The sequence below is a fragment of the Arvicanthis niloticus genome, chromosome 26 (assembly GCF_011762505.2).
Source record: "Arvicanthis niloticus isolate mArvNil1 chromosome 26, mArvNil1.pat.X, whole genome shotgun sequence".
Classification (NCBI taxonomy): domain Eukaryota; kingdom Metazoa; phylum Chordata; class Mammalia; order Rodentia; family Muridae; genus Arvicanthis; species Arvicanthis niloticus.
The window spans coordinates 4,871,448-4,995,000 of NC_133434.1; the positions used below are offsets into that span (position 1 = coordinate 4,871,448).

General features: G+C 43.8%; 2 protein-coding genes and 1 non-coding gene across 3 annotated transcripts; 2 read left to right on the forward strand and 1 right to left on the reverse strand.

Moving 5' to 3' along the window:
- Nucleotides 1-23,855: 23,855 nt before the first annotated feature.
- Nucleotides 23,856-109,103, forward strand: Cdon (cell adhesion associated, oncogene regulated). Its single transcript, XM_076924629.1, has 20 exons — nt 23,856-24,008; nt 55,136-55,268; nt 55,757-56,029; nt 57,450-57,596; nt 58,649-58,792; nt 59,973-60,260; nt 60,821-61,090; nt 67,381-67,734; nt 73,716-74,005; nt 74,858-75,032; nt 77,331-77,462; nt 80,941-81,144; nt 81,854-82,035; nt 82,484-82,589; nt 87,206-87,328; nt 90,926-91,147; nt 93,125-93,390; nt 95,802-95,881; nt 104,604-104,842; nt 105,520-109,103. Exons 2-20 carry the CDS (start codon nt 55,196-55,198, stop codon nt 105,681-105,683), a joined length of 3,732 nt encoding a protein of 1,243 aa, XP_076780744.1. The 5' UTR covers nt 23,856-24,008; nt 55,136-55,195; the 3' UTR covers nt 105,684-109,103.
- On the forward strand, nt 78,762-78,927 carry LOC143439461 (U1 spliceosomal RNA). The gene has a single exon (XR_013107685.1). It is a non-coding gene; the product is annotated as a U1 spliceosomal RNA (small nuclear RNA).
- A 1,600-nt stretch (nt 109,104-110,703) lies between the features above and the next one.
- On the reverse strand, nt 110,704-121,194 carry Vsig10l2 (V-set and immunoglobulin domain containing 10 like 2). Its single transcript, XM_076924465.1, has 12 exons — nt 121,116-121,194; nt 119,841-120,191; nt 119,334-119,609; nt 117,519-117,794; nt 116,774-117,022; nt 115,949-116,209; nt 112,748-113,038; nt 112,127-112,423; nt 111,363-111,485; nt 111,085-111,109; nt 110,920-110,972; nt 110,704-110,801 (listed from the first exon to the last, which is right to left on the reverse strand). The coding sequence occupies exons 1-12, from the start codon at nt 121,192-121,194 to the stop codon at nt 110,704-110,706; spliced, it is 2,379 nt and encodes a 792-aa protein (XP_076780580.1).
- Nucleotides 121,195-123,553: the final 2,359 nt, after the last annotated feature.

Below are 123,553 nucleotides of genomic sequence, written 5' to 3' on the forward strand. Positions count from 1 at the left end.
GAGAGCTGTGCTCTGATGACTCTAGGAGAAAATTAATTGTAATTGTCCTCTTAACTGCTAAATGGATTAATAACCTTAAGTCTTTTTGAGCATGATTACATATCAGGGCCTAACATTCCCTAAATGTGCTCCTGTGTCAATCAAGAGGAAACACATCTCCAGTCAAAGCCCTCCACACCCAGTGATGAAAATAAGCATTTCGTTTGCTGGGCTCTATGAATCAAAAACAGGACCATCTTTTTTTAATCCATGTAGAAGCTCTAGCTCCCAAGAGCCTGCCCGGTTGTTATGACCCTCCTTTTACAAGTGAAAGAAGAGATAAATGATCTACCAAGGCTCACGATCACCATAAGGCTCACAAACCTCTTCCTAGAGGCAAGCTACCTCGGACTTCGTGCATGAATCAGGTTTATCATCTGAGCTGTTGGTAGGCTCCTTCGTTTGACACCAAATCCCATGGTTGTAGCCAACTGTGGGGAACTGTACAGTAGGTAGTTCAAGGTCCAGCTCTTAAGTGAGCATCAGGTCCCAGACATTTTCTTCTAACAAGGAAGAACCAATACTGCCCACAGTGTCAAACCCAGCGTCTCTCTTTTTGTTGTTGGTGATGTTTTGGTTTGGTTTTCCAAGAAGCGGTTTCTCTCTGTGGCCCTGGCTGTTCTGTAACTCACTTTGTAGATCAGGGTGACCTCAAACTCAAGAGAACCAGCTCGATTGCCTCTGCCTCCCAAGCGCTGGAATTAAAGGCGTGTGCCGCCACCACCCAGCCTCCAAATTATCTTCGTGCTGAGGAAAACCTTGAACTTTTGTTCCTCCTCATTCTCCACTTCTTGAGTTATGGGATTACAGGTGTGTACCAACATACTCTATTTATGCAGTGCTGGGATTGACATAGCCCAGGAGCACATTCAGAGGATGCTGGATCCTGAGGCTTTGTGTGTGTGAGCATGTTGCAGAAACACCCTGCCAGCTGAGTTATGTACCCAGTTAAACAAAGCTTTATTCTTTTTTTTTTAATCTGTTAGTTAACTGTTCACACGACTACACACACACTAATTATGATCAATTGGCATTACTAACCAGTCAGTTCTTTATTTTCTCGGTGCTGGGGATCAAACCCAGGGCCATGTGCACGCTACATAGGTGCTTTGTCCCAGAACCCTTCAGCTGCTTCTCTTTAGCTGTTCCCTTACTGGACCCACATTGGATAATATGAAATATCTTCAAAGAGTAAAGTAAATGGTAGATACTGAAATTATAACTGTGTCTTCCCCGAGGCCAACGCTTTTGCCGAGGGAGCAATTAGACTTTTCAAATAATTATTGATCTCTTGTTTACTTTCAGTAGCCAGTACAAGATTGAAGTTTCGTTATCCCTTATTTGGCTCTTACTTGATGGATATGAAAACAGTATAAACTGATGACCAAGCAAAAATCTGTGACATCGCGAGATGCAATGTTCTCCGGGATTATTTTCTAAAACAAAGTGACATGATAAATGTTTAGAATCATAAAGACATCATAATTTAGAGCATTCTGATCCCTTTAATTATGCTTTTATGCATTCATACTCTCCCTATTCTCTAAAGTATTTGCTATTTTAAACTAAAAAAGCAAACCTTAATAACCTGGAACGGTGTTAATTATATTTAGGTACTACTGCCTTTAGGAATTAAAAAAATCAAAAAGATAAGTTTCTGTTATGATTTATATATACTCAACCCAGGGAGTGGCACTATTAGAAGGTGTGGCCCTGTTGGAGTAGGTGTGTCACTGTGGGTGTGGGCTTTAAGACCCTCATCCTACCTGTCTGAAAGCCAGTATTCTGCTAGCAGCCTTCAGATGAAGATGTAGAACTCTCAGCTCCTCCTGTACCACGCCTGCCTGGATGCTGCCATGTTCCTGTCTTGATGATAATGGACTGAACCTCTAAGCCAGCCCCAATTAAATGTTGTCCTTTATAAGTGTTGCCTCGGTCATAGTGTCTGTTCACAGCAGTAAAACCCTAACTAAGACAGTTTCTTAGCAAAAATTCTTTCTTTCCCTGAAAGTATCCCTCTAGCCTTGCTCCACGCTGAACTGCAATAATCTCTGTACAGCTGAAAGTTCCGGTCAGTCATCTAAAAATCATTAAAACGCTGCCTGCACATCTGCTTTCCAAATATCTATTTTTTTTTCGTCAAAGAATCCCAGTATCCCAAGGTCTCTCGCTGGAATGTAATATTGAAACATCTGCCCATTAGCAACTATCGAAGGCAACAACCGTAAAAGGTTATTTGAAGAATGTGGGATTTACCCATTTCGCCAAATTTGTAAATTGTTGTAATTTAATAACGATATAAAATGTTATAATTTGGTGGGTGCTCGGTTCTATTTTAGGTTGTACCAACCACCGCAGTTTGGGACATTTCAAGAAAAATCTGGCACAGTAATGGAGCGAGCCCTGAATTTGCACAAAGGAGTCATCTTCCTTTTAGGAAGCAGATGCAAGTGTGGTGGGAATGAGTATGTGTGAATTTAGCTTGTTGAACAAGGATACTGTGGAGAATCCTCTTCCCTCTGAGCTATGAAAGGGACCATGTAGGGCATGGGTTATAATCCTAATCTGTCTTGCTCTTAACCCTATAAGGTGCCACTGCCTAGAAGAAGAGGCATCTGGCCCAGGAGTGAGGACAAGCTGTTAAAAGCAGGTGTCATGGCCCAGTGGATGTGACAGGGTGGCTGGCTGGGCTACCCTGTGAACAAATGGGAAACACTCCCTGGGTTCTCTCAGGTCTGATTATGGATAGAAGCTATCATCCTACTTGGGCAAGAGCGTGGGTGGAGCATGTGGGATGATATCAGATGTGACCAGAATGGAATAGCTCAGATGATACTGTCAGTCTCACTGCCTCTTGAAACAGGGGTCTGCACTGTTTCATAGGATGCTAATTGCCTATCTGACAGCATGTACCTTGGTCCATTTTGCCTGCTGGAGCCTGTGCTGCCTACATACATGGTAAACTGGGGCTATCAGGAGATTGATGCTTCCCAGAGGGGACCTTCATCAAAGACTGATGGTAATTGGTTGGCCCTCAACCAAGACTGGCAGAAAGTGGCATATAGATGCCCCAGCTTGCTTCCCCTGGTTGACCAAGAGCCTGTGAGGGGCTTGTTTTTTTCCCCTGCCTTGATTGCTTACTCTTCTACACATTTGCTGGAGTCAAACCCCAGACAACTTACGTTTCAAACGTAAGTTCAAGGTCTGCTCTGGGAGGAGCCCACACTAAGGTATATGGCTGTTCTTGATTGAATCCAAGCAATGCAAGGCCACTCTTTTGAGTCCTGTTACTTTGTATCTGTATAAAATACCCGTTTACTGAGTTCCCTTTTCATGCCAGTGTCTTCGACTTTTCCAGCTAACCCCACAGTGAGCCACGAGTTTTATTGCTGTAGGTGGTCCTCCAAAGACATAGTCAATTCTGTTTCTCAGTTCATTGAGAAAGCTTTCTCCTAAAATTCAGTGATGGAAAAAAAAATGGCCTAGCTCCCCGAGTTGGAATGTATTTTTTTTTCCTGTATCCAGGTAAGAATTAGATACATGAGTGCTTTCTCTTTCTCCAACCCTGGTCTTGCTCTCTCCTCCCTTCTCTTTGACTCTCCCCTCCTACTTTCCCTCTCTCCCCATCTCCCCAGAGATCTGTTTTGTGAAAAGCCCAGAAGCCAAGTTGGTGTCTAAAAACAAAATACGCGCATTTGTCCTTTGCCTGTGTGTGCTTCTCTTCCCCATGTCAACTTCTCTGCGTGTCTGTTTATTTTGGTTTGGTTACTTGTCTCTATTTCTACCGAGCCTGCCTTACTGTACACATCTCTTCACAAGCTGCTTCAAAGTCTCGGTGGAATAAGTATGCATACAAATGAGGGGCTCAATAGGCACTCTGAGTGAATTAGACTGGATGCCAAGTCTGAGTGGTACAGGGATGGAATCGGAGATGCAGGAACCTTCCTTCTCGAGCATCTCTTCATTCACAGGGCAGCGTTTTTTGAATTTCCTGGGTTATTTAACTGCTTCTTCAAATCAAGTCTTATAAGAAGATGCAGTGAGAAAATTTTAAAAAGATGCAGCGGCGGTGGGATGTGCGAGTGAGAACACAGAGGACTCTATTACCCAGCTTGATCTGAGAGCTCCTAAGTACGATTGACGTCTGTAAAGGACACAGGAGAAGCGCTACTCTAAAAACACCTTCAGGGCCTGGTCCTTCCGCGCAAGGCAGCATGGGAGCTATAGCCTGCACAGGGCTGTTCCAAAGAGGGACAGTTCACTTGAAGGCTGTCTGCCCACAGACTGTGGGTTGACCTTCCGTTTGCCTTATCCCAGGCACTAACCTACAGGTCAAGAGCCAGCCTAGGGCAGGCTCATTCCCCAGCAACCTGCTTGTCGTTCGTATCTGTCCAGATTTTCTCTGGCAGAGTGAATACATTCTCTCTCACACACATTCTCCTTTAAACTGTGAGAAGGATGGACCAGAGGAGGTTTCGGATGGAGGTGGCAAGCCAGGACCTCGGTGATGGTGGCTAAAACAGGCCTCAGCCGATGCATCTTTTCTGGAAGTGCCTTCCAGGCACCAACCTCCAACCCAGTGCGGTGTGTCTAATAAGGAAACCTTTTTGACCTAGTCAGTTAAAAGTCCCAACCCTTTGCTTCATTACTGCCAAGCCTAGCACTCAAGAGGTGAACGCTGGCAGCTTTTGCTGCCTTCAGCTTGGCAACTGCCCCTCGGGGTCCGTGCCTCAAAGTCCCAGCTCTCAATAGGGCTGTGTTTTCAATCCGGGTTAAACAAAGCCCAGTGGTCTCGCTCTCTGGAGCTGAGAGAGCTGCTCTCATCTTTCCATGGGGATTAAGAGCTACTCTCTTGTTTGGGTGTCACTCTGCCTTTGAACTGCTGGGGCTTCATCTGGTTTCAGGCTCAGCTTCCTGCCAGGAAGTGGATTTACCTGATTTGTTGTTACTCTCTCTGCAGGATGATGAGAGTCCCATTCCCCCCTAATCTCAATTACTCCCTCCTTTCACTCCGTCCCTCTTTCACAAGTTCCCAGATACCTTCTGTTACTTATTCAGACCGAAGTGAGGACTTTATGGATAGGAGAGTTTCACCCTGTCAAGTGAGGTCTGGGAGCACAGAGACAAGGAAGATAGCTCTGTGATTGTCAGGGCTGCGGTAGAAAATGATACTGACTTAAGTGGGAGGCTGTGTTTTTCTCTCTCAGGGGCCAGAGGGCCATGAAGCAATTCCTGAAAGCTCAGGAAAATGAAAAAGGGATATTATAAGACAGACCTGAATGTGAATCTAGGGTCCATTTTACCTCACTGCTTTAAATGTGTGCTTTTATCTTGAGTGATAGAAGGATCACAGATAGAGCTGTGTGTGTGTGTGTGTGTGTGTGAGAGAGAGAGAGAGAGAGAGAGAGAGAGAGAGAGAGAGAGAGAGAGAGTATGTGTGTGTTTTAATACAGGAAGAAGGCTGAACATCAAGGATTAAATACACAAGCATCCAGGTAGATGGAAGAAACAAGACTCTTCTTGGAGGAGGGGCTGTTGCAGTGAGTGGACAGATGCACCAAGAGAAATAACCAAAGTATAATTGGGTGGACATCACAGCCTGTGCACAGACGGCACTTGTTCAGTGGCTGTCCATAACAACCTATATTTTCTTAACAACTGGGGAGGATCCACGGTGGCTCACAGTTCAACAAATCCACCCAGGCCTTATCTGTGCTCGGTCACTCTTCTGTACCTTTATAGAACTCAGAAAGTGGAGCTGCAAGGCTACCGTCTAACCCAAGGAGAGATGCTGTCTTTGGGTCAGGAAGGTGGTGGTGGTGGTGGTGGTGGTGGTGGTGGTGGTGGTGGTGGTGGTGGTGGTAGTGGTGTGTGTGTGTGTGTGTGCTTGTGTGTGTGTGTGTGTGTGTGTGTGTTTGTGTGCTGTTCCCACACTGCTGGGTGGAACAGAAAAGTTAACTCCCCAAATTCAAAGAATCTGGAAGAGATGAAACCAGATTCAGAGGAAGTATGTGAAGGTGATGATGGGGTCCGGTATGGAAACACTAAGGGACGGAGAAGCTGAAGCGAGAGGGCCAGCATAAGTGTGCAGACAGAGGCAAGAGAAAGCCCTTGTCTAGTTTCAGCAAATGCCACCCTCCAGGGCCTGGCCTTCCCAGCATGTGGGGTTCCTGGGCCCTGTCTGCTGCTCTCTCCCCTCACAAAGCCTGGGTTGTGTTCTTGGCCATGCTGTGCCTCCCCACCACTGAGGGCCTGGCTGAGGCCGCTGCCCTGAGAGCCTCCCTTCCCAGCCAGAGGCCCAGGATTTGTACCAGTGCCAAAGGCTAATGAGGAGCTCATTTGAATCCATGCAAAGTACCAGGGAGCAAGGAGACATGCTAATTAAAGTGATTGCTGTTCTTTAATTAAGCAATAATTCCCCCCAAAGAGGGCATTATCATGCAAATAGAGCCCTCTCGGGTGAGGTAAGGGCTTTGGGCCACAGCTGAGGTCTGTTAATAAGGCCTCCAAGCTTTGGAGGGCAGGGATCCAGAATGCCCCATTGAGCTGGGTGATAGAGCAGGGGAAATAATGTCCCTGCACCATGCTGCCTTTTGTCTTTCCAGGTTTGGCTGTGGAGATCTGGGAGGCAAGGACCCCCTCATCCCCTGCGTTTTCTCTTCTCTCCTCTCTGCCATCTCTCCAAGAGACAACTTTCAAAGCTATGTGAGGTAGGTGGATTTGGAGGAAAATGTCTAACGCAGCCCTTCAAATAACCAATGCCCCAATTACCAGAGCGTCAGAATGGGAGGGTCAAAATGAGATGGGAAAGGTGGCTTAGAGGCTCACAGACATACAATATACTGCAAGAAGATGAGACCCTTTGAGCTGACGTAATAGATCATGAAGAAAGTACTGAAATCAGCCATTCACCTGAGTGACTGCAAGCAGCTGTCCCTCTCCACAACTCGGTCTCCTCATATTTAGAATGGGCTGTTCACATAACTGTTCCACACAGCTATGGTGTGGGTGAGTGGGCAGCAACACAACAGGCACTTAAAAGAGAGCTCTCAACCCGGGGTGACATTTTCCCCAAGAGGAGGGCAACCAGACGAACTACATTTTCATTTGCTGAATTTGACAACCTTATGCCAAGAGTAATGTTTAGAGGACATTTGTCACAACTAGAGGAGTGGGTCCTGCTCACATCTGGTGGGCGGAGGCTGGCAACGCTGCTGAACAAAGTACACAGCGCATGCTACAGTCTCCACAACCAATACTCTGTTTGAGGAAGACAATAGTGCTGAGTTGACAGATTTCTACCTAAATACTGAGTTGGATTTAAAGGGACTATCAAGATGTGGGGAAAGTGGGTAAAGTCACTTGCAAACAAGACTAGTGACCTGAATTTGATCATTGGAACACAGGAAAGAAGGAGACTGGACTCCCACAAAGGTGTCTTTGCCCTCTGTCCCCTACACATGAACCCAAGCATGTTCATTCCCAGGACAGAGACAAGCTAGAGGGCTGGAGAGATGGCTCAGCAGTTAAGTGCACATACTGATCTTGCAGAGGACCTGAGTTCAATTCCAAGCACCAATGTCAGGCAACTCACACCCACCTGCAACTCTGGTTGACAGGGATCCAATGCCTCTGGCCAATTCAGGCATCTGGACTCACACTTACATCCACACACACAGACAACACGTAAACAGACTTAGCATCAGGAATGCCCAGTCGTGGTGTGGATGTCTCTTGGCCTATGGCCTTTTAACATTCTGTAGACTTTCTCAAAACTGTTTTGGCTTTTTCTGAGCAAAGAACAATCCACAACAATGCCTGTGCACACACAGGAGAAAACAAACCAGAAGTGGCCGAACAGCTAACACTTACATTGAGCTTGGATTCTCATTTTCATAATAGCCCAAGAGGTGGGTACTGTCATAAAGTAAAGAATTGAGGCTCACCATGCAGTGTTGGCATATACCTTTAATCCCAGCCCTGGGAGGCAGAGGCAGGCGGATCCTTGAATTCAAGGCCAGCCACCGCTACATAGAGAAACCTTGTCTCAAAAAAACCAACCAACCAACCAAGCAAAATAGGATTGAGGCACAATGAAAATTGGTTTCCGAAATTAGTATAGTTAGAAAACAGAGACTTCCCCAGGGCTCGTAGATTTGACGTGTTGTTGTCTTTGTGCAGTACCAGAGTCAGGCTTTCAGCTAAAGTGGCCCCCTGAATCTTCCTAGCTGTTCAGCCAGTCTCCGTGCTGTTTCTACTTTGGGGGACATTCATCCCTGGGCCCTTAGGTTTCTCTACAGACAGCTAGAGGACAAAGGCTGGGAAGGGAACCACCATAAAGTCTGATCTTCTTTTCTTCAGGTTGGCTGGGCTTCTTCACAGACTCTGTAGTTTCCTAGGCCTTGGCTTTCCCAGAGGCACCACACAGCATGTACCTCAGGAGGAGCTCCTGCACAGCTCGGGAGAGGTGGCAAACACAAAGTCAACAAACCTAGGGGGAAGCCAAGTCTCCTGCTCCCAGAATTCCTGGCCGCTTTCAGTTTTGTGTTCATTCTGTCGATGCAAAATAAATGTTTTATGTTACATAGAGAAGGAGATAGCACCCTACCAGTCAGCCTAAGGTCAGCCTACCGACTTAGCGACTTAGTGCCGACTGGACTCTTCGGACTTCTCTGCATTTGGCAGTGGGGAAGGAGCATGGGGGAAAAACAGGACCTGGCCCTGTTTGCAGAGTATTTTCATCAGTCAAAAACCTGCCAGGCTCGTGAATATTAAATAAACCCTGACTCATGGAGACATATACCTTGCTCGCTCTGCTGATCGGTGGGGCAACGGGAGTTACGTTACTTTACAAGTGACAGCTCTAACATTCTGCAGACTTTCTCAAAACTGTTCTGGTTTTTTCTGAACAAAGAACAATCCACAAAAACGCCCATGGTTCAACAACGCATAGGAGTCTGTTTACAGGACCACAGACAGCCCTCTCCTCAGTCAAAAGGGACTCGGGTGAGATCATCCATTTAATTGCCTTCCACCTCCAGGTGGGGCTGAGTGGCCCAAAGGCCTTCCGCCAGAGGGTTTAGAGAGAGTGTGGCTCAGGTCTCAGGCCCTTATAGTGAGTTCCCTAAGGGCTGGCTCCGTTTTTTCCATTGCAGAATTTATAAGTGGAGTTGAAATGAGAGCATGGGACTGCCTTGGCAGGAACAAAGATTTTCAGTGTGTTTCAGTCACTAACCTAAGACACTATAATATAAGCCAGGCTCCCTTCTCCCCAACTGTAATGGGTCCTGAAATGAAGCAAGTCATCCAAGAACAATAACAGTAAGAGAGCAGCCAACACCAGTATAGAAACTACTTGAAATTGCTAGGTGCGAGGCAATGTTCTCCAACTCAGAACAACCGTGGGGGCATGAATGGGATGAGAATCCCTTACCTGGCATCTTTTGGATTTGGGCATTTGCATATACATAATGAAGTAGCTTGTCAGTGGGACCCAAGTCTAAATATGAAGTTTGTATGTTTTGCACACAGCTTGAAGGCAGTGTTATACAACTTTCAGTGTGCCTGTGTTGTGGTTGTGACCCATCATTGGAGCGTAGATGTGGAATTATCCACACATAGCATCACAGTGGCAGTCAACAAGTTCAGGGTTTTGGATTATTTGGGACTTTCAGATTGGAGACAATCAACCGTATACTATTGTTATTGACATTTTGCAGAGGGGAAATTACCTGGATGCACTTTTCTCAGCGCAGGCAAGATGCCCACTCTGCTTCTCAGCTTCTCTTTGTAGGTTGCCCATCCCATCCTGCCTGTGAATGTTGTCTCCAAGTCGCTTTTCATCACTCTGAGCCTGCTCCTTCTGTAGTTCTTTCCCAAGAATGAGGTCTTGTTCTTTAAACCCAGTCTACGCCATAACTAACGAGTGTTATGAAATTTATTATGATCAAAATGGAGTCACTTACGCCAAACTCTAGCCAAAACTAAGCCAGGAAATCATGAAATGGGTGTGTGGGGGGTCTTCATGTTGATAGTAGGATCTATCAAAAACATTCAGGGACAGGCAGAGAGATGGCTCAGTGGGTGAAGGCTCTTGTTGCAAAGTCTGACACTCTGGGTTCAATCCTTAGACCTACATGGCAGAGAGAAAGAACTGACTCTTTCAAGTTGTTCTCAGACCTCTATAGGCACTCTGTAGCTGTGCCCTGCCAATAATAATAATAATAATAATAATAATAATAATAATAATAATAACAATAATAATAAAGATTCTTCCAAAACTACAACCTTGCACGAAGACAATTGCAGCCTTGAACAAAAACATATACTTCTGCAAAGACATCTGTCAGCCACTGTCATGAGTCCTATCAATTATTGTGGCAAGGCTGTTTCAAGAGTATTTAGGTGACAGCCCCTGCTCTGTCTTTAAAACCATTGTCTTCTTTTGTTGCCCCTGAGTTTGCCTCTATGGCCCATCCCTTCCCTTTTTACCATAGCATGTCAATCATGGATTGCCACCCCTGTCACTACCATAATGACTTCTTTAGAGACTCTTTTCATGCCGTTCATTTTAGTGTGACTCCAATAATTCAGAACTTCCTCATTGTTTGACACTATGGCTAAGTATGTGGATGCTGGAACTCAACTGCTTGGGTCTGAGCTCAGCTCTCCACTGTAGCTGTGCCACTTTAGACAACTCAGTCAACCTCTCTGAACGTGGGCCTTTTCATTTCTGAAATAAAAATGACAAGATGCTTAATTCTCAGAATTCCCAAAACTACAAAATAAAGTGTTTATGAACAATGTCTCCATGCCTGATACTTAGTAGATACTCTGAAAGTTCTCTCATATGTTTGTTTGAGACAAGGTCTTGGTATGTGTAGGAGGAGCTAAGGTGGGAGGAGTAAGAAGAGGAAGAGGAGGAGTAAAGGGAGGAGGAGGAGAAGAAAGAGGAGGAACTAAGGAAGAGACAGAGAATGAGAGAGGGGGACATGGAGGTTGATGTTCGCTTGTCTATAGCAGTCAAAGGTAGTTGGTATATCTAGGTTGGGTATTGGATTACACCTCTGATTGTATGGGCATCTTGTTATTGATCATTACTAAATATATAAAGCCTTTGGATAATCTAAGCATTAGAGTCTCATCTGTGCTAAGTCCACGTGGTTGGTGGGATGGCCCGGGCACTGCCCAGCCTTGCAGAGACAGCATGGAAGACTGGCAGAGCCGTCTCCCACGCTGGCATCTCATGGGTGGCATGGCTGGTGTTTCTAGCTGGCCGTTTCTAGCTGCAGTGGCACATGGCCTCTGGCCACGTGGCTGAGCTAGGCAGAGCTGCTGCAGCCTAGAGAGTCGGCTGACCGGTGTCTGCTTTTTAAAATAATTACTACAACAGGTATGTGGTCAAGGCAGGCTTGGAACTCATTATATAGCTCAGACTGGTCTTGAATTGGCAGTGTCCCCTCCTTCACATCCTGAGTGCTGGGATTACAAGTGTAAGGCACCACCTCTAGCTCAGAGTACATTTATCTCACCCAAACGAGTAGGTGTGTCACAGGAGACAGTCTTGTCACCTTCTACAAGTGTGGAGCTAATGATGAGCAAAGAAAAGTTTAATAAACACTTGTCTGAGTATTTGGCTGTTAAAAAAAAAGCTGTGGGGGTGTGGCAATATACGCTGAAACCTCTTGGAACAACAGGGAAAGGTGAGGCAAACAAAGGGGCTCTAGAAAAACTACATTTTGCTTCACAATATTTTGAACATAATAGGTGTTTAATAAAATGACAACTATTTTTCTTTTGATGAATGATTTTTTTTTAAATTTGAATGGATGTTTTGTCTACATGTATGTTGTTGGTGTGCCACATGGGTACCCAGTGCCTGTGGAGAACAAAAGAGGGTATCAGATCTCCTGGGACTGCAATTAAAGGTGCTTGTGAACTGCCTGCCATGCGTGTGCTGGGAAAGGAACCCATGTCTTCGGGAGGAGCAACCGGTGCTCTTAACTATTGAACGACTCTCCAGCTCCATATATAATATTTTATACTTAAGATTGTAGCAATTTGACCAAAATTAAGAACTATAGTGATTTCTGAGCTTTAAAGGTAGAAGAAGAAGAGAACAGAAAAGTAGGTTGGAATGTTGCCTTCTGTGGGATTGGGCTCAGCTTGTTGACAACTGTCTAAGCCATTTTGTCGTAAGCTTTAGAGTAGAGGCTTGTACCCATCCAGACACTGGAGGGAAACGTAAGCCAAATCTCAGACAACGGCTGTTAATGTTGCCAGAAAAGCCAGGAACAGGCACCCTTCTGGCAACATCTGTTCACAGACAGGACTTCCGATGAGGTGAACATATATATGTAAGAGGCTCTGAAACACCCGTGTTAGAAGATGACGAAGCCGGACTTCTGTGTCTCAAAAGGACCATCCAAGTTGTATGTCTGGAGAGGCAGACACTAGCACGTGAGAAAGAAGAGATGAGGCTTTCCAGAGTGCAGCCCGGCTTCCCCAGCTGTCCTCACTCGAGGTGGGAGGCTGTCCTCCATGTCACAGCTCTTGATGGTTGGTAAACAATTAAAAATAATCTCACTCTGGAACGAAGTCCCATGTCCCAACCTTTTGTGTGAGTTTAGCTTCTTTGGGGCTTAGCTCATTACTCCCTCACCTCGATTCCTTCCTTCTAAGGTTAGGGCCCCACTGCCTTCTGGGAAGAATGTTAAGCACATTCTCCTCAGGCGCAGCCCTTTAATCAAGGTGGAAGCCCTTTGTGAGGGGCCAAGAGAAGCTTGGCTGCAGGAGGAATGAATTGGCTCAGTATTCAGCTCCTGACAAATCCATGAAATGAACACCGCAGAGGAGCAGGACAGAGGAGCGGGAGCCGGGTGGGAGCCTGAAAAGGACTGAGGAGTGCAGAGCGAGTGGACAGGCCTGTCTCAGGATCGTCTCCCACCCCTCCCACTCTGGGGCCTTTCACACAGGCAGGGTTGCTCAATTCTGCCCCCAGAGCACTGCTGGTCCTTAGGGAGGCTTTAGGGCAAGCTGTAGAAATATCATGTCTTTTAAATGTAGACAGTAGAATGCCAAAGAGGTGCTGTGTTCCAAAAGGTGGTCAGAAACTCCCCATCCAGGGATCTACAGTGTGTAGAATTCACTCTACAGTGAACATCTATCTTCTCAGATGCTAGGAGAAAATTTCTCCTGGAGAAATTTTGAGACATCTGGCTCTGTGACACTCTCTCATTAAAGCGGATCCTGACTGATGCAAGGGGCCAAGGAACGACACCCATCATGAGGAGTGGGCTGGAAGAGGCAATGGATGACTGTTCTTAATCCCTGCCACCTCTTGCAAACTTCCCTCATTCAGGTGTCTAGAGTTCATGTATGCACACATATGTATTGTATGTACATACGTGGGTATTCACATATAGTCTGTCTTACTTCCCTTCCTCTAGCATGAATGTGAACAGAAAGGATGTATCCCAAGCCACTGTAAAATGTTAGTTCGTTTGGGTTTCTGTAGCAAAATACCTGAGACTTGTAGGGTGTGGTGGTGCACACCTGTGATCATAATACTGAAGAGGTTGAGAGAGGAGGACCAGGAGTCTGAGGCTAGTTTGGACTACGTAGAGTAAGATCATGTGTCAACACTCGTGCATGCACAAAAACTCAACTTAGAAAGGCCGTTTTCAAACCAAAGTTTAGAGATCCAAGAATAAAACCGTAAAAGATGGCGCCGTTCACTTCTTCCTTACATGATGGTAGGAAAAACAGAGCTCACTTGAACTTCGGGCGTTGTTGTTTTTGTTTTAAATAAGAGGACTAATCCCATTCCTTCGTTCATGAGACACTACAACTTCCCAGTTCACAACTTCTTCAAGGCTCCACCTCAGTACTCTGACATTGGTATTAGGTACCAATGTGAGTTTTGAGGGGAACACTAGCATTCAAACCGCACAGAAGACGCTGAGTTGCGAGCTTCCTAGCTTCTTGGGTCTCCCACCTTTGCCCTGATGAGAGAGCTTGAAGCATTTCCTCACTACCCATGATTCTAGTGTGCTCTCCCCAGCCTCCAGGAAGGCTGTACTGCTCAGAAGGAGTCGTGAAGTTAGCAGTGCAACACTTGAATTTCTCTAGGAGCAAGCGAGCTGTTCAAGGACCTGGTCCAGGATGAGGAAACAAAAAATATGGGGATGTGATGGGCTAGCTGGAGGAAGTGGTGCTGTGGAAAGACAAAGCCCTCGACGTGGGAGGTGTATTTCCTTTTAAGCATTCTTGGTACTGATATTATTTGTACTGATATTATTCTTCCCAGAAGAAATACTTGGTTAAGTAATGTAAAAACAAAATGAATGGCTGAAATTCATGAGATGGCGTTATCTTTTTGTATCCGTGTACGTTCTTTTTGTTTATAAGCACCTAAATGGTTCTTACCATGTATCATGCTTGTTCAACTATATAACTGCTAAGCTATGTCCTTTTTACTAATAGAGACAATGAAATTTTTTTTTTTTAGCCACAAGTGAGGATGGTGGTAATTGTAAAAGTAGAAAATTTTTGGTTATTGATTAAGTATTGTTAAATGCATTGCTTTATTATTGATTGCATCCGGGCAACAGGCTTCAGAGGCATCATTGCGTTAGTTCTCGGGACGGTTATGGATGGTCAGTACCGTCTCACAGAAGAGCACAACAAAGCACAAAGCATGTAAAGGGATTTGTCCCTGATATAATTTAGTTTTAATGGCATTCTTTGCTTCTGAACTAAGAAATATTCACACTGACTAAGAAACTGGGATTCTCCAGACCAAGTTTCCAAGAGCAATTGTGTATGGAGTGTCTGTTACATCCATGTGATACCACCTTCAGGCCTCAAAACACGCTGATGGCCTACTGTATTTACTGACTAGTAACTTGCTTGAGTACATACGGTAAGTGGTGGGCCCAGCATCTGCTACTCCCAGGGCTTGTATGGTCAGAACAGCCTTAGATGATAGATATCCTGAGGGCCTTAGAATTAAATTCTCTAAGCACAGCTAAGACATCATATCAAAAATCCAAAATCGTGTCGGTTCAACCTACACTGGAGCCATTGTGGCTGTTGGAATTTTCTCTGACAATGCCAGACCCTTAGAGACGTTGATATACTGTAGCTCGTTTTTCCTTTTGGGAGGGAAGAAGAGGAAATTCTACCATGGAGACTAAGGGTTTGGCCCAAGTCCACACGGCAGACAGGAGGATAATGAGGGGGTTGGGAATAAATTATACCAGACAGGTTTCCCAATTCTCTGCTCGATGCTTTTTCTGTGAGACCATCCAGCCTCAAGTAACTCATTCGTTAGCTGTCTATCCTTTGCAAATATGCCCAATTCCTTGCCATTCACTTTCAGGCCCTTTGCTTTCCTTCATATTTCAGACAGGGGCTCCTTTGCTGAACATTCTGAGTGACATGGAAGGTGGCATCCGTGTCTGTTCAGCCCCAGGCTTGGTTAGGGATCTGTCTTTCTCTTTTCCTGTAAAATGATCTGCACATTCTTTTCTGGTGCAAAGGAGATGTGGAAAGTCATTTTTCCAACCTGGTGTATGGGTAAATTAATCTAGCATTACAAACCCATAACAGCGTTAGGTGAGCTGTGTGTAATAGGTTTAGGCAGTGAGTCTACGGAGCTTAGCCTGTTCAGCATAAAAAAGGCCATAGAAATCCCTCTCTCCGTGAAATCCTCCTGCAGTTCAGGAAATATACAAGACAGCAAGTATACAGCCGACCTATTGGAATTTCTTTTGAAAAGAAGAAGGAGGAATAGGAGGAGGAAGAAGAGGAGGAGGGAGAGGAGGAGAGGAAGATGATGATTGCAGAAACAAACTGTTGATTGCCAGCTCTAGCCTCGTTAGGAGGGTTATCCTGCAGTCAAGATTCTGCAGTCATTAGTCACGGAATTCCAATGGCTGGGGGTGGGAGGGGTCAGGTCATTTAATAACATGTCAATATTAAGTTACATCATAAATAATCAGAACTTCCTGCATATTTAGTAGAAACTTTGTTGTATAAATTTGGAAACTGTCCAAATGGGAGACAAGTGACTTCTGTTATTGTTTAGCCCTCTGGGTCCAACTTACTCTGGGGTTTCACTGTTGTTTTGAACTTTGGTACTTTCAGCAAAGAGTGAAAAAGAAAGGCCATAAACCAATTGACTTATGGTTATTTTCCCTTCCCCCTTTTCAGCTTTAAACTGATTAATTCATTTTTTCTCTATATAAATAAGATCAAGTAAAATCCAAAGTCATGGCCAAGAGCCACACATGAGAAATTGGTGTTCAGATAGTATACCGTTAACAGACTGAATCAATTTGGTAATGATCACCTCTGACCACACTTACTGTCACTAATTGGGGCACCTTCTAGTTGCCACCCCCACCCCCATCATATGTAGACCAGGAGTATTCTAAAGGCCTCTGACATTAATCTGAATTGGCACCAAATTTCAGACAGTAAAATTTGTATTAGATAAGAGGAATACATAACTAAGGTTTCATAAGCTGTAAGATGCAGTATAAATGTAAAGATTAATTATGATTATTAGGACTCCAAGAATACTCCTGAGCTCTTACCCACAATTAAAAGCTCCACTCTTTCTTGCTAACTTGTTTTGTAACCTCTCCTCTGTGACCCTTTGCTCCAACCCCAGGGCCACGCAGGGTCCCAAGCCTTCACCTCCTTCACCTCCATCTACCTATACTCCTTGGCTCCTATTACTTACTTCCAGTTACTTCCAGTCCTCCCTCCTTGAAAAAATTCCCCACTTCTGTCCCTCCTTGATTGAAGCTAAGTTCTCCTTCCTTCTTGAAGGCATTCCTCCACTGAAGTCATTTGCCTGAGACCTGGTTGTAAAAGGAACCGGACACACCTATTTCATTTCAACCTTGAAAGACAGGCTGTCTTAGTTTGGATCTTGAATGCCCAAAGGCTTATATATTGGAGGCTCCATCACCAGCCAGTTAGCACTATTAGAGGTGTTGGAGCCATAGGAGGAGGGTCTAGTAGAAAGGAGTTAGGTCATTGGGGAGTACCCTTAAAAGTGGCATCATAACTCCCAGCTCTCTTCTTTCCTGTCTTAATCTTTGCTTCCCAGCCACCACAAGGAAAAGCATTCCACACCATGATGCAACTGTGTCACCACTGCCCCAACAGATTTCACTGAATAGATACCTGTATAGACAGGTATCTATACTCCATGCTCATTTCAGCGTGGAGTATAGATACCTGTCCAACATACTGATTTTAATCCTGTTGGATGCATGCCTGTGTGCTTGTGCACATGTGTGCCCATCTCTGAAGTAATTGCTAGATCTTTTCATCAGTATAAGTTAATTGTAGAAATTATTGATGGCTTTCGTCTGACAGATTTATACATGCCTATAATATATACAAAATCACCCCTATTACCACTCTTTCTGGTCCCTTCTCTAATAAACCCTTTTATTTTCATGCCATCTCTTCCCCACCAGAAGCCACACACAAAAGAAAAAAGAAAAGAGAGATGAAAATCTGCGATATTTGTGTTTCTGAGTTTTGCTTGTTTTGTTTAACACAATAATCTCCGTTTCAATCCATTTTCCTGGCCCATGCCTGGAGGAAGGGAGATAGTGTTGTTTCTTTTTATGGCTGAATAAAAGTCCACCCGTGTGTGTGTGTGTGTGTGTGTGTGTGTGTGTGTGTGTGTAAAAGGGGAGCACTGTTTATTCATACATTTGGTATATGGCTATTGTGAATAGGGCCGCATTCATTGGTGTGCTGTTTTCTCTGCTGTGTGTTTAGATTGCTTATATAGCCAACAGTGGTTGGTATCGCTGGGCCGTGTGGTAGTTCTGTTTGTACTCTTTTGAGGAACCTTCACATAAACTTGTAGCTGTAAATAGCTCATCTGCCCTGGCACCCTGTGGGTTGCGTGTGGCTTGCACCCTCCCAAGAGTTCTGGATTCACTAATGAAACACACACACACACACACACACACACACACACACACACACACTAGCTCATTTTTAACCTGTCTCATGGTTAAGTAGCTATTCTCTTCTAAGCCTCTCTTGGCTAGCCTGCCCTTCTCTTTACTCCTTGTTCAACACCTCCCAATCTGTTTTCAACTTAGTTGCCCAGTTACCTTCTCCTTTCTCAACACTTCTAAATCTCCTCTAGCTTAGTTATGCCTGTAAGCTCCAGCCTGCTATCTCAGGCCCAACCGGAGAAGTGGCCAATGGCTACTCTACTCGAGATCTCATATGGCTGGTGGCTCGATCACCGTCTGAAGAACGACAAATTCCCTTTCCTCCTCCTGTGTCTCCTGCTGCGGGAACTTGAAAGTCCTACCTCTTTGGCCCAGTCATTGGACACTGGCATCTTTAGTGATCGATCAAGAACTAATTGGGAAACAGGACCTTCAGTGTTCACACAGATTCCTGATTAAAGCGTCAGAACCACCCGCTATGGTCACTAGTTTGTCTAGCTTTTATCAGCCAAGTGCTCTATTAAATATTTTTCTGTGCTTCATCTCAGTTTCCCATTAACTCTTGGTATTATTGTTATCCCTACTTGGCAAACAATGAAATCATACTCTGAGAATTCAAGACCCTTTAGTAAAGGTTTTTACCAAAGTCAAATGAGGTAGAGCCACTACAGAGTTGGGTATTGCACACCTTTAATCTCAGCACTTGAGAGGCTGACACAGGAGGGTCACAAGTTCAAGGTCACCTAGGGTACACAGTAAGACCCTGTCTCCAAGGAAAACGGAACACAAACAAGCAAACAAAACCCCAAAGCCCCAGAAAACAAACAACTGAGGTAGAATTAAAATTTGATTGTAATCAGTTTTTGATGCCATCTTTGGGGAACTGGTTTTAAACCGTCTCATCAAAGCACACAGGTCCATCCCTGGATGCACAATCTTAGCATCTGAATATCTTCCCACCTAATTGCTCAGTACCATGGTGCTTGGCTCAAAGTATCTCTCTTAGATTCTTCTTGGTCTTCTTAGTATTTATTCTCCCAGCACTTAATTCCAGTGTCCCCTGACTGCACCATTTTGATGACCTTAACACTAAGTCATTGACAATACCATTGATATACTTTAAGACGAGGCAAGTCCTGCTTCTGAGATGTAAACTCTTATCATAACAAAGACCTTTTGTCTCTGTCTCCCACCCACCCCCCAGTCCTGTAATAACTGCTTTTTTTTTTTTTAACCTGAAAGAAACACCCATGTCTTTAATCTGCCATTTTCTTCCTGTCTTGCATTCTTCCTTAACCTTTTCCAGCTCACAGTCTGGAATCTATGATTGATGATTTCATTATTTTCCTACCCTTCCTCTGCGGTATTCTCTTCCTACACACCCCTCAGGAAAACTTTAAATTTGGACTGCTCTGTCTTCTCTGCCTAAGTAGTTAAACTTTGATGAAGAAAATCCGCACAGACATATACACTATCACTATAAATTCATAACCCTCACCGGCAACCATGGCTCCAGCATCAGTAGCCATTTTGGGACCTACTTTTGGATTTGATGTGATTTTTGGATTTCATGTTTCAACTCTTATTTATTCTAAAGAATGTTCTGAGCCTTTGCCACCTTCCTCAAACATTATTCCCACAGCTTGAGTTCATCAGACAACTTTTAAGTTCATCAGGGGGCTTTAGTTACTGGAGGTTTAAAGACCTATCACCGGCTAGAACTTTCTAGAACTCCATGTTACTCCTGAATGGTCTCTTAAACTTTTGTGATATAACCACTATTCTATACTTGCTGTAAATTGGATATAAAATGCCCCTCAAAGAACTGTAGTAGCATCTGGAAGAAGAGATGGGACCCAGTGACAAGTTTTTGGTAACTGGAGCAAAGCTTAGAAGAGAATTCTGGAAGCCCAGTGTCTTCCCTTTCCAATTTTGTTTCTTGGCTCACAAATTTTGCTGTCTTCCCAAAATTCTGTCTTTGTGAAGACTGTAGCAATGATGATAGTCAATCATTGGCTGTAAACTCCTGTCATTGTTACTTTTCTGTAGCAACAAAAACATCATGGCAGAGGGAACTTAAATAAAAATCTTAGTTTCAGAGATTTAGAGACCATGATGGTGAAACAAAGACATACATAGCAGCAGGAATAGCTGAGAGTTCCCAACTTGATCCACAAACAGGAGGCAGAGAAAAACATACTTTTTGTAACCTCAAAATCCACTTGACATATCTCTTCCAACAAGGCCACAAGTCTTAATCTTTCCCGAACAGTTCCACCAATTGAGGACCAGGTATTCAGACATATGGAGCCCTTCTCATTACAACCATGCTGTGAACCAAATAAACCCTCCCCCCTTTTAAAGTTGGTTAATTAAGGTATTTGTTAGGATAATGGGAAACAACCTAACACATACCCATCACTTTTAAATTTGCCTCTATGGATTTAGCCAAGCAGTAGAAACTTGTGTGTGCGGGGGAGGGGGAGTCCACAGCACTAGTATTTGAATGTTAAATGTGTTCCACAGGGTCTCATGTTTGAACACTTGATCCTGGCTGGTAGCACTGTTCTGCAGAGGTTGGAGGATCCACTGGGACACTGGCCTAGCTTGTAGAGGTGGAGTGAAGTTATGTCTACCTCTGGTTCTCACCCAAGCCTGCTATTTCTGTTTGCTAACAGGGCTACTCTGCCATGCTTTTTTTTTTTTTTTCAGTAATGATCTAAAATCACTCTATATCTTGAGCCAAAATAAGTTCTTTTCTTATAGTCTGTTAAGTATCTTTATCACAATGGCAAGGTTAGTAACTAGCACATATAAGTTATTCCAAATGTAAAAGGTTAAAAACTGAACCTGTTCTTGTATTCATAACACTTGTGTTCTTCTATGTGCATCATGTCTATGGTGTTTGGGATTGAACCCAGGGATTTGTGCATGCTAGGTGAGTACAATCCCTAGTTGAAACATAAAAATTTACAGCTCTTTTTCTTTTCCCAGTTAGCACTGGGTTAGAGAGTGACCAGGATCCACCAAAGCTAACAGACCATTGCCATCCTTGGGTTTTTCAGTTCTTGATGGTCCAAGTTACATCAAATTTTTATCCTGTTTTTGGAGTCTATTCTCATTTCTTTCTTTCTTTTTTAATTATTACTTTAGCCCTAGTTCAGTCTCCTGTGATCAGGCTGCCTGGCTGGTTCTAAAGCAGCATAATAGTCTATATTTGTTTTTATTACTGATACTAAAGAATCACAGCCTGGGTCTTTTGGCTCATGGTTCTGGAGTGTGAGCTCTAAAGGCTTCATCAGGTAGAGTCCTGAGGGGGCACAGGGATGGAGTAGTCAGAGACAGAAATGCATGTATACATTTCTCTCTGGTCTCTCTCCATGCTTTCATAGACACCAGGATAATATCCAAACCTAACCACTCCCTAAAGCCCCCACCTATAAATACCAGCTATAATACACTTTCATCCCAATACCTCACAAAAGGTATTAAACTACAACACACAAAGCCTTGGGGGGTACACTCATACCATAGCAGGAAGCTTTCAAAGTCCCTCAAACCTGTTCCTGTATCAGTGTTAGATGACTGCTTTAAATACAATCTGATTCATATTCTCTCTTCTCTCCTCTCTCTCTCTCTCTCTCTCTCTCTCTCTCTCTCTCTCTCTCTCTCCCCCTAAATCCTGGACTGGTTCCCTAAAGCCTGGAAGTAAGTCCTGTATCCTTGGTATAGTCCACATGGGTTACCACCTGGCTCGTGCTTCCGTCTGCACCGCCTTCCCCAATTCCTGCCTGGTTCCTTAAATTTAAGCCACAAAAAAAGAGCTTGAATTTCCTGAGCTGTATTATTGTTTCTGCTTTCATTCCTTTCACACTGTGCTCCTGGCGGAGACCATCTTCCTGTTCTCTATCACGTTTAACTGGCCAATTCCTTCTCTCTTTTAAGGCTAGGTCCAAGAATTGCTTCTTTTGGGAATCCCCCCCCCCTTTTTTTTCTGGAAAGAGCCACACTCCTGAACTCTAGACAGAGTTGGCTACACTGCCCTTATATGTCACAGTTCCTTGTGTGGAAGACGTGTGTGCTTGTCTGTTTATAAGATGGTGAGTTCTCTGAAGCTTGAGATATGTAACGTTTTCCCATGTACTCTTGTGTCTATTGGTGGCATGTATGTTAAAATTACTTAATAATTTTAACATTCATGTACAAATGAACAAGTGGTTCACTAATGAAAAAACTATTTTGTGTCTGAGATGGCTTGTTCAGTTTACAAACAGGCAGAGGAACTGGATCTACAACTAGTGGCTGCCTCTCAGCTTTGATTCTGAGTAACAACAGGCGTAGTGATACTTGAACAGAACTGTTAGATTTTGGGGTGGGAGGTGCCCAGAGTCAACTGAACCCCAAAGAAGATGGTTGCGTTTGTAGTGGAGCTAGTGTCTAGGGGACGAAGAGGATTATTTAGAACACCACTAGACCTCTACTCTATGTGTGTAAACTTAGTTTAGTTAAATCTTCTCTTTTCTATAGGAAGGTGTCTTTGCTGAATAAAAATATTTTATTCTATACCTTACCTAAATAACTTAAAACTATAGAAAAAAGAAGGGTAAGCCAGATTTAAAGCCTTTTTCTTTCTTTCTTATACTGATTTTCTTTCCAAGGTATTCAGAAAGACCCTGCACTCCAACCAAAGAAAAAAGTTAAGGGTTCATTTTTTTTGAAGCTCAGTAGAAAGCAGCTGTGACCACCATGTATCATCATTATTAAAACCTTTTGAAGTTAAACTAATAGCAGTGGCCATGGGGTTTAAAAAAAAAAAAACCAACTAATAATAATTGTTAAAAGTTACAATTCCAAGATGCCCAGAGAGTGGCAGGTAATTCTCACAGAATATCGGAACCACGCTTTTCACGGCCATCTCCTAAATAAGAATTGCCCCCCTCCCCCTTCTATTTGGACAACTAATGTTCACCGAGCTCAGATAACTTAGGGGAAAGGTCCAACGGATGAGCTGGGCCAAAAGGCAAGATGCTTGCCACAGGCGACACAACCTTTCCCAATCTTAGAACGTTGTCACCTGTCCCAGTGAAGGCAAAGTGGGTGAGCTGGGGAATCCAAGGAAGCTCCCTAAGGAACTAAAGCCAGGGATTTGTGACAAGGCAAAGGGACAGTGTTTGGGAGCTGGAATTGCAACCGCTGGGTCACTAGGGAAGAGCAACTCAAGGTGGTTTCTCCAAAGGTAGGCGGGCGGGGCGAGGCATGGGCGGGAACCCGGGAACGTGCAGAGGGTGCACCGGCCAGGAATGCCGCCTCTCCGGGGCGAGCGAAGGTGAGGGGAGAGTGAGTGCTGGTCTGACGGGAGCCTCGGTGTCTCGCTGAGGCAGCTCGTCCTCACCGGGTCAGCAGCACCGGAGGCTTCGGCCGCGCACGCCCGCAGGGGTGTCGGTGCGGAGCGGGCGGACAGGTGGCGCGCAGGCGCCGGCGCTCGGAGCGTCCCCCCTCGGCGCAGTGGTACGGCCCTGCCCGCCGCTGATCTGGCAGGCTGCGCGCGCACCCCGCGGCGGGGCGCGGGCCGGGGAGTCCCGGCCTCTGCGGCCCGCCTCCGTCTCCGCCGGTGCCCTCCTCCCTCGGCTCTGGCGCCGGGCGTCCGCGCGCTCCGCGGGGAGGAGCGCGGCCGCGGGGGGCGCGCCCCGGGACTCCGCCCCCCAGCTCCCCTCCCGGAGCCCGGGTGCCCGGCTCGCGCCGCTCGGTACGAGACGGGGACCTCGCGCCGCCCCAGTGCCCCCGCCCCGCGTGAGAGGCGCCGCGCCCTCCGGCCGCCCTGCCCGGTGCATGGAGGGGCCCGTTCGGATCGCAGCCGCTGCTGCCCGCCGCCGCCGCCGCCGCCGCCAGCCCCGCGGGGGAATGACCTGGGGGTGGCTCTCGGAGCCGGCTGCTGTGCAGGAGGTCTCCGGGCTTAGCCAGCCCTGCGGAGAGGTGCGGGGGGGGGGTCTCTCGGCAGGGTCCTCGAGGGTGGCCCGGGGTCAAGAGCTCGGGGCCGCGGGGGCTCGGGAGCGGGAGGTCCCGGGGAAGCGGGGGGCCGGCTTGTCCGCAGAGCGCTGGAGTCTGGGGTGGAAAGGCAGCCGAGGGATGCCCCGCAGCCCGCTCACCGCTGCTTCCTTTGGCGCACAGAGCCACCTCGCAAGAGGAGGCAGGGTGAGGTGTCAGTGACACGCTGAGGTCTTCGGTGATCTGTCGGGGCAGGTGGGATGCGGCGTAGCGGGGAGCAGGGGGCGCCGGCGCTTTTCCCAAGGGAGCCTACTCTGTCTTCCCTCTCAATCCCCGCAGAGTGCTGCAGAGAGACAGTGATTTATGTGTAGGGAGAAGCAAGCGAAATTTCCTGCACAATGTATCTTTCTCTGCCTTCACAGACTCAGTGACTTCCCAGCCCCAGGGAGTGTATTTTTCCTTCTCTTCTGTAAAGCTTTCTGTGGCTCGCATTATCATTTACTAAATACTTTAAATACACTGCTATTTATTTCAGCCTGCAGCTTCAGACCTTTGTTACTTTCTCTCCACTTTTAAGAATTTCAGTAATAAATCACCGAGGGGGAATAGATAGACTCCCTTGCCCCTTGCTTTATTGTTCTCCCCCTAACGCCACCAAATCAGGTGGAAGGCTCTCGGGGAAGGAACTCTCTACAGAATGCCTGCCTTTCCTCAACGGGACCACAGAGGGTGGCAGGTGTTTTTAAGGGCAGGCTGTTCCCCAGTTGGGCTGTCGAATTTAGGGAGCCTCATTAACAGAAAGACAGCCTTTGTGTCCTAAATCAGACACCTTGGGAAACGGGAGGTTGGGCTAAAAGGTAACGTGAGATTTTGTCTCGGGCCAATGCCAGGAATGATGAAAGAAGCTGAGTTAATTCAGAGTCCATGGCTCACTGATACTGTACCCCTCGGATTCCCAATGGACATTTAGCATAGCCCAAGAACTGTCGCCAGAAGGAGGTAGGGGGGCTGGAGAAGAGGTGCCTTAATTTTAATATAATTCTGGACATTGTTACTTTTTAAATAACTCTTAACTTTCCAATCTATTTTTAGATGAATCTGTGGGCTATAGATAGTTGAACTTTTAGGATAAGATGAGAGAAAACCTTCAGAAAATTCCAAATTAGTTTTAAACTCGAAAGAATCTTTAGCAACTCAGAGAGGCACTGAATACTGCAGTCTCTGTTATGCACATGTTGAAGTAAACTGCCACATACTTTTAGTTATATGAGAAGGATGGAGAAAACCTGTTTCATTTTGGAAAAGACGTGCCTTGGGTGTGTGTTTGGCAGCGTGTAAAGGAGAAACATTTATATTTCTACAAACCACACAAATGTATATTGTTTAACTTTCTTGCAAAAAACTCGGATCCAGTGTTTGGGAAGTCTTCCTTTGAATGGCTTAGTCACCTAGCAAAATGAGTTGCTAGAGGTCCTGGGCTATTGTTTGTGTAGTAACTCACTAGGGATGCTTTGATTGACTGCTGTGGTTCCCATCAGCCTCCGTACTGTGCAAAGTACTTAAACAGCACTGACTTTCAAGCAGGTAGTACGAAAACCGGAGGAACCTGACATACGCTAAGCTTAACTTGTGTAGGTTACTTCCTGCATCTCCCTTAGCTCCGGCAGATTTTGCAGGTGGCTTGACTTTTTGTGGACGGCTTTAACTTCACTTTAAGATAGGACCCTCTCCTATCATCAAGGCATATATACAGCAGTGCCCAGGGATAGACACTTGTGTCATAGGGCGGTGCTCCACAAGGGTCAGGTAAAATTTAACAACTGGTTCTTATGCTTTCCTCTTGTTTTCCTACTTTATGTGTGTACTCTCATGAGTCTCTAGACAGCCTCTTTCCTTTTTTTTCTCTTTTTAATGGCAGTAGGATTTTTGTTCTCTGGGGTTGTTTCTTTGGTGAACATGTAGACTAAAACTTGATGACTGTTTCTAAGTAAAATACTAGGGAAGTGATTTCAGGAATTACACAATATCTCTGTGAAATCAAAAATATAAAGGATGATGAGTTAGAAAATTTGTTTTAATGTGCGTTATTAGTTAACATCGTGCAATCAGCATCTCAACTATGTAGAATTATAGCTAGGACAGGACAATTACCTACCAGAGAGTTGTTCTTTAGCTTAATGACATTAATATTTAATAGAAACTAATTCAAATAGGAATTTGAACTCTAATTGTACTTCTTTGAAAGAGCTGTTTTTAATGTCTGGCTATTTTGTTTATGACTTATTTTTTTCAAGAGTTTTTTTTTTTTTTTTTTTTACTCAGCTCATTGAATTAGAAAACATTACATTGTTTTTATTTACACTTTTATATTGTATCCAAACATTCTGCGGGATAACCTTTGTTATGTAGGTGGCCTGGATCCACTATGCACAGGAGGAGAGGGCTGTATTTGTCTACTGTTAAAAATTAAGGGATGGGGCACAGGAATATACATAACGTCACTTTTAAATACTGGAATCCTGGGTTACGTTGAAATGAAAAGCTGTGGGTTTTTTGGTTTTTTTTTTTTTTTTTTATTGTTGTTTTTAAATCCTTCAAGTTTTCTCTCATTGTTTGGGCACTCTCCCTCCATTGTCAGGCTTAAAACATACAGTATCATTGTCATCTGTCCCTTGAATAATGGTCCTGAGGTGATATTATTAATGTGGCTTTTTAAAATCAAACTAATTATGCTAGCCTAAAAGAGCCACATGTGTGTGATTCTAGCTGCCTGGTGCCTTTTGAGAGCCCTGGAGACAAGCTAGTGAATAGAGCTGAAAACTCATGCTGTATTTGATTAAATGGAACAGACTCGCTGCTCCTTACCCCAGCAGGGGCTGTGAGATCTCTTGATCCCCGAAGCGGGCTCCTAGACCCTGGGAATTCCATTAGCGAGCACCTGAGGAATTTCTGCCCTGCAGTGCCTTTTTTGTATGTGTGTATGTGTATGTGTGGAGAGGGAAGCGTGGAGCTGAGTAGTGAATGGGAGGGGGAGTAGAGGGGGGCGGAGAGCAGGCTGCATTAGAAGGCTCCATATGTTAGCAGATCTAAAATCAAGGCATGACTTAACAGCTTATCTTGTAAGGGAAAAGCCCAACCCAAAGACAGACTGCTAGTGGGGACTTTATTACAGGCAGGGCTGTGGTGGTGGGCTTTAGCACTGAAGCGAACCCTAGTGTAAGTTCAGAGAGGCGCCGCCTTCTGCTCTCCTTCTGAGTACAAGCGTATACATATTTGCAGCCTTGGTAAGTTTTTTTTTTTTTTTTTTTTTTTTTTTTTTTTTTTTTTGAATGCTCTTTGGATAAATATGTGAAAGTGTATTACAGTGTGCTTTTGCCTCTAAGGGCTTGGCGTATTGTGTAATAACTTAAAATTTGAGAGCAAAGTCAGGTTTTTATGGCAAGTCAATTGCCTGTGCAGAAATGAAATGCTTGTTTGAATAGGCATATTTTAGTTTATAGCCTTGTTTCCATACAATCTCGTTGTTTCTTCTTCTTATAGAATTTAAATTCATTTTCTCTCTCATTTCTGTTAGCATTTAAAACCATTCTATTGGCTTTCTAGTATTTTGAGCCATTGCTCTTCTGACTCGCCCGTAGCCCCACGTACATGAAAATATAATTTCCAAAACCATTCTGGAGCAGATTTGTGGAGAAGCTTTGATGTATCTCCTTTTGCCCACCTCTTTCTCTGCTCTCGATATACCATATACTTCGGGAACAACTTTTTTCAGAGTGCTAGCCCAGTTCACGTCTTGTGTACTTTTCACAGAGGACTGGTTGGAGTTTGTGGGTGGTATTGTTAATTGATTCTCATCTTCTGGGAATGGGAATCACAATGTGAACAGTTTCCAGCTCATTTAGAATGCAGCGACATGTTTGATTGCTGCTGCGATACATTTTATTGCTAACTAAAATCACTTAGATAGTGCCCCGTCCTTTTCTTCCCACTCCTGTGTAGCCCCTGCACTAGGTTCTTACAATACTACATGTTTAGAATATAAAGAACCCCCTTTGAGAACACGTTTACTCCTTTTCCTCCATCACCCTGGACATGCCTTTTAAGAAGCAGATTAAACTCTGAAGTCAGCACCTGTTTGCCTTCACGGTTTAGTTGCTGTATAATATATTTTGATGGCCAGAGATAATTAAAAACAAACAAAACACCATTAATAGAACACTTTGTTCTGCTGCATGTGAGTTGGAATATGAGTAGGCGCTTCAATCCTTGAAGACCAAGGATGTGCCTTTTAATGGAGAAAAAGAATGTGTAATCTGGTTATGTTATTGAACTTAGTTACACATTCTGTTTCTTTCCTTTCTTGAAGCTGTGCAGTTGATTTATTTTTATGGTACTGTAATAGAAATTGAATTAAGGGGTTGACATGGAACTTGCTTTCCAGCTCCTCCTCTTATTGTTTATGTGAGCTTAGGCAATGGTCTTGAGCTAGCCTTGGACCCTTTATCTGTAAAATGGGGATTGACTGGGTAGGATATCTTCCCTCCATGGGATTAAATGAGTAGATGAAAGTAGAACATTTGGCAGATAGTAAAACTTCTAGAACTGTTAGCTGCTGTCGTTCTTATTGATTCCTCCTGGGCCTGTTTGTGTGTTTGTCTAAAAGTGATTCCTTTCATGTTCTATATAAGGAGGAAGTCTTGTAAGTTTGTAACAATGCATGTGTCCCAAGCGTAATTGCTACAACTTCATCTGCTAAGTAGTTCTTCAACTTCCATTTGAAATTTAGAAAGCAGTTGGAAACAATGTGTGGAGCTTTTTCTAATCCAGGCAAAGGTATACTCAGGTAGCCAAAGGAACCGTTAGGTGAGCACATTAGGTAAGCGGTTACCTGTTCTACCACCAAGCGCTGCTCCATTTACTTTGCCTAGGAAGGCTTTTCCTCAGGCTTCCTCTCCCACTGCAGGCAGCAGCTATGCTGATCAGTCTTGCCATAGTGATCCTATGCCTGTTCTTGAACTTGGTGAAGTAGAGTGATACAGTAGCTATGTTCCTGACCGAGTCCTTCTGCCTGCGCCGTTTACCCATGCTGTTGTGTGCGTGCAGTGCATTCATGTGTTTCAAGTTGTTACGGTCTTTTGTGTGTTTTGAAATTTATTTTATTGGCACCTGGGGTATATTGGCAGAAAATAAAAAAGAATAACATTTCTTCACACATTATTAGAGGACCAGATCCCAGTGGCTATTTTAGAAGAAATAACCATAGTGTCCTTTTTTTTCTTTCTTTCTTTTTTTCAATGCAAAACTGAGTTGGAGGTACTCAGTTATCTTTGTTTCTAATTCCTTATATCAAGTCCTCTGATAATATATTCATTTTCTGTTTTTTTTTTTTTTTTTTTTTTTTTTTTTTTTTGTAAAGGAAGGAGATAGAGAGAAGGGAACATATGAGATAGCTTATGATTTTCATGTTTGAGATGAAGCTCCCCAATCAATACTTAGAATTTGGCAGAAATAACGACCAGCTCAGCTATAGTGTTCTGCTCCTTGAGTTGGAAATGTAACTGCAGAATACTTATACGCACATATGCATGGCCTTGTGTGCAGATACTGCGTTTTTTATTTAAAAGAAAAATTTATCAAAAATTGAGGAGAGTAGAGCTAAAATGATCTGGTCCAGGGAGACATTGAAGAACAAGGCCACACAGCTCTGTTGTGGAGAACAGTTTTACCTAGTCTGAACAATCTCCATGCATAGAGACTCTCTGTTTATGCTCTTTGAAATTCCTTAATATGGGGAATGAAATTTACCTCACAAGTAGTAAAAGACAAAGCAAAGTGATAGTGATGGATATGAAGTTTTTTTTTTTTTTCCCCCCCCCTTGGTTGGTTGGTTGTTTTTTGTCTCCAAAATTTGTTGGGAACTATAGTTGAGAGGAATCGTTTGTACTATGTTATTAGAAATGTTGATTGAGGGTTTTCTGGATGTTTTGCTTGGACATTAGCCAATCTTTTCCCCCCAGGAGACATTGTATTTTTTCAGCATTTGTAAGTTTATTAAATCTTTCTATTCATAGCTCTTTGACACAGGTCATTTTTCACAGACAGCCATGGAGTAGGAAAGGATCCCCCTGACTCCCAAAGAACCCATTATGGCTAGGATGTCATTAGATCTGGGGACAGCTGTAGTGGCCATGTGTGACTCATTTATTTAAAATTATGTTTTAGATTGTTTTTTTTTTTTTTGAATATGAATGTTTTGCTTGCATGTATGTGTGCATGTGCCCTTGTCAGATCTTTGGAACTGTAGTTACCATTGGTGGCTATCACCACCATGAGTGCTGGGAACAAACCCAGGTCCTCTACAGAAGCGACAAGTGCCATCTCTCCAGCTTACAGCTGTTTGAGCCATCTCTCCAGCCTCCATCTTTTCTTGTAGGGGCAATTATAGATGTAGATTATGTTCCAAAGAAAAGAACTGTCCAGTGAGTAGAGCCACCTCATGTGCAGCACGTTTGAAAGGCTGTAGGTCCTCTGTTCTAATTGTATATGCCAAGGATGGTGTATAACAGTCTTTTTCATGGATGCGAGACTGAACCAGTGACCTCTACGAGCCTTTGTGCCAAGGTTCCATGAAACGAGTTTTCATGGTATAGCTGGGCCACATACTTGTCATAGTGTGATTCCAAAGGGGGGAAATGTATCCTGTTCCCAAATCAAGACATTTTCCCAAACTAAGCCTGCTTCTACTTGACCTACTACTTTTTTTTTTTTTCTTCTACTTTTTGCATTTCAAGTAAGATTCCTAACGTATTAGTAGTAACCATTATATCAGTTATTCTTCCTGGCTTAAAACAAATTATTGTAAGAGAGAATAGGGAACCACAGATAGTCACGTATACCTGTAATTCAGCCTAAGCAGTATAAGGAAGCACGGTCTTTAAAAACAAGACAAACAAACAAGCAAATGTGGAGATCAGACGGGGTTCTTTGATGTTTGGGGTTATTAGTATCAAAAACGATGGTACTTGGCAGGTGTAGTATTTCTGTATCTCTGCCAGTCTACTTACATATTAGCTCCTACAAATTAGATGTCAAGAATATCAAATACTCCTCTTGTCATCCAGAGTTTTCTAAACTTTAATTTCAAGAGAGAGAGAAAAAAAAGTCATAAAGGGTAAAAGGCCAGCTCCAGTGATGTAACAGCAACAAAGCTATCTGGGTTGGGACCATACACAGTTATTCTTAACTGTGTGCATAACTCCTATCTATAAAATGGCATTTTATGTTAATAATTGGTTTTTTAGAATAGTTGCAGTTCTGTGTGATCTTGAATCATCAAAGTAATATTTTTTTCTCTTATAGAATAGGAAAGAATATTTAGTTTTTACTCTTACATTTAATTGATGATGATGATGATTGTGTATGTGTATCTGTGACTTCTGGGATGGAACCCCAGTCTCCAGGTTTGCTCTGCCAGCAGTTTGACCTGCTGAGCTGACTCCATCCCAAGAACTCACATACAGTTCTATATTTATGTGGGCACATAGCTACCCTCCCTTCTCTCCAGTCCCTGGAAGCAGGTGTTGCTGATGGTCTTTTCTCTGTAGGTATGCCTTATCTCTCCAGCTTCCATTCCAAAAATCAGGAGGGGAGATAAAAATGTGAGGAGATCCCCCCCAAATAAAACCCTGGAAGAAATAAACTTTATGACTACCTCGTCACCACCTTCCTGTCATCAAACCATCTTTTGTCTAATGATGTTCCTCAGCCCGAAGTTTGATCACGTGCCTGCTCCCGTTAAAAAAATCCTCAAGTCTCTGACATTTTGGAAAGTTCTCTTTCATTATAATTACATATCTTATTTTAGTTATGAGTGGATATATGCATGGGAACGCAAGTGGACAGAAGCAAACATCAGATCTCCTGGAGCTGGAGTTACAGGGAGTTGTGAGCTGCCTGACGACAGTCATGAGATCTGAACTCAGATCCAGTGCAAGAGCAGTGAGTTCTCTTTCTCCGGCCTCTTAAAAATTGTACTTTGTTGTGCTAGGGATTGAACCTAGGGCCCATACACACTGAGCAAATGTTCTACCGCTGAGCTGTGTTCCCCAGGGCTCAGATCTCTTTGGGGTGTGCGGGGTCAGCGGCGGCACACCCAGTGCTTCTGCCATCCCAGCTTTGCGTTCTGTGAATGCACCATGCTTCAGGATCTTTTCCCCCTCCCTTAATCTGAGCCAGGGTCTCTTGGGTCCTAAGCTGGCTTCAAACTCACAAACTTATGATTTCCCCGCTTCCACCTTCCAAGTGGTAGAATTTCAGGTATGTGCTATTATGCTTGGCTTACGGGGTTTACGGGGTTGCAGGGATACAACTTAGGGCTATATGTCTACCACACAAGCACTCTGCCACCTGAGTTACATTCCCCAGGTTGTGACTATCTTAACACTTACTCCCTAATTGTATCCACTGCTGTTAAGCTTGCCCTGTAAGGATAATGCAGGCCCCCCCCCACCCCCCTACCCCCCGACCGTCACCCATTCTCATCCTACCAACTATGCCTGGAAAACCCTGATGTATATTTGAATTCTTTTTTTTTTTTTTTTTTTTTGGTTTTTCGAGACAGGGTTTCTCTGTATAGCCCTGGCTGTCCTGGATCTCACTCTGTAGACCAGGCTGGCCTCAAACTCAAAAATCTGCCTGCCTCTGCCTCCCAAGTGCTGGGATTAAAGGCATGCACCACCACTGCCCGGCCCATATTTGAATTCTTAGGGAAATGTAAAGCATAAATTCTAGTTTGAAGGTTTGCTTGGGTCATGAGGAAGCTAGCTTCATCAGTGAGTTAATTCATTAACGGAATGGGTTTCTACAGAGAGGGCCACGAGGAGGCGGGGCCTTGCTGGAGGAAAGTAGGTCACTGGGTCGTGCCCTTGAAGAATGGCATTCTTGGGCTCTATTTTTCTCTCTCCCCTGCTTTCTGGCTACTCTGACATAGGAGATCACAGACTCCTATGTCATAGGCATCTACTGCCATGTTCTGCTTCACTTCAGGCCTGTAGAGGTGGAGCTGGCCACCATGGACCAGAAGTCCATGACCAAAAGGGAGTCTCTCTTGTGTTTTGAGGTATTTTGTCTCAGTGATGAGGAATACCATGTTGAGGACTAAGGTGGAGCACTGGGAGTCGTGGGATGCTAGGCTCTTTCCTCTAGATCCTTGAGTGATTTCCACACAGAGTTCTTCTTATAAAAATCAAGTGGATTCATGGATTTTAAATGCCAAGTTCAAGGAAAGATCACATAGCCCCCATTCACGGAGATCGAAGGAAGTTTCCGAAAACAACAACTATGTAGGTAGATGTCAGGAACAACTGCTGGCACTCTGATTGATGTCGGTTATTTTGAACAGTTTAACAATTTTGTGTATTTAAAACACGCTGTGTTCTGTGTAGCATCATTAGTGCCTGAGAGCTGAGGTCATGTTTTGCTTGTTTGTGCTTTCACTGGTTATTATTCCAGGGGTTCCCTTGAGTGTGTAAATAGCAAAACATACATCCTGGCTTCTGTCTATTTGCCAGGGAAGTTTCTGACAGTTACGAGGCTTTTGTGGTATCAGAGCAGCAGTAATTAGGATTCTCTGTTTTATAATAGTTTGGTATCTGTTCGGTGAGTAATTGTAGACATGGCCTGGCTGGAGGTAAAATTGGCAAGGGAGACGTGTGTTTACTGGATGAAATACTACTTTTATCAGGCTACGAGATTACTCTAGTGACGTCAGAACTTGGCAGCCCCCTTTCAGTCTAATAAAAGAAAAAGCATCCTGATGGGGGAAGACATCTTTCCCCTGCCCATTTCTTTTGGCTTCTCTTCCTAATGTTGGCCTCGGGGAGTGTGCATAACAAAATAACAACACAGTGATTCACAGGCGGAAGGACTAGGGAGTGAACGTTTTTAACTGGAACAGATGGACTTATCAGTCAGTATCCATGTTCCTGTCATGATGGAGACGCAAGAGAGGAGCCCAAGAAACCTGCACTCATAGAAGGGGTTCCACCTCCTGGCTTGACATCCCATATGCAGCTGGCAACCTGATGGCTTTATGTGGCAGGGTGCAGAGAAGGGAAGGCTGGGTGCAGGGATAGAGATGATTTCTAGATGTTGGTGGTTTAGCATCTGAACATGAGCTCCAGTCAACCTTGGGACTAGAAAATCCCAAGAAATGTTTAGGTTCTTAATACATTTAAAAACTCGAGTAGCACCCCACTAAAGATTTACTACTGTGCTGGGGTCACGACTTACCTCATAGGCACATCCTACTGTGCGATCCCCACTGTATTATTTTATTATCATATTATGTATTAGGTGTGCGTGTGATTCTGTGTGTCTGTCTGACTTTCTGTCTGTCTGTTTCTGTGTCTGTGTGTGCAGGTATGCAGGAGCTGTATCTGTGGCATGCATTGAGGCAGAGGACAACTATTATTTCCTTCTACCTTGTGGGATCTAGGATTGAACTCAGGTCTTCAGGCCTGTGAACAAACACCTCTCCTGGCCGAACCATAGGCCAGTTATTTTCAGGACAGGATCTTGTTGTATGACCAGGCAAGCCTTTGACATGTGGCAGTTCTCCCAACTTTCTCGTGAGTGGTGGGGTTCCTGGGGGCTCTAAGATTCCATTGTACAGGAGACATTTTAGTCTTCCTTAAAGCCTTACGTACTCATGAAGGAGGAAGTTCTCATTATTTTGTACTGAGAAGCACACGTTTTTGCTGAGATGATGCAGGTAGATTAAGTGTCTTTCTAACTCAATTCTGCACGTGTGCATCTCTGAAACATATTTTCAAGCATTATTCTGATTGGATTTGCTCTAATTTCTAAATCGGTGTAGTTTTATTTACAAGACAACACAAGTCCCTTTGGAGGCCATAACAAAAATAAAACAGATCCATTTTCTCCCCAGTCCTGGCTCTAAGCTCTAGTTACCATATTTTAAATTATTTTGTATTTTAGTTGGAGTTTGCCCTGAAAATAAACTTTATTAACCTTGCTTTGACTATCATTATCTATAGGTCTTTCAGATAACTTTTATCATGTATTTGAGTTAAATTCTTTTTTTTTTTTCTTTCTGAATTTCCTGGCTAGCTGACATTAATTTTGAGTCAATGTAACCCTGGTTGTTAGCCACGGTCTCCTATTAAGCTAGCAAGCACAATTGTCATGATTTGTTATTTCTTTTGTGTTTGAGGATGTATTTTAAAAAGAACTGTTGTCATAGTGGTTAGGTCTTAGAATAATTTCCCATTTGTTGCTATGACAGCAGCCACAATGGGGTTTTAAATTATACAATGCAGCTCACAGAGGTTTGCTATCAGGCCTTTGTGGCCTCAAATAAATTTTAGTTCAGGGATTTGACTATGTGCATATTACTAACGTTAATAGGAATATTTTATTTAGTTAACTCCCAAAGTGGGCTCCCTAAATGTGAACTTTCCTCCCCAACCCTTGGAAACGGTCCTAAAAATTATTTAAAGGAGCCTCTCAGTGTGTTCTTTCTTAGTTTGAGATTTTTCTTCTCAATATAGTAGATTACTAGGGGAAAGATAAGGAAGTGGTTGGCCCCATAAGCAGAAACTGTAACATTTGGTTAAATTCTTGTTTTCTTAGGTAGCTGTATACACACACACACACACACACACACACACACACACGCACACACGCCCACGCACGTGCAGGCACACAGAGTTGTGAGAACATACTTCATTAGTTGGAATCTAATGTTAGCAGGAGGCATGGAGTCAAAACAGGAAGGTCCCATATATAAAATTCTATAGTTCTTCAACAACCCAGAGTGAGAAACCATTCTGAACAGTTCTTGTACAAATATGGTTCCTTTTCCTCTTCATGTTGAAATGTGAGGGTTTTGGCGGGCGGGGGTGGGGGTGGGGGGACGCCTTAACATTTTGTAGGCAAACAAGGTCCCCATTTGCTTATAAAAGTTCTTTCTAATTCACTGAGAAATGCTAGCCTCTTTTGTGTCTCAATTCACCTAGAGTGAATGCTGCCTGTGCACTTGAAGAATCTGACAATAGATAATGCGATGACAAAGGAGTGAAGTATTGCTTTTGTAGAGCAAGGCTCTTGTCTGTTGGGGTGCCCTGCAGACTTCTAAGAATGGTGCCTCCAGGAGATTGGAAAGGAGAGGTACTGACCTAGTCTGGTTACTGCATGCACAGACAGGCCCAGGAGGAGTGACAGACACCCTGTCCTCAGCCCCCCTCCCCCCACGAGCAATTACAAACTCTTGTATTGTGGTTCTTTTTATTCCTTATATAGAATACCTTTCTCCTTCCCTGTGTTCTGATGTTGATCATCATTTCTGAAATGACCTCAGCAGAGCCCTTTCCACTTTACATAGCATTCCACAGCTGCTCTTCTGTCTCTCTGCTAATCAGAAATGTATGAGACAGTAGAGGTGTTTTTTTTTGTGAGCAAGGAAATCGTGAAGGTCATTCATGAGCACTGGTATCAGATGCAAAAGCTGTGATCCAGCTCAGAGTCAGGTAGCCTTTCAAACTCTCCCAGTTGAATGCTGGAAGAGGGTTATTTGGAATTTTTAGCTTTCTTTTTAAAGACTTATTTTAGGTCAATTTGTACGTCCTTAGAAGATGAAAATTGTTAAAATTCCGAGTCTTTCTTTTGCCTTTGATAATTCTAGACCACAGTTTCTATGTTCTAGAGTCAATGGGCCTAACAGAAAAACACTAAAGCGAATTTTTCGAAGCTAAAATCAACTCCCTGGTGTCTTGTATTTTATGTCCCTGCCTGAATCCTGACTTTCTAACCTTTGTCTTTTTGGAGCAGGGAAAAATACTTGGATGCTCAGACATTCTTTTACAATATTATCTCGGCTGAATGTGAAACTTGAACGGCTTTCCCAGTTATAGTAAAAGCAAATGCAAAGGGGACATTTTAGAAGGGAAGTTCATTTTTTTTTCTTTGTTGTTTGTTTGTGGTACAAATAGAATCTCTAGATTGGTTTGTTCATGCCTCTGGTCTTACCAGTTATTTTCTGGTATTCTTTATATCTAAAATGTGACTGGTAATATTGGGACCAGATTTTGTCTTTCATCTCTTAGTTATGTTAGTGTGGGGTTTCAAACTTTGTGGGCTCTGAGTGACTCAGTATCACTTTGGACAGTTGTTAACGATTTCTGTTTTGTAATGCTGGCTAAGGCATAAGGCAGCGCTGAAGCAATTTCACCATGCCTAATGTGTGTTATTTTGGTGTAAATCATCAAAATATTCATTAACTGCTCCTTAGTGACATGGTTTAAAATGACGGAGAAGAAAGGGAACAGTAGAAATCTTTAGTGCTCGAAGTTGCCCCTCCTCTCCTGGTGGAGAAAGCTGAGTTGTAATCACTGTCCAGTGCAGCTCCCAGAGCGAGGTGTGAGGCTGTTTATTTTCACTCCGGAGATGTATATACTGCAGAAGGAAAACTCTGCCTGGCTTAACCTAAGCAAGTCATTACTTATCTCCGATCTGGCAGGCAATTTGATTAAGGCTGACACAGCTCATATAATATCAGAACCAGACCATACTCATGATGGATGATGCAGGACTGTGAGTTTTTGGTTTTGTTGTTTTGTTTTACTTTAAAAAGAAAAAAAAAACTGAACAAGGATGAATACTAATTCTGATTCGTATTTGCCAAGTATAAGCTGTGTGATGTAATTTTATCTATAGTAATATGTATTAATACGTATGACATATCTTAGGTGACAGTTAAGTGGTTTTAGTGTCTTAGTTTTCAGTCTTCAGGGTAACTTGACTTTATACTGTCTCTGGTGCTGGAAATGGGCCTGGAGCCTTGTGCATGGAATACTTGTATGTTGCTCTTTGTGTATCGCCTTTACTTGAGGTCCTGCCTCCTAGCATAACATCTTTAACGTGGATTGCTTTCATATTATATATTGCTTAGTATAACGGGATTAACTTACAAAAGAGAAAAAAAACCTAATAAAATTAAATTTGGAAATGTTTGGCTTTAAGGCATTTTCAACTCCTTGTTTTCTTGTTATAAGGAACCAATTTGACCTTTGTAATAGCATATCTTGGCTATGGAGTGTAGCTGCTGGCCTCTGTCTGTAGGTCTGGTCTATAGGCTCCATGTCTCATCCCTATTGACATGGTATGACTAGAATATGTCAAAAGTTTGACCTGCGTTTTTCTGTGCAGAGTGTTGGGTCCAGCTATACCCCCACTCCCCAATCCCCACAGCACACAGAAATCCAGGAGTGCATGCTTGCAGGGAAGCATAGTAATTTTTGTAGTGGTATTGAATTTGGACTCTGGAGAAAACATTGTACCACAATTCTTCCAACGCACAGGTTTTAAGATAGCCTTTTGGGCCTATAAAAGAGAGGATAAAGCTTGGCTATATTGCATTTATAGAGTTTTTGTAGGGATGTAGTCTTGTGGCTTTGGAGTTGGGCAGCATTTACAAGATTATTTTAGCTTTTATAATCTCGGGAATGCACATCTTGTATTTTTGAAAACAAAATTCTTGCTTCATAACCTAACATCATTCTCTACCCGAAGTTGTGAAGATGTGTGTGGTAGCCCCACCCCCTCCATCCATAACCCACAGTTACCTCTGGGAAAGTGCCATAAAGACTGACCAAGGACTAGTGACTGAAACAGTTGAGTCTTTCTCTTTTAGCTCTGATCTAAAGACAGTATTTTACATCCTAATTTCGTACCCACTAATGAAGATGAAGTTTTATGTAAATACATCAACAAACTGATGCTGCCTGCATTGACAGAAGACAACTAAACCCTCACTTGTAAGTTATGCTTGGTTTTCCTCAGCTATTTGCCACATTCAAGACTGAAAAGCAGGTGCTGGTAAATAGATCTCCCTGGTAATTATAGGCGTATTCTAGTCACACTGTGTCAATAGGAGTGAGACATTTACTGTGGTTGGAATCTTATGTGTGAGTTACTGTTCTCCTGTGTACTAATGTACTCCAGAGAGCTTGCTGCTTCGCGACTCTGGCTATATAGTTCGTATCGGAAACCTGGCCATTGCGTGTGCTAAAATTGTGCTTTTCACCCTGTCATAAATCTCTACATAAAGATAAATCATACACACACTGAGTGTATTTAGCTACAAGACCTTATGAACAATCCTAATGTTGAGGTGTCTATGCATCCACTGCTGTTTCTAAACCTCCTGGTGACTTTTCTGTAGACTGGTGATTCAGGTGCTCCATCGTTGAGTCTCTGGCCTCTGGGTTTTCTCAGTGCCATGTTATATGCTTTGCTGATCAGTCCCCCTTGGCACCTGCCTTAAATTATATGGAATGAAAATGTTGGCTGTGGGTTTTTAAAGACTGATATAAAATAGATAAGTAAATACCACCGTAAAAACAAGTAATGAAAATAGAGATCCTTATTAGAAGAATATTCAGTTGTAAGGCGTAGAGTCTTAGTACAGGTTCTCTAAAGCAGCTCTGCTAATGCTCGGCCATTTTTTTTTTTTTACCGTTTCTTGTTGGCTTAGCAGAATTTTTTTTTTTAAACACACAGGAAATGGGTATTTTGTCAAGTAACCGTCCTCCCTTGTACACTTATTCATCTATCAAGTGTATGGGGACTGACTTTGTGACAGTTTCTTCCCTGAGTTGGACTTAACAGTGGTGAGCAGACCAGATGAGAAGGAGATCCCTCTAGCATGGAGCTGACAGAGGGGTTAAATGGGCCCACTAGAAAATGGTTTTTAAAAGTTCTTTAGTTTTAGAGCTGGTTCATGTACAAGTGAGTGGAAGGGATAAGGGTTTCTGACATACTCTCATCCCCAGATAATCTAGCCTAGGTCCTTCCTTCCTCTTGCAGTGTGGCAGGTCAGGTAAAGTGACGCTGTATGTCCCCTTCGAGACGTCTCTTCAGCTACAGTTTTTACACGTGGGAAGTCAAGATGGAAATACATGTCAAGGACTTTGTTGAGGAAGGAAAGTTTAAAGAAAAAAAAAAAACGAAAATTTCAGTTCTGTGCGGAGGGAGATTAAGTGGGTAGTGGGGCCTTATTTAAGTCGAGTGTAGGGTTGGGTGTGGTAAGTGTCCTGCCTTTGAGCCTCCAGCTTCCCTGAAGGATGCTGGGAAAGGTAAGCAAGATGGTGCAGGACAGACCTGTGGTATGGCTGGTTCTTTGTGAGTGGCAGACACCTGTTCTTCTGAGGAAAGGAGTGGTGCCAACATGGGGTCAGTCATGTGTGCGTAGGGAGAACTGGGCAGTCTGTTGCATAAAGAGTGGTGGGAGCTGTTATATAGTGATTTAAGGCAGCAGAAGCCCAAGTCTTTAGCTGTTTCTTAGCACTGATCTTGAAGCCAGCTTGGTTTTTAGCAATAATTTTATACTGACCTGGAATAAAGTGAGAAACTAAACAGATAGCCAAGATATAAAGTGCTTGCTTCTGAAGCTACGTTCCTTGTGAAATTACTCCCCCCTTCCCCCCCCTGTTTTTTTTTTTTTTCTTGTCTTGTTTGGATGAAATGATCATAGAACAGTTCTTAGTTAAAAAAAAAATTCTTGCTTGGCAGATTTTAGCATTCATACATGGAAGCTTTAAACATCTCTCCCTCTCTCCTCACCACCGTCTTCTCCAGGGCTGTGGATTGAACCCATTGCTCCTTTTAAACCTGGCAGGTATTGGCTGTAGTGTAAATTCAGCAAGTCATCAACACACTTGCTGGTGTTAGGATGCGGCTTCTTTGCTGTTCTGTAGGCTGGGTGTTTGTCTGCTGATGCCTGGCAAGTCAGTTTGATACCTTCTTGTCAAGTTTGGTTCTGCCTGGCCCCAGATTTACGTGGCTTTTTATCCTCCTCCGGCTGAAACCGGGATACCTCAGCTTTAATGGTGTGCTGGCTGTTCTGTATCCCAAGGTTAGGAGGCAAACTCCTAAAAGGCTTCCCTCTATAAAATAGTTGCTTTTTACATGTTTTATTAGTACTGCTGCTGGTTGTTTTAATTAACAGTATGTTTTATTTGCACCCCCAGGTCGTTTGAGCCAAGATTGTAATTCAGATAAACAAAACAATATCTGATGTTCTGGAACACCCACACCTGCCATCTGGGCTTCGCCCCTGAGCTGCTTGTGTTGGCAATGAAGTGAGCAGAGGGAAAGGAGGAGGTTACATGGTGTGATGGGATGCCTCAAATGTAGATTCCTGGAGTGCTGGAGACCCCAGTGTTTTCCTCCCCCACCCTTAATTTTGAAAACTAGTATCATTTGCTTTTACTTCATTTATTAGCATGTATTAGTTGCATATATTAATATGGTTCTGGGTGGTATTTCTATATAGGCACATGGCATGGATGAATTAAATCCAGCTTGCTTTCTCCCACCTGAGTAGTTTTCAGATGGGTAATACTCTTTTATTCAGTAATTTTCTTTTAAAAGATAACTCCTAAGTCACGAGAAGAACTTTGTTTTCACTATATACACATTTCTGACAGTGTTTGCAGAATTCCATGGATGCCTCACTGACGGTTTAACCCTGAAGTGGTGGGTACCACTTACAGAACAAGTGTTTGCCAGGCAAATTTCTACAAGCATTTTGTTTTTGAGTATAAAGTGAAGGGGGTTCCCTTCATTTAAGCTCTTACAATGAAACCATGAACTTCATGTCTCATACTTAATAAATAGCTATTGTTTGTTTCATGAGTATAGTCATGAACTCTGCCTTGTTCGTGGAAACACTGTACTTCAGCTTTAGGGCTAAGGTCTTTGGCTTGCTCTCCTCTTCTTTAGTCAGTGTAGTTTTGGCCTTTGCAAAGGATGAGGCAAGATACAGTGTGACAGGTGAGAGCTGCATGGCAGACTTCCGTGTTCTCTTTGCTTTAGGTAGAGCAGTTACAAAATGTTTGTTACAGAATTCTGAGGCTGGAGAAATTATGGAGGTTTTCTTTTTCCTTTTTTTTTCCCTTGCAGAGAGAACTCCAGTCTTAAGTTAGGGGATGTTCCCTCTGATGTTTTTTGTTTGTTTGTTTGTTGTTTTTTTTAAATGAAATAGTGATGTGTACATATGGGTGTGCATGCTGTGGCATGGCTGTGGAGGTGTGAGGACAACTGTGTGGGTGGTTACCTCCTTCCACCTTTACTCATGTTCCGGGATTTGAACTCAGTGGCCTGGCTGTGTAACATTCTCTTTACTCACTGAGCCATGGTACTGTTCCCTGCCTGGACATGCTTTTGTTCTTTTGTTAAAAAATGTTTTTACTACATTGATGTAATGAGAGAGAGAGAAAGAGAAAAAGAGGAGAGAGAGAAAGAGAGAGAGAGAGAGAGAGAGAGAGAGAGAGAGAACAAACAGACCTGAAAGGTTCTGTTCTCTCCTTCCATTATGTAGAATGGGACACTTAGGATCAAATTCAGGTTGTCAGGCTTGGTGGCAGATGCCCTTTCCCCTCTGAGCCATCTTGCCAATCCCTGCATGCACATAATTAAGGAAAGGCAAATACACCAGCTCAGTCAATCAACCAATAATTTTGTTTTAAAATATTTACAAATGAAATCCTGTCCCTTTGTTTTTAATAATAAAAACCTTTAAAATGCCCCTGATTATATGAACACGTTAACGTGAGACGTGTAGCCTTTTAGGAAACGGGGTCTCTATTACCTATCTGTATCTATCAATATGCTACCCCATTCTTTAGCCATCCTTTACTTCTGAAGTCCTTTGGCTGTAGACATTTGACGTGGTTTAAATACATGCCCAGAGTAGCATTGAGCAGTGGGCTCTCTGATGGGTGGTTAGATGGCACAGAAGCTCTGCCCCTGTGAATGGACTAATGTCACCGAAGGTCTGAGTCACCCTGTCTGGGTTCCTGAGGACGATGCCCCTTGCATCTGCTGCTCCCTCCCTTTTCTTGCCCGTTGTCGTGGGATGCTACAGCACAAAGGCCCCACCAGATACCACACTGATCTCTTGACCTTTCTAGCCTTCATCACTGTGAGAGCCAAACAGATCCCTCCTCTTTATTGATTACCCAGTCCCAGGCATTTTGTTATAACAACAGAAACAGCCTTTTGTTGTAAAAGTTATTGAAAAAAAATTATTCGTTAGAGAATTTAAAACATTTAAATGGATTGTGTGGTGTGTACACATAATGTATTCATGCTGGGTCACATATGTCATGGTATGCATGTGAAGGTCAGAGGACAACTCTATGGAGTCTGTTCTCTCTTTGGACCTTTATGTGGGTTCCAGGGATTGATCAAACTTAAGTTGTCAGACTTGTGCGTGACTTTATGGGCAGAACCGTCTCTCCCACCCTGGTCCTCTTTGTGGTTTTTAGTCAGAGATGTTGGAAAAGTTAAATTATCAATCAAATGTACAGCTTTCTTGCTATCCCCACCCCTAAAGGAAAAGAAAAGAAAAGAAAGAAAAAAGGGGGAAAAAAAACTTTGTAAGTCAAAAAAAAATTACCACAAGATAAATTCCCTTCATGTTATACATGAAAGTCAACCATGACAAGAAGTGTCAGAATCCACAAGATTTTCTGTAACACATGAAAGTATATCCTACAAAAGTAAGGCAGCCTGATCCAATACTACTATGAAATATCAGTAGTGGATGCTAATTTAAAAATTTTATTTACTCTCATATTGCTGTTACTGTTCCAAGGAACTTGGAGTTTATAATGTACTGATTATAGTATGTTAAGACTCTGTACTCTTGATTGTTTTTGAAATAGTCACTAATGAAATATTGGGTCATGATATTGAAGTTGAGACTCTATGGGGTTAAACAGAGGCATAATAATAAGGATGATTTTTGTACCTCATTTATACATTGATGCTGACAATAGAGAGTTTTAAGAAACATTTTGCACCATGTAGCATCATTGGGATGTTTGTCCTCCATGCTGGCTCCTGTGTCTGTGTGTAAGTTCACATGTCTTGTCTTTGTATCCAGGTGTGTTTCTTTTGGCTACCTTGTTTATTGGCACCTAATGTAATGTTACAATGCAGTAGCCTCTGCAGTGTTACAATGCAGTAGCCTCTGCAGTGTTACAATGCAGTAGTCTCTGTAGTGTTACAGTGCAGTAACCTCTGTAGTGTTACAATACAATTCAGTAGCCCCTGGTTGATTTAGGTTGAGTCTAGCAGAGTTGCTCCAGCAAATTACGCCTCATTTCTTGTTGACAGGCTGGCTCATTGATGAACTTTCAGGCTTTTCTGGTTGGACAAGCACTTCATGCTATATATAAAGTGCTATATTTACAAAGACACTGTAAACATAATTGACCTGTTTTCCTATTTTCTGGTTCATTAGGGCATTGTAGCTTGATCATTATTTTGTTTTTAACTGCCTGTGGTGGTGTAAGGTTTTCTGAAGTGCAGATTTTCTTGGTATGGACCACTGTGCTTCTTGGTATGTTTTGGCTTATCAGTCATGTTGGGCCCCTTCTGTACTGACTCGGTGGTACTCTGTGATTGACTTGTGTGTCAACTTTTGAATGAGCCTGGAGAGCCTTATTATCAGTGCACAGCTGCTCATCCGTGATAGGATGGCAGGTTTGATGAAGCTGTGTCTGATCTAATTCTCATCAGTAGAAAGAGCAAAGAAATCTAGGAGTCTTCAGTTCTTTTGTATAGCCAGGTTTAAAGAGGAAATAGAAACCCTGAAACCAAGATCAGTATTTCTAGATTCTAGAAATCATATAACTCAGCAGATAGAGAGAGAGGTAGAAAAGTTACCACGACAGATCTGTCCTTCATGGACTCTGACCCAAGTTTTTTTAAGAATTCTGATTTCCTCCCCCTCATTTTCTGTTTCTTCATTGCTTTGTCTGTATACATTAGTATATACTTTATGGAAATGAGTTTCTCCTTAAGCCCTCCTCCCCACATTATTAAACTATAATCTAAACCTAACCCAGCGAGGGTCGAGTTCTGTAACTGCCAGGGAAATTCTTGGCTCTGTGCAGCATGTAGTCTAAATGAAGCTCTGGGCTTTTGAACAACAGTATTAATAATATTACCTAAGCATTCTTTTTCAACTCTTTCCATGTTCTTCCTTCTCATCCGCCATCAAAGGAGGCTAGCCAAGTGTCTGATGGCAGCATTACAACACCAGTCTAGTATGTTCTAGTTTAATTTTTAGCAAACTTAAAAAACTTGTCTTTGAGCATTTGTTTTGCGGTTACCATAATTCTGTTACTTTTTTCCACGAAGCCAATGCCAACAATAAACTTGAAAACCCACTGAGTGGTGCATTTATGGCAAGGGTCGACTCTGCAGTTTTGCACAGTAAGTCCTTGAAAATGTGCTGTATTTTGTCTTCTCATTTTCCCAAGTTGCTCTTTATTATTTCACCATTTGTATGCAGCTACGCTCGTAAGTATTTGTAACTCTCCCATACACTCCATGGTAGATGCCAGAATTATCTGGATTCCACAATTCTCTATTTCCTGTGCTCAAGAGCAGGAAGGAGTCATCTATTAGAAAGAGAGAAAGGAACTCTTGGTGTGTCTTTTTTAAAAAACACACAAATATTGTGAATAGAACCTAAGCCTGCGCCCAGAGCTTCTTTTGGTGTCTAATTAGGACCACATTGATGCCTGTTGCAGCTGGCTGCTCCTAGCTGTTGTCTTTTTTTTTCCACTGTGACCCTTGGTCCTTGTGACCCTTCCTGGGGTTAGTCCTAGGCCCTTCTATTGTGTCAGTGCTGGAGTGGCCCATGTGGAGTTGATTATTTCTTTGCTCACTTGGCCTTTTTGGTGCCACAGATCCTACGTCACTTCCATTTTTCCCCCCCTCTACTCTTGCTGGTTCTCAGTGGAGGGAGACACTTCGGCAGGCAGCAGGCTTGTTTGCATGTTCAGGGAGAGGTTGCAGAATCTGTGGGTGCCAGCCTTTAAGAAGAAGGTTGATCTGCATGATGGCAATGTCATTAATAAGTGTGTACAAATGCCACTGTCTGCATGGCACACGGAGAGCGCTTCGCTCACTGAGAGAGCAGGACTCCAGAGTTGGTAGCTGGGAACCTTCCTGTGAGATTGGCAGATTCCTTCTCCCACCTCCAGGCTATCAGCACATCACAGAATAAGCACATCATTATCTGTTGCACGTAACTACTTTAAAGGATGCTTTAGTCTGTAAGTGTATTTTCTCCCCTCCGCCCTCCACCGACTGGGATGATGGACTATTAGATAATGTATCATCAGATACTTTCTTTGCTTCTCCTTGCCTCGCCCTCCCCCAGTCCCTGTTGTAAGATGACTGAAAGGTGGGTACCAGCTGTTGTCTCATCTTGGGAGCCCTGGTGTACACAGTGAGGAGACTGACCCAGCAAAGCCTTTAGTAGTTATGAAGGAGTGACAGTCTGGGGATGCGGGACATGTTTGATTTCCTCGATCACAGCACCTTTTAGAGAAGTGAGAGGTGTGGGGAGGGTTGAGGTTGATTTAGTGACATTTCAGGACTGGATTTCCATCACATCTCTTCAGTCTCATCCCTGGGCAATCGGTTCTGCGCCCCCCCCCCCTCTTTAATTTCTTCCAGCAACAGCTTTGCTGGGATCCTTAGTCTTGAATGAGGAGTTCCTGCTTAGTCTTGAATGAGGAGTTCCTGCTTCTTCAGATGGGCTGCCCTTTCAGGACTCAGCTGCCCTACCCTCCTCTATTCAGGCCAGCAGTTCTGTTTGCTGTTGACCCCCACATTCATACCTTGTTCCACAAGTCCAGTCAGCTGGCTTAGATCTCCACAGGTGTTCCCCCACTCCCTGCAGCACCTTCCGGACCGTGAGCACGAAGGCCCTGCTGTTTCTCATGGATTTCCTGTATGAGAAAATGCAGACCATCTACACAGTCACTTTGTAGTCAGAGATGTAGACTGTCACTTTGGTTCTTTCTTTCTTGTCAAAGCAGCCAGGAAGCAGGAAGTGGATAGACAAATGGATTCCGGTGATGTCTGAGCTGTTCATTCTTTCCCAGACTGGATGGCTTGTGGACTTCGTTCTGTCAGTTTTACCGTTCATATCATTTAAATATGTCCAGATGTTAGGGGCGATTTCTCTCGTGCGAGTCCCTTTCTCTTTCATACCTGCCTCCTAACTTGTCTTCAGCCGATCTCCACATTGCAGTGCAGATGGCATTTCACAGGTGCAGGTCTGAGCGTGCCCGCTCCCGTAGAAAACAGTCCTGTCAGGAGGAAAGCCAAATACCTTAATGTGATATATATGTGTATATAATGCTCTAGTTTCTGTGTGCCTGTGTAACTCTTCCTCTCTGAATATAATAACCCCATGCTCCAGCCCATATGCGCTCTCACGCTGTATATATAGATTCTGTGCACACAGTGTCTATCCTTTCTGTTTAAAATCTGTTTCTTCCTTTTCTTCCCCCTTGCACCACTCTGACTGCATTGCCTAGTTTGTTACTTTGATTTCATCTAATGTATTTCATCTTTCTGTGAAGAGGCACAGTTTCATTTACGTAGCCTAGGCTAACCTTGAACCTGCAGCATTTCTCCTGCCTCCTTTGAGAAGTCCTAACCCCAGGTGTAGGTGAAATAAGCCTTCTATCCTCCCCGTGTTACCTGTACAGGTGATTCTGGTGCTCACCTGTCTCTCCCTTTGTTATCTGTATGAGTTAATTCCACTGCTCATCTGTCTCATCATACTTAACTGCTTTACACCCTGAAAACTTTTATTTCTTACAAACTCACTTATTTAAATTGGTCTTCACTGATTGTAGTGGAAGCATTACATTAGGCTCCATCTCAATAAAAGCCAGCTTTCATAGATAAGAAAAAAAATCTACTGGGCATGGAAAACCAATTTGAAGAGAGGATAAGACAATAAGGATGATGAAGAAGTTCTTTAAAGGTTTTTGTTTGTTTGTTGTCTGTATTGACTTTTAGCTGTCTTGTGTTCCTAGTTCACTTAAGGTTCCAGCAGAGAGAAAAGACAGCAGATGAAATATGGCTACTTCATGACCCTTAGAAATGGGGCCACGGCCCTAGATGGATTAGGAGAACACTCTCACTGCCTTTCTACTTGGCACTGCCCACGAAGCCCCTTGTTTTGGAGGACCATCTAATCAACACGCACTTCAGTCTTTAGTATGACGCTTATGACGGGATGAATCATAAACTGGTAGTTGATTCTTTAAAGGTGTAACTCCAAGACATGACTTTTGAAGGGGTTCGCCTCTTAAAAGGTAACACTGCACAGAAAGGAACCATCCACAAAGTGGAAACGCTGTTCAGCAGCCACTGTGACAAAATTTTGCTACCTGAACCGGTTGTTATGGCACAAGCTTTTAATCCGTGCGTTCAGGAGGCAGAAGCAAGAAGATCTCTGAGTTTGAAGCCAGCCTGGTCTACAAGAACAGATTCTAGGACTGCCAAGACTACCCAGAGATGTCCTGTGTGTTGACTAGTCAATTACAGGACCTTCTGGTACAAGAGAAGGATTCTGGGAAAACTGCAGAGGAAATGATGTTGGCCTCGTCACCACATTATTTAAATATTTTGAATGAAGAAAAATGTGACAGGAGACCCAGAGTTGTATATGATTAATATGCAGGTAGTTAAATGTGGCCTTTTGCTTGTTTGTGTTTTTAAGTGTCTTGTGCTTGAATTCTCTGTAATTGTACTGGATTAATCTTCTAGCACTTGACCAAGGTTTTTCCCCTCAGCATATTTTTTTAGTTAGTGCAGATATTTTTTTTTTGTCTCAACAGTTGCTAAATGGAACATTTTGAAATTGGTTGAAAATAGAAATCAGTTCTCGATTTAAGATCACATTTCATGAAGAATAAGATTCCCTTAAAGTGCAGACTAACTTAAAGAATTCCCTATTTCGAAGAATCATACTGATCCCAAAGCTAAGCTTTTGTTCACAATTAGAGCAAGAGAAGAGGAGAGGAAGGTCATTCAGAGAGAGCCTTGATCAGCCTTGAGGGAGATGGGGTGTGCTGGGGAGTGGAGTCATTCAGTAAGAGCCTTGATCAGTCTTGGGGGACTTGGGGTGTGCTGGGGAGTGGGGTAATTTAGAAAGAGCCAATCAGTCTAAGAAGAGCAGAAGTGATACTTCAAAAACAAAGTAATCAAATCTAAAAACTCAGGAAGGGCTTTCCCCCAAAGGACTATTCTGGCAGCATGTTGAAGAGGGGTTATAAAAGCATTAAGTTCACAACCTGAACAATGAGTTAAGCAAACTTTAGGGAAGTATTTCCTTTCTGAGCTGGGCCTACCTTTAGCCCCCTGCTGCCAGAAGAACCCAGCCGGACCCAGCATGGCACAGAAACCATGGCTGTTATACATACAATCACTTGTGTGGAGGGGAGGGAAAGGCTTAAATCCCACAGCTCGGGATACAGCTGCTCTTCCTTGAACCTTAAGATCCAAGGAGCAGAACTGCGCTCAATGATATCGAGCCTGTCTGCAGTGTGGAGGAAAGAGCGGACCAGATTTGTAGACAAATGGGCCTGCTTCTTCCAGCTGCTCTCCTCTCCTTTTGGTAATCTGCAATCTGTGCGAGCACCCTTACTTACTACCCGAACCTTTCCTGGGAGCACAGTTACCATGAAGCATCTTTTCAGAACTGCTTCTGAAAAGTGGAAGGGTGTGATTACACCTGGACATACAAGTGATTGAAGGAGGCTCTCATGGTTGGTCGATCAGTTCCTTCTGAGACCAGTGAGTGAGAGAAGCCTTAGCAGGTTGTTTGTGTGTGTGTGTTGCCTAATCAATTGAATCTACTTTATTTTACTACCTCTTTAAGTTAGGAAAATAGCTGCATGTACTTCTATTTTATATATAATCAATAGACAAAAACAAAACAAAAAGATGGGAGGGAGATTATATTCTTGAACAGTAGTTTGAAGTTTTGAGTGCCAGCAGATTTTGCATATAATTTTATTTTTGGAGAAATATGTGTTATAAATTAAAACTACAAAAAAAAATTAAAACTACACAGTAACTACAGTGATTCCTTGCCCTCCCTTTTGATGGATCTAGGGTAAAAAGCAGATTTTTGTACCCATGATTTTTTTGTCATGTAAGGTCAAAGGTCAACAGTGTGATGAATGTTGTCATGAACTTCAATGAGTTGATCAGTTAAAGTTTATATCCACATTTGGATCTGCACCTTAAACTGAGGAGACAGTTACCAAACTGTGCAGATGGTGGTTGTTAGGAATGGTGTTGGACACTGGCTTCTTTTGAGAAAAACACCCTGATGATATGTATTTTTTTAAAAAATTGGGGGCCCTGGAGAGATGCTCAGAGGTTAAGAGCACTGACTGCTCTTCCAGAGGTCCTGAGTTTGATTACCAGCAACCACATGGTGGCTCACAACCATCTGTAATGGGATCCGGAACCCTCTTCTGGCCTGCAGACAAAATGCTATATACATAAGTAGATCTTTAAAAAAAAAAAAAAAAACCCACTAACTAAAATGCCCATATTCATGATGTGGGAATTCTACTTCCCAGAATATAACCCCAGGATACATAACTAAAAGAGTATCTAAAGATTTATGGACAGTATTCACTCACACGCATGAGACGTATGTGCCTTATATGACTTTAAGTAACTTTAAGTGTGTGTAATTAAAGTTGTTTTTATTAAAGTTATTAACTTTATCTGGATGTTAAAGTATTCAAAAGGGATAATTTAACTAGAATAAGTGTATCCACTCAACAGAATATGTGGTGGTTTGAGTGAGAATGCCACCCTCCCCCCCCCCCCCCCCAATAGGCTTATAGGCATTGTTTGAAAGGATTAGGAAATCCTCTCTGGCCTTGGGGTATGTGTGGCCTTATTGGAGGAGGTACATCACTAGAGGTGGGCTGGGAGGTTTCAGAAGCTCAAGCCAGGCCCAGTGTCTCTGTCTCCCTTTCCTGCTACCTGCTGATCCAGATGACTCCTTCTCCAGCCCATGTCTGCCTGCACACTGCCATGCTTCCCCACATAATGATAATGTGGCTAAATCACTGAACTGTAAGCCAGCCCCTATTTTTATTTATTTATTTTTATTTATTTATTTATTTGGTTTTTCGAGTCAGGGTTTCTCTGTGTCCTGGCTGTCCTGGAACTCACTTTGTAGACCAGGCTGGCCTCGAACTCAGAAATCCGCCTGCCTCTGCCTCCCAAGTGCTGGAATCAAAGGCGTGCGCCACCACCACCCGGCTAAACTTTTTTTTTCCCTCCCCCATGAGACTCCCATGCGGATAGAGAGAGACGGCAGAGGGCCCCGCGCCATCTGCAGGCGGACACCTTAGCCTGGTTTTTGTTTTGTCTTGTTTTAAAATCAGAGTTGCTGTGATCATATTATCTCTTCACAGAAGTAGAAACTCTAACCAAGCCAGAGCATCTGCAGGTGTTACAGAGGATGATCATGAAAGGTTTTTAATAAGAAGAAAGATCACTAGATAAGGAATTATTAAAGGGAGTTAAAGCTATTACACATTACGATCTCAGTTATGTATACACACATATGAGGAGGACTGGGAGGGTGAGTATCGGAATGCTGCTGTGTTATCACCGCTTGCTGGGTTGTTCATTTTTGTTTTCCTTATGTTTTTTGTTTATCCCAAAATATTCTATACTGAATGGTTGTATATGTTTTTTTTTAAAAATGAGTATTTATAGAAGTTTTCTCTTAATTTTTTTTTTATAGAACTAACATACTCATTGTCAATTATTCAAAGAAAAGACACTAACACATTTTGTTTAAACCCAGCATTTATGTTAATACTGGGTGTTTTTGAAAAGCGTTAAATGAGACAAATGCTTAAGTTAAACAATAGTATAATTTTAATCAGAATTCTGTTCCATCTGATATGATTGAGGTCTGAATTCTGGTTTTAATTTTTACAGGGAAATTCCTAAATGCTGTGTATATTACAGTAGGAGTCAAAGAACCTTAGGTGATGGTCAGGAGATGTGTGGTGGAGGGAGGAGTGCTGTTTCCCTGGATGTCCGTCCTGTTTGTCACTATTCCGTGTCAGCGGAGGGTGAGAGGAGGCTGGGGTGACAGACAGTGCTGTTGAGAGCATGAGGGATGCTTTCTATCCGAGGCAAACATCTGTAGGGGAGGGAGACGACATGGTAAGGCCACTTGTGTGCAACATGGCAGGAGAAATGCAGGGGAAATTGTGTGTGTGTGTATGTGTTGGGTGGAGGGAGGGATGGGAGGAGAGGGGCAGAGACAGTAATAATAATAATGCTGATATTAAGGGTACTGTATTTTTGACAAAGATGATACTTTTGGAAGTGACGTGGCATTGGGTGATTTTTGTCCTGTGCTGCTCATGGGTCTCTTCTGTTCTGTACTGGTCTTAACTGGTCTCACCTTTTGAGTGGTGAGTGATGCTTAGTGGTGAGGCTGGAGTGAGATTCTGTTGCTTCCCTCTTCAAGTCACCTGACCCATAGACGACATTATCTTTATGGTCCTCTAACCTGAGCTGTGCACACACAGAAGTCCAGCCCACAGATGTTTAGTAAGTGCCTCTTGTGGTCCTAGGTTCTCGCTCACTTCCAAAATCACCTGAGATCCTGTTAAAAGTAACCGCATGACCAGGCATAATGGATCAAGTCTGTAGTGTGAGCATCAGGGAGGTAGAGGTGGGAGGATCATTTCAAGTTTGAGGCTAGCCTGGGTTACATAGTTAGAGGCTAGCCATCACTACACAGTGAAACCTTGTCTAGAAGTATAAATGAACCAGCCCAGTGGGCGTTATCAAGGAAGCCTCCATGTGATCGTACTTAGGTAGAATTAATGAACTGTGGAACTTTTAAGAGCAGCTATAAATTAGGTCATGTGCCAGGGTTAAAGTTCACTGTGAAGTCCCTGTCACTGCCTTTTAATAAATAAATAGTTGAAGAAAGAAAGGAAGAAACAATCCTCCATGTCCACATTTGCTCAGAGTGTCTCCTGTTAACAAGTCAGTGAGTGTTTACTTAGCCTTCACCACTGCTGAGTCTGCCCTTAGCCTTAACTAGGACAGTTCAAATAAACCAGAAGGGTTTGCACACAACTGACCCCTCCTGCCAGGACATCTGCTCCCACTTCTTAAAGGGCTCACCAGGAAAAGAAATGGAAGGGATGCCAGAGACGGAGATCAGCATGCGTTTGTAGGCTTTCACGTCTGAGGCACAGATGAGCAGACTCCCAGCCACTGACTCAGACTCACTGCTTTGCTTGCTTTCAATGCCCAGTTTTGTCCATGGTGAATATGACCCTTCTTTGCCCATAAACTGCTCATCCGCAGGTATTGCTACTATAGCCAGTCATTCTGTTACATTGTATTTCCATAGAGGCTATCTCCAGCCCTGGCCAACCAGGAACATAGGGCTGGATCTGCAGAGGTTCCTGATAACCGTGGCCAGCACAATGCCTAGCACAGGAAAGGCTCGGTACACTTTTGCTGATTTTTTTTTTTTTTTTTTTTTTTTTTAAATTAGGCACGGAGTGAATCCGTGAGTGAAAGAACAGACGGGATAGTTAGAACGTAGTTCAGTGTCAGTTTTTGTTAAATATGATTGCACACATGGAAATGTCATTATATTGAAGCAGTCCTTTTGTTCTAAAAGACATGATAGGATGCTTTCTTCTGGAAAGTAGAATTTTACAACAATGCTTGGTTTTAAGGAGGATACACCACATCTTCTATATTGTGTAGAAGAGTGAGAGCAAAGAAGAAAGATGTCCAGGGTACAGAGGGAGTTCACCATCTCTAGAGGGTACATTATTAAACCGACTCATTTTATTTGTATCTTCTCATTGTCCATCTCTGCCACTAGAATGTAAAGTTTAAACTTACAAGTCTGTGTTATCTTATTTCTGCTTGTAAATTGTCCCATGTCTAGCTCTTAGGATGGTATTTACCATATCATGAATATAGAAAAACAGTTGCTTCGTGAATGAACGATTTTGATACGTATTTCTAAATTGTCTCCCAAAAGAACTCACTGGTCCTGTCTCAGCCGTCATCTACGTGGTAGTTTGTCTCCGTGTCCTTGCAGGCCTGGGATTTATGGACTTCTTAAAAGTTTTCCAAATGTACTCTATTTTCTCTAGCTTAAAAACAACATCAACAAATCAGATCAGAGGAAGCGGCTTTCCCTCGGGTGACATCTGTCAGAGCCATTCACCTGTCTGCAGCCAGCTTCTCCCAGTTTCCTGCTGCATGGCAGAATTTGGGAAGTGTCTGTCCTTCTCCCTTTGTCTCCTGCTCTTTACATGCCCTCCTTCCCCATTAAGTTCGTCAATCTCTACGGGACCCATGTAGTCAACGTTGTCAGCCTTCTGCATCGCACCCTTTGGGTAGCAGCTAACCTCACTCTGCTGACTACTAGAGAGAGCTTTCTCCTGGGTCTGTCCGTTCATTCCTTCTTTCTTTGCATCCCCATTGTTCCTTCTCTGTTCAGTCTCTAAAGGTTCTTGCTCTCCAAGCATATTCTCCATAGAAAAACAGTCGCCTGATTTTCTTACACCTGAAATCTACAGTTCCAGCTCTGGCTTCTCCCTGTGACTCATTTAAGCAACTTTGGACCTCATGGTAGCAGCTGGATGTCCAGTTGACAATCTAAAATGTTCCTCAGGCACTCAGATCTGTTTACTCTCCCCTTCTTCACTTTGTACCATCCTCTCTGGATTTTCCACTTTAGTAAACAGGCATTCTTTACTCTTTTTCACCAAAACCCAAGAGTTAACCCTGGAATGGCTCTGCATCTCACACTTCATCCCCTGGCCTCTGTATTTCCTTTGGTTTTGCTTTCAGATGGTGTCCCGAATACAATCGCATTTCATCGTAGTTGCCCACTGTACCCTGTCTCTCAAGGACTCAGTGCCTCTTGATGGTTCTTCCTCTTCCATTCTTGACCCACTTCAGTGTGACCTCCATCAGCTCTGAGTAGTTCTCCAGTAATGGAGTATCCTCATCCCCAGAGGAAGGAATAAAGCTTCTAACCCTAGTTTAGTGTCTAGTCTATGTGTGGATTGGGAAGACAGGGATCAGAAGGAACCTAAGATAAGGTGATCAGTTTAAAGATGCCAGGGGTTCTTCGCATTTAAGTTTTCTTTCTTTTTTTGAATGTTTTTCAGTAAGCTGAGGCCTGGACTTTCTCAAAAAGTCTTCCCAGCCTACTTCTGTAATTGGGCGATATGCATCCAGACCTCGGGCCCTTATGGACACTGCTGTATGCTCTTACAATTCTGTGTTCTTCTGTGAGCTCAGGTAAGAGAAGAATAATGGAGTTAGGGCTGAAGCCTTTCCTCTTCTTAATCTTTTTTTTATACATGTGTGTGTGTGTGTATGTATGTATGTATGTATATATATACATACACACACATATATACATATATATATATCAATGTGTAATTTATTGTGCAGCATTTATTGCCTGTTTACAAAAACACTGTAGGAGCCTGGCATAGTGGCACACCTTTAATCCCAGCACTCGGGAGGCAGAGGGGTAGGCGGATATCTGTGAATTCAATGCCAGCCTGGTCCACCAATCAAGACCAGGGCAGTCAAGGCAGAGAAAAATGGGGGAGGGAGGGAAGAAGAACCTATGAATTTTTAATAAGCGTTAAGAAGTACTACATAGACTGATGGGAGGCTGTAAGACTGTCTTGGTTATAGATGCGGATGAAATGTATTTAATGTATCTTTTCTCTGCTTTCTGACCCTTCCTCTTTACACCCTGGAATGTTCCATTGTAGACTTGGCACCTTATTTTATTTCCGAGCCACTCTCTGCTGTCCAGAAGCTTGGAAAACCCGTGGTCCTACATTGTTCTGCTAAACCTGTTACTGCCCGAATCTCATGGTTACATAATGGAAAACGATTGGACAGAAACACAGAACAGATAAAGATCCATCGGGGGACTTTGACCATTCTGTCTCTTAACCCTTCCCTTTCTGGTTGCTACCAGTGCGTTGCTAACAACAGCATTGGTGCCGTTGTGAGTGGCCCCGCTACAGTGTCCGCTGCAGGTGAGTGTAGTTTGAATCTTGTTATCTGTTGTTTTCCTTGAAATCTATGGGCTTTCTATTCCGTGCTGCATGTTTTTGTAATAGTTGCAGAAACTTGGGCACTGATAGGAGACACGTATTACGCCTGAGGAGTTCTTATCCCAAGCTTGCTTTGACTGTAGATAGCTGGGGAAAGATACTGGAACCTCTGTAGTCCAGCTTAGTGGCTTAATCTCTAGTCAGAGTGTGGAAATGATTTTTTTTTTTTAAATCAGCACAGGACAGTTTTCTAGCGTGAATTCTGGGCAGTCCCATTTGAGCATCTTTTGAAGCCCTTCATATCCATACAGTCAGTTGGCTTTGACGCTCATTTATGTCATGCAACCTCCATCTTTCTTTCACATCTAATTGTTTTATTTCTCTCGATTACCAGGGGATTGTAATTTATGTAATTTAAACCAGGCTGAGGAAGGGGGGGGGGGGGTTTGGGTGGGTGGGTGGGTGGGGGAACCGACTGTAAAGAAAGGAATGTGAAGAATTGAACTTATGGAAAATCTGGAATGCGTGGTTTTTCTTAGGAAGTTTGAGCCATCTGCCTCTCAAACGCGATGGCTCCCAGTAATGGAAAACGGCTTTGTGAGGGCACCCCTATTTACAGAACAAATCTGGACTCCCCCGGAGTAGTGAGTTTGTCATAACTGAGAAGAGTAAATGTTTTTGCAGAGCTGTGACCCATGCACAGCTCCAAGACACACACTGGAGGCTTGATTTCCTGGAGGCAGGCAGCTGGCTTCCTTGGGTGGTGGGGATGACGAAGAGCCTGCTCAGTCCACAGAGAACTGTTTAAACTGCAAGGAGGCAGCACCAAGCCGGTGCATCCCTGCACACTGGGCTACTGGGCTTTACAGCGGCCTGGGTTCATTCCCAGAAGCTGTTTCATTGAAGGGAAAGTGAATTTTGATGAACATCCCCTGGATGGGAAAGGATTTATCCTGACAGAATGGAGGTCAAATACGCTTTGCAGTTCTCTGTGGTGTTTTTTGGTGTTTTCCTTATGGCTCCCCGAAGGCAGTGACTTTGAAAACCTGTGTGCTCCCGACATAGCTGTCGGTGCTCAACCACGCCCTCTGCTCCAGTGGCTTTCTCATGTGAAAAAAAAAAATGTTATTTATGGCTTGGGGGGGGGGGGGTACACACCTGTAATCCTAGCTGTGGGAGCCTGAGGTAGGAGGATCACAAGTTCAAGGTTAGCTTCAGCTACGTGATGCTGTACAATGAAACCTGTTCAAAAAGCAAACAAACAAAAAACAAAACAACAACACCAAAATGATCTGTTGTCCTCAGGACTGGAATCAGCTGGCCATTTTACATGTTTACAAACTTTGTAATTGTCTTTCCTTTGAATTGTCTTTGCATTCGTCTGTTTACTTGTTTATTTCAGCTCTGGGTGATTTCGATTCATCAGCAATGCATGTTATCACCGCAGAAGAGAAAAACACAGGTTTCATTGGCTGCAGGGTACCAGAGAGTAACCCCAAAGCTGAGGTGCGCTATAAGATCCGGGGAAAGTGGCTGAAGTCTTCCACAGGTGAGTCGTGTTTGGGGCGTGCTCTCAGCGGAGGAAGCTGAGACAGGCGGTTCCGTTAGACAAGTTACTCCACAGACTCCTCCTTATCCTCCCAGGGCCATATTTAAATACCACGTCTTTGAGAAGATGAGCCGCAGGGGCACGCATAAATAGGACGACCTGTCACTTTCTTCCCCTTTATTTGGTAGAGCGTATCACACCCGGTGTGTGCCGTCTGTAGTTTTGTTTGCTGGGTACTACCACCTCACACTCCACACTGGAATGTTAAGTGCATTAATACAGGGCCTTTGTCCTCTCTCTGCATTGCCATGTGCTGTGTGCCCAGGCTCCTCCTTGTGTATTGCGAAACATGTTAAGTAGCCAGTGACTGAACAGCACTGAGACTATAGGTTGCAAAGTGTCCAGATGGCTCTGTGCTCATTGTGTCTTGGTCCAAATAAGGTTCTTGGGCTTCCTGACTCCGACTGTCTGCTAAAGGTTTTCTAATTGGGGTTTTGCTATGTGAGGATTGTTGGGCGTGGCTTTTCTCTCTCTTTTGTTTTTTTTTTTGTTTGTTTGTTTGTTTTTGTTTTGTTTTGTTTTGGTTTGGGTTTTTTTTTCGAGACAGGGTTTTTCTGTGTAGCACTGGCTATCCTGGAACTCACTCTGTAGACCAGGCTGGCCTCGAACTCAGAAATCCGTCTGCTTCTGCCTCCCAAGTGCTGGAATTAAAGGCGTGCGCCACCACTGCCCGGCTTCTCTCTCTTTTGTAATGAAGCTTTTTTTGGCTGCGAATTTACTGCTAGTCTTCTGTGTAAATCTCCAGTGTCTGTTAGTCTCAGTTGAGTTGTAGGGGTCTGTAGGAAGGGGGAGCCTGGAGCTCTGCAGATGAGGATAACTTTGACCTGACACACTTTCCTCTGCCTCCCACATGCTGGGATCATAGACATGTGCCACCAGGTCTGATACCATGTGCCGGATGCTGGGGCTGAACCCAGGACTTTGTGCTAGACAAGATTCTACCAACTGAGCTGCATCCCCCAGCCCTGACTACATCCTTCTACCTTCTCCAGGAAACTACATAATCCTTCCCTCAGGAAATCTTCAGATTTTGAATGTATCCTCGAAGGATAAGGGATCATACAAATGTGCTGCCTATAATCCTGTCACCAGTGAACTGAAAGTCGAACCCACTGGCCGGAAGCTCCTTGTGAGTCGTAAGTATTTGGCAGGATGCTGGTGGCTAGGGAAGGCAGAGTCCTGACAGGCCGGCTCATGCAGCCTTGGCAAAGGAAAGCTCAGTATGGTTTTCAATCCAGGTTTTATTTATTTATTTATTTATTTATTAACGTTAAATTTATTATTATTTTTTTTAATGCATGGGTATTTGCCTGCATGTATGTCCATGTACAAGGTACACACCTTGTGTCCATAAAGGCCAGAAGAGACATTCATATTCCCTGGAAATAGAGACACGGATGGTTGTAAACTTTAATGTGAATGCTAGGAATAGAATCCTAGTCCTTTGGAAGAGCAGCCAGCATCCTTAACCATCAGTGTGTTATACAGTAGCCCTATACCTGTTTTATGGTAGTTTTTAAAGAGTTGTTTATTTTATACATGTGAGAATTTTCCTTACATGTATCTATATGCAGCATGTGTGTGCCTGGTGCCCTGCATCAGATCCACTGGCACTTGATTTATGGATGGTTGTGAGCCAGCATGCGGGTGCTGGGAACTGAACCTGGGTCCTCTGCAAAAGCAGTAAGTGCTTTTAACTGTTGAGCCATCTCTCCAGCCCCCATTTTTAAACATTAAAAAAAAAAAAAAAACCCACAACAATCACCGGGCGGTGGTGGCGCACGCCTTTAATCCCAGCACTTGGGAGGCAGAGGCAGGTGGATTTCTGAGTTGGAGGCCAGCCTGGTCTACAGAGTGAGTTCCAGCACAGCCAGGGCTATACAGAGAAACCCTGTCTCAAACAAACAAACAAACAAACAACCCAAACCAAACAAAACCCACAACAATCTTACAGCAGTGGTAATTGAAGCGGTGGTTATCTGTGGAATAGGGAACCAAGAGATAATGAGCTTTCTATTCTGTATGACAAAAGCCTGGCTGATTTGGGATTGTCACTGTTGAGCTGAGGAAGAGCATAGCAACGGGTGGCGTTAGACTTAAAAGCCCTACATTTCCAAAATGCCAAAAAAAAAAAAAAAAAAAAAAAATTTACAAAATATTTTTATATTGGCTCTCAGAGAAAAATGACTTTGTTATGCATAGGGTCTTGTCACATGAGGGAGAAATGGAAGCAGTTTCCCGGGGTGTTCATAGCTCAAGGAAGTGGGTGGACATGAGTCATTTCTAATGTGATTCTGTGTTCCCTTCCTTTCCCAGGTCCTTCCTCGGATGGTTTTCACATTCTTCACCCTGCTCTTTCTCAGCCATTAGCTGTCCTTCCTCACAGCCCCGTTACCCTGGAGTGTGTGGTGAGTGGGGTCCCGGCCTCACAAGTGTATTGGCTGAAGGATGGGCAGGATGCTGTGTCAGGAGGCAACTGGAGAAGGCTGTACTCTCATCTTGCCACAGCTAGCATCGACCCAGAGGATTCTGGGAACTATTCCTGTGTGGTGGGCAACAAGTCTGGAGATGTAAAACATGTCACTTATATGGTCAATGTACTGGGTAAGTGAGGTCTTACTTATTCAAAATGGAGTTCTGTTTCAAACCGGCTCATTTTCCTAGTCTAACTGATGTTGGAAGGATATTTGTGAGCTAAAAATGAGACACAGAATATCAAGAAATATCCATGCTAGTAGCCAGAACAGGACTCATTTTTACAAAGGGATGCTGAACAGAACTGTATCTCTGGGTGGCATAGAACATTTGGCATAATGTGTTCTTGGGGCCTCATTCTCAGTACATGCAAAGCCGGAGCGCTTGGTGTGCGTGTGTGTGTGTGTGTGTGTGTGTGTGTGTGTGTGTGTGTATACACGTGTGTGTGCACGCGCGTGTATTCAAAGGTATTGGGGTAAAAGTGAGTGGACCCATATTTAAAAAAAAAAGCAGACTTTAAACTAGTAGCCACATATTTATTGTGCTGGTGAAAGTTAAAGGTAGATCTCTCAGTGTTTCTTGACCACAGCAGACAGAAGGATGCAAGTAAGGAACACAGAGATTTCACTACTCAGCGCTAGAGGCTGATTCTCCCTATGCGTATTACATGTGCCTGCTTCTTTTTTCAGAGCACGCTTCCATTTCTAAAGGGCTGCACGATCAGAAGGTGTCCCTGGGGGCCACCGTACATTTTACCTGTGATGTTCATGGGAACCCAGCCCCCAACCGCACCTGGTTTCATAACGCACAGCCTATCCACCCCTCCTCACGGCATCTAACTGAAGGAAGTGTGCTGAAGATCACCGGGGTTATCATGGAAGACTCTGGGTTATATCAGTGCATTGCAGACAATGGGATTGGATTTATGCAATCTACTGGAAGACTTCAAATTGAACAAGGTGTGCTTTTGGGTCATGTAATCACAAGAAATTTCACTTCATGGGTAGGCTTTTTTAGTACTTAGAAATGAAGTCATGTCTTTGAAAGAAAATAATCCTATGACTGTATGAGAACTGGGTTTGTTTCCCATGGTCCTTTGTAGTGACAGACTGGGATTTCCATGATGAAGCTACTTTATTTAATCAAGCTCATAGAAAAAATGGTTTTGGGGATAGCTGGATGGCTTAACGGTTAACAGCATTGGCCGAGAGCACCAAGGCTCAGTGTTCAGCATCCGTATGACAGACAGTTCACAACCCTCTACAACTCCAGCCTCAGGGGATCCAATGCCTTCTTTGTGCTGTGTGGACACCAGGTACACAAGTGGTACATAGCCATACATGCAGACAAAACACCCACAAACATAACAAAAGTTTAATGAAAAACTTGTGTCTAGGCTGTGCATATATCCCCAGTGGAATAGCATGGTGATTGATGGGGTTCCTCTATGCCCTAAATAATACACTGTTGCAAAATATGCATTTCAAACACTTTCTACATAGTTTCTAAAGGTATACATTAAAGTCTACAGTCTCTCTTGCCCTCCCCATCCTGACCACCATCCAACGGCCAGTCTTTTCTTTACAACCAACTGGTTTTTATCAGTTTCTCGAATAAACGTCTATTCACACATACAAGAATTATACACTACAAGTGTGTGTGTTTGTATGTGTGTGTGTGTGTGTGTGCATTTCTATTGTCTTTTAAAAGGACAAATCGTGCGAGAAATGTTTTTTTAAAAGTTTTGCTTAACTTACAGTTTGAATTTCTTTTCATATGGTATACCAAACCATATTTTTATTCTTTAAGAAAAATGACTGCTTACAATTTCAATGTATACTTGCAGTAATTTGACTAACATCTTGTTGATAGCTGTTTGAGATCTGATGAACATTTCATTTTTTTCTGCATATGTGTGAGGATCTCTAAAAGAAATTTCTAGAAGTAAACTTGCAGAATAAAACTATGTATTGATACATGAGAAATTTTAATAGATACTATTGAGTTTCTCTTCATAATTATGAGTTTATACTTTCATAAACATTTAGTATGTTCTGTTTTTTTCACACTCTCACCAAAACATAGTAGGATCAATTTGTGTGTGTGTGTGTGTGTGTGTGTGTGTGTGTACACGCGTACACGTGTGCTCACGGAGCCTAGAGGTTGAAGTTAGGTGTCTTGCTGGATTCTTTTAGGTTTTGAACCTGAAACTCACTGACTGGACTAAGCTGGCTTGGCAGTGACCTTTGGGGATCTGCCTCCTTGCCCCATTCCCTGCACTGGGCTTGCAGATACTAAAATACACACTTCCATACCTAGCTTTTATGTGGGCGGTAGGGATCCAAACTCATCCTTGTGCTGCAAGCTGTCTCCTCAACCCACCTTTTTCAAACTTTTTATATTTTTATCTTCCCCCCAATCTTTGGGATCTTATCAGAAAAAAAATACTTTTTAATGTGTACTTCTTTTATTCTAGGTGAAATTAAGTATCTTTCCATATGCCTGGGAGACATTTAGACTCACTTCTTTACATATTAACTGTCTCTTGCCCATTTGAAAATTTAAGTTTGGGTTATTTTCCTTATTGATTTATAATAGGGAACTTGTTTGTGGTGTGAGTTTTAAACATTTCAAAGTTCAGAGCATCCGTGTGAAACAACACCTCTTTCATCTTGGTATGACAAATTTAGAAGTTAATAAAACAAACCATTTTAAAGAAAGTTATCATGTATTTGGAAACATGAAATTACACTTCAAAATCATAGTGGAATATACTATAATTAAAAAAAATACTTTAAGCTGAATGGCAATGAAAGTGCCAAAGAGCAAGGCCTTAGTTACTGTTACTATCAAAGAGCAAGGCCTTAGTTACTGTTACTATCAAAGAGCAAGGCCTTAGTTACTGTTGCTGTCAAAGAGCAAGGCCTTAGTTACTGTTACTATTGTTGTGAAGAAACACCATGAGCAAAAACAATTGGGGGTGGGGTGGGGTGGGGAGGGGTGGGGAGGGTTTATTTCTCTCACAGTTCCATGTTAACAGTTCATCAAAGCACTGAGGGCAGGAGTCTGGAGACAGGAGCTGATACAGAGGCCATGGAGGGGTGCTGCTTACTGACTTGCTCCCCATGGCTTGCCCAGCCCGCCCTCTTATAAAACCTGGGACCACCATCCAGGTGGCACCACCCAGAATAGGCTGGACCTGCCTCATCAATCACTAATTAAGAAAATGCCTTACAGCTGAATCTTACGGAGACATTTTTCTCAGTTGAGGTTCCCTCCTTTCAGACGACTCTAGCCTGTGTCAAGTTGACATAAAACTAGCCAGAACAATCACTCACGTCCTGTGGGAAGACAGCCAACATGGAATTTAGGACTTTTATAGCCTTATGTGCTTACCAAAGAAAACAAGTAAGGTTGAAAATTATTGAGTAAATCAAAGGAACGTTAGAGTAGATTCGAAGAAGTCAGGAGACAGGAGAAGCAAAGCCAAGAGCAGAAAGCATCTAAGAAAAGTAAGGTAAAGTACAAGATAAAGTTGGTTCTCGGTAAAGTAAACAGTCTTTGGCAAAATCAAGTAAAAACGCGGATATAAAGGGATAGTATTAAGGGGAGAAGGAAATTGTAAGTCTCAATGCAGAGATTAAAAGTATTAAAGTAACCAATAGAACAATACATTACAAATATAAAGAGAGCTGTGGTGTTAACTCCTACCACTGAATACCTGAGATGATCAAATGAAAAGGAAGCAAGCTTTATTTTAGTTCATAGCTTCAGATTCGGTCACTTGGGCCTGTTGCTTTGGGCCTGTGGCAGGCAGTAGAGAGAGAGCATCAATGGCTGGAGTAAGTCTATCAGCGAGCTGCTTAGGTCATGGCTTGGAAGCAGAGGGACAGAAAGGGGGCAAGTTCCCAATCTCCCCTCCAAGGACACAACCCCAGAGACCTAACTTCTTTTCAACCAGGCCCCATCTTGTTAAAATGTCATTATCACTCAAGCACTCAAGCAGCCTGGCAGCTGTTGACCAAGCTTTCAACTCATAGGCTTTTGTGGGGGACTCCAGATTCAAACTGTAACATGGGCAAATTCTAAGGGAAAATAGAACTTAGGAAAGCTGACTGAAAGTAAATAGAAAACCTGAGTAGGGTTTTTTTTTTTTTTTTTTTTTTTTTTCCTACAGCTATGGCAGAAATTGAATTAGGAGTTAAGTTTTTCCCACAAAGAAAACATCAGGCCAGATGGTTTTGTAGAGTAATAGACCTTTCCAGATATTACACAGCTCTCCCAGAGAGAAGGGGAAATGAACAGTCTCCAGTCAGTATAATCTGAAGTCCATAATCACAGAAGGATGGGATCAGAAAGTGAGTAAAGGGAGGTTTTATTTTTGTGAACATAGACATAAGAATCATAAATAACATATCATCAAGTCAGGAATGTATAAAAAATACAAATCTTGCTGAAGCAGATATTTCAGCAATCTGCCATATAATGTATTGTTCACCCTATTTACTGTATAAAGGAGAAAAACCACGATTATCTCCTTAGAAGTAGGAAAAATGAGACAAATTTATGCTCAATACTCAGAAACATGGAAAGAGAACTGGATAAAAGGTATCTAGTAAAGACTCAGGTGAAACATCTCTTACCATGAAAATGTAAAAGGTACTCTGTTTAAAATGCACTCCAGGTATTTATGTGTGAGAGAACCCAGCCAGAACAGAAAGACACAAAGAAATTAGAAGGAAGTAATCCAAACAGTTATTAATTTAGAGCCAATATTGCCATTGTACAATATCCAAGTTCTTGCTAGCTCTTTATCATGTTTTATTATTAAAATACTAATATTTAGTAAGAAGCTAAGTGAAGACCTAAATAATCACAAATAATTTGCCTTTCTGAATACCAGCAACAAACAGGAAGTACTATTTAAAAATCACTTTTTGTATTGGCAACAAATTACATGTAAAGATACATTCTAGCTTATGGATAGCAACATTTGGAATTATATGGCAATATGGTCTTTTCAAACTCTTTCTGAAGATTTCTGCCACTCCAGGTAGAATCTTATCAGGATATTTTGAAGACTTTAGCTGGACTCTAGTGGACCAGGAGTTCAGGGTCATCCTTTGCTTTGAGTCCAGCCTGGATTATATGAGAATGCATGAGTCTGTGTGTGTGCGTCTGTGTATACCTTTGAGAAAATGATTAGAAAGGTTATAAAGGCAAGCAGAGGCCCCAGAATTACTAGAGTACTCTAAAAGCATGGGGAAACTTGCTGTAAACATAAAAAGCCAGTAATAATTTCAAAAGCATTATACAGCTGCAGGAACAAATAGGCTGTTGGACATAACGGAGTAGGACAAAAATTACACATAAAGCCCTGAGTGAGCTGGCATTGTGTACTCCACGGGGGAGGAGACCTGCTTCAAGTTTTGACTTGAAATAATTAATCAAAGTGAAATAGAAAGTAAAATTGAATCTCTAACTCACATGGTACATAAAGATAAATTCACAAGGGCAAGTTTTTGAGGGATATGTTGGAGAGTACCTGTATGATCTATGAGTCAGTGTTTTAACAAGCCATGTATGGCATTTATGAATGGCACATAAACCTGCCAAGCAATGTTCTGCTTCCTTGGTCCTCAGGGATGTACATGTTACATGTTCTAGCCAGTGAGAGCTGTTATACCCATTCACGTGGCAAAAATTCAGAAACCAATGAAGATCCAGTGTCCTTTGTTTTTTATCAGAGATGATAAATAGGTGAAGAGAGAAAGAAACATTCTGGAAAAAAAATGTCTTACTTGTTGATCAATATTTTATTGTGACCTTACTTAAAAATGTCGCCAGAAAATACCGGGACCAGGAGGGAAGACTTGGTGCCATTTTGATTTAGAATCAAAATGGTGTTCATGTCCATGGTAAAAACATATATCAAATTGCATTTAAGATAGATTTTTTTTCTCTCTCAGCCTTTCTTTAATGAGATTTCATCAGAACCGACTGTTTTCCTGAAGGAATATTTTCCAGTTTTATGTTTCTTTACCTTTTTTGTGTCATGTCTGCACTTACCCTTCCGCAGTAGGACTCGGTGTACCTATTAGAATCTCAGTAAATTTGTTTATATATACCCCTTTCAGGAGGACAAGAAGTCTAGGTAGGAAACTTGATGAGTCTACAACTATAAAAAAATTCTACTTTTTAAAAAAAGTGTAAGCTGAGTGTGGTGGCACACCCCTTTAATCCCTGAGTTCAAGGGCAGCCTGGTCCACAGAGCAAGTTCCATGACAAGCAGGGCTATACAGAAAAACCCCTTTCCAAAGCTGCTCCCCTCACACAAAGAAATTGCACACAAGATCCTGCATGGCTTGGTGCTGGAGTCCTGAGGGGGGACAGGGAATGAAGATCCTGCATGGCTTGGTGCTGGAGTCCTGAGGGGGGACAGGGAATGAAGAAAGGGCAGGCACATACTCAGACACATTTGGAAAAGCTAGCATTGCATGGGCTGTGGCCTCTCTACTGTAGGTCACCTAGATGGCCTCAAGAGGAGGATTCCCAGGGAGGACTCAGGCTGTTGTTACCCCAGAGGACAAAGCTGCAAATGTTTGTTGTTTGCACACATTGTCATCATTCACACAGGTACCAGAACTAAGGCTTTTGCCAGTTCCCGGAACCTAACTCACCTGGAAAGGCTTTGCAGGTTCCTATTGGTTTCAGGCATTGAGGTCCCTGTCAGTAATGGACATTCTCTTAGGACTTCATCTTCCCCTTACACATTTATTTGGGGCTTTCTCTGCTTCTCAAAATTATGTACTTCTCTCTCTCTCTCTCTCTCTCTCTCTCTCTCTCTCTCTCTCTCTCTCTGTGTGTGTGTGTGTGTGTGTGTGTGTGTGTGTGTGTATGTGTGTGTGTGTGTGTATGTACGTGTATGGAGGTGAGAGGATGACTTGTGGAAGTTAGTTTTCTTGCAACCATGTGGGTTGCAGGGATTGAACCTATGTCATCGGGCTTGGAGATAAGAGCCTCTGCTGGCTCTGAAACATTCTGCTTTTAGTAGTCAGTTTTACAGGGAGGGAGAGGAAGGGAGAGGAAGGGAGAGGGAGGGAGAGAGAGGGAGAGTGAAAGTGGAGGAGAGAGCTAATGGAAAAGGGGATATCTTTGCGGTGTCATTTGTGCAGTAGGATGAAGTTACTTTGCAGGGCAGATGCTACCATGTTCCTAGTTTTGATTATGTAAATTGTGTTTCTAATAGACAGCGAACAGAAGCCTGTTATAGTCACCCCACCAGCCAACGTAGAAGTGATGGACGGAGACTTCGTGACTTTGTCTTGCAATGCCACGGGAGTGCCTGTCCCAGTCATTCATTGGTACGGCCGCCATGGATTGATAACCAGCCATCCATCACAGGTTCTTAGATCCAAATCCCGGAAGTCCCACCTGTTCCGACCTGGGGACCTGGACCCAGAGCCTGTCTACCTCATCATGTCCCAAGCTGGATCCAGCTCTCTGTCTATTCAGGCAGTTACTCAGGAACATGCTGGGAAATACACTTGTGAAGCTACAAACAAACATGGCAGCACACAGTCAGAAGCATTCCTCACAGTTGGTGAGTCTATTTCAGCATTTTTTTCTCAGTAGAACAGTGCTTTTTTTGTAGTGGTGGAAGAGATGATTTGAAAGGTTATTTTAATGGCTGTATGCTTTCCCTGTGGCAACAAAATGTAGGACTGTTTTGGGGGTATTTAGCTGTATGGGAACCAGGTGAGTCTCGGTCTTCATTTCGAATTTAATTCTTAGGAATGAGCTCAAAATACAGTCTGTCTTTGTTATTAATGGCTTTGGGTTTTGAAGGTACCGAAGAGGTTATTTCACATAGTTTTTGGAGGGGAACATGAGAAACAAGATTCAAAGTCTGAAGGGTCAGCATGCATTGAGAAGGTAGACTTAGGATCCTATCAAATGCCCATATATGGCTACCTCAGTTATCTTTCTAATGGGATATGTAGTGCTGTTTATAATATGCCACAGATTTGACATGCTGATGACTTAGCAGTTACATATGATGTTTGAAGTACTCCAATTCTGACCTCACATCAGTGGGCATGTTGAGCAGTATTTCCCAGTGTTGGGTCAGTGGATGGCGGAGTGGTTTGTTAAGCTGATTGGTTATCAGTTGGTTGTCAGTCAGCTGAGTAGATTGCTTTGTTTGTCTGCTAAGACGTAGGGTATACAGTACTGTTTTAGTAAGGGGACATTGAGGTCCCTGCCCTAGACACTCCTTAAAGGTTTGAAGTGACCTTTTTTTCCCGGGTCCCCTGATGTCTCCTCTGTTATAGAGCCTGTGGGATCCAGGTCAGTGTGTATCCTGGAGTTCATGTTCTTCTCTCTGGGTGGTGGCTCTGGGCTCCAGAGTCCTGCTTTAATAAACTCCCACTGCAGGCTCTCATGGGTGTTCTTGCCCGTCCTGTCCTCCATAGATGTCCTTAAAGCAGAGGAGGAGCCTTGGGTGGTCTTGGCAGAAAAGTGCTGGTGCTAGAGCTGGCTGCTAACATCGCTATTTGCCTTCTCTCGTAAACAAGGAGTCTCTAGCTCTGGGTAAAGCTGGAGGCCAGAAGAGAAGTGTGCAGAATCTAGGACCTGCATTCTCCTATGTGAATGTGCTGCTTGATGCCTGTTAGAGGTGGTTCACTGTGTGGACATGAAGTCTGTAGGCTGTGCTGAAATAATGCAGCGTGCCTACCAGAGGCCAGTTGCTGAACTCTGCTTCCTCATGATGCCACTAATGTCCTGTTCATAGGATTCGTATGCAAGTCCAAGAGGCCATGACAGGAAAGCCGTTACAATGACGTCTGGTAATAGAAGACATTTTATAAATTTAACACATTAGGTTATGAGTATTGCTGTCTAATTACTGACAAGTTACCCTTATTCATTGTGACAGGAAGAGGTAGTTATTGACTTTAATAACTTTAGGTAGTTTCAGATAGAGGCAGTTGAGTATTATTAAATTTAGATGTAAGAACATGTGAATATATATGTATATGAATATATATTCATATAAACAACTATGAATTCATATAAAAACTATATGAATACATACATATAAATGTATATACACACATGTACATACATATACATACATATACATACACACATATACATACATATACATACACACATATACATACATATACATACATACATACATACATACATATACATATATATGGTTTTTTTCCACTGGGCAAAATAAGAATTTTGGCACAGTTTGGTATTATTAGCTGCTAGCAGGTCTATAGGAGATGCCTGGGTAGAACTTAGCAAACATGATTATTTTATGCAAATGTATAGCAGTATAAAGAGATATAGATAGCCGGGCGGTGGTGGCACACGCCTTTAATCCCAGCACTTGGGAGGCAGAGACAGGCGGATTTCTGAGTTCGAGGCCAGCCTGGTCTACAGAGTGAGTTCCAAGACAGCCAGGACTGTACAGAGAAACCCTGTCTCGAAAAAAAAAAAAAAAAGAAGAAGAAGAAAAAAAGAGAGATATAGATGTTATGGTTGTAGCTGACAGAACTAGTTATTTTTTTACTTTCTCATTTTAAATATGAGAAATCTGAAGCACTTAAATTTCATTATCTAACTTGCTTAAATTAGACCTTTAACATCCTCCTCTGCTCCAGAATCCTGTCTCAGTAAATGCCATTTTAATGAGCGATAACTCTGCTAGCTACAGCCTACCCACCTGGGCTTTTTCTATGTTCTAGAAGAATTAAGGCCTGGTGGAGTCTATTAAAGCTCAAACAGTACACACTAGTGCACTTCTGTGCATAGAAAGCTGGCTTCATTGAACTCTAGCCTTAACTGTCAGTGCCTTTGTTTATTATGGGGAGGGTGAGCTATATCTGAAGGTGGGGACAAATCCCTCTCCCTGCTTGCCAGAGACCTTGAGCTTCTGAAGTCCTGGCTATGTAGTATCATAGAGTGAGTTGTATCTGCTCAAAACTCTAATGGGGGCTGGGCTAGGTTCCCTGCAATGTGGTGTGGATGTGAGCGGTCACATGGGTACATGCTGGTCGGGTATAGTTGTATTTCACATTAGTTTGTACTCGGGCTTATTAATTCAGTAACATTGCTATATTTTTTTCCTAATTCAAAAGCAGTCTACCTTTCAGATGGGGGATGTGTGTGGGGGTGTTCATGCTTGGAATCAACAGTTGGGAGACTGAGGGAGGAATATTGATTGTTACAAGCCCAGACTGTGGAGTAAGAACCTGTCTCAAAGCAAAGCTAAACGTTCCTTAAAATTAAAAAAAAAAAAAAAAAAAAAGTAGGACATGAAGTTGGGAGAGAGACTGGGGTGGGGGCACTGAGAATTGGAGGGAGGTAGTGATGGACCAATGTGATCAAAACATAATGTATAAATGCGTGAAATTTACAAAGAATAAACATATTATTTTTAAAATAGAGAAATAGAATTTCTCCTGTCTTTTAGAGTTCTTTTGAAGACAAGCTGAGATAGACATACTACCCACGAGCGCGTTTGAAAAATCTAGGCAGTCCCCAACTGAAGATGATTCCACCTACATTTTTTCCATTTCAAACAGCAGTATGGAAGTGATATCACAGTCAGTAGAAACAACTCTTTGAATTTGGGCCTTTTCCTGGGCTGGCAAGAAGAGCTTTGGTTCTCTGACACTGGGCAGTAGTGGTGACCTGTTCCTCCCAGTCAGCCACTCCAGACGATGGGGACATACCTGCTGTAGTGCGCTCTTGCTAAACGATGGTGTCCAATGGGTTGGGATTATTAAATGTACTTTTCCAACTTTAATATTTTTTAATTAATTGACGGTGAGTTTATTGTGAAGAGCGTTCCATGTGGCCAACATCTTGAAACAGTACCTAATACAAATTTTTATTTACTCAAAGCGTATTATTTGCAACAGTAGAGATTACTGAGTTCCCCCCATTTTAAAAGTCGTGGCAGGCTGCAGCGCACCTGGAGTAACAGAATCGGGGTTGTGATGTTCTTTCAGCGGGCTGCGGGATAGCATCTCTCTTACACTCCGGTATAAACTGAGGCATGTGGGATGGAAAATCTTTTGTGGCCAGATACCACTTCCCAGTGGTCAGCTGCCGGGAGGATCCAGGAAACTACTAATGAAACAAGAGTCCTTCCCCACACCCAGGCCATGCTAATCCCCTCTGGTTAGAGCTCATTTTTCAGCACCAGCAGGCACAGCATCCACCCCGGTGTCCACTCCTCTCTGACTCACTAGGTAAACACGCTCCTTCCAGGAGCAATATTTTCAAGTTGTCTCAGTGAACTTAATTAGTTTTCTTCTGCACTCTTTCACACTAGCTTCTTATTTTCGTTGGTGGAGGATGATTCTAGGACATTCTTTCATACGCTAACAGAGACCTGACCTTACACTGTTAGTCTGGGTCTTGTGGGGTTTTTGTTAATGTGTTGTGGTTCTAATATCACACCCACTGGTTTTTTTTTTTTTTTTTTTTTTTTTTAAAAGCCGGATTCTGACCTCATTGTAGAGGTAACCGCTGTGTGTTGTAGTCTCCATGGTGTCCCCATGTCATGTCTTCTCCTTCCTTCTCAAAGGAGTGAATAATGGGGACCTTTTGTTGCCAGGATTAATAGCACTGGAGAAGAACCAAGCTGTCAATACTTAGGCTTCTGGCAGTCTGTCTGTCTCCACACATTCCCCATTCTCTGAGCTGCCCACTAACATTCCTCTACAGCTCTCATCGTAAGAGTTTGGGAACTCTGTCTCCTCATCTGCAAAGCAGAAGGAAGTACTCCTCCCCACCAGAGAACTAAATGAGATTATTTCTATTAAATATCTTGTACAGTCCTTGGTACCAAAAAAAAAAAAAAAAAATGTGCTCAGTAGGTCTGGATATTTGCACCCTTTTCTTAAAAGTCAAAATACATTATTTTTACCTTCCTCTGTAATTTCTAAACGCTGTTGGAAGTGGGTGTTAAGACTTAGCCTATCTTTAGACTGGCAGATATTTAAATGATATTTTAATTCCTTGAGAACTTCGTACCACTTATTTTGAACATATCTACTCTCCCTTCCCCAGCTGTTCCCATAATGACCCCCTCTACCTTACCATGGGTTCCCATCCAACTTTGAGGTGTTTTTTTTTTTCCCCCTATCAAGTCCAGTTTGTGTTGCCCAGCTAGTTTTGGGAGTAGGGTCTGCCCTGGTTTGTGGTTTACCTACTAGAGACCGCATCATTAAAGAAAACCAAGTCTTTCTCTCCTGGCATCTGCCATGGCAGTAGCTCCTTGGCTAGTGGTGGAATTTTGTGCCCATTTTACTTCCTCTATGACAGGATTTTTAAAAGCAGAGAGAGTGGAATGCTGGTGCCCAGCTGGCTTTCTCCTTTTCTTTTCAGTCCAGGATCCAGCCCTAGATTACTGTCAGGTCCCCATTATATTAATCCAGTCTAGAAAGTGCCTCATGAACGTGCCCAGAGGCATGCTTCTGTGGAGATTAGAAATCCTGTCAAGGTTACCCATCATAAGTGGGACACCTGTTGATGAGTACTGACCGCCCAAAAGATGAACGACACAGCCCCGTTGCTATTTCATTCCATTCCGTTCCGTTCTGTTCTGTTGGCTACATGCAGCTGGACTGTTCTCTCTTTTGCCTTGCTTGCTTGGGGTTAGTGATCTGTAACTTGGTTTTCATCAACGGATACAGCCAAAGTAGCTTCACTCTCTGTGGTCTTTTGTAAAAATGGCAACTCACTTTCATCTTCTGTTTGGGAAATCTCTACATAAGACCAGCTGGCACACGCCTATGTGGTGGCCAAAGCCAAAGGCAATGCACAAGCCTAAGAACCAGGACTTCCTAAGGCTTAGGCTGAGCTGCAGGGCTGCAGGGCACTGTATAAGTGGGAATTCTGGGAAGGAACTTTGGAAACTAGCTTCCCAGAGGGTGTGAAAGCAATGCTGACCATTAAAACCCAAACTAAACCAAACCAGAACAACAACAACAACAAAATTTAAAAACCACCACATTTCTTTATTGTGCATGTGGGGACGGGCATACACGTGGAGAAACTTAAAGGAGTGGGTTCTAGCCTACTCTGTGGGTCCTAGAGATGGAACCCAGGTTGTCATGTGTGGCAGCAGGTGCCTTTGTCCACTGAGCCATTATCTCCTGTGTTCTTCTTCAGTCTCTTTGTTCACAGTGATGTTCTGTTCTGTTCACTGCCCATTGTGTTAAACTCGCCAAGTCTTTTTACATCGAGTTAGTAAATTGTTACTGAAAAAACTCAATATTAACTCAGAGCTAAGTGAAAATAAAAGTCTTCTCACCAGCATCACGCTACTAGTTTTCCAAATGAAAACTACTTTGCTTTCCAGTGAGCAGTCAGATTGACGGTAGACATCAGAGGTTACTCTGGACGAATTGGTGAAACGTTACTTGTTTTAAGTTCTCAGATGTGTGTTCGCTCCTAATGTCAGCATGGATGCTGATGTTAACCTGGTAGAAGATGCTGGAAAAGTGAGCTTCTTTAAGCAGTCTCCCCCTATTCCTCTCTCCCTCTTTGCAGTTCCTTTTGAAACAAACACAAAGGCAGAATCAGTCACACCTTCTGAAGCTTCTCAGGATGATGAACAAGACCCACGAGACCGTTCAGAGTCCGGCCTGCTGAACCTGGTTCCAGTGAAGGTGCATTCCAGTGGAGTGGGATTGTCAGCAGAGAAGAATGCCTCTGTCCCCGATGCTCCGAACATACTGAGCCCCCCACAGACCCACATGCCAGACACGTACAACCTGGTGTGGAGGGCAGGGAGGGATGGAGGAATGCCCATCAACGCCTATTTCGTGAAGTACCGAAAGGTAATTCATGTTTCTTTTCTCATTTTCTAACCCCGTGTTTGTGTGAGACATTTGCTTATTATGTTTTACATTTGTGGGAGGGTAGAAAGTGAGAGTGTTCTAGAATAAGTTTGTCAGAGGTATCCTCACTAGTCATTATGATTGACAGATCCTTGGATAGCAGTAAGGATGGAGTATAAATAATTTTTTTTTCCCAAGTCGAAGTGTAATCCAGAGTAACCATAACATTTTTCCTCCCTCCCTCCCTCCTTCTCTCTCTCCCTTCTTTGCTCCTTCCCACCCTGTGCTGGGGATGGAACTTAAGGTTTTAAGCCAGGCTAGTGATTGCCCCTGAGCTCTGTCTCTGGCCCCCGTCACTTTCCATTTTCTATCAAACCTCTTGTTTTAACACAATGGGCGTCAAACACTGTAAGCTACTTGGAAAACTGCAATTCTGTTGTTTGCTAAGGTTGTAGAACACTCATCAATAAATGAGTGTTCAATAAAGAATTCCTGTTGGGACAAGGTCCTCTGGTGTCATCTGTGACCATTGCATTGTAGGCTGGCCTCTTACACTAGAATCTTAAATACTTGGGCTATTTATTTGGTCATTCTTGGGCCTCTATGTGTTGATTCTTTGGGTGATATATTTTTCCTCTGCAGGCTTATACTAAAGCAAAATTTAAAAGCTCCTCTTATAATCTTAATGAGATTAATACATTTCACAAGATGAAGAGCATTGTATCTCTCGCTCACAGTAACAGATGACTTCTGCAAACTCCTCTAGCATTAGATACAAGCTGGTTTTTGTGTAATTGTGAAGAACGGTTTTTCTACCCTCCGTCTCTCATGAATCTGGTTTCTCTTGAGCAGCTGGACGATGGTAGTGGTGCAGTGGGCAGCTGGCACACGGTGCGTGTCCCGGGAAGTGAAAATGAGCTGCATCTAACTGAGCTGGAGCCATCAAGTCTCTATGAAGTTTTGATGGTGGCCAGAAGTGCAGTTGGTGAAGGACAGCCTGCCATGCTTACCTTCCGGACCAGCAAAGGTGAGTACCATCTTCCATTAGGGTGAACTGGCTACTTAATGCCAATTTATTGGGGAGAAGCCTATTGGATAGTAAAGACCCTAAGATATAAACCTGTTATCTATGCATATTGCAGCACCTTTGGGGGGGGGCTACATTTAGGTGGTTGTATGCATTATTTCTTCCAGTGTAATGCTCCATACATATTTTTGCAAGTGCAGGGTGAGCGGCATTCAGGTGGCTGAGGCAGGGGATTCAGAGACAGTCAGGTTGAGATCCAACAGTGGAGTGCACACTCTGATGAGAAGGTAAAGTGCACAGTCAAGTAATAACTCTAGACAAAATACAGTTCGGTTCCAGGATTTATCAACACTGACCGTGCACTAGGCAGTGTAGAAAACAGACATAGTGGTTCCCCATGGAGCTCATGTTCCAGGTGGGAGGAGCTTAAGTTCTAAGTACGTTAGGGGGTGGTATTAACAAAGAAATAACTTCAGGGCTGGGCTTCGGGAGTGTCTGGGTTGGAGTTACTGGAAGTAGGTGGCCGGGGATATGTTCAGTATTAGTCAGCAGCAGGTTGTTTAAAGAAGAGGGTGTAGTTCTCTACACATCAGGGGAGAGCTTGTTCCTGGCAGACAGACTGGGGTATACGAGGGCACAAAGAATGATGTAGACGTCTGTGTGTGTGTGTATGTGTGTGTGTGTGTGTGTGTGTGTGTGTGTGTGTGTGTGTGAGAGAGAGAGAGACAGAGACAGAGACAGAGACACTCTGGAACTTGCCAAGTCTTCGCTGGCGATGCCTTGTGAGCTATGAGGAGATGGGACATTTGGGCTGGAGTTATGAAGTCAGGAGTAATGGAAGACGGTAGGGTAGGGAAAGCAGAACAGCATGAGCAGCCATGACAGAATCCTGATGAGCAGCTGGAGAGGGGAGTCCAGATAGAAGAGGCTATGCCAGAGAGGCCCAGATAAAGGAAAACACTTCAGGGGTGGAGAGGGAATCCCTGGAGAAGCCAGTGCTGGAAAAGAAATGGCCTCTGAAGACTGACACGGGTGCATTCGGTGACGTTGGGAAGTACCTCCATCTACCCGCTATCCTGCAGAAAGGAGTACTTCCCATTTTAAATGAGTCTTCAGCCAAGTTTCACCCCTAGGTCCTAGTCATGCATAGTCTGACCTAAAGCCACCGAAGAGCTGATTCAGTTAAAAAAAACTAGAAAACAACAAAGAACCACTCTCATTTTTGCTCATTAAAACATTAAAATTAGTATATTATTTTTCTGCATAACAGCCGTAACAGAAAGTTCTCGATTGTGATTATTATTTTGGAATGGATATGTGCAACAAAAGGAAAATGGGCTAATCAGAGCCTCTGCTCGGGTCCTCATCCAGGGCTCCTGCTCTGGTTGTTTAGTAGTCAAGGTTCTCTAGAGGAAGTGAACCAATGCAGGTACATAGACATGGACATAGACAGAGACAGGGGCATAGACATAGACAAGGACATAGACAGAGACAGACAGAGACAGAGACAGACAGAGACAGAGACAGACATAGAAAGACATGGACATAGACATAGAGACAGACCTAGACAGAGATAGACATTGACATAGACATAGACTAGACATAGACAGACATAGACAGAGACAGACAGAGACATAGACAGAAATAGAGACAGACAGAGACAGAGACATAGACAGACATGGACATAGAAACATAGAAAGATATAGACAAAGACAAGGACATGGACATAGACAGACAGAGACATAGAAATAGACAGAGACAGACAGAGACATAGACAGACAGAGACATAGACAGACAGACATAGGCAAGGACATAGACAACCTGGGAGAGCTGCTGGTCCTCAGTCAGCGGCAGACACTGGCAACACTGGGATGAGCAGCAGTAGCGAGATGACTTCACTCAGCACCAACAGGGAAGCTGACTAAGCAGATCTGGACTGCTGCCAGCCTCAGGGTCTTCCAGCCTTTCACAGGGTGCTCCATTCTCAGGCGATTCTAACTTGTGGCCAGCTTACATCGAAGCCAACCATCACGTGTGTCAATTAAAGTGGTATCACAAAGACACATTTAGCGTTCTCTTAACAGTACTAGAGAAATATAGACAGATATAAACAGAAATATAGACAGAAAGAGAAAGACAAAGCGTTTGTCCTAGTTCCTGACACCAGCTTAGTATAAGGGAGACACTGTGTTCAGACACAGACGCATATATCATCATAGCTACTTATGTTTCATAGTAAGTTTTTTGTTTTTGTTTTGCATATATAAGCTTATTGCCTTTTTAAAAAATACTTTACAGAAAAAATGGCATCATCAAAAAACACCCAGGCATCCTTTCCACCTGTGGGCATCCCTAAGCGACCTGTTACTTCAGAGGCTTCCAACAGCAATTTTGGAGTTGTGCTTACAGATTCCTCTCGGCATAGTGGAGGTAAGGAATCTTCGTCTTGTTTGTTTATAAATGTCACTGTCCTGTTTCACTTTGGGGAGATACAGTAGGGACATTACTTATTATGATTGTATTCTATGCTGCATAGCTATCTTTTTATATGTGTATGGATATGTCGCATATTTGTGTGCATGTGTTTGGGCACATGTGTGTGTGTGTGCATGCATGTGTGTGTGTGTGTGTGCGTGTGTGTGTGTGTGTGTGTGTTTAATTTGGGGGATTCAACCCAAGGCCATGTGCATGCTAGGCAAGTCCTGTACTGTGCCGCTAAGGTACATACCCCATACCCTTCCTTCAAGCCACTTTTCGTAGTTATGCTAACTTGGGACACATAGAGAACACTTACATTTACTACTATGGTATGATCTACAAGTTTCCATGCCTCCTCCCCATGTTTTAATAGTTTACCGTGAATTGATATCAAAACAAAACAGATCCTAGTACTCTGAGCTGCCCTCTTCAGCGTCACGAACCCTCCTTACCCGAAGAGCCTCTCTTTAGAGCTGCTTGTCAGTTACGTAAACACACTCTGTGAATGCCAGCACTATGAGAGTAAAGTGACATCTCAAAGGAGAATACTTTACTTAACCCAACATGTAGAAGTCACTCACTGCCAGCACAGTAGGGATGAAATCATCCTTGGTCTCAAGGATTTAAAGTACAGCGGGTGATACAGACGTCTGCACACACACCAGTGAGTTGATTGATAAAAGGAAGAAACAGCTCAACCCATAGCAACAGAATGGATAATATACACAGGCAGACCCGTGACAGCCAGCTTGTCCATTCTGCCTATGCTTATACTCCTGGTATTCTGGGGTCGATGGAGAGATAACCAACTCGCCCACTGGATACAAAGGAGGGCGTATAATGATTTGCACAACTGCTTGGCAACTTGAGTTAAGCCTCAGAAGTTGAGGATGATGCCTCCGGGTGTAGCAGATGGACAGATGATATGATGCACTCAGTGTGGAGATTAGATTTTGTTTGCTGTGACTTATTGCTGATGGGGTTGATGATAGTGTAAGGCACAGGCAGTCCATGTCTTCTATGATACATGTAAAAGTGTAATCTCAGGCAAGTTAGGGCACTTACTGCCTGACAATCCAAGGACCCACATGGTGAGTGAGGAGAGAAGGCTCTTACAAACTGTCCACTGACCTCCGTATGAGTGCTGTGTCATATGTCTCTACCTATGTCACAACAAATAAACAAACAAACAAATAAATAAATAAGATTTTTAAAAATGTAATCTTTTCTTGAGAGCTAACAAGAGCCCTAGTACTTAACCTAGCAAGGGAGATACCCCAGGATCATGAAGGTGGTTTCCCTGGAGCAAGGTTCTTTTATTACATTTGGGATGTGCTGACCCTATGATTTCCCCAAATGCTGGAAACTCCACTGTACAATTTGTGATAGTTGGAGACTGCATTCATGTTACGTCCAAAAAAAAAAAAACAAAAAACAAAAAACAAAAAACAAAAAACAAAAAACAAAAAAACCCAAACAAACAAACAAAACCCTACAGGGTCTTAAAGAGGAAGAAATGCAAAAGATGTTTCTAGAAAATATGAAGATGACATCAGTGAATGAAGGAGGAAAGGAGGTGACAGCCAAGGTTAGACTACAGGAGGAAGGGGACAGCCAAGGTTAGACCACTGGGGAGGGAGGGGACAGCTGAGGTTACAGTAAGGGAAGTGGGGACAGCTGAGGTTAGAATAAGGACTTTGAGGTACAGCCAAGGTTAGATAAAGGAGGGGAGGGGACAGCTGAGGTTAGAGTAAGAGAATTTGCATTGACTGAGAGGGAGGAAGCTTGGGTGTGGCAGCAAGGAAGCATTTACAAGAGGCATGCATGGTAAAAGATTGTAGGTGAAGATTGTGGATGTAGGTGAAGATTATGAGTCTGGAATTCTCCAAGCTGAAATAGGCATATGAATGAAATTATTTGCTTGCTGTTTATAACAGCTCCACGCGGAGTTGATAAGGAAACAGGCTCCCAGGTTTCAGTGTGACAGATAGTGCCCGAGCTGCCATTGGAGTCCATGTTTTCTCCAGCGCAGCTGCTGTTGTCGCAGAGACTTTATGTGTTCGTCTCTGTAGACGTGTTTTCCTCGGTAACTTTCTCTTCTTCTTTGACCCGTGGCATTTGGTGAGTTTGCGTCTTGCACAGTCACCTTGAGAAAGTCGTTTGGTTTTCTGTAGAGATCTACATTAACCTTTCTGCCCGTTCTGTTTCCATTGCTTTCTAGTGGGAAGGAATATAGTAAGTATCACCCACAGTTGCCTGCTAATGCCTTCTTCTGTTTATCCCTTACGCCATCTGTCTTGTAAAACACCCGCTTTCTGGCATTGACTGCTTTCCTTCTTATGCCTTTGAAGGGAGGGTGAAAGAGACGCTGAGATGGAACAAATCCATGCTTGGGAAACACGGACACAAAGATAGGCTTCTTTCCTCCATGTCTTCACTGATACTGTGGCATCGTGGCCCAGGTTGCCCTGCCGTGCCCATTTAAAAAATGAAATTGGCTGCACATCCAAAGGCCTACTGGCCTGCTGAGAACCGGATTCCACAGGATCACAGGCAGCTGGTGGAGAGGCAGACTGACAGTTTACTGGGGTGCATGTAACTATTTTGTGGGCCATCCTTGTAGGATTCAGGAAGGAAGCCAGTAACAACCGCTAGATTGCTGATTCAGCAAGGGAAGTTAGACCCCTGATTTAAATTCAGGTGACCTCACTCCCAATGGTTCCATCTGCCACAGGGTCTAGTCCTTCTAACCTGTCTGTAGGACAGTACCATGCTTGCCAGTGCTCCCTGCAAGCTGTTGGACATGACCCTCTGACTTACTTTCCTATGTCTTTGTGACACTTTGTGACACTTTGTGTCTTTATGTGGTACTATTCTTGTCTTCCTCACATCCTCTCCCTCCCTCGTTACCTTATTAGTATTGATTTGGACATATTGTATCCCTGCATGTGCTGAGAGACTTGGTTCCTTGAGGCACCTGTTAAAGGAACATGATAGTAACAGTGTAAAAATCACTAGGTCATTGGCTTGGTTTATGTAATTTGGAAAACGTTTCAAATAAGAAAACATTTTTGAGACTTGTTTATGTGTCACAGCCAAAATCAAATAATTTCTTGCACACTGCTGTAGCCATAAATCTAAAATAGAAAAGCAGAAACCGTCACATTCATGAGCATTCCTCCTTCATGAGTTAATTATATCTGTCATCATTTGACTTTTTCTTTCTTCCCTCCAGCTTCCTTTCTTGTGCATTTTATTTCCCATTAGCTTGTAGAGAGGACAGGGAGACGGGCTGTAGTATTATTAGCGTTGACAGAAAATTGATGAGGGACGTTTAACACTGGGCCTGGGGTTTACCCCTCAAAGTATTTTTAGGTTATTCCTGTCTCTGACATCATGGCAATGGAAAAATGAGTGTTTCAATTTCCAGTCCCAGAGGCACCAGATCGACCTACTATCTCTACGGCATCGGACACCTCTGTCTACGTCACCTGGATTCCCCGAGCAAATGGCGGCTCTCCCATCACTGCCTTCAAGGTGGAATATAAACGGATGAGAACTAGTGATTGGCTGGTGGCTGCTGAAGACATCCCGCCTTCCAAACTCTCTGTGGAAGTTCGGAGTTTAGAGCCAGGTAATAATACTTTATTGTGGTTGATATTTGTTTACAATAATAATTTTTCATTTTGAAAATAAAATATGAAGAAGAGAATAAGTTATGCCAACTATACCCATACCCAAACACACTGTTTGTATATTGTTATATTTCTTTCTAGCGTTTCTTCTTTGTGTCTTTATATGTCCTAGGATCTTGTCATAAATAAAATTTTACATCCTTCATTTTATGTCTAACTCTGTAAGCGTATCATACTTTGCTTAACTATTTTTGTTGGCCTTATTTCAGTGGTGGAAATTGAAGCCAAGGCCTTGTCCAGGCTAAGCAGCCACTCTATCTCTGAGCTTACATTCTCACCCCTTAACCATTCTTCATTTCTAGATTTTTAAATTGCTTCTCCAATCCCAATTCCTGAGTCTATTAAAAATATCTGTAAGAGAGAAAAAAATATAAATAAGCTTATACTTTTGTTTGGGTTCATGGCCACTTTTGCGTTTGGAATCTTGAATATGCACAAGTGTTGTAGATGTCGGTGTCTAACTTAGTTGGGAGAAGGTGGCAATTTTAGATGTGTAACATTTTCTGAACTGAAAGCTTCCCAGCGTGGTACTTGGGTGATAGGAAACTTGCTTTAGGATTTTAATTTATTCTTTAGAAGCACCAAAGCTTTGCGCTAATTTTTTTTTTTTAAGTTACGTGTGTTTTGTTTTTTGCCCCATCCCCCAAGGTTCAATATACAAATTTAGGGTCATTGCCATCAACCATTATGGTGAGAGTTTTCGGAGCTCGGCATCCCGTCCTTACCAGGTGGCTGGTTTCCCAAATCGATTTTCCAATCGCCCAATAACTGGACCTCACATCGCACACACAGAGGCTGTCAGCGATACTCAGATTATGCTAAAATGGACGGTACGTGCGTGAACACCTTCGTGAGATTTCATGCGAGCAGTGTAGTGTTCGTACTGTGTGATGCTCGGGGCTGCTGAACGTTTAACTGCAGAAAAATGGAAGGGCACTGAGGTTTGTCTGCAACACACATTCTCAGAGACAGGGGGAAAATGGCGTGACTGTTTCTTCTGCTCTCCTCCAAATGTGCTTAACTTAGTTAACATTTTATGCTTTATTCTTTTGAACCAGTATACGTTTATTTTTGAAGTGAATGAAGTATATATGTGTTTCTATTTAGTTCTGTAGTAAGCTAAATGCTTATGTACCTCGGAATAACCTTGAATCGGGTTTTTAAATGGCCACTACATACACTGCAAAACAAAGCTAGAGAAACATCGCCATACAGATAGGGAGATTAGGACAGTACTTTTATTTTTGTCCCTGACAAGCCTTTGCTTCTGTTTTCTAGTATATTCCATCAAGTAACAATAACACTCCCATTCAAGGATTCTATATCTATTACCGACCGACAGACAGTGACAATGACAGTGATTACAAGAGGGACGTTGTGGAAGGTAAGTGAGTCCCTTGGTAAGCTGGGACCCTTGCCAAGATGGGGAGGGGCTAAACAGCAGGAACCCATCTTCACAGGCTGAGACTGAGAGTTAGAAACACGTTGGTATATGCTGTTAAGTTTGTTCCCATGTAACCCAAATTTCCCGGTCTCCTCCCTGTTCCCCCAACAGTGCCCTGATTATAAACGTATGGGAGAAGATAATTTGTCAGTAGTTCATCTGAAAAAAAGATTTTGACTTTGTTTTTTTACTTTTCTAATGACCTGAGTGTATAAATCAGTTGCAGCTTCTTACTTTAAAAAAAAAAAAAAAAAAAAAAAGTCTTGCTCAAAAACAGTTTGTAGACCTCTGTACTAGGATGATCACATATTAAGCATGCTACCCACCTGTAGAGATGTTGAGGACTTGGAGTGTTTTGTAGAAGAAACAAGAAACAGCCCAGGTATGAAGAGTGTCAACACTGCTCCTTGGCTGCATTTACAGTACAGTCTCAAATGCTGCCTGTGGCCTGGTAGCTGCTGTGACCTACTGACCTACTGACCCACTGACCCACTGACCCTCATCTCCACTGACAACCTTGCCTTTTGTATCTTTTTGCAGTGGAGATGTTGACTCCAGATAGTTTCTGCTGCCCACCATTCCCCTTTCCTAATGCTTTGCATGGGCATTCACACGCTCCTCTGTTGGGACTTTGCATGCTTGTTCCTCAGACCAGACCTTTGCCAGAGCGCTAGCCCAAGTTAAACCCTTTGTGCTCCTTTCACAGTGTTTAATCGAAGTGTAGATAGATGAGTACGAGTATTTGACGTTAAATATTTCCCTTACTAAATATTAACTTACTTTAGACATGGGATCTTTCTTCCCTCTGCTGGATTCTCAGCCCCTTCAATGGTGAGGCATTTGGTATTGGATGACTCGACGGATGGAAGGATGGATGGATGGACGGACGGACATGTGAATGGAGACCAACAAAAGAGCATTGGAGTGTCTGTCGATGAGGTGGAAATAGGCGTGGGAGGGGAGCTGCTTCAGTCCAGACAGATGGTTATGAGGAAGTGATAGAGAGGAGAATTTTCTTACATAGAAGTCTAGGTTCCCTCACACTGTGATAGGTCCCCTGGGTCTGGAAGCCTCCAGTATAAGCCGGATGCTCCATTCTTGGTACTATTGTAGATGGAATTCTTGATGTGAGAGGAAAATTTCTTCCAAACTGTTGGGAATCCAGGAGTCTGATCTTTTGAGATAGTGAATGTCTTGGCTGGGTTTATAATTCAGTGGTAGAGCATGTGCTTAGCATGTGCCAGGCCCTGAGTTCTATCTCATACATATATTCATCCCTGTATACATAAACACATATAACAAATCTTGTCAGAAAATTGCTCTAGGCCTAGGATTCACCATATGACTTCCTGCCATTAAATACATAGTTTTCTTTAAAAAATCAGTTTAAAAATCTCATATCAAATATTACATCATCTTGGGGGATTTTATTTTTTTTATATTTATGAGTATTTTGACCACATATGTATCACATGTATGCTTGGTGCCTACAAAGGTCCGAAGAGGGCGTCAGATCCCCTGGCACTGAAGTTGTGGATAGTTAGTTGTAAGCTGTCATGTGGGTGCTGGAACCAAACCAGGTCCGTGAAAAAATGAACAAATTCTCCTCAACTGCTGAGCCGTCTTTCCAGCCCATGAAGGATTTCTTTTAGGACATATTCAGTGGAGTTACTTTCGTAACATAATAAAAACCTTACAGTCTGAGTAAGGTAGCTGCACATGACTCTTATTTGAATGAAGGGATGGTTCTTTCTCTTTTTCTGTAACTTTCAGTGGCAAGCTTGTTCTGTGTTCTCAGAAGTCAAGGTGGTAGCCATCTTGGGCGAGAGAAAGAAACACAAGGAGCAGCTGGAGACAGTGGGATGCAGCGGTGTTCTCTCGGTGGGCTAGACATCGGTGCCCTGGGTGTTCGCTTTGTGAACATTCAGTGCAGTGTACTTAGAGTGTGTGGCTCATCAGTTTGCATATTTTCTGTCAACCGAAAGGTTGTTAGAAAAAGCAGAAGGATAATTACGACTTCTGCCTTTCCTTCTGTCCTTGTCTATGTTTTAGTTTATATGGTTTAGAAGAATGAGGATATCAGATTTTTATTTTTAAAAAATTTTGACGTCGGTTAAACGTTTGGCATAAGATAGTTCTAAACAGAGCAGACGTTAGGTGACATGAACAGCTCCCCGTGTATCTCTCTCATCCTCGTCTTCCGTCCGTACTTTCTAGGAATCCCTGTGCTTTAACAGTGTTTAAGCTGTGCTCTTTAGAGGAATCTGAACTTTTACAAACCTCTGTGATGAGAATGTGAGCCTGGGACTAGAAGAGGGTTTCACAGCGTGTCATGTATGGCCGTGCTCATGGATGGGGGTCTCTCTCAGTTCTCAGCAAGCTTGTTTATAAATGGAGCACATGAGCAGTTAGATGTTTGAGTGGGATCCGCTCTGCTGTGTAATTTGCCTATTGCTTGTTTTCATTTTGAAATTTTTCCTGTGGTAGTTGGAGCGATTGGTTTATTCTTCCAAAACCAGGAACAAAAATACTTCCTTAAAATATGTGCCTAAAATTTTCTTAAAAGGTTTGGATACTTATGTGTGTATTGATCTAAAATTTAGGGCCTTGCTGTCTCTGAGGAGTCGATTATAAAGACTACAGGAAGAACATTTATATTTCTTAGACTGTCTGATCTTCTAATTCTTTGCCACATAGATACCTACAAATGTTCTCAGTCTGACAGTGTTTTTCAGTGGAGTATTTTTGTCCTGTTAAGCGGAGTTCTAAAGAAATCAGTGTATGAATCTTTCTGCTCTGCAGTTCTAAGCGGGAAGCTTAGCAGAGGGTGTACACTCTCTGACTGGGTTTAGACAGTGCGCATTGTTCCCTCACTTATCAAATATAAAAATCCCTTCTCTTTACCAACCTATAGATGTTACTGTTGGAAAGATTGGACACCACAATGAAATATAAATCTAAGAAGGTGTATGTTGTAACTGTTTTCTCCTAAAAACCAGTCAGAAGCTTGACCCCACTGTTACTAGTTCTCTGAAGTCTATCTAGTTCTGTCGGTCTAGTGGAGATGTTTGTAGGTGGGGTGTAGAGCCAGGAAAGCCCAAAAGGTAGAGTAAGAAGTACTCGTATGGGATGTCTTAGCATTTTAGAAATAGGCTCATTCTAGCTTCAACCAGTTCTTTAATGAAAAATAAACCAACCAACCAACCAACCAACCAACCAACCAACCAAAAACAAAAGCAAGCTGGGACAGGGAAGGTCTATTTATGTGTGTGTGTGTGTGTGTGTGTGTGTATGTGTGTGTGTGTGTGTGAGTGTGTGTGTGTGTGAGAATGTGTGTGTGTGTGTGTGTGTGTAAGTATATATATGGAGCCTAGAACCCACTCCTATAGCCCCTCAGAAAGACACTCGATCTTAGACAATCGGATTTTCTCCCCTGTAAGATGCAAGTCTGTGTGAACGAAGGGTTTTTCTGCTAGTGACTTGGAAAGGGGCTGAAATGTTGTTGTCTGTGTTGAATTAGAAAGGAGCCTGTGATACTGGTCCTGTCAGCCAAGCGATTTGACTTAACCATGTGGTGTGGTTTTTTTGTTTTTTTTTTTTTCTTTCCCTTTAATTAATTCTTAAATCGGTCGGTGGCATGCTTGGATTTCTAGGAAACGTCGGAGACAGTCTGAAGAGTCATTTTCTCAAAGGGATTAAGAGTACTTGAAGAGTTAATTAAATCGGGCAAAAGTGTCCCTGTTTATGAAAGTTTGTCACAGATCCATGAAAGTGAAAACGGAGGGTGATTTACACTGGAGTGCTGGGTTTGGGAGTGTTTCTAAATGGAACCTTGGCTGCATGCCACAGATAACAGAATCCTAATAGTGGAGACACTTGTGTGGTTCTGAGTCCCCGACTCAAAAGAAACGTGGCCTCAGGAGCGGCGGCTGAGGGTTCCCACTGCAGAGTTTACCTTCTATGGATGCTCAGTACTTTACTAAAAGGTGTTTGACCGTCAGCCTGTGATGTGTCAGCGGTAACGGAAGAGAGTTCTGTGAAAGCCTTTCCTGCAGCTGGCCACCTTGTCTGGGCCATGTACTGCTTGCTGTCATTCGTGCCATGGCTTCTTAGCAGACAGGCATAGTGAGTGGACTTGCTGGGCTGAAATGAGGATTTGACATGACTTCTCCTCTATGCCACTAATATTTAATAAAACCAGTATTGCTACCAATACGAACGCTCTAATTGAGTTTATCTCTTCACCCCCTTTACAAGCCACTTAGTAGAAATGCTATTCATCCATGATACAATAAAAAATACTTACATGGAGCTCATTCTCATGTGTATATATATGAACATATATGTGTGTATATATATATGTTGAACACACACACACACATATATACATATATATATATATATATATGTTCAAATATATATATTTTTTCATCTCACAAGCTGTATGAGATGGCAAGGGGTTCTGTAAATCTCATTCTGAAAAATCCCAAATAAGCACACTCGTGTCATCCGGGCTGTGTGACGTCTACAGCTGGTCTCTGGTCTCTCTTCTCTAGGTTCCAAGCAGTGGCACACCATTGGTCACCTGCAGCCCGAAACCTCCTATGACATTAAGATGCAGTGCTTTAATGAAGGAGGGGAGAGTGAGTTCAGCAACGTGATGATCTGTGAGACCAAAGGTAGGAGAGGCTTGCGTTTCTCCTTGGCCAGATACTAGAATTCCAAACTCTAGATCGTGTCTTAAAATTCCTGACCTATTTCTGTGCGGAGATTCCTGCTTTCGATGAGTTCCTAGATGCGCGAGTTTACGTATGCACGTACCCTATAGAAGCACATGGCTGTTGGCTAGAGCGTTTGATCTAAACAAATGTCTCCGGGAACATTAGTGGTGCCCATTACTTTCCACGTGACTATATGTAAGCCACTTCTTTTTTTCCTGTTCTCCTAGAAGAGACTAATATTTGCTAACTGCTTTCTATGAAAATTGAAATATCAATAAAACTATAGAAGATTAAAGAGAAGTACCACACCTGTGTTACGAGGAGATTTGGCTAGCTCCCAGCTTTCCGTGTCAAGGGTATGATGCTAGCTGGTGTCAGTTCAGCTCCCTGAAGACCTGTGACAGGTGGCTTCACCACGATAGGACTACATGCAAGAGGGACTGATCAGCCTGCACGCCAGAAAGCCCAAAAGGCCAGACAGGGGCCAGACCTGTTCTTTGATAACAGCTCTCTTATGAGAACTAACTAGAACCTCAGCAGTTCCTTTAGAGTCAGGGACCCAGGACTCTTCCTCTAGGCTCTTCGCCTTTTTAAGGTCTCACCACCTCTTAACATGGCTTCACTGGGGACCAAGCTACCAGCACAGCAATCTGCTTAGAGCCGTTTCTTGAATGACAGATAGATGCACTAGGTACATCTTTAAGTATGTGCTGTATGAAGTTTAAGGTAGCAGTCACAGACTCTAAATTCTCACTCTAAACTCTACCTACACACAGCATGACTATAAAAGGAGAAGACACACGCTAGAATAGGAGAGATAGCTAACCTGGATGTTTATAAAGCAGAACTGAAGGTCTGTATATCACCCTGAGGCTTTCTTAACTGTCTGTAACACAAAAGTCCCTGCTGGGGATCTCGGGTGTCCTAGTGCTTAGTGAGAAGTAGGGAAGCAGCTCTGAGGTCATTTAGGAAGTTCTCTGCCTTTTCTTTCCTCCTTGCCTGGGTGTCAGTGAGGCCCTAGGTGCAATACTGCTTATAGTGAGCAAATCTGGCTTTACATGTGGTCATGTAGTCAGGCTGACGTCTGGCAATGCCTGTTTCTAAGTTCTCCTTCTCCTCCTTCTCCTTTTTCTCCTTCTCCTTCTCCTTCTCCTTCTCCTTCTCCTTCTCCTTCTCCTTCTCCTCCTTCTCCTTCTCCTTCTCCTTCTCTTTCTCCTTCTCCTCTTCTTGCTCCTCTTCCTCTTCTTCTTCCTCCTCCTCCTCCTCTTCTTCCTCCTTCTTCTTCTCCTGCTTCTGCTCCTTCTTCTTGTTCATCATCATCATCATCAATCTTTCAATCTCTTCCTCCTCTTCTTCCTCTTCCTCCTACTTCCTCTTCCTCCTCTTTTTTCTTCCTCTAGTCCTTCCTCCTCTTCCTTTTCCTCCTCTTCTTCTTCCTTCTTCTCCTCCTTTTCCTCTTCTTCCTCTTCCTCCACTGGGTCTCATGTGTGCCAGACAAGCCTTGCACTCACTATGTAGCCTTGAACCTCCGATCTTCTTACCTAAATGCTGAGATTATAGCCTACAATTCTATGCTACCTCATACTCAGTTCATGGTGCTGGCGCTTAAGCCCAGGGCTTTGAGATGTACTACGTCTCCAGTCCTTAGGGGGCATCTTTTAAAGGAGGCTCAGGTTAGCACTGAAATAGGAAGCTGTTGAATATTCGGGGTAGCCATCAGTGTCTGCTACAATTGTTTTTATTTGAAATAAGGAAATGAATAAAACGAGGAGACAAATACTTGAGATTCAATTGCAAAGCCAGACTTACTTCACTCTCATAAAGTTTCAACCATGTGTCTTTCTGCTAAAAAAAAAAAAAAAAAAAAAAAAAAAAATCCCCCCATTAAACCCACGTTAAACATCTGTTCACCTGGACCTGATTTCAATTTTCATTTGGTTATTAGCACATCCATGGATACCTCTGTGAAGCAGACACTGTAACAGATTCGGTACAAATTCTAGCTTGTTTCTAGAGTGCTGTGATGCTTACAATAATGAATGATGTCACCTCTTTACTAGGAACATTAAAACTCTTACCAGTCAGGACTGGAGAGATGGCTGTTCTTGCAAAGCACAGTAGTTGGTTCCCAGCACCTATGTAGGGCGGCTGTAACTCCAGCTCCAGAGGATCCAACACTGTCTTCTGGCTTGTACATCTGAGCACACATGTGCATATACAGACATGCACAAGATCACGTATGTAAATCTTGCCAGGCACAATAGGAAACAGTTCTGGTATAGGGCTGCAGCTCTGAGAGCAGGCACCTGCCTAGCATATAGAAAGTGGTGCCTTCCATCCCCAGCACTGCACAAAAGGAAGGGGCTAAACATGTTCTAATGTGTTTTCTAGTCATACGGCTGTGTTCAGAACAGCATACTTCATTATCCGTTGCAGTGTACAGCCAGCGGAAATGCATTGACTGATGGTCAGAGCATAGTGCTGACAGTCTGGCAAGGGCCTCCAAATGCCCTGTAGTGGAAGAGCAAAGGAATGAGACCGAACCAAAGAGCTCCAAATTCAAACCCGTTTCCATATGACCAGCCACTCTTATAACAGCATCGGTCTGTCAGTGGGGATAAAGCCCTTATGACCTAATCACCAATTCCACTCCCTAATGCTGTTAGCATGACGGTTATGCTCCCACCTGGGTTTGGAGACAGCCAAACAAACATAGGACTCTTTGTCACAGCCTTAAGATGGATCCTGTAGTGTGGTCCGTGGGGTGAAGTGATGGAACAGTAGAGCTCAGTTTATAGCCAGGGACCCCGCCTCCTGAGGATGGGCTGTCAGCCACCATAGTCTGCTTATGACAGAGTGGGACTTTACCATGACATTTAGAGCAGTAAGAACACGTGACTCGCAGACAGGAGAATGGGATTTGTATCACACTTGTGGAATAGCATTGTGATCACAGTTGCCCAGAATACCCATGAAGTAGCTAAGAGGACTGTGGACTCTGGTGGGTTACATTGGGGATGCTTACAGGACACATGGGGTTTTTAGAATACATGTAGATACAGTAGTTTGAAGCTAATTGTTTAATGGTGAGAATTCCTTTTTTATGTGGTAGAAGAATAAGACACTAATTCCAAGTCTTATTGAGAGAGAAATATATCACATAGAATAAGGGTTTTTGTTTGATTTGGGGTTTTGTTTGTTTGTTTGTTTTTTCTCTCCATAAGTTGAACTATTTTATAAGTTGAACTATTTTATTTCAACCATGGGAGTTTCTGCGAGTACAGTTCAGCAGATCATCATACAGCCGTTTAGGTCAAACCAATTTGTATGTTTCTTGGCTCTTAGAATTTCTCAAAATTTGTGGACCAAAACTTTGGCAGATCAGAATTTCACATTTGGATCCTTCTCTGTGACTCATTGGTGGTCAGATGGTCTCTGTGAGGAGTCTAAACAGACCGGCTTACATTCCTAGCCAGACCTCCTTCAGAGAGACGATTTCGTAAGCTCTGTATTCATTCTAACTTAATTTTTTAAAAAAAAAAATATTCCATGCAGTGAAACGTGTTCCTGGAGCTTCAGAGTATCCCATGAGAGACCTGAGCACCCCTCCCAGTTCTTCAGGAAATGGAGGGAACGTGGGGCCTGCAGCCAGCCCCGCCAGGAGCAGTGATATGTTGTACCTCATCGTCGGCTGTGTGCTTGGGGTTATGGTCCTCATTCTTATGGTTTTCATTGCGCTGTGTCTGTGGAAGAGTCGCCAACAGAGCGCCATACAGAGTGAGTCGTTTATAAGTATTTCCTTGTATTTTTCTAAAGATGGGTAGAAAAAATATTGTCAGAATAAATATTGATTCCTCACACTCTCTCGTATTTGTGCCTCGGAATGAGACCTGTTAGATGCTCTCCACTCAGGGGAGGTGACTTGAGAACCATTCGTGCTGCCAGCCAAAGCATGTGGAGCGTCAGATTAAATTGCCCAATAGAAATAAACACCAAAGCCAAAACTAAGCAGGTCTGCAAGTAAATAGCTGCGTCGGTGATGGGAAAGCCTGGCTTCGTTGGACCACCTACGAGGATGAACATCAGCTCTGGAATCCACCATAAGAATATCTTCAGGCTGGTGCAAGTCTAGTCAACAGGAAACAGAAATGGCTTGATGGAAAGGAAGACTTTTCTAAGTTACTGTCATTGTGTGTCATGAGCAGAGATAACACGGTCCTGCCTCTATAACTGCTGTACCCAAACCACTCTGATGTTGCATATATTATCTCCCAAATATATCGAGTAAGAGGTGTGACGTAAGGTTGACAATGGTACTGTTTCAATACCAACAGCCTTCCTTTCCTGTCTCCAACTATTTGAAACACTATAACCAAATCAAGCTGGGATATCAGACTTTGGTGAGGAGAAGATTCTCCTGTTTGGTCCGAGAATAAGGAAATAGAGGCAAGAGGAAACCAACAGTGACAAGTATTTCCAGGGACCACTGTCCAGCTCCCCCCTTTTAAGTTAGTAGCTCATGAAAAATAAAACCACCCATTTTGATACCTTCCAAAAGAGGTGTGACTGGATTGGGCATGTCAGGCTGCAAAGTATGTGCCAGGTTCTAGATTGGTTCTGTTGTGTTACTTCAAATTGTGTGTGTGTGTGTGTTGAATAGTAAACTATTATTCTAGTTACCAGAGCAAGATTGATCTGATAAGAAGTAATTTTCCTCAGTGATGGTAATATTTTTACAAAATAAAGAGTTCTCAAGAGAGTGTTTCTTCGGCCATTTATGCCACCAGAAGAAACTCATTTGTCTCCTGCTTGTCAGACATTGCTAAACAATGGCGATCAACTGATGAGGGCCTTCTCTGAAGGAGCACAGATTGGCTGGCAGAGGAGGATTTGGACCTGTGGGAGAGAGCAGGATAAGGAGGAAGTTGGAGAGGACTTAGCGAGAACCAGGAAGCAGATCAGTATAGTTTTGAGGCGAGGGATTCTTAGGGTTATCCTGGCTTTTCCTAAATGTATCTGGCAAATGTGCCTCGGGAAATCAGAATTTGCTCAGGAGCTTTAAACATAAGGACTAGAACTGCCTTTTCTGCCTTTGGTACCTCACACCCTTGGCGTGCAAGATGATAGGAGATGCTACAGAAGAGCCAGCAAATGGACATATGTTATTCTGTTTCTACCTAAAACTGCTGCTTCCTGCTGTTTAAAATGTTTTTTTAAAGATTTATTTATGTATGCATATAAGTGTTCTGTTTGCATGTATGCCTGAATGACAGGAGAGGGCATCAGATCCCATTGCAGATGGTTGGGAGCCACCATGTGGTTGCTGGGAATTGAACTCAGACCTCTGGAAGAACAGCTAGTGCTCTTAACTGCTGAGCCATCTCTCCAGCCTAAACGTTGGTTTTTGTTTTTGTTTTTTTTTTTACTTATGATTCTGACAGTTATTTGAGCTCTTGAAGTGTATAGGAAGATTTGCCCCTGCGCAATCTATTCCCTTGGGAGCGACTTCTCCCTGCTAAACTTCATTCTATTAGCAGAGAGTGAGTTAACCCAGCATTCCGAACTACTCCTCACGGTAAAGGAAAAGCAGCAGCAACTTTACCAAAAGCTTCGTGAGAACAGTTTAGCATGCTTTATTTTAGTCTTGATTGTAGTTTCTTAGTGATTTCGTGAATCAAAGTTTTCAACAGGAAGATTTTTCCTTCAGTATCTGACTTTGCTTTTCCTTCTGGATTTGTTTGTTCTTTTTAACAGAATATGATCCTCCAGGATATCTCTACCAGGGGTCAGAGATTAATGGGCAGATGGTAGAGTATACCACTCTCTCAGGAACGGCCCGGATCAATGGGAGTGTTCACGGAGGCTTCCTCAGCAATGGCTGTTCTCACCTCCACCATAAAGGCCCCAATGGAGTCACTGGGATCCTGAATGGAAGTATAAATGGAGGGCTTTATTCTGCACACACAAACTCCCTAACCAGGACATGTGTGGAGTTCGAGCATCCTCGCCATCTAGTGAATGTAAGAGAGCTCATTACAAATGATTGCTTGTCTGGGACTTCTTTTACGATTGACAGCCCTAAGTCATGTGTGCAGGCATGCTGTGTGTCTCTAGCAGCTCCAGATCCAGAGTAACCTTCATCGGTTTTCTGTCATCAGTAACAGCTGGTTACTCTCAGCTTTTTCCAGCTTTAAATTACTTACCACAGAGTGGAATGCGGGCAGGCACCACATCGAGGGTTATTCCTGAGACAGAATGGAACTATATGACTGAGCAAAGGCCAGGCCAGATGGTTCACATTTGATTTACTAGGAGCTGAGTCTGAGAACCCAATGCTGTTAGGTCTGGCAGATGGAGGAGTGGACTGCAGCACATGGGATGCCCCCCGAGGAAGGAGTGGGTAGCCGCTGCTCCCCATTGAAGAAGCAGTTCCAGTTTGGTAACCGCAGTTGTCATGCACTGCAGCAAAGGCCCTGGTGCCGCTAAGATTCTTGACCTTTCAAAACACTTGTAAATAGAGGGGAAATGGCCAGATGCTAGGATAGTACTCAGATTCTCTTTTCCTCTGTGCTGGAGACGGGACCTGGGCCTTCTCCCACAGTAGGTAAGTGTTCTACTGCTAAGTCACCCCCAGCCTATGAAGACCATGCCAAAGATTTCCACAGGCTGCCAGCCAATGACTCCTGACCTGTCATGAGTGTTTGTTTCGTCCCATACTATTTTGAACCCTATAACTTATAAGCTTTATACATTTTAGAATATCTGCATTTTTCAGCCACAGGAGCTCTGTGGCAAGCCCTTGAGACTTCCTTATTTCTGAGATAAATAATACTGTTTTTGTGTGTGATGGAACTAGAATGACTGGTGTAGTTTAACTAATGCTACTTATGGGGTTCATACAATCTGGAAAAGTTAAGGTTTTTTTTTTTTTTTTTTTATCTTTAATTTAGTAAAGGTATTGAAATATTAGATTTACAAAGCAAAACTTTAAAGTATATTTGTATCGTAAAGCTAAAAAACAAAACTATGGCTTTGTGCTTGGATTTTTGTACACTCTACCAAAAAAATAATAATTTCATTATTTTGTGGAGCAACTCATGGCTTACCTTCAGACTTCCTAAACGGCTTTGTCACTGTTCTTAGTCCATGTAGTCCACGCCTAACCTCAGTCAAGGAATCTGATGGGGAGAGCATTCAACTTGGGACAGTGTGGTGCTGTTTCTAAAAGGAGGCACCCCAGTGATGCTACCCACAGAACCGACTTGCCACTTAGATGAGAGCTGCCCCATTAGGTGACAGGTTTAGAAGTTGTCAGCTATAGTTCCAGCAAAACTTTCCATTTTCTTACTTTTCTCAAAAGAGGAAAAAAAAATAAAGAAATTAAAATCTTACTAGTCATCACGAAAATCACCGATTTGACTTTAACAAATTCAGCAGTTCTCATAAATGACATCATTTTTCTGAACTGCTGGGGTTTGCCCACATGTACTGAATGTAGTCTAGGGATGGTCTTTCTCTGTTTTCCTAATCATTCCTGTTGTTAGGCAGATCAGGGTTACTGAAAGAACTTTCTAGTCTTGGTTTACTTAGGTTCTGGACTTTGTTACAAGATAAATGAAATGCAAAGTGTTCTGGCAAAAGCAATTGCCTGAACCTTTTCTAACCTTGAAGCCTGCTCGAGGTTTGGGTAGACTGTGATAACGACACCCCCACCCCCTTCAAGTTCAGCTCTGCTGGTTCTCTTCAGAAAGCAGAACCCTGAATCTAGGGCCAGTCAGCCTGTAACTTCCTGTTTGCCATTCTGTATGTCAAGTGAAACATTTTACAATGAGGTATGTGTTAATCTGGGCATTTTCCTTAATTGCTGAGTGTGTTCCGCCAAAAGCAACATCAGAATATTAATATTCCCTCCAAGTCATTGCTGGCTGAGAGTCTCCTCCATCTGGAAAGACATGACGTCTTAAAACAGTGCAGTCAAGTGAACAGACCCACTCGAAATAATTACAGGAAAACGAAGATGGGTTGATCTTGTGACATCATTCAAACAAACTTTACACCCTGTCTCTCTAACGGGTGTCACATAAGCTTTTTCCATGACTGTTAGAAAAGAAAACATAAGTGGGTGCTTATGATATATTTTAAGGCATAAATTTGAAATACTAAAAGGAAGTGACTAACCTCCCTCCATTTGGTTGCCTTTTTCCAGTACAGAGGCACCTGGAAGACCGTAGCAGCTCAGCTTTCTGGGTGTAGTGTAACATTGTGTGGGGCTCACTTATGAATAAGTAGTATGTATTACATTGCTCAGTCAGTGTGTGAAAACGAACCATACACCCACTTGTCATCAATATGTATTTGCAATTATTTGGCAAATGGTCTCTGGCTTCTTCAGCTTCTTCTTTTCTTTCTTCTTGAATGCTGTCCTGACCAGGGTGGAGGAGTATACACAGCCGTCCCTCAGATTGACCCACTGGAATGCATTAATTGTCGGAACTGCCGGAACAACAATAGGTATGTTAGCATGTGTCCAGCCACGGTGCTGTGACCGATGCATTCTGTGCTGCTGCTTCGATGTTTTCCTAAACTTAACCTCTGACACAAAGCTCCGCCTCCGTCAGTGTGAGACTGTTCATATTGGTTTCTCCTGCTCCATGGTTGCCATTTTTCTGTGCCTCAGTCTCGTCAGGCATGTAGTGACAATCTTAGAAGCTTTGTTTCTTAACAGCATTGTTGAACGGCAGGGTTCTTCTTCTCTATATGCAGTTTTTGTCTTTTCCCATTTCTTAATTTTATGCCTGTGTTGGGATAAGGATAAATGCAGTCGATCATGTTTTGAACAGTCAGCAAAACAAAACAAAACCATCTCCTATCTATACGGTAGTTTCCCCCATAATAGTGCCGAAATCTTCCTACTAGATTATGCAGTGTCTCTTTCTTTCTTTTTTTTTCTTTAATTCTTAAAAATTTTAAGATACTTAAGAATTTTTACTTGTACCTTGGTGATATATGCCTTTAGTCCTAGTACTTAACAGACATAGGCAGGTGATCTCTGTGAAGTTAAGGCTAGCCTGGTCTACCCAGTGAGTTCCAGGTCAGTCTGGCTACATAAAGAGACGCTGTCTCAAAACAAAAAACACAACAAGATTATAACATAGAAAATAGGCATGGTGGCACATGTCTATAATCTCAGTAACCTGTAGTTTCAAATTTTGGGGAGCTGTGATCAGGAGAATTACAAAGTCAAGACCACCCTGGGATATGCAGTAAGACCTTGTCTCCAACACAAGCAAATGAAAATCCACCAGCATTGACACACTGAATAGCAGAAAGCTTTAATAGAAATTCCAATAGCAGACATTTGGTTGCGAATCTTGATTTAAAAGGAAGAAAGGAAGGAAGGAAGGAAGGAAGGAAGGAAGGAAGGAAGGAAGGAAGGAAGGCAGGCAGGCAGGCAGGCAGGCAGGAAGGCAGGCAGGCAGGCAGGCAGGAAGGCAGGCAGGCAGGCAGGCAAGCAAGCTGGGCCTGATAGTGTAAGCCTGTAATCCCAGCTACTTGGGAGTCTGAGGCAGGAGAATTCTAGGTTCAAGGACAGAATGATGTGGGTGTGAGGACTCAAAGCTCTTTCATATACTTCTGTACATATCAATTCCAAAGGATTATTGAAATTGCATGAGAAATCTTAATTCCTTTCCATAATGATGGTATTAAATTACATAGTCCCAAAAACCCATCCCACCACTGAAATCCTATAACCTGAAAACTTAGTCCATAAGATAGCTGAGGGCAGTGTGGTGTTTGGATCCTGCATTATCCAGAAGGGTTCAATCTGTAGCTTTTAAATGACGTAAATGTTAAGTATTATCCCTGGGAGTTAGTGATGTCAGAAGGATCTAGCCAATCATGCAGTCTAAAGCGCATCTTTTCAAGACGGGCAAGCTGGGTGCACTGGAATGAAGGCAAGCCTGGTCTATGCAGAGAGACCTGTCCCAGAAAACAAGAAGCACACTGTTTTAGAAATTCTCAGAACAGAGCAATAAATCATTGCTACTTTCTGTTGTCTACTAACCATGTAAAGGCTTATATATTAGCAAAAGCTGGATGGCTATTTTGTGTACGAGGAGTATTTCAGTTCTGTGACACTCGTCTTGAAAATGTTCATATATCAAAGCTGCAGCTTTGCTCAGAGGTTTCACAGAGTATCACAGTTTGTTAAGAAACATGTGAAAGAATTTGTAAACCTAGGTGTGGTGTCTCTTGACAGTAAACCAGTACTTGAGAGACTGAAAGGTCAGATTGCCATGGGTCTAAGGTCAACTTGAGTTACAGAGCAAGATTTTTTTTTTTTTTTCCAAAAGCCACAGGGAGGAAGTTTATGAAGCTGGCTCATATACTTGGTAGTAATCAGGTGGTTTGATGGAGCAGTGGTAGGCGGAGGTTTTGTGTCTTGAGTTGTCCTTTGTGGTTCTCGTGGTTGTCACAGATTTCAACTTTCCTTACAAATTACAGTGTTGTAATTTGGTCTAAGAATAAGTACTCCTGTGCTTTGTCACTCCTTAAACCTGTAATCTTGGGAAATTCACACAGGATCTCAGAGTCAGCATCTTTATCTGAACAGTGAAGGAGTGTCTGAGTATTAGAATACCGACCACAGTACAATATAAAATTGCATAAAATGTCTTTAGTGATGAGATGCTGTCTCAGTGTCCAAAATAGATCCTGTTTCTTTAAGAGAACTTACATGACTGTTGGCAGCTTCAGTTTGGCCGTTTGTATGCACATCTGTGTAGAATCTGGTGGTTTTTATTATAAATTGTAATTGTATTTCTTTGGTTTTGAGGTTAATAGCTCCCTGCATTTCAAGTTTGTTTCACCGCTATCTGGAAACAGGTGAATTCTCTTCAGCTGTGTTTTTCTCTGGTTTAAATGTTCTTCCTGCATGTAGGAACACACACACACACACACACACACACACACACACACACACACACACGGAGTTGATGGAATTGTATTAATGAGTAGCTACTCTCATCTCTCCAAAACTAGAATCATTTAACTTCCCATTTCTAATGCTATGGACGTTGTGATCGAGCATAGGTATCTGGTCTGTCAGCTTTACACTTCTGTGACAAACACCTAAGAGGAACAGTTTTAAAGGAGGAAAGGAGACAAGCCTTGCAGCACAGACCTGTAATACCAGCTACTCAAAAAGCTGAGGCAGGAGGATGCTAAATTTAAGCCTGCCTGAACTACAGCGTGTTCAAGGCCAGGTTGGACAATGTCCTGATACTTTGTCTTGGATATAAAATTTTAAAACCTCAAAGGGCTGGGGATAGAACTCAGTGGTGGGTCGCTTGTCTGGTGTGTGCATAGCCCTGAATCAAATCAACAGTAACCCCCAAAAGTGGAGAAATGAATGCATGTCTCAGCTCACAGTCTCAGAATAGTATTCACTGTCATTTGACACTACTGCTCCTGGGCTCTGACGGCTGCAGAACATCATGAGGGAGTGAATTAAGCACCTTAAGAACTGGGCAGGACTTCCTTGGTGTCTCTCTGTGTTGTCTTACCTGCCCTGTAACTTGCTCCTCCTTTTCCTCTGCCTTCTCAGGTTTAAAACCCAAATGTATTTTCTTAGAGTTAAGAAACCAATTGTTGCTCACCCTTGATGAGTCCCCTTTCTCATCCCTCTATTTTAGCAGTGACTTGGAGACTGAGGTTGACTCTGTTAACATAACTGATATGAATAGATTGGGGATGGACAAGATGTGGTGACTCACACCTTTAATCCCAGTACTCAGGACACAGAGGCAGGAGGATCTCTGGGAGTTTGAAGCCAGTCTGATCTACATAGTTCCAGAACAGCCATGTTGAGACAGCCAGATACAAACAAACAAACAAACAAACAAACAGCAATAACAACAAAAAATAATTGTGAACAAGCAAGATGGAAGGCACCTTTAGCAGTATAGGGAAAATTGTTACATCCCAGGGAAGTCTAGGGGGAATTTTTATATCCCAGAGCTTTCTAGGGGAATTATTACATCCCAGGGAGGTCTAGGGGGGAATTGTTACATCCCTGAGCTTTCTAGGGGAATTGTTACATCCCAGGGCAATCTAGGGGGAATTGTTACATCCCAGGGAAGTCTAGGGGGGAATTGTTATATCCCTGAGCTTTCTAAGGGAATTGTTACACCCCAGGGAAGTCTAGGGGGGATTGTTACATCCCAGAGCTTTCTAGGGGAATTGTTACATCCCAGGGAAGTCTAGGGGGAATTTTTAAATCCCAGAGCTTTCTAGGGGAATTGTTACATCCCAGGGAAGTCTAGGGGAGAATTGTTACATCCCTGAGCTTTCTAGGAGAATTGTTACACCCCAGGGAAGTCTAGGGGGGTTGTTACATCTCAGAGCTTTCTAGGGGAATTGTTACATCTCAGGGAAGTCTAGGGGGAATTGTTAAGTCCCTGAGTTTTCTAGGGGAAATGGTTACATCCCAGGGCATGTAAATGACTGCCTAGCCTTCTGTGTTCTCTTAACTGAAAAGTAAAAGTCTCTGGATTTTAGTAGCTTGTAGAAAGAGTCCTGTTGAATGCAGCCCTGCAGGGAGCCAGTTCCCTCCACTGAAAATGTAATTGAGAAACCACTGTGCTGGTCAGCATCCTCTCCACTAAAGACATAATTGAGAAAACGTTGTGCTGTTCGACATTTCAAGAGTTAAACAGCTTGTAATCAAATAAATCAAATTCTTTCTGCCTTTCTCTTCTCCTCAATTCAGACAAAACAGTACAGTTCTGGATATGCAATCAAATGTGGTTTGTTAGCTGCTTGGCTGGTTTAATGGGAAGGAATTGACATTAAATCGAGTCTATTTGCCATCAGTCTTGATAATTTGTAAGAGAGAGTAGAGAAGACACTGATGAAATTCACAGATGAGTGGATGGAGGTCCCATCAGGAAAGAATGAGAGATTAACTTTAAGGGTCCTAGGGAGACTGGAAATGGGCAGGAAGTAAAAAATCAGCGTGGAAGAATGTCTATAGTTCATCTGGGGAAAGAAAAAGAAGTCCAGACCTAATGGCTGATAATCAAGAGAAAGAAAGCCACTGGGGATAGTGCCTAGAAAATCAGATATTACAGATGGCTGCCAAGTTTGTATGTAGTGATAATCCTGGATGCCTGTATAGTCTCAGTCTGGGAGTGTCCTTCCACGGCTCGTGTCAGATGTGCTTGGATGAAAATGGATGCAGAGATGAAGAGAGGATATTAAGTTATAATAGGAGTCTCCAGAGAGGTCTTGATGGACCCAGGTGGTTGTTAATTGTCTAGAATACTTAAACTTTTCTTCAGAGTGGGCATTTTTTTCATAACCCAATTCTTCTCTTATTTCTGACCACTTATCAATTTCAGAACTATCCATAATGCCAGTGGAAGATAGTACAAAGTCCAAGGTTCAGCCTTTCTTTCGCCTGTGGTGATCTGTGTACTTTGAGGAGATGGAGTTAGTTACAGGCAGTTGTGAGCCTTCTGATTTGATGCTGGGAACTGAACAGAAGAAATATTTTGTTTGGTTTTGTTTTGTGTGTGTGTGTGTGTGTGTGTGTGTGTGTGTGTGTGTGTTTATTTGTTGGTTGGTTCTTGGTTTTTTGGGTTTTTAATTTTATTTTTATTTTTTTTAGCAGCAATGTTTGTAACCTCTGATACATCTCTAACTGTTCAATACCCTCTTTCTGGAATGGTTATAATATTACCCCCAAATTACTTCTTATTTCTAATATGGAGATCAAGGGCCTGTTGTCATGGATTATTGCTTTTGGTCTTTAAGTTATAAACGGTTTGTGTGTCTGTTTACCTTGTCCACAGATAATTGTCATTTATTTTCTCTATCATTTATTGTCTCCCAGCACTGCCACCTTTTGTGTAAAAGTAACTGATAAATTAAGTTCTAAAGGAAAGTGCAACCGTGATGCTGGGCTTATCACAGAATCCAACCATGTAGACAGTGAGAATGACCATGGTCATGGAGGAGGGTCATAAGGGTTCTGTGGTACAGCTACTTACCTGCTCCCACCCTGGAGTTGAACAGCCAATAAGAGAGCTAGCAGTGACCAGAGGAAACAGCAAAGATGAACTAAACAATATAAATATAAACAAACACCACCAAGATATTATTGCAGAAGTCTTCAGGGCATGTGCGTGAAAATAAATGTTGAATATTCAGGTGGCCCATGCATCTTTACTCCTTGCTTTCAAGGATAATGAAGAGAGAGAGAGGGCCGGGCTGGCTTAGTGGTAGAATATTTGCCTGGCATCCATGAGGTCTTGAGTTCAATCTCCAGTACTGCAAAAATGTCAGGGAAGGGGCTATATGTAAAACTTGTCCCAACATCTGATCGGAATAGCCATTATAATTCTGTGTAATTATATTCAAGCATATAATCAGAAGGGAAACACTTACTTAGAAAACATTTGTCTGCATAATTTACAGAAATAACCAAATTATGTTTCATTAACTACCACTAGGCCGTGGTCTCTCAAATGCAAATGTAAACTTCAGTTCAGTTTTCTTTTTCATTCCACTCATGCTGTTCAGATTGCTGGTTACAGAGTATTTCATTAGTTTTGTGGTCCCTACAATGTCATTTCTCCATCTTATAAACTGATAGGTGAAAAGGTTGTCTGGTAAATGGACGAGTTCTAGACCGTGTGAGCTCTTACAGAATAGCCCACTTTGTATTTTAGTGAGATGCCCAGGAGTTCTGTTTACTTGGTGTCCATAGAATGAAGTAGAGGAGTTTCCCTCCGTTGGTGATGGCTCTGCAGAAACATGAACTCCATAGTCTGTCTGCAGACACTGCGTTCGAAGCTTGGGAAGTCCCAGAATGTGAAAGTTACTGAGTGTGTGAACTGCAAAGTGCATTTTAAGAGTCTTAAGGAATGTTCTTTCTCACTCTGTAGAGATTTGGTCTCTTAATTTACATATTCACAGATACTCTGATTATTGCCTTAGAAACTGTCAGAGTGACTGGCTTCCTCGTGCTGCACTTGATCACATTCAGGAGAGGTCATAGCCCTCTGTGGACCATATGCTTTTATCCCCACATGCCCATCCCAAGTCCAAACTGGTTTTCCACTGACACAGACATCTGGAAGTAGACTAACAGGGAGGTGATGCGATTACTTACATTTGGTTAGCTAAGTGGTTAATTGCAGATTCTGAGTTAAGATTCAACGTACTAGAAAATTTTAAATCATTGTGGTTTATCACAGTGAAATCTGGGTCCTAGCTACTTTACAAATGTAAATTATATTACTATCCACCCTACTCTGATCTCTGATGCAAGAGAGGTACAGTTCAAAGGAGATATACCTGAAAAGCAGATACTGAAGAATACTTAACAGGAAGTTGTACTTTCTCCCGCCAAGAATCTGTCAGTTTCAAATGTCTTTAATGTTCCTGGCACATCAGTGGCCATCCCTGTAGAAGCTGGCCCTTGTTCTTCTGTCTTGCTAGCCCCCACTCCTTCCCATGAATGTAACTTCGTGCCACTGTGACAAATGTTCTTTAGAAATCATGATGTTGAAAAGCCCTTAGACTTCACTCAGAAATCCTACCTACAACTTGTTTTAAATTAAAGAAGAGCACAGGACAAGAGAACCCAAAAGGAAAGAAGAGGCCGCTCACTGTCAATTTTAAACTTTTCTTAGTTCCAAATTTAGAGATTAAAAAAAAAGTACCAGTAACAGAGGAACAGCTTGGTCTTCAGCAGATGACAATGATAAAATATAGACAATTTAACAATGTTTTGGGCAGAAACTGAACTAGAACCCTCTCCTTCGAAGGTAGTCTGGGTTTCACTTGAAGGCTTCCTCCAGGCTTGAGGTAAATAAGGAACATGTCAGAAGACCTAGTTCACCAACAGTGAAACAAACAGAAAATTCAAAGAGAAATCAAGTTTGAAAAAGAATCACTGTACATCCAAGGAAACAGAATATGGTGCTTCCTGAGGAGATACACCAGGACAGTAAAAGCAGATCCTGAGACGGCCCAAGCATCACCGTTAGCAAACAGTGGCATTAAGCAGATTTTATAAATATGTTCAAGGACCTACAGGAAAATAAATACTCAGGAAATGAACGTGTGGATGTTTCAGCTGAGAAAAATCCAAATAGAAACTTCGGGGCTGAGAAAGGACGGAGGCGTGTGAATGGAGAGTGTGCAGGGTGAGTGTGACATCCATGGGAAGAGACAACAGAAGAACCAAGGACCTAGGAGGCAGAGTCGCAGAAATTACCCAGGTTGAAACTGGAGGCAGGAAATAGAAGTAGAATGGACTTGAGTGTTCAGCACTGGTAAATTCCCAGTGAATTAATTCAAAAAATGGGAAATAAAAATCTTAAAACTGCTGCCTTCTCAATGGCTAGTCTATACTGTTTCCTGCAGGGCTGAGGGGGAAAGCATGTGTGAGGGTTAATACTGACTTTCAGGTAACAGAGTCTCTAGAATCCCCTTGGAGACAAAGCTGTGAACATGGCTTTGAGGGAGTTCTTGGACTAGGTTAACTGAAGCGGAGAGACCCACAGTGAGTGTGGACCGGAGTCTCAGACTGAATAAGAGAGAGAAAGCCAATGGAATACCATCTTGACTGCAGATGCAGTGTCTCCAGCTGCACCCCTGCCACCAAACCATCCACACCATGGTGTGTTATACCCTTGAACTTAAACCTAGAGTGGACCTCTCCTTCGTTAAGTGGCTGTTGTCGGCACTTTGTCATAGCACTGAGAAAAGAAACCAGTGGGTCACCTGGCCTCACGGGTTTTGATATTGACCATCGTAAGGCCATGTCTCTTGTGTGGCCATGTATCTAGGCTCTATCCTTCACGTCTCTCCCTCAACCCATGCTGGTGTGTTTCACTTCTGTGTGCTGTATTTAGGAACTAGTTAATGAAATGGGAGTTGTTTTCTGACAATGGAGTACAGGAAGTATATGGGTTGGGTCATCACGGAAGGTTCTGTCCTTACGTGGTTTGCCTTTTCTACATTTTCCTATCATCTTCCACTACAGCTATAATTTTCAGGGTCTTGGTATTTCCAATCCTAATGAGTCAATTAGTTATTTTTTCAAGCATAATTCTTAAAGGTTAGTGAGTATAAAATATTCATTATGTTTAGAACAAGCTTATTTTAATCATTGATGCCCCTAAACACTCAGTTGTGTTTGTCGGCTTAAACCCTGCAGGTGCTTCACCAAAACCAACAGTCCCCTTCCTGTGGTCCCAGTGGTAGCCGCTCATCCTCAGGATGGTCTGGAAATGAAGGCCCTCAGTGCCATGAAGGTACCTGTGTGTCCAGCTTCCACAGTTCCTGATTGTGGCCAGGACAGTGTGGCACCAAGACCTACCCAGCATAGTTGCTGCCAGGACAACATAAGTGACATCAATTCTGATTCCACAGAAGACACTGCAGAATTCAACAGAGGTACAGGGAGGCATTTTTCTCCTTCTGTTTCTAGTCTCCAGTGGACTGAAAGCTGTATCAGGAAAGTCGTACCAGTGGTTGGCTTACAGAAACCTTAGAAGACTGGGTGGGAGTGTTGGGCACTTGAAGAAAAGATAAAGATAAAGATAAAGATAAAGATAAAGATAAAGATAGAGATTCTTGGAACTTCTCTGTTCTTATACCCTTCAGCCCAGCATGTCTCCCATCTAAATACTAACCAGAGCTGACCCTGCTTAGCTTCCAGCACACTCAGGGTCGAATAGCAGTAGATGGCTCAGGTTGCTAATCTCATTGCATTGTGGAAAGCTATCCAGACAGGTGTGGACTCATTAGTACCAGAACGGAGGACTTGCTGGGCCGATGCGTTTTGTGAGCATGGGCCCTGCATTTCTTTGAGTTTCCTGTAGGAACTATAAGCTTTCTGTAAGATGCTTTCTTAGGGGGTTTTAAGGGGACCATTTTAATTCCAAATGACTTATAGAGTAACTCATGAGAATTCATTTTTTAAAGTGTACTTTCTTCCTCAGATTCAACCCAAACCTATGCAAGGACTTACTTTTGTGCGTTTCTTCATTATTCAACAGACTGTTTTCAGAAACAGCTGTATAAAGCTGGTTTATTAATCTGCAATGTACCCAAATCTCCCTGTTTTTCAGGAGACAGCAGTAGCCATTCAGAAGCAGAGGACAAAGTTCTCAGTTGGAACCCTCTTATTTTGTCACCTGTCTTGGAGGACTGTGGTGAGAAGACAGCGTGGTCTCCTCCTGGCCCCCCTCTAGACGGGCTGTCAGTGGTCCTTCAGCAAGCCCAAGAGACCTGAGAGGAATGTGAGCAAGCCTCTTGATGCTTCCACTGCAAGCCAGTAACTGCACCACACGGGCCTGGGGACAAACTGTGTGAAGGACATTAATTCAAATCAGAGAAAACCATTATTTATTGTTTGTAGTAGTAATGTCATGAATGTATCTTAAAATGTGTGCCCTTTTATATTATTTATGTCTTATATTTTCTCCCTCCTCCCCTGCCGTTTTTTATAGAGTTTTCAATCATCTGGAGAGCAGGGGACCATTCTTTGTCTGCCGGGGACTTCAGTGGCATTAGTAACCTGTGCCGGGTCCCATCTTCTGGCCTATTCAGTCGTGGGGAGGAGGATTGCCCAGGCCACTTCACATTTGTCACTGGTCTTTCCTACATGAGAACTGTCACTTCTCCCATGTCATCAGACTTTCTTCGAGCATTTAGAAATCAACCATAGATGTGATCATATGTTTATAATAGCCAACCCAGCTGACAAATTTTATGACTGCCTTCCAGGAAAATACTAATACTGACTTATTTTCTCTCTGTGACTGGGTACAAGTAAGGGTCAGTCTTCTAGGTATCAAATTAGCCAGCGTTGTTACAAACAGGGAAGCCTGTAAAGTCTTTGGATTATTGTGCTATGTAGAAAGGGAACCAGATTCAGAAAGAAAGTTAATGCCTTCATGGTCCACTGCTTTATTTTAATTTACAAAGTGGTCACCATGAGTTCTTGGTACTCCTTACAGGGGTATAGAATACAAAATGAGGTTTTTGAAATAGTTTATAGAGGAAGCTGTTACACGACTCGAGAGGGAGGAGGGCAGAGAGGGACCTCCAAGTGAAGCTCTTCCCTCTGTCCCTTAGTACTTGTGGTGCTAAAGTACTCGAAGACTGACATTTTTGTCACTTCCAACACAGACAGTGTCCTGGAGGATCTGAGTGAGCATGTGTGAAGTCAGCCTTCTGCCACTGTAGCAAAATTCCCTGAGGTGATTGTCTCATAAGTACACAGGGTTATCTTGGCTCCCAGTTTTAGAAGTTCTAGCTTATGATCAAATAGACCTGTGCTTTGGGCCTGTGTTGAGGCAGTACATCATGGTGGGTAAGCATGGCCGAGCAAAATAGCTTATACCACAAAGCAGAGACGAGGGGAGAAAGAGAAGAGGAGCAGAGTGTACAGGTCCCCGCCCCACCCGAGAGCATGCCACAGTGACCTGAAGACCTCACACTCCTCCCTGTTCAAGATTCCACCACCTCCTGAACAAGCTGCCGTGGGACTCAGACCTTGAACACACAGACAGGCATTTGGAAAATAGTATCCAAACTGCAGCAGAACGTCAGGAAAGGCTTAGTTTGAAGAAAAGGGTTTGAGGGCATTTTTTTTTTTTTTTTTTGACAGTTTTTCTGGTCACCATCATTATGAACAGTAACCCAGGCTTCAGTCAGTGGGTCCATGTAACTAGTTACTGTTCTCTGAGTGACAAGGACATTGCAGCTGCCTTTGGAAGGCTTTTCATCCTAATGTGTGAACTAGAAACCCCAGGTGCTACAAACGAACCAAGCCCTGCCGGATCAGAGATCTGCTTTTGAATGGTTGTATCCCTTAAGGGGGGGAAACAAAATTATTCTCTTTATGTGGAATCAGACAACTCCAGGATACATTTTGTCTTTTATTTCCCACAAATTGCAGTGAAAGAGAATAAGATACCGTACTAATCAACTCTATATACATTTGTCAGTATTCCCTTACATATGTCTGTATCGTTAATAAATAGAACTGTTAGTGGGAATGTGCTGTTTCAGCAGAGGCCACTACGCAAGAGTTGCTTCTGTAGAAGGCAGTAAATAGAATTCCATAGCTGGGTAGTGGGGTTCTGTAGAATCGAGTTCTATGATCCTAGGGTTCATGGCCATAGTATAAGAGATATGCAATTAGTTCTGGAGGCAGTCAGCTGTAGCCTTACATCTTGACTTGCAAAGGACAGCATAGAGACCTACTGTGTGCTTTGCCAGTTGGATGGGAACGAAGCTGTCTTGGAGCAGGGGTTTAGGAAAGCAGGAAGCAATGTCTGTGAGCAGTCAGTTGTTCACTGTGACTCATGAAACAGGTATGCTGGCACGAGCCTTAGGTCAGAACTGCTTTTAAAGATTGAGTTTGACATGGGGCTTGCCCATGAGGAAGATGAAATTCCCTTTACCTTTAGGGGCAATCTCATTGTGGACTGCTTTATTTATGATTAGTAACGCTGTTTTAAGTGTTAACCCTCTTATTGTATTTTATTTATAAAAATGGCTTTATATATTGAGATATATAAATATAAATATAAATCTATATAATTGCCTTTATATTTAGGAGTTTGAGTTCTCCTTAGTGTGAGTTTCTGTGAACTTTCGAGCCCTGCACAGTCACCAGAAATGGTCCTAGCAAATGTCACTTCCCCAGGAATCAAGAGGACATAGGAAAAGGGAAGGGGGTCTTGGGGGGAGGCATCACCAGTCATTCCAAATGGGATAGCACACATTTGTGGAAGAACGATTATTTTAAGTTTCCTGTTTGCTCCTGTTATCTCTTCCGACCTCCACAGCAAACAGACAGAGTAGGCATGGAATTCCCAGCTCACCAGTGATCTAGAGCCTACGGTAGAGCCCAGTTTACCTGATCCATCACCCATGCCCCATTTACCTGCTTTCTGGAAGCGTTCTGGTTCACTCTCCATGGAACCAGTCTAGAATGTGTTCTGTTGTCCACCCCTGCTGGGAATTCTCTCTGTGACGCTCCAACTGCAGCTGGTGGGGCTTCCCTCTGTCCACCCTCTTCCCAGACTGACAGAGCTCTTCACCAAGTATTTCATCTTCAGGAATCTGTCCTTGATACCCTACCCTCACCCTCACCCAACTCCTACCCGCTCCTAGCCCTGCGAAGATTTAACCTTCAACTGGCTCACTGACCGTGAAGCTGGTAGGGCCTTTTCATGGTCTGGGCGAGTCTTTGTTTAGCATTAAATTTCCCTAGTCCTAGTAAATCTTGTCATCCTTCCCTGGCTGTGTTCACCAATTATGTGGCTGACTCCGGTGACAGGTGCTGTGCAGGGTACAGGTTAATTGCGTTATCCTAAACTGTTGAGGTGATCTCATCGTTAAACGGTTTTTGCTGGGTTCTCCTTGTATACTTGTTGTTCCAGGCCAAGCATGTCATATCTGTGTGTCAGCCCCAGCACTACCAAGGAACTGTTTGGAACTGTCCTTTGCCTAGATTCCTTGCTCATACAGCACTGACCCTGAGATGCATGTTTTGTACTATATTGAAAAAAAAAAATATGTTTTATTTTCCTTAAAGTTGTGCTGTTATGTGTGAAATTGTACATACTCTAAGTGATGTAGTTTTGACAGGTTTTTTTTGGTTGACATGATTTTATATTAAAAGAGAACGCTGCTTTCACACGCAGTCGCCTGTGAAGAGGGATACATACACATTCCTGGGGCCACAGAGTGGCTTGTGACTAAGAGTGTATAATTGTCCTATTTGGAAACTTTCCAGAACTTCCGCCTTGTTGCTCTGCAAAGCCCCTGTGAATACTCAACGACCCAGCCACCTCTGCCTTACCGTGACTGCCAGTATTGGGAGGGAGCAAGACCACAGTAGCTGTCCACTAGGGAATCTGAGGGGCCCCAACAGGACCCCTGCATGAGATAGAGGATGGGAGGGAAGTGAGGAGAGAGAGGCTCTTTTTCCCCATAGTATCTGTTACCACAACCTCAGGATTCTTGGAGGGGATATAGCAGGATATACCAGAATGGGATATAGCATCTTCAAAGAAACTTACATTACTGCCCTGAATAATGGAAGTCAGTTATCTTCCCTGACCAGAAAATCAACAGAATCCTTTCTGTCACGTGTGGCCATTTTTTTATTTCATTTCTCATACTTAAATACGCCACTTTTAACTCTTAGGCCCCATCCTCAGAGCTGCAAGGAAAGCTAAAACCCTTTTCTAATAAGGCCCAAGTGTGTGAGAACCAAAGAAGCTTCTTAGGTTTCTCCCAGTTTTCTGTCTCCTGTCAGGCGCCACTTTCCGTACTGCTGGCAGATCAGCCCATGGCTCTGTCGCTGTTTCTTCTCATCTGAGTCCTCTGCAGAGCAGCTCTGAGTTCTGACTTTTCCACCCCCTGTCAGCTAAACAAGCGCTCAGTTGTGCCTCGCCCAGATTTCAGGCTCACACTGGCAGCTGTCAGAGTATGACTTTGGAACAGCCTCTGCTCTCTGTCAGCCAGCTCCCCCAGGTCTGGTGACTGGAGTGTTGCTGATACCCCAGCTAGCACAGATTCCAGGAGTCTGACCGCTGCATGGTCAGCGATGCCCCTAAGCTGCGTTTGAGCAAAAGGAGCCCATACCTAGGCACCTGGTTCTTCTTGCCAATAAAGCATGACTTGAGCAACCAGCTCAGAAGTTGTAATTGAAATAGCTCTGCCACCAGGCAGTGGTGGCACATGCCTTTAATCCCAGCACTTGGGAGGCAGAGGCAGGCGGATTTCTGAGTTCGAGGCCATCCTGGTCTACAAAGTGAGTTCCAGGACAGCCAGGGCTACACAGAGGAAACCCTGTCTCGAAAAACCAAAAAAAAAAAAAAAAAAAAAAAAATAGCTCTGCTACACATAATTGACTTGGGGATTACTCAACCCAGTGCTTCTTTTTCTCCCCTCTCTCTCTTTTCTAGAAAGAACTCAGCTCTTAGTTCCCTGGTATCAGAGAACAAACATTCCTTGTACCATTTTTATTTGCTCTCAGTTGCCTTCCATGATGTCTCCAGTTGTGGATTTTCCGCTATCTGCCACAAGCTGGACCAGGCCTTCTTTTGTCATGTGGAACACTGTAACTGGGCCACGGACCACTTCTTGAGTCTGGATATTGAATTGGAAGTTGTTGATATCTGGGTGTTGGGTGGGGAAGGGAAAGTTACCTCCTTAGTTTAAAGACCAAAGTCTGATGGGGTCATTCCACCCTACCTGCCTTCCCTCAGCCCTTTTCACCATTATTAACCTTACGGTGTCGCTGTCACTGTGATGGTAACATTTACTGGATCATCAATGGATTCTTGTATAGGGTCTGAACTTGAGGTGGTAGATGCCATTTCAGTGCCTAGAGAGAGCACAAGTGGACAGAAAAGAGCAAGTGGTGTTGTGGAGGCTGCTCTCGGACCACACATGCATGGAAACCACCAGTGAACTCTTGTGTAGCTGGCACAGATGGTGCCTACCTGCTGGGACCTCCATGCTTTCCCTGGAGGCTCTCTGTTGCTGCTCGTGCCCCCTGAGGTAGGTTAGAGAGAGGGGGGAATGTTATGGGCATCTGCACCTTTTAGCTTTTTTTTTTTTCCAATAAAGAAAAGTCTGGACCTCATAAAGATAAGTTGCACACTCACATAGGAACAAGCAGCCGACTAAGGCCTGTGGGAAGAAACGAAAGAGCATCACTTGGTCAGTACAGTGTGGACCCCAGGAAAATGGCTCTCCCCTTCCTAGTGGCCTCCATACAGGGTCTCAGGAACCTAAAGGGAATGGCCCCAGTGCCTGAGGCTGGGGTCTTGACCCTCAAAGGATGATACCACAGTAAAGGAAGAGTCTAGATTCTCCTTTAGGTGGGTCTATACCTGTCCACCCAATGGGGTCAAACAGCCCATCCTTTCAGATTCCCACTCACAGGGCAAAGTATGTGGGTGCCGGGCAGCATACTGGAACACCAACAGAGAGGTCACCAATGCCACCACAACTCCTGTGCCTGCAGCTCCCAGTATAGCTGGGTAGGCACTGAAGGCAGGGTCCACTAGGAGGTGAGAGCATGGATGGTATTAACTATCCCCATCAATGAACTTGGGCAACAGTGACTCACAGGGTACAGAGATGGTGCCCTGTGCCTCCCAAAGGCTCTGCTGCCTGTCATGGGGGACCCTGGGAATGTAGAGTTCATCTCTTTTCCATCAAAAGAGGTGTTCTGGCTGCCTGGCGCTGATGGTTTGCATCCCCAGCCAAATCCCCACTTCTGGCAGAAGATACATAAGGATACTACTTATTGTGGCATCTTGGGGCTGAAGGAACTAGACCATAAAATAAGGAATAGCAGGAACAATGGGAAGCTGAACCCTTCTATTCCCTGAGAGGTAAGACTGAGGCACAGAATGGGTTCCTCTTAAACACTCAGCATCCCATTCTTTCTCCAGTTTCTTCTAATTGAAACTGAAGTAGGGGTCTGCTCCTGTGCCTGGGGCCTCCCGAGCTGCCCTAGGAGAGTTAGGAAAGACAATAGGAAAGGACAAATAAGATGCACACACAGATAGGGAAAGAGACCCATCAGGATGGAGGCAAAGGGCTGGAGCATGGTACCCTGTGAAGGGGAGGATGGGGCAGGTTTCAAGTTTTCTGAGGGGGTGGGAGGAGATGAGTTCTTCCCTGCTGCCAGCCCAGCACCTGGTGTCTTCACCTCCGAAGGATATCCTGCAGTGTGATGATTCATAGCCAGGATACGGAAGGCATAAAGGACTCCTGGGTCTAACCCTCCCAGACGCCGGTCCCTGCTCTCTGGCTCAATGTCACTAGCTGCTACCTCCCAAGCACCAGCTTCTGAGCTGGGGACACTGGCCCTCTGCTGCACCAGAAAGCCTGTCAGATTTCCAGGGCCGTAGATGGCCCACTGCAGCTGCACCTCTCTCCGTTGTCGCCTGTAGGTCAGTCGGCTGATGGTGACGTTAGGAGGAGCTGGATACCCTGGAGGGGAGTGAAGACAGATACAAGCGGACAGTCTGCCTAGCAATGGCTACATGGCTTTCCTTCGTGGCTAGATAGTTTGCAGAGAGGAGAGACAGGATGGTGTGTGTATTCTTAAGCATCCTTAAACCCCATTTTCTCATTGATAAAATGAAGGAGCGTGGAATTCTATGTGCCTGGCTTTAAGATTCCATCAGATTCATACTCCCCTGACCCATCTGGGTCATGCTCCAAATTTTGGAGAGGGTAATTTTCAGAGCTCTCTGCAAAGCTCTCTGCAGCCAGATCTTTTGCCACAGGAGCACACACATCCTTTACACTCACTCAGGATCTCCAGAAGCACACTCTGGCTGCTATTGCCCAAGGCATTGCGGGCCACACATTGGTAAGTGCCCCTGTGATGTGCTGGGTCAGCATCTCGGACTTGAAGGTGCAGGTGGGTACCCTCAGAGTGTAGCGTGAAACCATAAGTACTTCCTTCCAACTGCTGTTGTTGGGGTCCCAGCCAGAGGAGCTGAGCAGGTAGTGTACCCCGCTGAAGAGCACAGCCTAGCCAGGCCTCTTCTCCCTCTAGCACTGACACTTGAGGTTCAGCCACTGTCAGCTGTGGGGCTTCTGCAAAGACAGAGAAGGTAAGGGTTAGTAAGCAGCTGCCCCAGCTGTTGGGAAGATGTGGTCTCAGCTGTTGGGAAGGTGTGGTCCCAGCTGTTGGGAAGTGGTGGTCCCAGCTGTTGGGAAGGTGTGGTCCCAGCTGTTGGGAAGGTGTGGTCCCAGCTGTTGGGAAGGTGTGGTCCCAGCTGTTGGGAAGGTGTGGTCCCAGCTGTTGGGAAGGTGGTGGGCTGTGTGAATAGAGAAGGCAGCTCTTCTTAGGCAACTTAGCCCTCCTCTTCAGACTTCTGTTGTTTTCCCTAGGTCTGCTGGTCATTGCAGTGTTCCTGAATGCTCTCCCAGCTTCCCATCCCCAGCCTCTCCTACTTCAGACCGGGGTTGTGCTTATTCATTTCCCTACCAGCACCTAACAGGGGCCTCCTTCCTGCACTGGCCTGACATCTCCTTGCTGGTACAGTGCAAGGCCATAGAAGGTACTAAGCTTCTGCAGGCCCCTAACAGTCAGGTGCCAGTGAATTTCTTACAATGGAATTTCTGAAACTGATCAATCATGAAGGAAATATTTTGGGCTGAGAATCTCCTTAAAGCCCCCAAAGTATGCTAGCCTCCAAGGCTTTGGAAAGCAAGTAGGAGATCACTGTGTGAGACCTGTTGTGTGTGATAACTCCTGTTTGCTCTCCCGACACCTTAAATCTTTCTGTATTGAATTCTTTCCTTTTCAGTTGTTCATAGATTGGGAAGGAGACAGGTGAAGACAGAAGGAGGAACCAAACTGTAGGTAAAGCAAGGGACACAGGAAGAGAGAGCTTTGACACTTGAAACACCTAGAGTATGGTCAGGTACTTCCCTTCTGCAAATGAGAAAGTGAGAAGTGCAGCCAGTGTCCCCACAACACTCAGTACTGCCCAGTGATGTCACACCATTCAGTATTGCCCAGTGATGTCACACCACTCAGTCCTGCCCAGTGATGTCACACCACTCAGTCCTGCCCAGTGATGTCACACCACTCAGTCCTGCTCAGTGATGTCACACCACTCAGTCCTGCCCAGTGATGTCACAACACTCAGTACTGCCCAGTAATGTCACACGACTCAGTACTGCCCAGTGTCCCCACACCATTCAGTACTGCCCAGTGATATCCAATACAGACCATAGCCGCCAACCACATGTGACTACTGAGCACTTGAAATGAGGCCAGGACACATTGAGTTGTATGGCAACTTATAAACAGGCTGCAATTTCAAGACGGTGAAAAGAATGTTAAATAACCCATAAGTAACATTATCACATGGGAAAGAATTTTAACTATATTAAATCAAATGTTTTACCTCTTCTGACTACTTTTATTTTATGAAAATGTGGCAACAAAAATTACATATAGCTCATATTATATTTTTATTGGACATCACTGACCCCAACCAACCTCTCTCATTGTATGGATTAAAGGGAGGGGGCTGGTGAGATGGTTCTGTGTTAAGGAGGTTCCCACCAAGCCTGACAAACTGAGTTCACATGGAACCCTCAGAGTCCACATGGAAGGAGAAAATGGACTACCAGACATTGTCCCCTGACTTCTACAAGCAGAGTATACACACAGACACACACAGACACACAGACACACACACATACAGACACACAGACACACACACACAGACACACACAGACAGACACACACACAGACACAGAGACACAGATACACACACAGACACACACACACAGACACACACAGACACAGATACACACATACAGACAGACACACACACAGACACACACACACAGACACAGAGACACAGATACACACACACGTACATACATACACAGACACACACACACAAACACACACAGAAACACATACAGACACACACACATACACAGAGACTCACAGAGACACACACACACACGTAGAAACATACACACATACACAGAGACACACACAGACACACACAGAGACACATACACAGAGACTCACACACAGAGACACGCACAGAGACACAGATACGCACACAGACACACACACATGTAGACACATACCCACATACACAGAGACACACAGACACACACACAGAGACACAGACACACACACATACACACATACACAGAGAATCACACACAGACACACACACAGATACACACACACGTACATACATACACAGAGACACACACACAAACACACACACAGACACATACAGACACACACACATACACAGAGACTCACACACAGAGACACACACACAGATACACACACACACAGACAGACAGACACACACACACACATACACAAAGACACAGATACACACACAGACACACACACATGTAGACACATACACACGTACACAGAGACTCACAGACACACACACATATACAGAGACTCACACACAGAGACACACACACAGACACACACGTAGAAACATACATACACAGACACACACAGAGACACATACACAGAGAGTCACACACAGAGACATGCACAAAGACACAGATACGCACACAGACACAACACATGTAGACACATACACACATACACAGAGACACACACACACAGAGAGACATACACAGAGACTCACACACAGAGACACAGATACGCACACAGACACACACACACAGACACATACAGACACACACACATACACACATACACAGAGACTCACACACAGAGACACGCACAGAGACACAGATACACATACACAGACACACACACATGTAGACACATACACATAGACACAGAGACACACGCACAGACACACAGACACACACACACAAAGTAAATAGTTTGAGCTCCTGGAAAGTGAATCCATCTCTCATTTCTCTCTTGACTTACCTTTACAGCCTAGTACTGCCCACCTCCAGAGCTCCTAACCCTGGATCTGAAGGGCTTCCCCTGCCCAAACCCCAGAACCACGACTAGGTCCTACTCACCCAGCCTTATCTGGCAGTGGGAGCCAGGCGCCTTGAGTGGGTGAGAACCCCGACAAGTGAACTCTCTTCCCGCCAGATCACTCTGAGCCTGTAGGAGGTAGACAGCCTGCGAAGAGCTCAGGTCACCCAGGGACTGCTGATGTCTGTCCAGCCAGCTCAGGATTGCGGGAGGTTCACCTCCAGGCCACTCACAGCTCAGCATGATGAACTGGTCACCTACTGTGGCTGTAGTCCAACAGGTAGGGCTCCCAGGAGGTTCCCCTGGAAAGGAATAAGATTAGTGTGGCCCTATGGAAAGGTAAAGGCTTGGCAGGCCCACTTCTCCCCTAAGCTACCCCTCCACTCACTCTCAGTCCACATCATTTATCCAGGGCTGACAGTGGGGCAGCATAGAGGTGGGGGACAGACACTAAGCAGCCACTATAAGTTAGTGAGTATTAGATTATAGGTAGGAAAACAATCTGGGCCCTTTGAAGACAGAACCACATTGGAGCTCTGTCTTGGGCATGGGTGTACAGAGGAAGATATGGTGGCAGAACACTGGCAAGAGAGCTCTGAAGGCCTGTTTCTAGATCAACATACAATAGACAGAAACAGAATGTGAGTTTGAGGATGTCACAGGCAAGGGTTGCAGGGCAGGAACTGAAAAGAGTGGAGTCCATGATGGGCAGGAAGCTGAGAACTAAATGGTACCATCTCCTTGTTCCCTGAAATGTCCGAGAGGCAGAGCTTAATTCCAGACCCCGGGCCCTTTTAGATATCCCCTGGTTTGTACCTACACTGCCTAGAATACCAGCATTCTGGCTGTTACCTGTGTCTACTTACAGAGAGTGACCCTGCAGGAGATGGGCATAGCCAAGGTTGGGTGCTGTCCCATACAGGTGAAGATGCTGCCATTTGGAAGTCCAGTGGCTGTATAACTCCAGGTGACATTGCTGGAGGCACTTGGGCCAGTCCCCTGGGGCCCTTCCCAGTGAAGTTGAGCATTTGGGAAACCCCCAGGCCAGGTGCATAGCAGGGTCACACCCCCAAGGGTGGGGAGCACAGCACAGGAGGGCTGCCCTTCAGGGGGATCTGGGTAGAGAGGTGGGTGAGAAGAAGCTGAAGCAACTTTCCTTGCCAGTGCCCAGCAGGCCTGACCCAGGTCAGGGCGTGGAGAACTGGGGTGACAAAGGAGAAGGAAATAGGCAAGCGGGCTTGGTAAAGAAATGCTAAATCTTCAGGTCCAGAAACAAGGGGTTAAGGGCTTGGCAGTTCAGAGCTCCTGCAGGTTCCCAGGGGCCCCATGAGAGGTCCCCTGGGCAGCTGGCCTCACTGGCATTACAGTACCCCTCTCTGTGCCTCAGTCCAGGTCTTGAGACCATGGGGACAACGACTTTGGGAAAGCACTGTGAAAGGCTAGGACCTTCCTGTCTCCCAGTCTTTTCCCATGGTCCCCCTTAGTCTTTTCCTAGTTCTCCCCGCCCCAGCCAACAGTTTTGACACTGTGTTCCCCCAGGGTGGCTGGAGACCACCTGAGCACATGCCTGGCTAATCGTCAGATTTGGATGCCCCCCCCCCCAACACTCACAGTAAATGATGAGCTGGACAGTGGTCTGGGTGTGGGTATCTAGGTGTCTGTTGTGGGCCAGGCAAGTGTACAGGCCCGAGTGGGTGCGGCTAGCACTGGCAATGATGTAGGTGGGCCCAGTGTGGACCTGAGAGTCATCACGGAACCACACGTAGTGACTAGGTGGATTGGATGCAGCCAGGCAGCTCAGCGTCACCTCCTCCCTCTCGCTGGCCCAGAACCCATCTTCAGAGAATCCCAGTGGTTCCACAGTGATCACAGGCTTGTCTGGACCATCTGGAGGACAAGGAAGGTCCAGCACATCGCTCCACCCTCGTCTTTTCATTCACTCACGCTGTTGTTGCTGATTCTTTTCTCCTATTTCCAGGAGCACATGGTGCACACTGGCTGTCTGTAAGCCCTGGCTGTGCTGGAGTATCCAGTTGCCCAGAGACTGGGAAGGATGGGTCTTAGGCACAGTACAGAACTGAGTGGGCCAGGCTCCTGGAGGCAGGAGTCTCGTGTTGTGAGAATTGAGCTTGGAGCGCAGGGTTGGGCTGAAGCAGGGACCCTACTAGGCAGATGAGGAAGAGGTCAAATGAGCAGCTTTCTCTAGGTGTCTGGGACTGAGGAATGGTTGGCCACTCCTGACTCCAGAGAGGAAGAAAAGATGCTGGGCCAACATTCTGAGCATAGACCCTACAGCCGGCACTATCACTCACTTCGTTGGGTGCCTGTTTTGCCCTCTCCTGTTCTCCAAACTTGGGATTTCCACTCCTAACATTCTCTCCAACTCCCAGAGAGTTTGAACATCGCTGCTGGTTTCCTGTCTGCCTCCACCTCTTTCTCCAGGTCTCCTGCTCACCTCACTAATCCATATTTTTTTGTAATCCCCACACACTACCTAGTGTATGACTAAGATGGTGCCATCTGCCCCTGCTCCTTAAAACCTCGGGACCACTGGGCAAGCTTACATACTCTTGAATATCGAGAGGTAGAGGCAGGAGGATCAGGAGCTCAAGACCAGCTTGGGCTTTGGAGTAACTTTGAGGCCAGCCTAGACTGAGAAAAAAAAAATGCAAGCAAATAAGCAGACTTCTCTAAACTATCACTGCTCTATGGATGTAGCAGGGCATTGTGTGGATTTAAATTGCTAATAGTCAAATCTTAGTAAAAATAGCAGATTCAATCAACCCACACACCAGTTTTTACTTTAATATTTATGTTATCCAGATATATCCAAAACAGTATTCCAGCAGCTACTGAATTTAGAAGTTATTGTTGTGCTATTTTGTGTTTTCTTACTTCAAGGAGGTTTTAAAAAATCGTGGGAGTGTTTTTGCCCTTACTCATAAAGCTCAAATTGGCCAAAGACACACGTGTGACCACCGTACTGGACACTGGAGCATCTTTATTCTCCCCTAGCCTTCACCATCTGGTTTCTAACTGGTGCCCTCAGCCTCAACTTGTGGGCCAGCTTGCGGTGCTCTCTGCATTATGGTCCTTCTTCCTGATCCTCTAAGGGGTCTGCTGCTCAGTTAGAGCCCTACATACTCAACATAAAGACCAACTTTTCAGGCCACTCCCCAAGTTGAAAGTAAGCTCATGAATATGAGTAGACACCCCTTTTCTTAGAAGAAAGAACTCATGACTTTCAAAGGTTAAAAACCTTGACATGAGAGACATATTGGGCCCCAATGGGAAAAGCATCCTCTACTGCGTGCCTTTTGGAGTCTCTAGAAGGCTGGGGGACACTTGTGAAAGAATGTGGAAAGTTCTGGCACGGGACCAGAGACCAAACTTGTGGGGTAGGGGAGCATCCAGTGTCCAACTCACAGATGACATCTAGGAAGGTTCCATCACTCTTGAGCTGGTTGACTGTATTGCCCACACTGCATGTGTACCAGCCTAAGTGGGTCCGGTTGACTGGATCTAGCTGGAGCCTTGGCTGTGAAAGACCCACCAGGACCTCTTCAGGGCCTTGGGGCGTGTGATGGTGCCAGGAGAAGATCAATGGCTCTGTGCCCTCCCTCACAGCACAAGTGGCCACCACGGAGACGCCTTCTACTGGGGATGGGTCGTTCAGTTGCACCCGAGGCTTAGACACAGGCACTGAGGAGAAGACGGAGAAGCCTTTGGTTTGCTACCTAGATCAATCAAGCCATGTCCAGGAGCTCGTGCCCTGCTGTCCATGAGTTTGTCTGGAACATCCCTCCCTCCAAAATGCCACGTTTCCTCACTTCCTGAAGTTATCCTTTAAATCTGTTGCTCACCATTTGCGATAACGGAAAGTGCATGCAAAGAGATAGAAAACCGGAGGCAGGTTAGCCGAAGGTGCCTCACCCAGCACGGTGAGCGTGAGGTACAAGTAGGTGGTGTGGACCTGGCCACCGGACACGAGCAAGGTCTGGCACAGGAAGTGGCCACGGGCACCCTCTTGGAGCTCCTCTATCACCAGACTGCTGTTCCTCAGACTCACGACCCCCAGAGCTAACGCCCCGGACTCCACCTTCGAAGAGGCTCCATTGGTGACTGCCACAGGCCGGAGAACTAGGGAACCCAGTGGACTGAAGCTCCAGAAGACGACCACCGGGGCAGGCCCCGCTCTGCACTCCAGCTCCACAGAACCGCCCCGCACTCCTTGGATAGACAAAGCCTCCTCCCCAGGGGTGTTCGAGGTTGGGTAGGGTTGGTCTGGGAACACAAGAGACAACAGTGATATCTGTGTTGCTAGATTTCAGGGTGCATTCCACCCCGTTGCCTGGGGCCTTTTTGCATTCTGTAGGCCCAGACAGTCCAATTGGGGCTAGTGGACAAGAGAGTCCCTGAAGGAGCCTGTGGGGTTCCGTGTTTAGATGCTCTGAAGGGAGATTAACCGTTATAGAGGGGCTTCCTGGAGCAGAGTCTCCTCTCCCCACCGCCACCAGCCTGCCTTCCCTCATATCCATCCATCAAACCATCTGCTAAAAATACAAAATCATGGGCTCCGCCTCAGACTAAGCAGTTAGAATCCCAAAGTTTGAGAAGGGGTCAGGGATCAGGAGTCTGTTTTTTGTTTGTTTGTTTTAAGATTTATTGTATTTATCTATGTGTATGTATGGACGTGTACACATGTGGCCGTGTGAGTATATGTGCACTTGTGTGTATGCAGATGCACATGCAGAAACCAGAAGAGGGTGTTGGGATCCCTCAGAACCCTCCAGGAGAGACAGGTGCTTGCAGGGATGCCTAGTTTATTACATCTCGGATCCAAACTGGCTTCCTCACGATTGCTTAACCATCAACTCATCCCTCTATCACCAAGACTGTGTTTTCAACAAGCATCCTAAGGTCAGTCTGACTAGTCTGATGACCATGGCAATCCTGGGGACACAAGAGGGCTACACAGAGTCTGGAGGTTTCTCTGAAAGGATTTCAGACTAGGAGTTTAGCTTCCTCAAATCCTACTGTGGTGGGGGGGGTGGGGGTGGGAAGCGGCTTTTACCAGTCCACCCAGCTCTGTTGATTTATCAACTAACAGTGAGGCAGTAATTAAATTAGAGCTAGCGCATGCTAAGTAAATGTTAGCAGATGGATGGTAGTGAGGTGGGGATGGAAGAGGGTCTGAGTGTCACTCACCTGAGGCCCCTGGATGCAGTAGGCAGAAGAGTATCAGCAGGCAGCAGCTGGGTCTGTGATGGGCACTCAGACCCACCATGGCCCCATTAGGGCACCCGAGGCTCCTGCCTAACTTCTGACTCCTTCTTCTTCAGGGCACAGGAGTCCTGGGAAGACGGGGATCAGGCTCAGGTTGCCAACCTCAGCCCTCCTGATATCTCTGCTCTCCTGTTACCCTCACTGCCCTGATAACTCGTGAATTATTTACCTGATAATTCACTCTATCCATAATGTAGGGTTGGGGAGGGTTGGGCCTGGCTGAGAGGACCTGCATTTCCAACTGAATGATATCAAAGAGTGTCACCTAACGTGGTGGTGAGTAAGGCCTCCAGCCTAAAGACCCGCTACTTTTTCGACATTGGGCCTCCAAGGAAGGGCACCTAGGGTTCAACACATTGATAAATGACTTTCATCCCTTCTTGGGTTGTGCCCCTTCCCCCATTTTGTGAGAAGAGGCTTAGTAGGAGTCAAGCATAAGCGAAGGAGTCTGGGATTTCAAGAAGTTCCCCACTTCTTGGAATTTTGGTAACTTCATAGATAAATGGGATTACATTCTAAGTTATAATACGTTGCGAACATTGCAGGAAAATTTACATTGGTATGCTGTGAGCATTTGGATTTTGGTAATGTCCCATTTCTTGATTTGGGTAGGGCCATAGTTCATAAAGCCTTAAAATTTTATGCACTTTACATTTGATATGATTCACACATCTGTACATGTGAACACATAACACATATACGGGTGAGCCTTGCCTAGTATACAGTAGGTGCACCACTGGTGTTCCTGACTGGGTTTAACTGATGAAGTGTGGCATCCGGAGCTGCAGTAGAACAGTATTTTCTCCAGGGCTCTCTTATTCCTCATCTTGGGTGTCTGCTATCATGTCCTGCTTCCCTGATAGTCTTTGAATGACAGTCTGACACGGGGTCAGATTTTTCCATCCTCTTTGGCAGGGTTGAGGGGAGGGTGAGATTCCCAGACCCCAGTGAGACAGGAGATCTGATGTCTGGTGTCAGGTTCTGGTGACAGGATCACTGTAGAGGCAAAAGCTCGCAAGGCAGGTTCTTCTTGGGTCCAGAGATGCTCTTTGCAGCACATTGACCTTTGTCATTTTGTCCTAGGACAGTAGCCCTGAGAACAGACTCTAACTCCCTTTTTCCCAACCCAAGGCCAAGGTCTCTTTTGGAGTCTCAACCCCGCCCCCACCCCGACCCCGACCCCGCCCCCATCCCCCGACCCCGACCCCGACCCCGACCCCATCCCCGCCCCCGACCCCATCCCCGCCCCCGCCCCCATCCCCGCCCCCGCCCCCATCCCCTCAGCTCAGTTGGAGAACAGAATAGAAGGTGTGTTTTTGAGACTCCTAGTCTATGTATTGAAGACGGGTGCACCTGACCCAGAGACTAGTTCCCACGGATCGCTCATTTTGATCTCCTTGTTTCTCAAAGTTGGAGTCTTCAGAACCTCTTTAGATGCTGAAGAGATGGCTCAGTGGTTATGCACCTTGACGTGCAAGCTGGAGGACTGGAGTTTGGATCCCCAGAACCCATGTAAATGTCATCTAGGCACGGTGGCCCGCCTGTAATCCCAACATCAGAAGGCAGAGACAGGAGATCCCCAGAGCAAGCTGGCTAGTGAGGCAAGCTCCGAGTTTAACGTAGAGATCCTGCTTCACTGACTAAGGTGGTAGAGTGATTGAGGCTTACTCTTGACACTAACCTTGGGCCTCCACATCCACAGGCATTGCCCCTCTGGATGTGTGCTCTCTCAAATGCAAACATAAACACACACACATGCAACTAAAATGGGGACATAGTGGAGGACTTTGTATTGCTTTTCACTCGAGGTATTCAGTAGCCTGTCTCTGGAGAGAATGTAGACCTGAGGCAGTATGAATTAGGAAATTTTTACCGGATGCTCCTGCCTGTGAGAGGGTTTGTGCTGCCCCAGAACTTACTTTATGCTGCCTGCAAAATTAGTCCTGATTTCTCTTTCTTACCCAAGGCCAGCAGGATCACAGAAAATTCAGGTGGGTTTCTCAGTTCACACATTTTTTTTTTTAAAGTAAGGGACACCCTAGGAGAGAAAGTTGGGGAAAGAGGGACATTCACCAGTTTTCTCCAAGGAAATAGAACCAAAAAGATGTGTGTATTCTATTTCAGTATAAACTGTTGTGCTGGGAATGACACAGGGCCTTCCACACGCTAGGCAAGTGCTCACCACTGAAGCACACGCTAGCCCCTCAGGAAGAGATTTGTTATGAAGACTCAGTTTGTGTGATTCTTTGCACAGATAAGCTGTGGTACCCAAGAGAGCTGATTTTTTCCTTGGGAGTCTGAAGGTAGGAAGAGATGGATGTTTCAACAACTCCACAAGGAAGCTCTGCTAGGCACATTCT

Excerpts from the sequence above, each read along its gene's own strand:
- Cdon (XM_076924629.1), top strand. The coding sequence starts at position 55,196 with ATGCATCCAGACCTCGGGCCCTTATGGACACTGCTGTATGCTCTTACA. Across the intron at positions 75,033-77,330 it reads TACCTTCCGGACCAGCAAAG|AAAAAATGGCATCATCAAAA; the intron begins GTGAGTACCATC and ends AATACTTTACAG. Across the intron at positions 82,036-82,483 it reads AGATTATGCTAAAATGGACG|TATATTCCATCAAGTAACAA; the intron begins GTACGTGCGTGA and ends TCTGTTTTCTAG.
- Vsig10l2 (XM_076924465.1), bottom strand. The coding sequence starts at position 121,194 with ATGGTGGGTCTGAGTGCCCATCACAGACCCAGCTGCTGCCTGCTGATA. Across the intron at positions 119,610-119,840 it reads CCTCACGCTCACCGTGCTGG|TGCCTGTGTCTAAGCCTCGG; the intron begins GTGAGGCACCTT and ends TCTTCTCCTCAG. Across the intron at positions 117,023-117,518 it reads TGTCCAGCTCATCATTTACT|ATCCCCCTGAAGGGCAGCCC; the intron begins GTGAGTGTTGGG and ends CTCTCTACCCAG.